Source organism: Neomonachus schauinslandi, chromosome 9, assembly GCF_002201575.2.
Source record: "Neomonachus schauinslandi chromosome 9, ASM220157v2, whole genome shotgun sequence".
Classification (NCBI taxonomy): Eukaryota; Metazoa; Chordata; class Mammalia; order Carnivora; family Phocidae; genus Neomonachus; species Neomonachus schauinslandi.
In genome coordinates, this window is record NC_058411.1 from 46,038,348 (window position 1) to 46,182,526 (window position 144,179).

General features: G+C 42.9%; 2 protein-coding genes across 2 annotated transcripts; one reads left to right on the forward strand and one right to left on the reverse strand.

Moving 5' to 3' along the window:
* The first annotated feature begins 43,539 nt into the window (after positions 1 to 43,539).
* On the forward strand, positions 43,540 to 101,336 carry NID2 (nidogen 2). Its single transcript, XM_021701317.1, has 21 exons — positions 43,540 to 43,840; positions 44,509 to 44,817; positions 52,597 to 52,829; positions 58,094 to 58,378; positions 58,454 to 58,812; positions 68,171 to 68,320; positions 68,762 to 69,007; positions 70,197 to 70,397; positions 71,680 to 71,910; positions 80,352 to 80,495; positions 81,209 to 81,337; positions 82,207 to 82,350; positions 89,214 to 89,333; positions 90,086 to 90,316; positions 93,755 to 93,976; positions 94,571 to 94,740; positions 97,004 to 97,133; positions 97,780 to 97,951; positions 98,610 to 98,767; positions 99,989 to 100,112; positions 101,216 to 101,336. The coding sequence occupies exons 1-21, from the start codon at positions 43,604 to 43,606 to the stop codon at positions 101,334 to 101,336; spliced, it is 4,116 nt and encodes a 1,371-aa protein (XP_021556992.1). The 5' UTR covers positions 43,540 to 43,603.
* Positions 101,337 to 102,551: 1,215 nt separating this feature from the next.
* On the reverse strand, positions 102,552 to 117,934 carry RTRAF (RNA transcription, translation and transport factor). The gene is made up of 8 exons (XM_021701318.2): positions 117,767 to 117,934; positions 116,147 to 116,271; positions 113,749 to 113,848; positions 108,581 to 108,667; positions 107,591 to 107,679; positions 105,297 to 105,365; positions 102,992 to 103,040; positions 102,552 to 102,876 (listed from the first exon to the last, which is right to left on the reverse strand). The coding sequence occupies exons 1-8, from the start codon at positions 117,825 to 117,827 to the stop codon at positions 102,722 to 102,724; spliced, it is 735 nt and encodes a 244-aa protein (XP_021556993.1). The 5' UTR covers positions 117,828 to 117,934; the 3' UTR covers positions 102,552 to 102,721.
* Between the last annotated feature and the right edge of the window lie 26,245 nt (positions 117,935 to 144,179).

Consider the following 144,179-nt stretch of genomic DNA (forward strand, 5'->3'; position numbering starts at 1 on the left):
CAAGCCATCAACTCTTCCTGCATTTCATAAGTTCTCATAAGCTTAGCTGTTGCCTCTCCTCCCCCCGCTCCTGGGCTCTGCTGTTGCAGGAAAGCAGGGTGGAGGGACGTGATTCCTTTGGATTCGGTTTCAGTGGGACAGGGGCAAGGGGGTGGGGAGAGAGAGACTAGGCAGTGACATCAAAATGGCATCCTGTTTTACTGTCCAATTGACATGGTTGTCATTTTTTATGCTGGTGTCTTTAAGTCTTTTATCTACGTGTGATCTGTGGTGCTATTTATAAAAATCCCTTTAAGAACAATTAAAAGCTTAATTTAATGGCTGTAATATGTAGAAAGGAATGAGAAAAGGAAGCTCAGATCCTGAGAAATCTTCAAAAAAGATAAGCTCTGTCTGTACTACAGTGAAAAATAATGCTTTGGAATTTCCATTATAAGAGCATCCGTGCATATTAAAGAAAATTTAGAATACATGAAAGCACAGAAAATAGTAGGAATCACCAAAGTCCCACCTTCCAGCCATGATGACTGCTTCCATTTTGGTTGGAGTCTCCCTAAGGTCTATTTCTCTGTGTGTGTGTGTGTGTGTGTGTATTTATCCAAATATAGAGCAGAAGATGCAAATGGGTAGCCTGTTGGCTAAAAAAAAAATCTGGTATGTTTTATTTGGCCCATGCAATATATTTATAATTTAAGTTAGATTTTAACCTGCAAAAATGAAGAGATTTTTACATTAAATCCAGATTTAGTATTTTTCTTGAAAAATTGAACCTGGGGGCACCTGGGTGGCTCAGTGGGGTTAAGTGTCCAACTCTTGATTTCAGCTCAGGTCCTGATCTCAGGGTTGTGGGATAGAGCCCCATGTTGGGCTCTGCACTCAGCGGAGAGTCTGCTCCTCTCCCTCTCTCTCTGCCCCTCCTCCCTACAAATAAATAAATAAATCTTAAAAAAAAAAAAAAAGAAAAGAAAAAAAGAAATATTGAACCTGTATTTTCAAATGGCAGGAGCTGAGGAGAGAGTCACCTTCAAAAGGAACGCATGCTTGCCAATGTGCCATTGTCCCAACGCAGTTTCTTTTTTTGTTTGTTTGTTTATGCTGCCTATTTGGTTCCTGTTGGTATTTCAGTTTGATGGCCTTAATGTTTTTTTAATCATTGCATTCATTTTGCATATGCAATTTTATGTTCAGCCCTTTTCTTTTCTTTTTAAGATTTTATTTATTTATTTGACAGAGACACAGCGAGAGAGGGAACACAAGGAGGGGGAGTGGGAGAGGGAGAAGCAGGCTTCCCGTGGAGCAGGGAGCCCGATGCGGGGCTCGATCCCAGGACCCTGGGATCATGACCTGAGCCGAAAGCAGACGCTTAACGACTGAGCCACCCAGGCGCCCCTCAGCCCTTTTCCCTAAGCATTGTATCACTAACCTTTCGCCCTGACTATTCCAGTACTGTACATGTTTTCTTCCCGATTATACTAGTGTGTATACAAGAGGAAATACCAAATACATGAAAGTATGAAGAGGAAATTAACTATTATTTGGAATTTTTTTTCTTTTTTTCCCTATGCAAATATCCTTTTAAGTAGTGGCAATCATACTGTACATACAATTTTGTATCCATCTTTTTCACCTTTTCTTGTATTATAAACACTAACATTCCTCATCAACTATATGCAGCTTAGTTAACAATAGTCTTCCCCCATGGTTGGACATTTAGGTTTTCCTTTTTCTGTCATCATTATGTTACAATTAATATCTTTCTGCTAAAAACTTTTTTCTATATTGAGGATTCTTCTGCTAGGATATATTCCTAGAAATGGGCTGTGCAATTAAAGGGTAGAAACAATTTTAAGGCTCTTGATGTATGTTGTCAAATTGTATCCCAACGGGGCTATCCAAGTGTTCTGATTTGAACATGTACCTACATTATGTGAGACTATGCTTCCTGACACCTTTAACAGCATCAAATATATATATTTGCATATATATTTAATATATAATGTATATATATGTTTATGTTTATATTATATATTCACTATTGATTTAATACAGAAACATGGTACCTTTTGTTTTTAATTTGCATTCTTCTTGTCCCCAAGAACCCAACTTTGCCCTTTGAAAAGGGCAGAACACCAAGGAAAGGGTCTCCCTAATTCAAAGGGAAAGCCATGGCACAGACACAACAATGGAGGTGGAAATGAGTGTTAGAGGCAGAGTCCCAGAAGTCCCCAGCCAAGGTAGAAGAAGCCAGGAGCAGAGGCACCTGAGAGCAGAATGAGGCAAAGGAGTGGAGACCACAGGAGTCGGCCTTGCGAAAACCAGGAAGGTTTAGACAGCAGTCTACGATGCAGACCTCATCCCTAAAGCCCAAAATAGCTAACTCCACAGGATATAAGTTTTTTGTCTTCTAGTGTGTGGTGTTTTTAGGTCCAAAGGCCAAATGAGGCCAGGAGTCTGGGAGGCCACTTTACAGTTTTACCACCGGTAATTTCTCCATTTCTTTATCTTTCTTCCCAGTTCATCCTGCCAGCTTGAAATTCCTCTTGAGAAAGGATTTCTCCGGAACTTACTGTCCCGAATCCAAATCATTTATTTAACTTACAGAAGCATGTAACTAAGCTAGAAATCAAGTACCTTGGACCTGGACTGGGGGGCCTGAATTAAAATCACTCAAGACGGGAAGGAGAAGTCAACATGGCCAATCAGACTTTGGAGCCAAGGGTAACATCAGGAGTAGCCAGCGTTCACTGCCTGGAGCTATTTATTATTAATGTGGAGTCAAAAATCTTTTCATATATTTTTTCCTGTGAACACTTCATAAAGCTGAAGTTTGAAGAGAAAAGGGAAATATGAAAATCTGAAACCTCGTAGGAATAAATGAATATTCTTAGCTACAGTAATATGGAATTAAACTTGAAGGGAGCAGTTGTTTCTAGATTTTAATTTCAAATTTATTTCATCAAAGGCATTTTGATTAGTTTTTATCTCTAGTCTTTAGGATTTGATTCTAGTGACTTTACTGCCTGGGAAACTGAGAGTAGGGAGCATGAAATTTATAGGTGTCCCTAGCTCACAAAATGTTAATATAAACATTGATCTCCACATCAGGGCCAACAAACCTTGCCAAACTCTCACCTGCTTTTGTACAATTTGTGAGCTAAGAATACTTTTTGTTTTTATTTTATTTATTTATTTATTTTAAGATTTTATTCATTTATTTATTTGAGAGAGAAAAGAGCAGAGGGAGAGAGACAAGCAGACTGCGCTGAGCCCAGAGCCTGACACGGGACTCGATCCCAGGACCCTAGGATCATGGCCTGAGCCAAAGGCAGACGCTTAACTGACTGAGCCACCCAGGTGCCCCTTATTTATTTTTAATTAACATATAATGTTATATTAGTTTCAGCTGTACAATATAATGACTCAACAATTCTCTGCATTTCTCAGTGCTCATCACAAAAAGAGGACTCTTAATCTGCTTTACCTGTTTCACCCATCCCCACCCACCTTTCCTCTGGCAACGTTTTGTTCTCTGTATTTATCAGTCTAGGTTCTTTCGTATCTTTTTTCTTTGTCTGCTCATTTGTTTCTTAAATTCCACATGTGAGTGAAATCATATGGTATTTTTCTTTGTCAGTCTGACTTATTCCACATACCATTATACCCTCTAGATCCATTCATGTTTCAAATGGCAAGATCTCATTCCTTTTTATGTCTGAGTAATATTTCATTATCTATATTTGTATCTAAATCTCTATATACACAGTACATCTTTATCCATTCATCTATGGATGCACACTTGGGTTGCTTTCATATCTTGACTATTGTAAATAATGCTGCCATAAACATAGGGGTGCATCTATCTTTTAAAAATACTATTTTCATTTTCTTTGGGTAAATATCCAGTGGGGGAATTACTGGGTCCTATGGTAATTCTATTTTTAATTTTTTGAGGAAACTCCATACGGCTTTCACGGTAGCTACACCAGTTTGCGTTCCCAACAGTGCATGAGGGTTCCTTTTACTTCACATCTTTGTCAACACTTGTTATTTCTTGTGCTTTTGACTTTAGCCATTCTGACAGGTGTGAGGTGATATCTCATTGCAGTTTCGATTTGCATTTCCCTGACAATTAGTGCTGTTGGCCATCTTTTCATGTTGGCCATTTGTATGTCTTCCTGAGAAAAATATCTCTTAGGGTCCTTTGCACTTTTTAAATTAATTTTTTTTCCTCTGCACATTTTTAAATCAGAATATTTGTTTTTGTTTTTGTTTTTTTTATGTTGACTTGTATAAGTTCTTTATATATTTTGGATACTAACCCTTTATCAGATATATTTGTCATTTGCAAATATCTTCTCCCATTCAGTAGGTTGCCTTGTTGTTTCATTGATTGTTTCCTTTGCTGTGCAAATGTTTGTTATTTTGGTGTAGTTCCAACAGTTTTATTTTGTTTTTGATTCCCCTGCCTGAGGAGACATATCTAGAAAAATGTTTCTATAGTTGATGTCAAAGAAATTACTGCCTATGTTTTTTTTTCTAGGAGTTTATGGTTTCAGGTCTCACATGTAGGTCTTTAATCCTTCTTGTGTTTATTTTTATGTATGGTGTAAGAAAATGGTTCAGTTTCATTCTTTTGCATGTAGCTATCCACTTTCCCCAAGACATTGTGTTGAAGAGACTGAAGAGATTGTGTTTTCGCCATTGTTTATTCTTGCCTCCTTTGTCATAGATTAATTGAATATATATGTTTAGTTTTATTTCTAGGCTCTCCTCTGTTCTATCGATCTATGAGTCTATTTTTGTGCCAGTACCCTGCTGATTTGATTACTACAGCTGTGTAGTATATTGTAAAATCTGGGATTGTGATACCTCCAGTTTTGTTCTTCTTTCTCAAGATTGCTTTGGCTATTCGGGGTCTTTTGTGGTTCCATACAAATTTTAGGATTGTTTTAGCTCTATGAAAAATTCTGTTGGTATTTTGATAGGGATTGCATTGAATCTGTAGATTACCTTGGGTAGTGTGGGCTTTTTAACAATATTAATTCTTCCAATCCATGAACATGGAATATCTTTCCATTTGTTTGTGTCATCTATAATTTCTTTCATCAGTGTTTTATAGTTTTCAGAGCACAGGTCTTTTATCTTGGTTAAGTTTATTCCTAGATATCTTATTATTTTTGGTGCAATTGTAAATGGGATCATTTTCTTAATTTCTCTTTCTGCTACTTCATTATTAAAGAAATGCAACAGATTTCTATATATTAATTTTGTTTCCTCCAACTTCACTGAATTTGTTTATCAGTTCTAGTAGTTTTTTTTGGTGGATTCTTTAGGATTTTTTTTTTTTGAAGATTTTATTTATTTATTTGAGACAGAGAGAATGAGAGACAGAGAGCATGAGAGGGAGGAGGGTCAGAGGGAGAAGCAGACTCCCCGCCGAGCAGGGAGCCTGATGCGGGACTCGATCCCAGGACTCCAGGATCATGACCTGAGCTGAAGGCAGTCGCTTAACCAACTGAGCCACCCAGGAGCCCCTAGGATTTTCTATATATAGTATCATGTCATCTTGAAAGAGTAAAGGTTTTACTCCTCCTTACCAAGTTGGATGCCTTTTATTTCTTTTGGTTATTTGATTGCTGTGGCTAGGACTTCCAGTACTATGTTGAATAAAAGTGGTGAGAGTGACCATCCTTGTCTTGTTCCTGATCTTAGAGGAAAAGCTCTGTTTTTTACCACTAAATATGATGTTAGCTGTGGGGTTTTTCACAAATGGCCTTTGTTATGTTGACATATGTTCCCTCTAAACCTACTTTGTTGAGGGTTTTTATCATGAATGGATGTTGTACTTTGTCAAATGCTTTTTCTGCATCTAATGAGATAATCATATGGTTTTTGTGCTTTCTCTTGTTAATGTGATATATCATATTGATTGATTTACAATATTGAACCACCCTGGCATTCCTGGAATAAATCCCACTAGATCATGGTGAATGATTTTTTAAATGTAGTGTTGAATTCAGTTTGCTGATACTTTGTTGAGGATTTTTACATTGATGTTCTTCAGAGATACTGGCAGTTTTCTTTTTTTGCAGTGTCTTTATCTGGTTTGGATATCAGGATAATGCTGGTCTCATAGAATGAATTTAGAAGCTTTCCCTCCTTTTCTATTTTTTGGAATTGTTTGAGAAAAATAGATATTAATTCTTCTATAAATGTTTGTTAGCATTCACCTGTGAAGCCGTCTGGTCCTGAACTTCTATTTGTGTTTTTTTAACGATTTTACTTATTTATTTGAGGGAGAAAGAGAGGAAGAAGCAGACTCCCCACTGAGCAGGGAGCCAGATGCAAGGCTCAATCCCAGGACCCCAAGATCATGACCTGAGCCAAAGTCAGACACTTAACTGACTGAGCCACCCAGGTGCTCCTTGTTAGAGTTTTTTTTATTACTGATTCAATTTCATTGCTAGTAGTCAGTCTGTTCAAATTTTCTATTCCTTCCTGATTCAGTTTTGGAAGATTATATGTTGCTCGGAAGTTATCCATTTTTTCTAGGTTGTCCACTTTGTTGGCATATAATTTTTCATGATATTCTGTTACAATTCTTTGTATTTCTGTGATGTCATTTCTGATTTTATTTGAGTCCTCTTTTTCTTTTTTCTTGATGAGTCTGGCTGAAGGTTTATCAATTTTGCCGATCTTTTCAAAGAACCAGTTCCTGGTTTCACTGATTTGTTCTATTGTTATTTTAGTCTCTATATCATTTATTTCTGCTCTAATCTTTATTATTTCCTTCCTTCCACTGGCTTTGGGCTTTGTTTGTTCTTTTTTTTTTTTTTTTAGCCCCTTTACGTGCAAGTTTAGGTTGTTTATTTGAGATTTTTCTTTTTTCTTGAGGTAGGCCTGTATTGCTATAAACTGCCCTCTTAGAACAGCTTTGTTGCCTCCCAAAGATTTTAGACTGTTGTGTTTTCATTTTAATTTGTCTCCATGTATTTTTTTAATTTCCCTTCTGATTCATTGGTTTGCCCACTCATTGTTTAGTAGCATATTCTTTAGTCTCCATGTATTTATATTTTTTTCCAGATTTTTCTTGTGATTGACTTCTAGTTTCATACTGTTGTGGTTAGAAAAGATGCATGATATGATTTCAGTATTTTCAAACTTATTGAGACTTGTTTTATGGCTTAACATGTGATTTATTCTGGAGAATATTCCATGTGCACTTGAAAAGAACGTGTATTCCATTCTTTGGATGAAATGTTCTGAATATATCTGTTAGGTCCATCTGATCTAATGTGTCATTCAAAGCCAGTATTTCCTTGTCGATTTTCTGTCTGGATAATGTATCCATTGATGTAAGTGGGGTGTTAGAGTCCCCTACTAGCGTTGTATTACTGTATGTTTCTTCCATATGTTTCTTAATAGTGGTTTTATATATTTTCCCTTCCTTTTATATACTTTTTCCTTCCTTTTTGCTCCCATGGTGGGTGCATAGATATTTACAATTGTTATATCCTTTTGTTGTATTGTTCCCTTTATCATTGTGTAGTGTCCTTCTTTGTCTCTTGTTAAAGTTTTTGTTTTAAAGTCTGTTTTGTCTGGCCAAAGTATTGCTACCTTGGTACCATGGCTTTCTTTTCACATTCATTTGCATGGTAAAGTTTTTCCATCCCTTCACTTTCAATCTGCATGTGTCTTTAGGTCTGAAGTGAGTCTCTTGTAGGCAGTGTATAGATGGGTCTTAGCTTTTTTATTCATTCCGTCACCCTATGTCTTTTGATTGGAGCATTTAGTCCATTTACATCAAAAGTTATTATTGATAGGTATGTACTTATTGTCATTTGTTAGTTGTGTTACAGTTGTTTTTGAGTTCTCTGTTCCTTTTTTCTCCTCCTGCTCTCTTCCCTTGCTTTTTGATGGCTTTCTTTACTGTTATGCTTGGATTCCTTTCTTTTTATTTTTTGTGTATCTATTATAGTTTTTTGATTTGTGGTTATCATTATGTTCATATATAACATGTTATGCCTATAGCAGTCTATATTAAGTTGATGGTCGCTTAAGTTCGAACCCATTCTAAAAAGCACTAAATTTGTATTCCATCCCCCATGTTTTATGTATACGATTCATACTTTACATCATTTTATTTTGTGAAAGCCTTAACTAAATTTTGTAGATATAATTGATTTACTGCTTTTGTGCTTTAACTCCCACACTGGTTTTACAAGTGATTAATCTACTACTTTTATTATATACTTGCTGTGAAATTTTATCCATTTCCTAATTTTCTTACTCCTGATTATGGCCTTTTCTTTCCATTCAAAGAATTCCCTTTAACATTTCTTGTAAGGTTGGTTTAGTGATCATCAAGTCCTTTAATTTTGTTTGTCCGGGAAACTGTTGATCTCTCCTTCTATCCTGAATGATAACCTTGCTGGATAGAGTATTTGTAGTTGCAGGTTTTTTTCCTTGAGCACTTTGAATATATCATGCCCCTCTCTTCTGGCCTGCAAAATTTCTGCTAAGAACTTAGCTGATAGGCTTATGGGGTTACTTTGTATGTAAATGTTTTCTTTTCTCTTGCTGCCTTTAAAATTCTCTCTTTTCACTACCATTTGCCATTTTAATTACTATGTGTCTTGGTGTGGACCTCATTGAGTTGATCTTATTGGGAGTTCTCTGTGCCTCCTGGATCTAGATGTCTGTTTTCCTTCCCCAGATTTGGAAAATTTTCAGCTATTATTTCTTCAAGTAAATTTTCTGCCCCCTTCTCTCTCTTTTCTCTTCCTGGGATCCCTATAAAGTGAATATCATTATGTTTGATGATGCTGTTGAGTTCCCTTAACCTAGTCTTATTTATTTATTTATTTATTTATTTATTTATTTATTTATTTATTTTGCTGTTTATCTGGACTTCCTTTCATTACCCTGTCTTCCAAGTCACTGATCCATTCTTTTGTCTCCTCTAATCTACTACTGATTCCTTCTCGTGTATTTTTTTTTTTAATTTATTTATTTATTTGAGAGAGAGAGAGAGTGAGAGACAGAGAGCATGAGAGGGGGGAGGGTCAGAGGGAGAAGCAGACTCCCCGCCGAGCAGGGAGCCCGATGTGGGACTCGATCCCGGGACTCCAGGATCATGACCTGAGCCAAAGGCAGTCGCTTAACCAACTGAGCCACCCAGGCGCCCCCCTTCTCGTGTATTTTTTATCTCAGTTATTGAGTTCTTCATCTCTTACTGGTTCTTTTTTATTTTTTCTATCTGTTTATTGAGGGTCTCACTGAGGTCCTCCACTTCTTTTTTCTCAAGTCCAGGGAATGTCTGTATGACCATTACTTAGAATTCTTTATCAGGCATATTGCCTATCTCCATTTCATTTAGCTCTTTTGCTGTGATTTTGTTCTGTTCTTTCAACTGGGACATATTCCTCTGTCTCCTCATTTTGTCTAAATCTATGTTTGTGTATTAGGAAAGTTAACTTTGTCTCCTGCTCCTGAAAGTCATGGCCTTATGAAGAAGAAGTCCCTGTAGCACAAGGCCCCCTGTTCACCAGGACCAGGCACTTCAGGGATGTTTCCTATGTAGGCTGCATATGCCTTACTGTTGTTTCTGAGTTGCATTTACCTTCAGTCCAGTCGGCTGCCGTGGTCCACTTTGCCTGCTGTGGGTACACCAGGAAGGGTTTGGTCCTTTGTTGTTAAGGGGCCAGTCTGGGGTACTCTGGGTTTGTAGTTGGGCGGTGTCAGTTGTCATACCAAAAGCCTGCCCTCAGCCCATTAGCTGAGGCTGCAGTTACACTAACCTGTAGGGCACTCTCCATGCGTTGTCCTCTAAGAAGCTTTCACTGGTGGGTGCACCAGCAGTCAGACCAAATGCTTGCCCCAGTTCAGGGCTGCAGCTGCACTGATCTGCAGGGTTCTCCATCTGTACTGCAGGTTGTTATAAGGTTCAGCTCTTGGGACTATGGGTGCACTGGTGTGTGTGGTTATCTTTCCCTCTCCTCAGTGCAGGAGTCACTATAGAGTGGCACTGGTCCCTGCTGGGGTTGCTTACAGGGTATGTTGGAGCAGGAGCGGATTTGGAGGGATGCCTACTAGTGGGGCAGGTTGGACGAGGTGGATCTGCAGGATAATGTGGGGGCGGGTTGCCTGGTGTTATAGAGATAGGTGGAGAGTGATCACACTGTTTCCCCTAAGTGTCCTGCTATCTAGTCTGGGGGGATGGTGGTTGGTGGGAATATGAAAAGAAATGACACCAGCCAGTACTTTTGTTCTTGGAAAAATCTCCTAAATATTCCTGCCCCTCCAGTGTGTGTTCTGAGATAGTAAATAAATCTCTTTCTCATAAACCCCAGGCACTTTTCAAACTGCTGCTTCTATGCTGTATCTGGAGGGGCTGTTTGTTATGCTAGCTCTTTAAGGGTTGGGACTCAGTTTTCTATCATTCTCTGGCTCTCCCTGAGCTAAGCCTGCTGATTATTTAAAGTACGCAGAGTTAAGCCCCACTGATTGTAAAAATTCACAAAATTAAGCCCCACTGGTCTTCAAAGGCAAAATGTGACAGGGACTTCCCAGTGCAGGTCTCCTGAGCCTGGTGTGCCTGATGTGGGGTATGTTCTTCTCCCTTCTTATGGTACCCCTCCTCTTTGTGATTAGACTTGCTAGGGGTTTGGTTCCCAACAGTGCCTCTGCCCCTCCTATCCTTTTTGATATATATATGTATTTTAATATATATTTATATACTTATTTTGGTTATATTTATTTTTAATATTTTAACACTTTCCACCAAAGTGTTAATTCCCTAAAAGGAGTGCATCTTCCTTTTTTATGTGTCCTTTATTTAAGTTCATAGTAATAGTTAACAAATGCTTCTTCAATAAATGATGACTATCTATATATGTATATTTATCAATGTATAAATAATATTGCTTAGAGTAACTGACTCAATTACTTTGGGCATCTAACATTTATAGAGTATTTTATTTATTTATATTTCAATGGCTTTTCATAAGAATATATCATCTAGAGTACATACCTGTATATAAAATTAATAGAATATTTAAAGAAGATAGTAGACTTATTTTTCTTTTTCCTTTTTCTGGTTTTATTGAAATGTAAATGACATGTAACATTGTATTAGTTTTAGGACTAGAGCATGATGATTTGATACGTGTATGTATTCTGAAATGATCACCACAATAAGTTTAGTTAATATCTATCACCTCACATAGTTATAATTTTTTTTCTTGTGATAAGAACTTTTAAGATCTACTCTATTAGCCACTTTCAAATATATGATACAGTTTATTAACTTTAGTCAGCATGCTGTCTGCACTTTACATCCCCAGAACTTACACATCTTATACCTGGAAGTTTGCCTCTTTTGACCACCTTCATCCACCCCACCCACCCCCACCTCTGACAGCCACCAGTCTGTTTTCTGTTTCTAGGAGTTTGGTTCTTTTAGATTTTAGATGTAAATGAGATCATATAGTATTCATCTTTGTCTGAGTTATTTCACTTAGCATAATGCCTTCAAGGTCTACCCATGTTGTAGCAAATGGCAGAACTTCCTTGTTTTCTTATGGCTCAATAATATTCCTCTGTGTGTGTGTGTGTGTGTGTGTACACCACATTTTCTTTATCTACTCATTTGTCAATGGCCACTTAGGTTGTTTCCATCTTGGCTAATAAAAGTAATGCTGCAAGGAACAGGGGGATGCAGATATCTCTTCAACATAGTGATTTCATTTCCTTTGGATAAATACCCAGAAGTGGAGTTGCTGGATTATGTGATAGTTCTATTTTCAGGTTTTTTTTGAGGATCCTTCATACCGTTTTCCATAGTGACAGCACCAATTTATATTCCCACCAAAAGTGTAAAAGGATCCCCTTTTCTCCACATCTTGGTAATACTTATTATCTCTTGCCTTTTTGTTGATGGCCATTCTGACGAGTGTGAGGTAATATCTCATTGTGGTTTTGATTTGTATTTCCCTGATGATTAGTGAAGTTGAGTACCTTTTCATGTATCTGTTGGCCATCTGTATGTCTTCTTCAGAAAAATATCTATTCAGGGGCACCAGGGTGGCTCAGTTGGTTAAGTGGCCGCCTCTTTGTTTTAGCTCAGGTCATGATCTTAGGGTCCTGGGATCGAGCCCTGCATCGGGCTCCATACTCAGCACAGAGTCTGTTAACATTTTTCTCTCCCTCTCTCTCTGCCTCTCCCCCTCCCCCTCACACACACACGTGCTCTCTCTCTAAAATAAATAAATAAATCTTTAAAAAAAAATTAAAATGTCTGTTCAGTTCCTCTGCCCATTTTTTAATTGGATAGTTTGGGGTTTTTTTGTTATTGAATTGTATGAGTTCTTTATGTATTTCAGATATTAACCCCCTGTAAGATATATAGCTAGCTCACAATATGTTAATATTTAAGTATTGATCTCCATATCAAGGCTACCAAACCTTGCCCAATCCTAGTCTGCTTTTGCACAGTCTATAAGCTAAGAATGGTTTTAAAGTTTAAATGGTCAGAAGAAAATTGAAAGGAAAATAATATTTTATGACATGTGAAAATTATATGAAATTCAAATTTTAGCGTCCATAAAACAAGCTGTCCTGGAACACAGTCATGCCCGGTTGCTTATATATTCTGCGGCTGCTTTGTGCTCTAATGGCAGAGTGGAGTCCTTGCAACAGAGACTGTATGGCCTGCAAAACCGAAAATACTCATTCTCAGGCCCTTTGCAGGGAAAGTTTGTAGACCCCTGCTCTAATGCATTTAGAGACATAGCCTTACACAATTGAATATCCTTACAGAGGGGTTCTGTCAACAGTAGAAGATATAAGAGAGATGTCCCACATGCCTTGAAATGAAGTATTGAACTTATGTTGGCTAAATTTGTAGTCCTCCTAAATCAGGCAGGAGGAGGAAAGAACTGTTAATCACATATCAGAAAAAGTATTAAAAATAAATATGATAAATGACTAAGTTGAAGTGGCCGTCTAGGATCTAAAATGAAATGCTACAGGTAACAAAATAAGGAAAACCTGAGGGTATGGCATTAACAATGTGATGAATGTTGTCAAATTATAGTGTTAAGTAGTAATGCCATATTCTCAAGAGAAGCAAACACAGGTAAGGTGCTTATAGGGGGTTAATATCTGAAATATATAAACAACTCATACAATTCAAAGCAAACAATGACATGCTTATCAATTTGAGATCAGTACTTGACTCAAGCCCTGGGGCTGCACTTTTTAGTGCTTTGGATCCCCTCACAACACACTCAGCCCATAAAGGCTATGGACACATGACTTGATCTATATCAGGGTATCAATGTTGGATCTCCAAGTGCTAGAAAGACATGGGACTGATGGTTCTACAAAGATGATTTTAAAGTGGGGAGAAACAGATGTACGAAAAATGCTCCAATAATCTGGCATGTTTAAATGGGAATAAAGAAGGAGCAGCTCTAATGCTGCAGAGCAAGGACACTCTGGAAGAAAAGGCTTGGTCTCTAATGCCCAGTCTTGCCACTTCTAGTCACGTACTTTAACCTAGCTAAACTTCTTTATCTAAGTAATAGAAATAACATCTCCTTAAATGACTCTTTAAGGAATTAAGGAAGATAATATTAAAAGGGCTTTGTAAATTCTAAAACACAGACAGATGTGGGACAATGTTATTGCTAGGAAGCCAGGCTGTGATAATGACTATCCTTGAGTACTGATGAATTATTCTATACAGTTGTAAGGTTTGCACACTGCACAAAGGGTTGCAGCCAAGGAAGCCAATGGGGGCTGGCCAATCTGCTCTGGCTCAGGCAGAATTCATCAGCAAGAGGAGCACCTTTTTCTCATACCAGGGCATCTTCGGCTCACCAGAATATATGCACCCATGCAGAGGATATATCTTTCCTCATTCATTCTCATGAAGGTGTAGTTTTTACATATTGATATATAGATATTCAGTAGCAGTGTATATTCTGACAGTAGTTAAGTGGATAATGCTAGATAGTTGTTTTTCATCTCCTTAAGAGGAGATGGAATATTTGTTCAACTTGCAGCAACAAAGAGCTCAGCCAGGCAGAGAAGCTGCCTGTTGATCTAAATTAAGAGCTCAAACATTAGACCATGCGAGATGAGAATAGACTATTCATCTTTGCAAAATCTTTTAAGACAAAATAGAAAACCTTCCAAATGTTTGCCTGACACTCCTGGTTCTCTGATTCTCACATTATCCTGAGATTAAAAGACATGGAGCCTGCCTTATGCATTCCCTGTGCTTCACTTGCCAGAAAATAAAACTGTGTCTTTTTTTCTTAATGAGATTTGCATTTATCAAACACCAGACTATACTGCATGATGATAATAAGAAAAACAGAAGGGCGCCTGGGTGGCTCAGTTGGTTAAGCGACTGCTTTCGGCTCAGGTCATGATCCTGGAGTCCCAGAATCGAGTCCCGCATCGGGCTCCCTGCTTGGCAGGGAGTCTGCTTCTCCCTCTGACCCTCCCCTGTCTCATGCTCTCTCTCTCTATCTCATTCTCTCTCTCAAATAAATAAATAAAATCTTTAAAAAAAAAAAAAAAAAAGAAAAACAGAAAATATTTGAAAGTTTTTGGAATCTTTATAAGTATCTTATGTCAGTGCATTTATCTTATTTACAAATTTTTTCTGACATTTATTGATTAATTCATTCAATGTTTAACCTATTCTGTAGAAATGTTTCCGGTATGATGGGCTTCTGCATTAGCAAGAAGCTGAGGGTAACAGTGAGCAATATCGTCTGTAGGCATCAGCAGCAATAATACTGTCTGCTCTGAGCCAGGAGTCAAAATAAAAGCAAACAGGTAAGCTGTTTGCCTGAGCCAGATGTAGCTTTCAGTGATCCCAGCATGCTTTATTTCTCTTCCACTTTTGGAAATCCTGAGGAAATCGTAGCTGAATCTTTCTGAATTGTTCTGCATCTTTATGCAGAGAACTCTTTGCTTTCAATATATTTTTGCAAAACAATGACCTTGTCATCCGTATAAATTTGTACCATAGAGGACCATCTGTTTTTTTCAGTGATAGCAAATGGCCCGCAGCATAATACTGCTTAAAATGCATTCCAGGACTGAAGGGATGCTAGAACACTTTTGATATAGAATCTTTTACATTCTAAATGCCTTTCTAAAATTATATAATCTTTTATAACAACTCTGTGTGACACAGAGAAATATGATCCTTGTTTAGTTTAGCAGAGGAGGAAACACATTTGGAAGGAAGTTAAATATTGGAATCAGGATCACACAAGAAGTCATCAGCTAAATCAAGTTTGACCCATTACTCTTTTTTTTTTTTTAAAGATTTTATTTTTTATTTGACAGAGATAGTGAGAGCAGGAACACAAGCAGGGAGAGTGGAAGAGGGAGAAGCAGGCTTCCCGCCGAGCAGGGAGCCCGATGCAGGGCTTGATCCCAGGACCCTGGGATCATGACCTGAGCCAAAGGCAGACGCCTAACGACTGAGCCACCCAGGCGCCCCTGACCCCATTACTCTTGTCAGGTTCTTTTTGGGCTACTGTCTTTGAATAACAAGCATGAAAAAAGAAGCTTATTTTTGACTATGCTGGAAGATAATAAACAGATACTACCACCAGATCACATTGGATGTTAAATTAGATTAATCTAGTCAACCTCCTCGCCACTGCCTTTTCCCATATCACATGGCTTAAAAATTATTTTCAGAGGCCTTATGAGTAGAGCATGGGATAAGAAAGGAAGATCTTGACCTGCTTTTAATTGTTCTTCATTTCTCTAGACTTAAACGTGTAGGGGTTATTTTCATTCCACCATCAATCAATAAAACTCCTCATTCATGTTAAATGCATGCCCTTGAGAAATTTACAATTGAGTCAAGGGGGCTGATTATACATATTCAAAATGGAAAATATAGGTGTAATCCTAGTGTCTAAAGCTGGTAAACACAACTGTGGTCCCATTGACATACATGTCCACATCTTGATGGCAGTCAATTACCAGAGGTTCAGTGTCTTATAGTGTCTTTCTCACCAAATAAATCTCGGGATTCCCAGAAATGCACACTTGTGTCCAAGCCCCAGCCTTGGTTACTGAAGCAACAGTGGGTGACAAAGCCAAGGTTCTGAGCTCCTAGTTCTGACAGCCCCCAGAGGGGTGTCTCTGCTGATAGGGGAATACTGCTCACTCTGCATGACCACTGACAGGCTCTACATGTGGTCCCTACCAAGATGTGGCTGGGCTGTTCTTCCAAGTGTTGAGAATACTTCTATATTGTCCCCATCAGTGCAGGAGAGAGACACCTATTTATTCAAGAAGTTCTTATTGACCATCTATTACGTGCCAGGCACTATTACATCTAGGCAGAGGGTACAGTGGTGAAGACGACAGAGTCCCTCTTCTCATGGAACTTATGTTTCCAATGGAAGAGAAAGACAATAAACAAACAAGGACACAATCTTGTCAAGGCAAACTCCTAAAGAATCAGTTTTCCCGAGGGCCTTAGTCTCTTTTTGGTGCAGTGTCATCAGTAAAGAGCAGAACAAGGCAAACATATTTGAGGATAATTACAAATATAAAAAAAATTGGAACCTGTTTTGCATTCGATTTTTAGTCAGTCTAGGCCTAATCAGGGGAGTTAAGTCTGAAAGGATTAGTTTGCTTGGTTTTAATTACCCAAGTGACTATTATCCCCTTCGTTGATTGTTTTGTCTTTTTTTTTTTTTAAAGATTTTATTTAGTTATTTGAGAGAGAGAGAATGAGAGACAGAGAGCATGAGAAGGAGGAGGGTCAGAGGGAGAAGCAGACTCCCCGCTGAGCAGGGAGCCCGATGCGGGACTCGATCCCGGGACTCTAGGATCATGACCTGAGCCGAAGGCAGTCGCTTAACCAACTGAGCCACCCAGGCGCCCTGATTGTTTTGTCTTTTTTTTTTTTTTTAAAGATTTTATTTATTTATTTGACAGAGAGAGACAGAGAGAGAGGGAACACAAGCAGGGGGAGTGGGAGAGGGAGAAGCAGGCTTCCTGCCAAGCAGGGAGCCCGATGTGGGACTCGATCCCAGGACCCTGGGATCATGACCTGAGCCGAAGGCAGACGCTTAACGACTGAGCCACCCAGGCGCCCCTGTTTTGTCTTTTTTTGATCTATTTACCCAGTTCCAGAAAAATGCATTAAATATTATCAGGCAGCATCTTGGCTGACCAGGAAATAGACCAGGGCAATTTTATTATTTAGGACTATTTTAGCCAATAAATTTATACTAGCCTCTTAAGCAACTCAAGATTGAGTTTTCTTATTTTATACTGGGGGCCATCATCAGACATAAATTATGAATCTTTGTTCAGGAATCTTTGTGTAAACCAACAAAATCTATATTGAACAAGTCTTGGTAAGTTATCATGTAAAGCTCTCAATAAAATGTGAGTAAATGAGGGGCACCTGGGTGGCTCAGTCGTTAAGGTCATGCCATCCCAGGGTCCTGGGAGCAAGCCCCACATCGGACTCTCTGCTAGGCGGGAAGCCTGCTTCTCTCTCTCCCATTCCCCCTGCTTGTGTTCCCTCTCTCGCTATCTGTCAAATAAATGAAATAAAAAGTCTTTTAGGGCACCTGGGTGGCTCAGTTGGTTGAGCGACTGCCTTCGGCTCAGGTCATGATCCTGGAGTCCCGGGATCGAGTCCCACGATCGAGTCCCACATCGGGCTCCCTGCTCAGCAGGGAGTCTGCTTCTCCCTCTGACCCTCCTCCTTCTCATGCTCTCTGTCTCTCATTCTCTCTCTCTCAAATAAATAAAATCTTAAAATATATATATATATTTAAAAGTCTTTTAAAAAAATGTGAGTAAATGATAGAATGGTTTTAAATGCTTGGAAAGACCAGATTATCATTTCCAAAAAACAGATGATATTTTAGTATGGTAAGGACAAGAGGGCTGTTTTGTTATTCAGGAAAAATAGACTTAAGAGTATTAGGTGCTTGTTTAATGAGAATATGTACTAATAACAAACTGATCTTAATTGGTCTAATTGTAGAGGACAAAATCCTAGGAAAGTCAGGGCGCCTGGGTGGCTCAGTCGTTAAGCGTCTGCCTTCGGCTCAGGTCATGTTCCCAGGGTCCTGGGATCGAGCCCCACATCAGGCTCCCTGCTTGGCAGGAAGCCTGCTTCTGCCTCTCCCATTCCCCCTGCTTGTGTTCCCTCTCCTGCTGTCTCTTTCTCTGTCAAATAAATAAATAAAATCTTTAAAAAAAAAAATCCTAGGAGAGTTAAGAGAAAATCATGCAGTGATTCCTGCACAGTTTTATGGAAAAATAATTTGGACCAGTTTGCATAATTAGTCACATGTCTCCTTATTTTCTAATATCCTTGCATCCCTTTGAAGCTCTGAAAAATATCAGTAACAACAGCCAATTGATGGGGATCTAGAATCCCACTGAAGTATAGAAATGTTTCAAAGTTAAAATATATGTATTTTAGTGAATTTTGATAGATTAAATTTAATATTTAGAAAGTTTGGTGGTCACTCAATTCTTTGAGAGAGGCAAATTTAGTTCAGAGAATTCTATAGGAGAGGAAGTAGTTGAAAAGAGAGCAAAAGAGATTAACACAAAAGGAAAGAAATAAAGAAGAGACCATAAATCTTAAGTTCAATAAGTCCTTTGACCAATCAGAGATGTTCATCCAAAGGTGTTGAAAAGAAACTGTCTATACTTAATGTCACCTTTTTCATCCATAGAGGGTTGGGAAGTAAGCTGATGACTTCCAGAAGTTGTCTTGCTCCTGAAGGACTTTTAAGTGAGCCTTGAGTCAGATATACAGTGGTCTAGACTTTAGGATACAAATGGAGGATCCTAAGTATGTTTACTGGCACACGTGTGTCTACAATATATGTCTTAGAACTTAAGAAAAGTCTTTGTGGTTAAGAGTACCTGAAATAGCCCTTTTCGGTGTAATTTTTTTTTAAGTAGGCTCTACATCCAACGTGGGCCTTGAACTCAGGACTCTGAGATCAAGAGTTGCATGCTCTACCAACAGAACCAGCCAGGCACCCCAAAATGCATTGCATTGCATTTTTTAAAGTAGACTCCATACCCAGCATGGAGCCCATTGTGGGGCTTGAACTCATGACCCTGAGATCAAGACCTGAGCTGAGATCAAGAGTTGGACACTTAACCGACTGTGCCATCCAGGTGCCCTGCATTTTTTTTTCTTAAGTAAGCTCTACACCCAACATGGGGCTTGAACTCAGTGTAGTTTAAGGCTGACTTTCATTGGGGTCTGTTTGAATATACTTGGTCTCCTAAATCTATATCATATAGTGATAAATTCAACTATGTACCTTTTGTAATGGCAGTTCACATCTGTTGGACCTATGACCACATATATACCTGATCATATCTGACAAGACCAAATAGAATCTGCCAAGGGAAGAGTCAAGCTGAGTCTCACAGGGCTTTATGCAAAAACTTTATTTACAATTTTTTTTACGGTGCATATTTATGGAGGTTTTGACAGATCCCATTAAAATGGAAAACTGGGACACTTTTTGTTGTCAAGTACCATTAGCGTATTTTATGTTCATAGAGTTTCAGGAAGGTTATGTCAATAACATATTTCTTTAAATGTTTCTTCAAAAATTTTAATTGAAAAGTAGATTTTTAAAAAATCATCCAGTTGTTCCTGGATTATGATAACTATATATGGCAAGACTTGATCATCTGTTGAGTCTGTCAGATAAATTTTTTCCCACTCAGTTTTGTAAAATCTGAACCAATTTGGCCCTGCCACTGTCACTTGTGTGTGTGTGTTTTTTAATGTGTAAGTATAAAAATTTAGAGATATGGTTTGGAAAGACATCAAGGGATGTGAGAAAATTTTGAAATAGTATCTTTTAAGTGGAGAAAATTGTTATTTTTTTCTTTTTTTTTATTGTGTTCAGTTAGCCAGCATATAGTACATCATTAGTTTTTGATGCAGTGTTCAACAGTTCATTAGTTGTGTGTAACACGCAGTGCTCTTTACAACACATGCCCTCCTTATTTGAAGAAGTCTATTTTATTCAGAAATCAGATTGAACCACTGTATTTTAATGGTAGTAACACCAGCAAGGGGTGTTTGTATAATTGCAGGCTGGTCTATTTTCTTTTAGAATGGGCACCAGTCTGAATTACTGAGACTTCCTTTAGATATTAGATTGTTCCAATAAGCAGACATTAATTTATTTTTTAAGTTTTTAATTGGAGTTCCCAAAGAAGTTAGAAAACCCCCTCTTCTAGAATAACATGTCAAAATCATGCAAAACATCAGCTTAGACCTGTCTTAATTGTGGCATACTCATGTCAGAGCTATCTGAAGAGAATAAGCTATTGATAACAGAGTATCTAGAATCTATTACTCATGCAGCACAAAATATACATTGATTATTTGTAAGATGGGAGTAATCACCAAATATATCATGGTCATGAGGGTTGAACATCAGTCAAATCAGAACAGAACATGCTTAGAGCAGCTCTTTGATGTCATGAGATTCTCTTATATTAGGAAGAGAATGGGGCATCTGGCTGACTCAGTTGGTAGAGCATGCAACTCTTGATCTCGGGATTGTGAGTTTGAGTGCCATGTTGGGTGTAGAGATTACTTAAAAAATTTTTAAAAAAATCTTTTAAAAAAAGGAAGGGAAGGTAGGGTTACTGGGTTTAGATCAAAGCAACATTTAACTAGTGTGTTGGAAAAAGACAACACAGGAATTTTTTTTTTTCAACACAAGAATTTAATAGGTGGTAGATAATCAACTGGCCTAAAGTGTTGGTTATTGTTGGGTTGCCTGCAGCAGATAAACAAGGTGTATAAGCCTTAGATGAGGGGTCAAGAGAAACATAAGCAATGGGTTTATGATAAGTTCCTGGTTTGGAATAAGTACCCTTAAAATATAATCTTGTCCTTTATGCACAAATTGTTAGAAGGGGTTAGTATAAGTCAAAATGTCCAAAGTAGGGAGTTAGTCTAGTTTTTGCTTAAGAAAGGAAAGGCTCATTTGGTATCTGGATCCAGAAAGCGAGCACTGACACAATTATTTCATTTCAGTCACTCGTATAGCTGATAGAGCTACTTAAAATATAAAGAGCATGAAACATCCCTTATTATTTTAGCATCACTCCTTTTATAAGGTGAGGGGATAAATCCTTTTAGTTACCTAGGGACCATATAGAAAATCTCAAAGATAGTTTAGGTATAAAAGAATCTTCACAGATTTTTTTTTATAAAATTTGAATTGGGGGTTTAAATTTAGGAAAGACAAAAGAGTCTCTATTATATCAAAAACTAATGATGTACTATATGTTGGCTAATTGAATTTAAATTTAAAAAAAAGAGTCTCTATGCATTTAGGAATAATGATGAAGCATCTGTAGGATGATTTGGAGTGGAGAAGGTCTGAAGCCAAGGAGATGAGTTAGGAAATATTGCAATAGTCTAGCTATGAGGTAATGAGGACCTGAACAAGAGTCTGTCCTTGAGAATGGAAAGGAAGAGAATGATGTGCAGCAGGGAATGAAGTGAGAACTGGTAGGTCTTAGTGACTGCCTGAGAGAGAAGGCACAGAAGAAGCTGAAGATGATGTCTAACTTTGATCCCAGGTCACTGGGAGAAAGAAGGGAACCCAGGACAGAAATGGGTTTAGAGTACAGTGAAATTTAAAAGGCAAGGGAAAAGGCATGTGTAACCGTGTAAAGGAGGAGATAGAAGGAAAGTTATGTGTGTTTTCAGTCATTCATTCATTCATTCAACATTTCATCTCATTCCACAATGGATCTGAAACCACTTATAAAATTACATAGAGTACAAATAGATGAGAGAATTAGTGGGCGAGAGAAATAAGCACAGGCAGTATCAGTCAGATGGGGTATCAGCACATAGGTTTGCATGCTAAAGCACTACACTGCATATTACTAGGGTTATAGCGTAAATGTGGCTGTAGACTTCTTAAGGACCTGTGCAGGGACAGAGGCCATACCAGTGGAGGATTTCTAGTATCCATGAAGACAAATCTACTGTTTGGTGGGAGCACAGCTTTTCCTGATACTGACATATGAATATTTCCCTGTGTTCACAGAAAGAAGCACAGTGCTGTAATAGATGATGTACGCTCACATTTAATCCCTACAGGGACTGATGATGGTGCAAATTTATTAATATATGAATGCTGCTGGCCTTCCCTTCTCCCTGCTCTTTAAAGAATATTTTGGTTTTGCTCACTAAGCTGCTTCTCCCCCTCCACCAGTTGAAGACAGTTCTGCCTTTGCAGACTTTTTCGCCCTGGATTTTGTTGATGACTAATTGGGAGGAAAGGGAGAAGGATGGGAGCCAAGATATGTGTAAACTAAGATTGGGAGAGAAACCCTCTAAGGAGTTTTGGAGGAGTTTTGGCTTGAAGAAGCCATGAGGCATGACAGAAACACAGGAGAACAAAATGCTTTTTTTTTTTTTTTTTAAGATTTACTTATCTCTTTTTAGAGACAGAGAGAGAGAGAAAGAGAGAACAGAGGGAGAGGCAGAAGGAGAGGGAGAGAGAGAATCTGAAGCATACTCCCCGCTGAGCGTGGAGCCTGATGAAGAGCTCAATTTCATAACCCTGAGATCATGACCTGAGCGGAAATCAAGAGTTGGATGCTCAACGGACTGAGCCACCCATGTGCCCCAAGAACAAAAACATTGCTGTTGATTATGCATCGCCCTCATAGCGTTTGAAAAATATTAGTCAGGGATTACTTCATTTAGAAATCTTAGTTGGTTGCTGCAGGTTTTTCTGTGGATGTTGGCACCACTCTGAGACTGATGGATGTGGGTCATGGTGTCATTATGTATCTACAAGGGGCTTCAGGTGGGATAGTGGACCCAGGTGCTGGACTGAAATCACCAATGCAGACAAGAGTCAAGAAACAGTTTCACTCTGATGGTTAGGCCAAGAGCATTGGAACAGAAGACAAACAAGACTTGATCCACATTGATTTGCAAACCAAGGGGTAATGCACTGGTGTGTGTTCACTTAACCAATGTTGTTTCATTAGAAATAAAATGAGGGGCGCCTGGGTGGCTCCGTCAGATAAGTGTCCAACTTGTGATTCTGGCTCAGGTCATGATCTCAGGGGTTGTGAGATGGAGTCCCCCGATTGGGCTCCCTGCTCAGCGGGGAGTCTGCTTGAGAGTCTCTCCCTCTGCCCCTCCCCCCCCCCGCATGCGCATACTCTCGCTCTCAAATAAATAAATCTTTTTTAAAAAAAAATAAAATGAAAACAAAACAGGAAGTCTCAAGAAATGACTAACTTGAAATTGTTTTCTATGTCAATATATATGAATGCCTCCTTTTTAAAAGAGCTCCAAGAAGAGGTATAGGCCAGATTCACGTTCTGCATGATTGTGATTGTTCCAGTAGCACATTTAATTATAGGACATTTCTTAGTGAGGGCTGCAAAAAATGAGGGTTCCTAGCCTCTCCTTCACACTTCTGTTGCTCCCCAAGAAAATTCTGGCTTTAGCTAGTGAGCTTTCTTCCTCCTGTCCTATTGTCTAAGCAGTGTCCTGCCTTTAGTAGACCAGTGCTTCTGAGGCTTCATGATGAAAAATCAATAGGACAGGGGGTAGGATGGTGAAGGACAGTGGGTAGGCAGGATAGGACAAATCCAGAATTTTCCTAGAGATTTAGGAGTAAGAGATGCAGTAGGAACTGTAGTAAGATGGTTGATGACAGGTGGCATTTTTTCCAGTAGCTTTATTAGTTTTTACAACTTCATTGAGGTATAATTGACCTCCAATAAACTGTACATATCTAAAGTGTACCATTTGATGAGTTTTGCTATGTGTAGATAGTCATGAAACTATCATTACAATCAAGATAATGAACTTGTGAAAATAAAGAAAACCATAATGATCAAAAATGGAGTCAGGAAGCCCTGAAGGGGGAGCTCTCACCAACTACCATTCATACTCCAGCAGGGGGAGGGGAAGAATTTCTCCTTGTCCAGCAATAGTCCAGCCAATGAGAAATTGCTACACTCAGCCAGTGAAGAGCCATTACTTGAACTCTTGGAAGCAGTCCCTCCTAACTTCCTCCTTTCTTCCGTAAAAGCAAGCCGGTCTCCCCTGTTTTCCAGTCTTGCCTGTGGTTTGCCATAGTTTGCTTGTCCCAAATTGCAATTCTCTGGTATTCCTAAATAAACTTATTTTGCAGCTAAAAGAGCTGGCTTTTTTTTTTTTTTTTTTTTTTTAGGTCAACCAACTTATCGATGACATTTTAGGAAATATTGCTACGACTGTGTATTAACTTTGCTGTGTTTAAGAAACACAAGTGAAGAGTCTCCATTATTTTTTTTTTAAAGATTTTATTTTATTTATTTGACAGAGAGAGAGAGAGACAGCAAGAGAGGGAACACAAGCAGGGGGAGTGGGAGAGGGAGAAGCAGGCTCCCGGCCGAGCAGAGAGCCCGATGCGGGGCTCGATTCCAGGACCCTGAGATCATGACCTGAGCCGAAGGCAGACGCTTAACGACTGAGCCACCCAGGTGCCCCAAGAGTCTCCATTATTTTTAAACTGCCTTTTGGTTGCTGGACTATGTTGCTTTGACTAGGACTCCACTCACATTCTGGGCCATTGCTTCAGTGGGGTTACATATAATACAGAATTTATATGGCTGTTTGAGATTCTTCAGTTGAAAATATCATTTAAAAATATAACTTTAAGGGAGGAGAGGAGGCCTAACAGTACAGCCATGTTTGCTGGACAGTCTGCTTGAGCTAAGGGCAAAATTTCTAATCTCCAGCAGAATGATGGATCATGTGCTTTTGTCAAGCTCCACTTTCTGGTTGAACTTTGGATCCATCTCGGACCACAGAGAATTGAAAGTTGTAATATTTAGCAAAACTTGGAGTGGGGATATTCTGGGTTGCTAATTAAAACCAGATCCAAATGCTTTGACAATCAGTGGAGTCAAAGGTAAGATTATGATCCTCTTATTGAAATTAAGGAGCCTGGCCAGGACAGTTGTTTGGACAGAACCATGGCAGAATGGAAATCATCCTCAGGAAACAATTTGGGTCCACTCTAACTTATAGATAAACAGTTAAGACTCCAAGACTCTGAAGTTCTGTGGCATGTAACAGATCATTTTTAAATTGGAAAATTTTTTAAAGAAGATACTGTTAATTCCCACCAAAGTCATAGAAAAATTTAAATTCCTGTAGAAATTCTGATTTTAAACAGTGTACCTTTCTGGTGTGCTCACCAGTATAAATTAATTGTAAGTTGCACAAAAGATACTTGAAAGTGAAAAAGATACCTGGTTAGAGAGCATCATGAAGGCAGGGAGTCAGGTAGAGGGTATTGCTCTACAATCTCCTGGCTGGCTCTGTGACCTTGAACAAATGACATTACGTCTTTGGATGTCTAGTACCTCGTCTCTAACATGGACATAATATTTTACCTACCTAAAGGCAAGGCATAGGCCACGTGCCTTGAAGCACCCATTAATTTCTGAGCATCAGTGATCTTGATTCCTTCTGTGTAAAATGAGAGCATTGAATGACATAATCTTTAATTTGTTCTTAATATGCTGTAATTCAGTTCTTGAGCTTTTAGAGAAGTAGGGGCAGGCGGGAGGACTGTGAAGAGGACTGGGCAGGGAGAAAAGCCTAGCTCTGTCTCAATGATGAATGCTGAAGTAAGCATAAGGAACGATGAACAAGAAGGTTCTTAGTAGCACTTAGGACCTAGCTAAGGTTGTGTGAACCCAGCCAGGCCCAGCAGCCTGAGATCATAGTGGGAAAAGCTGAGGACTGAAGAGACCCAGACGAGGCCAATTACACAGGGAAAGCTGTGAGCCAGACCCTGGGGTCCAGCCTCTGCATGCGGAGAAGTGAATCCAGAAGCAGGTTGGTGTTCAAAGCAAATGGACTGGAAGGGGTATTGCTCTGTGGAACTTTTGTTCAAGATTAACCTAAAGAAGCAGAATTCTGAAAGTCAATTCAGAGAAACAGACTTGAAGTTTAAGGTCTTGGTGGTGAAAAGCTGCTATCACTCTGTAGCCTGGGAAAATAGCACTTGGAGGAAAGTAAAAAAAGATCTGTGCTCTAGGCACACAATTAATAAGCTGTGAACCTCAGAAAAAGGATTTCACCCCTTGGAGTCCTATCAGTAGGACAAGGTGCAATTCTAAAGTCCTGTTTGTCTTTCTGGCTTCCATAGTAATGGGGCAAGGGTGGAACAGCTCATGGTTCAGAATAAAGAAGCGGCTGTCCGTAGAAAATCTTGATTTTACCCCACTATATATTACATGTTCCCAACGGTCCCTCCAGCAAAAGGAGGTGGATGGTGGGGATAAAGAGGAAGTGGTAGAACTTCCCCAGAACACTGGAGGACCTGCAAGGGACCATCCTTTCTACATCCTTCCTTCACCAGCTTCTAGGATGTAACTTCCAGAACTCCACCAGTGCTCTTAAGTCATGTCTGCTCTCTCCTTTTCCTGCCCCACCCTGGCATGCGCTGGCAACAGAGTGAAAAATGAATGGATGACCATTCACCCAACTGCCCAACTGGACCGCCTTGAGCTATTGTGCCTCCACCAAAGGACATCAACAGGAGTGTGACAAGCTACTCCTTTAATGATGTGGGGAACTAAGAGGAAGGCTTGGGTGTAGGCAGGAATCCAGCCCTGTGGTTGTCTGGATTATTCTACAGTATGGCGAGGGGAACCTCAGGTCCAGGCCCTTCATCTACATGCCTCTGAACCAAAGATTTTTATATACTGAATATTTATTTCTCTGGGCTCTGTGCATTTGGATATTTTGAAGCTTGTTACACCCAAATTTTTATCTACTTTTTTTTTTTTTTAAGAATAACAAAAAGGATGAAAGCTTTAAGATATTCTGAGAAGGAAGATTCTCTTGTTGGCATTATATCAAATTCTTTTCTCTGGGGGAGGCCTGGCGTTGGGGCAGGGTGGGGTGGGTTCAAAAGGGTTGTAACATATTCTGGCTTTGGGCCCAACATTGTTGAAAAATGCTCAGAGGAGACTCAGAGCACTTAGATGTTTGGCTTTAAAACTTTCTTTGTTTAGATGTTGAAATTTGTTTAAATATTTTCTGAAACAGAAACAATAAAAGAACTTGAATAGAAATTTTTTTTCCGTGAAGCAAATTCTTTCCTGACTTAAACTAACAAGTTCACTCTAAAATCACATTCATGTCTTTATTAAGTATCATGCAAAAGAAGTGAAATATATATAGGATTTGGTAAGTTTTAAACTCCTCCGGACTTTCCACAACAATAATAACCACTATCAATTACTATTTGATGTTATGTCCTAGGTCCTGTTCGAAGTGTTTCACATAACTTATCTCACTTAATCTTCTCAATAGTCTTTAAACTCAGTAGTACTATTAGCTTCACTTTAAGGGTCGGAAATCAGAGAATCGTGGCTCCAGGAACTTGCCTAGGGTACATTAGGAGCTACATAATTTAGGTTTGGGTGCCAACCTAGATTGATTTGACCTCCAAGCCTGCTCTCTGCCAGTAGTGTGCTGATGAATGTTCAACATCCAGCTGTCTAGTAAGGAGGGGAGGTCTGCCTTATAGTGCTTGCCAGTTTCCAGTAGTACAAATATTCAACTACCACATGTTCAACTACCAAACGTTCAAGCCACCAACGTGACCTCACTGAACACAGAGTGGGGAAGAAATACACCAAACCAACTCTCGCTGCTCTCAGCTCTATCAGCTGCCCCCAGCACACCACAGCTTACCTTGTAGATGATGTTGTTATCAAATACATTTTAGAGCCTGGAGCAAACCCGTGTCACTCACCACTGAGTGGCAAGGTCCCCAGTCTTCTTACTCCTCATATTCCCACACACTTACTCTTGTAGGGTGCTTTCTTGAGCACTGCCCCTGGGTTCTTCACCTGGCCAAGCACTGCCATAAAGCCTTCCCACGCAATTTTCTCATCTGATTTTCTCTGTAAGGGGAGATAGTTGTTGCTCTCCTTCTTTCACAGAATGGGGAAACAGAGGCGAGGGTTTAAGTACTTTGGTGAAACTCATGTGAAAAGAATGTGAAGGAATTAAAGGGTCTTGATTGAGTTCACTTTAGCCAGTGCATAGATCATGATCTCAGATGTGTCCCTTGATCCTTCCTAGCTTTGATGATCTCATCTCTAAAATGATTGAATAGGCATCAACTGAGGCAATTTAAGTGAATGGCGTTAATCATCCAAATGTTTATATAATATTAAGTTTTGGTGTTGAACAGACACTGCTGAACAAAACTTCCTTTTGTTCACAACTTTTGAGCTTTCAGGGAAAATGTTAAAATTGAGAATTAGAGGCACCTGGCTGGTTCAGTTGGTAGAGCATGCAACTCTTGATCTCAGGGTCATGAGTTCGAGCCCTACGTGGGGCGACGAGCTTAAAATAAAAACAAATTGAGAACTAGATCAATTATTGTGTAATTTGGGTTTTGATGATAGAAAAAATGATACATTATTTTTTAATCTTCAAGAGCTTTAAAGAATATGTCCAAAAAGAGTATTTTTAAATGGAACTAAAAAGTTGTGAATTTATGGATGAATATCTGGAATCAGTCTTCTCCAGGGGAACTTGATCCAATTGTTTTATTCTGTTTCTTAGACCTTTTTGTTCTTGCTGATTTTAAGGTTAGGATAGAAAACCACCTGAATCCAGATGGACTAAACTGTTGTACCAGGTCCCTTCTTAGAGCTGTCTCTAAATTCACTTTGCAGAGAAATGGTAGGTGAATCTAGACACAGGCTTATGAAAGTTTTCTCATACATTGATACATGCAAATCACAGGCAGTATCAAGACTTGATGCTTAAGGAATTAAATCCTCTACATTCTCTTTTGACCAGAACGAATGTTGAGAAAGAAAAGTATAGCTCTGTTCCCCCATAGATGTGATAAAGTCTGAGCCTTGCAAAAGAGCTTAAGTAGTACAACTTGTGTAAGAATTCTTTGGGTGCAGTTAGTATAAACAAAGGGTCCTTGGCACGAACAGAGAACTAAGCAGCTGCAAGAGATTTGTTTTAAAAACCAAAAGATTAAATACTCTTAGGAGAGAAAGGGAGAGAAGAAATACCCACTAAGGGCTCTGATATTTCCTTTTTCTTTCCTACTTCTGTATAGCCTTCTAGATTTAAATAATGCCTATCCGTGGTTAAAAAGACCAAAAGAATCTTCTACTTAAGAATGACCATATTATCAGCATTTTCCCTTTATCTCTCTCAGCGTAAGCAAGCATAGGAGTCTAAGGTTAAGTCACAAGAAATAAATTATTTACATTTACATTCCCTTGCCACCATATCTATTCTCTATCATCAATGAAAGGATGGTGATAGTAATTTGACCCCCATGAAAATATTACGAGTAAGTGGGAGTGATTGATGCGGAAAGTAATTGCCTTGAAATGAAATAATTAAAAGTACATGCCAGAACCAGTTTATTATGGAAAACCCTGGTGAGCAATAATACAGTGTAATAAATTTCTTTGTAGTCTTGCTATTCCTTATGATACAACAACTACTCATATGCCAAGTTTCTTAAGACATAAACATGAAATTGACTAGACTTCGTTTCTTATTTCCACACAATTCAACTGATCACATCTTTTTAAAATAGTCCTTAAGTTGCAACATAATTCTCAGTTCAAAGCTGGGAAATGTGCAGTGTATAATTTCATCAGAAAGTTTGTACAACTTTAAAGTTTACTCGAATATACTAGAAATATAATGGCTATTACACGGGAAGCATATGGAATTGTGAAAATGTGATTTTTTTTTTTACATAAGAAACCCCAGAAAATTTCTGTTTTTTTAGAAAATATAATACATTAGATGATTGAATAAAGCATGCAACTGAATACCATGATGTGGAAGGCTAGCCAAGATTATTGTTAAGTGATAAAAGCAAATTTTCAAACTGTATATTTAAATGCCACTGTTTTTGCGCTTGTATGAAACTTTACTATATACATAGTACAGCATATACATGGAAACTATATGGAGGAATATACAGCTAAGCTGTTAATTGTAGCTATAACTAGAAAGTAAAATTATTTATTTTATTTTATTTTATTATGTTATGTTAGTCACCATACAATACATCATTAGTTTTTGATGTAATGATCCACGCTTCATTGTTTGCGTATATCACCCAGTGCTCCAGGCAGTATGTGCCCTCCTTAATACCCATCACCAGGCTAACCCATCCCCTGCCCCCCTCCCCTCTAAAACCCTCAGGTTTGTTTCTCGGAGTCCATAGTCTCTCATAGTCATCTCCCCCTCCGATCCCCCCCCCTTCATTTTTCCCTTCCTTCTCCTAATTCCTCCATGATATTCCTTATGTTCCACAAATAAGTGAAACCATATGAAAATTGACTTTCTCTGCTTGACTTATTTCACTTAGCATAATCTCCTCCACTCTCATCCATGTTGATGCAAAAGTTGGGTAGTCATCCTTTCTGATGGCTGAGTAATATTCCATTATATATATGGACCACATCTTCTTTATCCATTCATCTGTTGAAGGGCATCTCGGCTCTAGAAAGTAAAATTATTAAAGGAAACTTTGGTATTCAATATAACATTTCTGGAACATTTTAATTTTTTAATAATAAGCATGTATATATATCATGTTTGAAATCAGATAAAGTGTTTTTTAAAATCTGTATATACAGCTGGCAAATAAGCATATGAAAAGCTGCTCAATATCATTCATAATTAAAGAAATACAAATTAAAACCACAACGAGCTACCATTACACATCCATCATAATGGCTAAAGTGAGAGATTGTGGCAAAATCAAATGCTGGAGAGCATGCAGCAAAAAACAGATCGTGGATACATTGCTAGTGGGAATGTAAAATGGTACAACCATTCTAGAAGACAGTTGGGCAATATCTTATAAAACTAAACATACACTTAGCATATGACTCAGTAGTTCCACTATTAGGATAAAGGAAAGAAAAACTTATTTTCACGCAAACACCTGTACATGAATGTTTGTAGCTGTCTTATTCATAATCATCATCATCTGAAACGGCTGAGTGTCTTTCAACTGGTGAATGGATAAACTGGTATGTCAATAAAATGAACTACTCTTCAGCAGTCAAAAGAAACAAGCTCTTAATATATGCAACAACGTAGATGAATCTCAAATGCATTACACCGAGTAGGAGTCCAACCCAAAGAGCTGTATGATTCCATTTATATGACCTGGAAAAGGCACCACTGGGAGTCGGTATCCAGGGATTAGGGGTGGGGTGAGGGACTTGGAAGCACTGGGCAGGGTGTTCGGGTGCTGCAACTGTTCGGTTTTTTGTTTGCAGTGGCAGTTATACAACTCAAAGCATTTTCAAAACTCCTAAACTATACACTCCAAAGGTGACTTTTATTATATGTAAATTTAAAAAAAATTTTAAATGCTATTTAAAAAAGATCTCATTAATGTTTTATTTTTGTAAGTCCGCAAGTCTTGATCCATCCTATAAATTTTCTGGGTAGAAACTGCTTTTAAATGGACTGAGGTGCTTGCCAATTGTAAATTAACTGTGATATTCTTGCTACTTGAGGAGAGATTGGGAGTTCAGGGCCATAGCTGGTAAACTCTCTGTATAAGTGCAAACTGTATGAAGTGTGGGTCAATACTCAGTTAGTCAGGAGTAGACTGTACAAACTGTGATGCTGTCCATTAAGGCTTTAACCCCCTTTGCACCGGAAGGTTGCCTTGGCCACCCATCAATTAGATGCAAAAAATTGTTGATCACATTTGTCTCAAATTCCTATGCTGCTTCTTCCTTTTATCCAAACCTCGAGTGAAGAAGGCCCTTGAGGGCCAGAACAAGCAAGGTTCTCTCCCCTCTAACGGTTTTGTGGATCCTACCTGCATATACTGCTTGGGCTCCAAAATCTATGTAATGCTTAGTGGGCAACATTAGAATAATCTTTAGCAGTTAGCATGGTATTTGGCAAAATAAAAGCACTGTTTCCAATTATATTTTCCCTTTAAGTTTGTGTGTCTTGTGGAGGGGCAACAAAAAATAAATAAATTTTTTAAAGGGGAAAAAAGAGAAAATAAAATAACAAAATCTGCCGGCCTAAGGCTAGAAGCCTGAGCTTTTCTCAGCCACATCCATTTTGCAGCTCAGCCTAGAAAGGAAGCCTCCCCTTTTCACATGGCTTATTAATGAGTCAGGCTTGACAAATTTGGGTTTGTTAATAGAAGAGCCTGAAACAGATTGTTCCATATAAATAAGTCTTTAAAGTGGCACCCTAAGTAATGGTTATGATGCACCAGATGTTTTTAATGAAGTGACCACTTCACATAACAGCCTGCCCAAGTGTCTACACTGAAGGAAGTGCCCTACCCCAAATGCCTGTCTATCGTTTTATTTCCCTTCTTCTAATAGAACATCTCCTCCTGCCCCCATCAGAAAATAACAGTGGGACACTAGCTTGCTGCCTATTTGATTCTCTCTGGTATTCTGTTTACTGTGGGTCCCAGTTGCTTCAAGTAGGTGCTAAAAGGAGGTCTTTTTAACCCAGAGCATCAAGTTAATGCTTCCATATCTCATTCAAGTGAACAGGCTCTTTGTCTTTGACAGGGTAACAGCCAGAAAGCTCAGGAAAGAGAGTCTCACTGCTGCCTGGAACTGATCTGAGAGAGGGTGCTTCTTCGGATCATCACTCTTTATCCCCAGCATGCTTGCGCTGGGGCCGCAAGGCCTAGAGCTCTGGCTCAGTGATTGCTAGCCTGGGAACTAGGCTTGATTTGTTCCTACTGGTGCTGTGACATGTGAACAAGTGACCGTAACTTTCTGAGTCAGAGTTCTGTCACACTAAAACAAGGAGATTAGATGACGGGGTGTCCTGGGCCCCTGCCAGTTCTAAAAGGCCATAAGTCTATGAAATAAGGGGAAAAAATGAGATCAAATCAGTGATGGAGCTCAAGGATACATGAGGCCTAGGATTCTTCCTGAATCATTAACTCCCCTGTGTAGGAGTATACTACTCATTCAATATGTCGAATACAAAGTCAAGCAGCGGCAGGTGGAGACAAGTGACACTACGAGAGAAAGACAATTTGGAAAGATCGGAGATGTTTCTAAAGTTCTAGAGCACACGGCATAGTGATGTTAGATACTCAGGTTTTCGAGTCAGCCTGCCCAGGTTCAAGTGTTGGTCTCAGTACTTGGTAGCTGTGTATCCTTAGCCACATTTCTTTCTTTGGGTCTCTGTTTCTCAGACGTAAAAAGTGATAACAATAGTATTCTCCTCAGAGAATTGCTCTGAGGATTAAATAAAATAATGCCTGCTGGCTTGGATCTTGACACATTTGAAGTCAGTTACCAACACCACTTCTGCTGCTGCAACTACATACAGTTTGTGGTGAATGACTCGCTCCAGAACTCCACGGAGCAGCGGGTGGGGTGGCGGAGGGATGACTGTGGTGGGGTGACTCAGGCACCAGACTTGGCCTCCAAAGTCGGGTTTTAGTTCAAGATAACACAGAGACCAAGAATGTGCCCGCAAACAAATTCCACAGTATAAATTACATTAGGCGTGTATTGCCACTTCCTAGCTGGATGACTTTGGCCATGTCACCCAACCTCTCCAAGCCTCGGTCTCCCCATGAGGGTGCTAATGCTTATCCCTCAAGGATGTTGGAAGGAGCTAGGTGAGGCAATGCATGGGAGATCACGCGCTGTCAACCACAAACTCCTCTGCAAATGCAAGGATTGTTGGGAGCTACTGAGATTATGAATGAAAACTCAGGACAGAAGTCTTTCTCAGACAGATTGAAATAATTTGCAATTTTTTTGGATGGCTCAGGGTTATCTTCCTGAACATCTATTACTGACACAACATACTTGCCTTTTGAGTTTTACCATTTTAACCTGCATTCACATACGCAACGTCCTTCTGTCCCCACTGAAAGGCACATAAGCTGTTTGTCCCCATCCTGACCCTGTGCTTCATTCTCATCGGCATCTTTCTTCACAGCTGCCATGGTCTGGCCCCTGCTCCCACTTCTTTTCTCTCATACCACATAGTTATTATTAGAAGCAAATGTAAGAATCATATCAGACAGTCATCTCGAATGCTAGGTCAAGGGGAGCCTTTGAGTAAGGAAGAGGCGTATTCAGGCGTTTTAGAAAGCTTACCTAACAACAGTTGATTTGACAGACTGGGAGATGGGGACTGAGGTCAGAACAGAGTCGTGTTATTTACTGACAAGGAAAGGTGGGAAGAGCCTGTACTTGAATGATGGCAGGCAGGAGCAGGAGGAGGGAAAGACTAAAGAGAGTAGGAGGCAAGCTGGCAAGGCTATAGAACATTATTCACTCAATAAATATTTATTGAACATTTACCTTGTGTCAGGGATTGCGCCAGGGAATACATCAGTAAGTAAAATAGGCAGAATCTTGATCTCTGTGAAATTATGGTCCATTCCATTTGTCAGGTAACTGGAAGTCAGCGAGAAGGGAAAGGGGGAAATCCAGCAGAGGGGACTGAGGTTTCCAGCTTGCGTATCTGGGGAAATGCTGGTGCAATTGACAGCAATGGAAGGCAGGAGGAAGACTGGGTCGGTGTGAAAGGTGACACATTCAGCGCTCAGCACAATGAACTTGAAGAATTGATATCTAATTAAAATGCTTTCAGGGGGCCTGGGTGGCTCAGTCGTAAGCATCTGCCTTCGGCTCAGGTCATGATCCCAGGGTCCTGGGATCAAGCCCCTCATCGGGCTCCCTGCTCAGCGGGAAGCCTGCTTCTCCCTCTCCCACTCCCCCTGCTTGTGTTCCCTCTCTCATGTTGTCTCTCTCTCTCTCTCTCTGTCAAATAAGTAAATAAAATCTTTTTAAAAAAATGCTTTCCTAAAATGAAATGAGCTCTGGCTTCAACTCTTGGGTTTTGTGACTTGCACCAGGTGATGATCTATGTGGAGTGGTGTAGTTTCTCAGTGTCTGGTCAAAGAGACATTCAGATTGGGACTCATTCCCGGTCCCAAATTTTAGGAAACTTTTTTTTTTTTGAAACCTAATATGAGAAAATTCATTAACATAGACAATATCTATAAGTATAGTTTTATAAAAAGATACTAAATGTCAAGTTGACTTTTCCCATAAAGACCTTCTATGAAAGTTGAAAGCATAAAAGTAAGTCTTAACTCAGTCAAAGTAGTTTTTGGAGGCAGCAAGACAAAATAATGCAAGTACATTTATTTCTAATGACATAAATTAATATAGGGATAGAATATAGAGAATATGTCCCGTAGGCTGTATTTCAAATATCAGATGTGTCTAGGAAACTGTTGCCAAGGGTGGATTTTGGTTAATTTCTGGCCACATTCTCTGCCTGCTCCCTAATACAGCAATATTCATTGCGGCTCATCAAAGAAAGCTCTGTAGGCCACAGATATATACCAACAGAGTTGACATGCTGCTGGGAAAATTTAGAAGCCTTACTTTTTTTATTCTTTCCCAGGCCAGAGATCATTCTACTTCCTCACAGAGGTGGGTCACAGAGGATGGTAAGATCATAGTTTTCTCCAAAAAAAAGGTATAGTGAATCTGCTCATACTTCTAAAGGATTTGTTTAAACCTTACTGCTTTGTACCACAGCTATAGAAGAGACCATTTTATCTTGAAAATAATACTAAGAGTAGGTTCAATCAGTGACTTATAAATAGGTTTTCCTTAGGTCAAAGCAGCCAGCATAAGCTATTTATAAGGTATCTGTAGAACAGTGGTTTTCAACCTTGGCTATATTTTGAATCACCTTGAGAACATTAAAACATACTGATTACCAAGTCTGACCCCCAGGAGCTCTGTTTTATTTTGTCTTTGAGAGAGAAAAAATTTCACAGGTAATTCTCATGTGCAGCTATTGTTGAGAATTATAGCTGTAGAACACTGGACTTGAGAGTAAGACCATATCTCAAAGGGCCTTGCCAACATAAGGTGGCTGAAAAATAAGGTCCAAAAAGAGATACTTATTTACTATGACTGTGTGCTAAAATAGTGCTTTTCACTTTGATGTACTTCACTTTGGCAGTATAAATGCACCCTGGCCAATTCATGGAGTATCTTTATCAGGTTACATGGCCACAGTAGAAACAAAACAACAAAAAAAGAGGGCAGCCATGGGCCATGGCCCACTGTACATCATTTAGAACTTGAGAGTTTGTTCTTACTCATGCTAACATTGGTAGTAGTATTACATTATAAAGAAACATGAGTAGTATCTGATGTGGGCGTGCTACTGCTTGGGGAATCTATCAATATATTAATGGAATCAAGCACTGAGAAGATTTTGTACGCTTCACATTTTTGTCTTTTCTTCATTTATTTGTTGTTTTTGTTATTTCTGATATTTATGCTTGGATGATTGCTGGCTCATTTTGGTGCTCACGGTCGTTCTGTATGACTTATGCACCAGGTTCCTGTCACCGGGTGCATGGAACAGAACCGTACTTACATTTGGTGTGACTGCCGGTGCCATCAGATCCTAGCTCAGCTCCTGCTAGTTGTTAGAGCCTGAGCAAGTCAGTTAAAGCCTCAGAATCTCATTTTCCTTATCTTGTAGGGTTGTTGTGAGGATTGCAAATAATATATTACAGTGTCTGTTGCATAATAAATGCTCCATCAATTATAGCTATTATTATCTCCAAATCTAGATTGCAAACTCATTAAGGGTATTGGGTCATATTTTCTCTATGAAGGTTAGGTATTTATAATTCCCTAAACATGCATCATATGGTTTTCGATAAAGATAACACAATTCCAACTTTATAAATGATAGGGAATATTAGAAGGAATTACCTTTATCAGGCTTACAGAATTAAAGATACTATCTATGAACATGTTATTGAGCAAAGTAACTGGTCTTCCAGGGACTCAGATCCACAGTCTTCCAAGGGTAAAAGCTTGGGTGCTGGAGTCAGACCAGCTGAGTTTGAATTCTGGTTTCAATTCTTGCTGGCTGAGTTTTTGATCAGGTTGCTTAATCCCTCTCCGCTCGTTTCTTCATCTGCAAACTGGATATGTTGAATGGATTAATGAAATAATGTATATACAGTCCTTAACTAGAACCTGGTACAATATAGAGGTTCAGTTAAGGCTTGCTATTATTATCTTTGGCTTTATTAACATTGTTCTGACTCATGCACTAACTTCTAGAGGAAGGGACAATGGCCAGCAGGTCACATGCAATAGAAACGAGGTGACTCAATTTGGTAAGAAGCACAGGATGTCTAGGAAAGAAGCACAGATGAAGCCAAGGACAACAGCCTTTGGAAACACAATCACAGCCACTACCCAACAGAGACAGCACACACTGAGGTCACTCTTGGGCAGTCACTCAACTCATTAGAAGTTGACCAGCCCTATTTATTCAACATTGTGTCAGAGAGTGGTGGGAGTATTTAAAGGAAGTGAAAAGTAGACCCTTTGAGGAACGTATAGTCTGGGTGGGGAGAGAAGTCTTTGTGAAAATGGATGCTGATGTTAAGTGCTAACTTGTGAGGTTCAGCCTGTGCCCGCCAGGGAGTTACAAGAAGAGAGAGAACAATTTTGGCCTTTCCATGCCATTCTTTCTAGAGGAAAATAATGCTGTTAACCATAATACCTTCAAATATAATTAGTAGTGAAGGTATCCTGGCTATCAACATAAAAGCCACACCTTTCAATTCCTTTTATTCCACAACAATCCAGAATATAACTAGTATGTGAAAAATCAGGGAGTAGGTTATTCAGGAAAAAGTGTGGGCATTATGGAAGATTTCTTTTTATTTATTTATTTTTGGGGAAGATTTCTTTACAGCACTTGTTCCCAATTCAAACCAACAACGGTTTACTAAATAGCCCAGAAGGTTGTACCAGGTACTCTCCTAGACCTGTGAGTATTTAGGATGAGGAAGATACGGTCCTGTCTTCAGGGTTGGTTTGCATTCTAGTGGCCTATCAAGGCCTGGCTCTTTCTCTGTGCTCAGGCTTGTGGTAAAAAGGATCTGATATAGATGTACGGAGTCCATAAGAGTGCCTAAGAAGAAAAGAAGACTAAAGTGTGCCATTATATGGAAACTACCCCCGAGGCCCTTTTAGCCAGTTGAAGGGACAGATATAAATAGACCACTTCGGTATTTTTGGTGAGGACATGAGACGGGAGTGTGCCCAGGTGTTACAACCCTCAGAGTCTGCCAGAACTCTGGGAGGCTGCCCGTGTGAAGTGATGTCTGAACTGAGTCCTGGAGGCAATGAGAGATCATCAGAAGATAAGAAGGGTGTTCCAGGCAAGGAACAGAATAAACAGGGCACACTGGAGTCAAGCTATCAGTGTGGATGGGGAACTACCAATAGTTCAGTTTTGCTAAAGGTCTAGCTAGGAAAGGGCAGGAGGTGACAGAGGCCAAGCCTCAGGGCCTTTCCAGCTCAAGGTTCAGCCTGCAGGTGAGGGAGGATCCACCCAAGGGTCCTAGACAGGAACATGTGGGGGTCAGATTTGTGTGTTAGACAGAGGTAGAGAAAGGAGTTAGCCAAGTATCAGGATTAGGTACTGCAGCACGTAACGTGGCTTACACCAATGTGGGTTTGTTTTCTCACCTCACACATAGTCTGGAGGGAGGCAGTTACTGACTAAGACACTCATCTCCTACCCATCTTTTTGCTTTGCCAGGCTTTTGTCCTCATAGTTGTCACTTTACGGTCAGAAGAGGGTTGTCCAAGCTCAAACCAACACATCCACATGTAAGGCATCAAGAATGGAGAAAGATGCAACAATCCCCAGAAATCACCAAGTTAAGAGCAAATCACCAGCCTTTCCGCACACTGCTAGCGGTTTGGCCAGGACTCCACTAGATGGTAACTCTAACCGCAAGAGAACCGGAGAGAGCACCCCTCATCTCCTTCCGTCTGTGGTGGATTCACACAAGGGAGGAGATTGGGAATATGGGTTGGGTAGCTAACCTATCGTTTCTGCCACAAAAGGCTAGCGGGTGAGAGCCTGATGAGGACCAGAAAACAGGGCAATGGTAATCAAGAAGGAGTGGCTATTGCTGTCACCAGCAAAAACGGACAACTCAGAAATTCTGAGTAGTGGATCTAATTCTAGAAGTAGGTTTCATATGTCATCCCACCTGGGGAGGGATATAAATGAAAAACTCAAGCGAAAGCCTGGGGCTTGGGATATATTTGGAGGTCGTTAGAATGTAAAGGGATCCCACCAAATCTATCCCAAGCACTACTCAGAACTTCTAAGCAGTGCGTGGTTTTTCTTAGGCCTAACGATTTCAATTAAGCCTAAGTCTGCGGAGATGTGCTAATTTGCACAGCCCTGTTTTTTTTCTACATGCTAATATACCCACCCTGGAATTTAAAGGATAGTAAAGTTATGCAAAGAATCACTATGCGCAACAAGAACCAGACATTTTCTGCCAAGCCCACCTCCAGTACAAACACACACACATACCAGTCAGGGCTATACATAGAACTTGCTGTTGAGTCCCCACATCTATTTGCCACACTGTGGAGCAAATGTGTTTTCATTCTCTTGATTAAAATAACAGGAAGTATCATCATTCTTGAAGTCTCGGTATTTCTAACAGACATATAACCACACACACAAAAGTATAACTGTGGAGACTCTTGACAAGGTCTATTGGCAAGGCGTCTGGTACCATTCCTGGCTTGGGATAAAAAGTTCTGCACCTGAATCATCTTACCTCTCAACTAATGCTCGGAGCTACCGTGCAGATGCAATCCAAGAGGACTAAGATGTCTTATAGAGGTCCTCTTAGAACTGCCAACCCCAGGGGCGCCCGGGTGGCTCAGTTGTTAAGCGTCTGCCTTCGGCTCAGGTCATGATCCCAGAGTCCTGGGATTGAGCCCCGCATCGGGCTCCCTGCTCCACGGGAAGCCTGCTTCTCCCTCTCCCTCTCCCCCCCCCCCCCCTCGCTGTGTCTCCCTCTGTCAAAAAAATAAAAAAAATCTTAAAAAAAAAAAAAAAAAAGAATTATAGAACTGCCAACCCCAAAGGGGCCTCTGTCTCTTCAGCCAGTCTGGCAAGTCACGGAAATTCTACTCTGGGACTGGATACAAGAGAAGTATTTCCTCAGTATTTACTTTGACCAGGGAAATGACTATGACAGATTTTTTCTTTTCCTGAAGACACAGAGTGACATTTTAAGGGAGAAACCACTGGGTGCCATGGTCTTTTAGAAATAATATTAGAATAAGAGCTCAAAGGAATGTCTGCTCAAGCACAACTGTCTATAGCCTCGTATTTCAAGAAGAATTCGGCCACTTTAAGCAGCTGGGGAGCCAGCACTGCTCATTTCAGCCCCTGCCCTATCGGATCTACTTCGTTGTGCTCCGCGTCCGATTCGGAACTGGTGACACCCTCTCAGGGCAACAGCTCTTTTTGTTTGTTGTGCTGCTAAATCTGTGCTACGTTGTGATATGGCTGCTTTGTCATATTCTTGCTTCGTTCCCCCCTCCCCCACCAGTTCAAGAGTTTCTTGAGGTCAGGGGTCACCCATTATACTCCATTATGTCTTGCCGAGTTGTGTTTGTCATGGTAAACTTGCAGGAAATAGTTGTTGGATGGATGAATGAAAGAATGACCCAAACTGGAAAACAGTGGAAGGTGAGCTGCTCTGTAGCCTGGTTAAAGAGGAGTCTGAAACTCAGGTCAGATTAGCAGGAAAGGTGGTGTCGGGGAAAGAATGTTTCTTTTGTGTCAGCAGACATGGATCTTAGCCCCAGGCTGGTTTGCTTGCTTTCACTCATTCAACAAACATTTCTCTAAGTTCCTCCGGAGGAGCCAGGCAAGCACTGCGGCAGGCCCCGAGTAAGACAAAGTCCCTGCCCTCAAGGTGTGGCGGTAGGGGTGAGGGAGACATGGGCGGTCAGGGATTAGGGGAGATACGGTGGGATTGGCAATATGATAATGGCACACACAGGACACATGGAGATTCTCAATCAGACTGTGGTTTCCAGGAAACTTCTGGAAAGAGAATGATTTTTTATTCAAGTGTTGAAGGATGAATGAGTGTTGGCTAGAGGCGACTGATTGGGACTAGCATGTGAAGGTGTTCCACGCCATAAAAGAGAAGGTTGCATTTGAGAACTAAAGTCTCAGCTGAAATGGTAGCTGTGGCCAGAGCTAAAGTTAGAGAGGTAGGCTAAACAGCCTTGCAAAGGACCTTGTGGCAATATGATTTAGTGCTTCAGAGCAGAGATTTAGAAATCAGACAGATTAGTTCAAATCTGAGTTCAAATCCCAGCTCTGGTATTTACAAGCCATGTAACTAACTGATTTCTTTTTTTTTTTAATTCCTCGAAGTCTTGGTTTCCTTAGCATAGTGTCTAGCTGTTATCACTTATCTATTGCTGCATAAGAAATTATCCCAAACCATAATAGCTTAAAACAACACACATTTATTAAGTTCTCACGGTTCCTGTGGGTCCAGAATCTGGTCTTCTGCTTCAGGGTCTCCCACAAGGCTGCAGTCGAAGTGTCAGCCAGAGATGAAGTATTACCTCAAGACATGACTGGAGAAGGATCCATTTCCAAGCTCACTTACATGGATGTTGGCAGAAGTCAGTGCCTGGAGGGCCGTTGGCCAGAGCCCGCCCTTAGTTCCTTGCCATGTGGACCTCCCCAGCATAACAGCTTGTGTCATCAGTCAGTGACAGAGGGTCTGCGACCAAGACAGATGTAGCCTAATCACTGAAGTGACTTCTTGTCACTATTGCCACATTCTATAGGTTAAAAGTCACTAGGCCAGCCCACACTCCAGGGAATGGGATTATTACAAGGGAATGAACACCATAAAATGGGGATCTTTGGGAGTCATTTTAAGCCACTAACCTATAGCTGGTAGCTTATATTAGTAGCTGATAGCTTATATTACCACCAAATAAATGTTAGCTTTTTTTTATTATGTTCAATTGAGAGACTGGGAAAACCTAGAGAAAGCTGGTGCAGGATTTTATATCAAAGAGTAACTTTAGGTGACCTTGGCTAGGTCAAATCACGTCATGTCTTTGAGCCTTCATTTCTTCCTCAGTACAGTGAAAATACCTATCTCCCATAGAAATGAGAACATATATGTGCAAACACAAATACACTTTTGTAACAAGCAAACAACTCTTCACAGTCAGAGGAAGCAAACTGCTTTGAGCCAGTTTTCCATTTTGTGCTGATACTGTGAGTCTCACAGTCTGGTATCTTCAGAGTTTTCAGGGCTTGGCCCTCTGGGCCCAGAAGGATTTGTGTAACTGGAATAAACACCCACAAAAAGAAATTTGTCTTTTAAACATCCCTTAAGGCATTTCCACAGGCTTACTTTTTTCCTTCTTTTTAAATACCTTTGCTTCCAAGGACCCCATGGGGGCTAGAGAGGGAAAACAGATGATCTGGGAAATTTCAAGTTCTTGATAATAAAAGTGGTAATAAAATCTCGTCTGGCTCCTGATGCTTCACAGAGGGGTTGTTTGTGGTGGATGGGGTTCCCCCATATCTAGCAGCTGGTTTCCTGTCCCAGGGAGGGGCTCGGGTTACCATCGCCTTGCCCACCGCAAAGGCAGCCCCGATGCCCGCAAGGCAGCGGGTGAGAGACCCAAGGTGCCCCCACCCTGGCGCCTCACCCATTTCCTCTTGGTGCCCAAATGGGATGCTTCATTCCATGCCCCACATGGAGCCGATCACACACAGTAGTGTTTCATGGTCCTTCCAGGTCCCGTTTTCCCTGGGAAAGGTACACAGCGCTCTCTTGACCCAGACCCAGACCTGTGGCGGGTAGCCCAGTCTTCCCAGGCGGTAGTCTTTGGATGGAGGTCGGAACTTAGGAATTGGACGCCCCCCCACGCCCCCCGCATCATTCCGGCTTCATACAAAAGCGCGCTTCTCGGCAGGGCGTCTCTGGGTGGAGCAAGGGAGCTGCGGCTGCGACAATGCCCCCAGAGCGAGGGGCGCCCGGGACCCCCCACCACACCCTCGCCCTGCCAGCCTGGCGGGGCGCCTCGCGCCAGCCAGCACACGCCGCTGCGGGGTTCCCCCTTGGCGCTGAGGTCCTCTCCTGCCGCGCCGCTGCCCTGGGACTTCGCGGGCCGTTTGGTCCCGGGGGAGGGGCTCGTCGGCCCCGCGGAGCAGTCCCGGCAGGAGGGCGGGAGCTAGCCCGGCCGCTCTGGGACTGCGGAGGCGGAGGCGGAGGCGGAGCAGCACTGCGGCCAGCCCTGGCCCGAGGCTTCTACCTCGCCTGCCCCGCCGCTCCCGCGACCGCTGCCTTAGAAAACTTTTAACAAGAACCAGATGTGGCCGCCGCTGTCGAACTTTCCCCGAGCGGGTGATTGGTCCCCGGCCGAGGGCCGCAGCCAGTTAGCGCGCTGGGAGGGCCCGGAGGCCCGGCCCGCCCGGGCGCCCGCGGGGATCCAGGTTGGAGGCTGGCGTGGCGCGGCTAGTGGGCTGGCGGGCCGGGCCGGGACGCGCTCTGCCGCCGGGCCGCCCAGGAGCCGAGCCAGCATGCGGGGGGACCGGGCAGCCCGGCGACTGGCGCTGCAATCGCTGCGGCCGCCGCCACTGCTGCTGCTGCTGCTGCTGCTGCTGTCCCGGGCCGGGGCGCTGCACCCAGACGAGCTCTTCCCCTACGGGCAGTCGCGGGAGGACCAGCTCCTGCAGGAGGGCGACGACGAAAGCTCAGCCCCGGTGAAGCTGGCGAGTCCCCTGCACTTCTACGAAGCCCAGTTCAGCTACCTCTACGTAAGTTCAGCCCCCGCTTGGTGTGGGAACCGGCAGAGTTCTCGCAGCTTCTTCCCACGGGCCGATGTAGTGTGGATCTCACCGAACCCCTGCCTTCCAAGGGGAGGAAATAGTCCGCACTCCCGGCTGTCCCCGAGCGCCCCTGGGTGGGACGTGGCTCTGAAGCGATGCTGCTGTCGGAGTTGCTTTTCTTTACCTCGAGAGGAAGACCGAGAATTCAGACCCACACATTCGCAGCTACATAAGCGTCCCCGGCAGAAAAGGAGGTGGGGATGCTGGGGCGGCCAGTGGGGTTTGCAGTAAGGACGGCGAGAAGGCTGTGCACGTCTGCAGAGCTAGTGCGTTCCCTCCTCGGACCCGGAGGTTTTCTCCAGCGTTGTGCGGGAAGTGAGAAGATACGTGAACCAGGAGTTTCAGGGCTCCTGGACCTATCGCCCCGCGCTGTGGGGTGGGGGTGGCGGGCGGCACGCGGGCTGAATTCGCGCTGGTCGCCCTGAATCAGGAGTCGGGTTCCCAGCGGGTAGGGAAGGGGCAGCTTCAAGCCCCGGGCGGTTCCCTTCCCTCCGTGCGTAGCCGGGTGGGCGCGCGCACATTTGGACTTGTGGTGGCCGCCCGAGGGCCTCCTGCCGCGTACGCGACCGTCACCTTTTGTCCCTCTCCTCCCACAGGTGGGCACCAACGGTATCATCTCCACTCAGGACTTCCCTAGGGAGACCCAGTACGTGGACGATGATTTCCCCACAGACTTTCCGGCCATTGCCCCCTTCCTGGCGGACATCGACACGAGCCGGGGCAGGGGCCAGGTCCTGTACCGTGAGGACACGTCCCTGGCTGTGCTGGGCCTGGCCGCCCGCTACGTGCGCGCAGGCTTCCCGCGCACCGCGGCGTACTTCACCCCCACTCACGCCTTCGTGGCCACCTGGGAGCAGGTGGGCGCCTACGAGGAGGCCAGCAGCCGGGTGCCGCCCTCAGGAGAGGTAACTGACCAGGGGTGCTTGGCCGCTGAGCCAATGGAGGGATGGTTTGAATTCTGGACTGGAGCCCAGGGACTGGCTTGGAGTTTCTTCTGAGTCGGCTCTTGTGCGAACCTGATGTATCCTTTGGTGGCACCAGGGCTGAAGTGGCTTAGAAGTGAAGAAGGCTGTTTTCTCCAGCCCGTCCTCTAAGGATCTGAGAGATGGCCACTTCTAGCAAGGATCGGGTATGAGGGCCCCAGTGCAGATGCGGAAGGCCCTCAGAACACAAGGCAGTTCACTGTTTGGTTGTTTATTTTTAGAATCACCTCTAAGTATATAAGAATTATTTCTAATTATATGTTCATTGAAGGGAAAACATCAGCAAATACAGGCAATTTAAAAAAGAACAACCACTCATTTTCCTACCACTCAAAGATAATCACTGTTAAACGTTTTCATTTATATCTTCCAAAAGTTTTTTTCCTATTAATATCTGTATTTATGTCACTGTCTATTAACACTAATGGGTTTGCACTGCACATACTGTTTTGTAAACTATTTTTTTCACTCAGTAGTATATTGTGAATATGTTTCATTGTCACTCAGTATGGTTCTACAACATCATTTATAATATCTGCATAATATTCCACCCAGTGAATTTACCACTGTGTCCAGTGGTCATTAAAGTTATTTCCAATTTTTCATCACTATAAATAATTTTGTGAAGCACTTTTTTTTTTTTTTTTTTTTAGCTAAATTTTTCCACATTTCCTTACTTGATATTCCAGGAAGTGGAACTGGTGGGCCAGAGAGGATCCACTTTATAAGGTTCTTGATAGCTTTTGCCAAATTGCCCTAGAAACATCAGCTTACATGATCCCTGGGTTATAGAGGACTGTCCTCCATTTGTTTTATAGTCTCTACTTGAGAAGGTAAAACAACCCGAGCTCCCGGCCCTGTAGGCTTGGCAGCAACATTTAAAGAACTCCAAACGGACATCAGGTGGGACCAGGGTGGCTTGGCAAATGGTAACCTGCTTCTTTCCTGGAATAGGTAAGGGCTTCCTCCTGTGAAATAAGACCTGAATTTAAATTTCATGCTCAGGGGCACCTGGGTGGCTCAGTTGGTTAAGCATCTTCCTTTCGGCTCAGGTCATGATCCCAGAGTCCTGGGACTGAGTCCCACATCAGGTTCCCTGCTCAGCAGGAAGGCTGCTTCTCCCTCTTCCTCTGTCTGCCACTCCCCCTGCTTATGCTCTCTCTCTCTCTCTGTCAAATAAACAAATAAAATCTTGAAAAAAATTTTTTTTAAATTTCACACTCAAAGGGCTGACACTCTTATGATTTATCTCTATTTAACTCATCATAGTGTTTCTTAGCTATAGAAAGATGGCACATATCCTCCCTGAAAGATTAAGCAGCTTACCCGCTCTCACTGAGTAGTTCAAGATGGTGGCCATTCTTGTTTTGTGTTCTGTAAGAGAAATAGTCCCAAAAGGCTATTCAAAGAAGATATAGAAATAAAAGATATTTGAATTTTTTTTTTTAAGATTTTATTTATTTTTTTGACCGAGAGAGACATAGCGAGAGCAGGAACACAAGCAGGGGGAGTGGGAGAGGGAGAAGCAGGCTTCCCGCAGAGCAGGGAGCCCGATGTGGGGCTCGATCCCAGGACCCTGGGATCATGACCTGAGCTGAAGGCAGATGCTTAACAACTGAGCCACCTGGGCACCCTGAATTTTTTTTGACATTCATTTTTTTGTCGGGCAGCATTTAGTTTTTTTCTTGAGTAATTTTTTTTGTACAGATGCGGGTTTGATATTTCAGTGATTCAGTTCAGCAGAATACATTCAAGTCAAACAAGTATATTGGGCCTTCCTTTGTGCAGGGCATTGGGCTAGGTGGAGGGTTGGAGGAAGATGAATTATGTTACATTCATTCACTCATTCACTCATTTTTATATAAGGTTAAAAAACTTATTTAAAATCAGGGGCACCTGTGTGGCTCAGTGGTTAAGCAACCGACTCTTGTTTTCCCCTCAGGTCATGATCTCACGGTCCTGAGATCAAGCCTGGTGTCAGGCTCCCTGCTCAGCAGGGAGTCTGCTTCCCCTCTCGCTCCCTCTGCCCCTCCCCACCCCCAGCTTGTGCACTCTGAAGAGAATTCAGCTGCATTTGTCTTACTGTTTCAACAGAATAAGGATGAAGTTGAGTTGAGTGAGATGAATCGGAGATGAGCAGTTACACAGACGTGCTGGGATGGTGAAATCACACTAGAGCTTTAAGATTCCATTTTTTCACAGCTTATTTGAAACCAAAAATTATAATACAGACACGGTGACTTTGTTAATTATTGTTTCAATTTCATCTGTAGCATGGGAATACCACTCTTTCACCCACCTTTCAGGGTGGTTGTGAAGCCCGTGACAATATAAAAACATTTTGAAAGAAGATGTGCATTATGAAAGGTTATCCAGTGACTTTGGAAGCAATGACTCAGCCTCATTCTTATTTCCTAACCTGTAAAATGGGGGAGCAATGCCTACCTTACAGGATTGTTGTCAGAATTAACTAAGGTGGCATTTTTAATTAGGGTGACATTTTTAAGTAGTCACTGTATTCTTTTAGACCTAGTGGGTGTGGATGCTCAGCCAATCTGTGCTCCTCCATGTTGGCTTGATAGGAATATTCTGGTTTTTAAATTTATCTTGTAAGGACACTGTGATGTAAGGCCTTTGCATAAGGACTCTTTAAATGCTAGGTTTTCTGAACTACAACTTCTGTCTGGTCTCTTTTGGGTGGGAAGTACAGGAGGATTTGTAGATTCCATCTCTCTTTTCTAGTTAAAATCATTCTTCAGACATTGCCATATGCTGAGTTGGCTTCAGAATTTGTTTCGTTTCGAAAGGAGATAAGGGTTCTGTTTGGAGAGAGGATGTTTTTTCAATTACCCACATTGAAGTTTCTTCTGAATACTTTAAAGAGCCCTGTGGTTTGAGTTCTTATTTTAATAATTCTTTAGAGATGGATTTTGGCAAACAGTAATCTGCCTTGTGTGAAGGGCTGTGTGAGTTCTACGTGGCTTAAACCTTCACACACTAATCCTATGTTGCAAACTTGAAGATATCAGAGGAATGGCATCTTTACCACTTAAAACTATTTCAGTTGTTGCCCTTCCTCTCCGTGGATATTCACGATGGGTATGACAGGATGCTGTATGTGATGTTGCAGGAATGGGAAAGTGTAACTACAACTAAAAAAAAGGTGAAGAAATATGGGGTGCCTCGGTGGCTCAGTTGGTTAAGTGTCGGACTCTTGATTTGGGCTCAGGTCCTGGTCTCAGGGTCGTGAGATCTGCTGTGTTGGGCGCCTTGGGCATGGAGCCTGCTTAAGATTCCCTCCCCCTGGCTTGCCGGGGTGGGGGGCGGGGTGGTGCACTCGCTCTCTAAAAAAAAAAAGAACAAATAGTGCTTATCAGTTCAGTTAATCTGAGACTCCTCAGCTGTCATAGGTACTTTATGGGGCAAAGAAGTCATGGTATTGACCTTCAAAGAACTTGTTGACGGAGACATAAAGAGGCCTAGTGTTTACTTCAGCTGTGGTTTTGGGGGGAGGGGGAGAATTGTTTTGTTGTTGTTTGACGGATGGGAGTTGTGGAGAACTGAGTCACACAAATCTGTGTGATATGGGAGATGTTTTTTTTGTTGACCTGGAATTTAAGTTGAGCCAAAAGGGCTGAAAGAATGGACCTTGAGAATGAGGCAGCAGGAGAAATTGTTCTGAGCAAGGCCTTGTCCTGGGAGCAGGCAGAGAGAGCTGAGGTAGGTAGGAGACATGGATGAGGGGAGTCGTGGAACCTCAATGTGGGGACTAAAGCGTGTTGACTTATTTCGAAGGATGACTGTTGTTGATGGAGGGGGGCGAATCCACAGAGAGGAGGAGAGGTAAAAGAAGGACTTTGTTGTAGCTTTTTGACTTCTGGAGCTCAAGTCCAGAAGAGGGGCGGTCTGGGATCTATCTGAAAACGTTTAACCTGAGGCTAAAATACACTATGAAGATGTACTGAATAGAGACATATATGGAAATTGGTTAGCGAAATGCTTAAGTGTTGCTAAAGACTAAGTGTCAGGAAGGATGTCACCTTAGAGACTAGAGCACAGATCTTTGAATTTGGGGCGGGATCTGTAGGATTTAGGGCATACCACTGAATGAGAGAAGATCAGGCCTGTGACAGTGACCTACAGGGGCTGGGAGATGGGGAAGTATATTAAGGAGTGGAGGTTAGTGCTCAACCCAAACCCTGGCGGCCAGAAGTCAGTGATACCACCACCGTGGAGAGTATGTGATCCCAAGGAAGGCAGGAAAGAGAACTTTGTGACCCCTGTAAGAGTCACCCTACTTCTTCATTTTCTCTGTGATTTTTGTAAGCCACCGTAGGCAAACCCGTTTGGGACAAGGCTGGCAGTCTTCTGTTTCTTCACTACATGGCTGAAATTCATTAAATGAATTGCAAATTTAGAAGCTTGTAGAGGGGCATGTTCTGTATCCATCAGCCTGGCTCTGCCGAGTGTCAAGTCAGCATTGCTTGATGTCCCATACCTGAAAGGGAGAGTCAGAGCCTGCCGGGTTTCTGCTGACAACTCTGGCTTTTCTCTCTTTCGGATAACAGGATGGCAGAAACCTTGAAGCCAGGCAGCCCCTGGCCCTGATCCTCTGTGCTGTTCATCCTCCAATGGAGGCCCCCCTCTCCTCCCTGGGATCCTGAGGAAGTTGGGAACCGGTGAACCTTTTGTGGAGTTTGGCAGCCCATCTGAGGGTTTATCTTCAGAGACAGAGCATGTGTGGTTCTTGCAAAGGCGCTCGTCTCCAGGAATGTGAAGACCTTTCCTTTCCGGTCTGGAAGCTAGTCGAGGAGTGCTTTGGGAGGAGGAGTCCTTCAGGACTTCGTGAAGTGTGCTCTTTAGCAGTTAGATGTAGAATTTTGTAGAGCCAAGAGAGAGAACTTTAAAAGTGATCATTTGGTGTGTGGGTGGTTTTTTTTTAAACAGCCAAACTCTATTGGCCTGTACTTTGGGATCAGAAATTCTATCTAAAATCCCCCTTTTTGCCTGTCAGTAGAGACAAGTAAATTAAATAAAGGCTTGCCACCTGTATATAAGTGCTTGGCTCAGGGATGGCATATAAAAGGCACTGAATAAATTTTCATCGAAATGAATTTATTGACTGACAGAATGAATAAAATAAAGTGCTAAATTCCCAGACTCCACAGTAAAAGCCAGACACTCCCCTTCACAGCTCTGTTTATTTTCTCCCTCCCTTCCTCCCCCATCCCCTTCAGTTCCCTCACGATCTGTGGGACCCCCCCCTCCTCCTTATCTTAACAGAATTTCTCTAAACTTAGAACCAGGATTCTTCCTATCTTACATTTGTTGTAAGTAATCAATGCCAGGAGGTTTGAAAGCTTAGCTTGTTACAACAGGTCCTTTCTCTTTCCTCAAGTACTTTCCTTTCCCTAGCTGAACTTTGTTGATTCTGACTAAAGGAGTACTCTGACGTTATGGAATCAACGTTAATCGATGATGTAGTATATATTATGTATAGACATGATGCAGAAGAGGCTTTGTTTACATTTGGCAGAAGTTATGGTTTCCTAGCTTTGAGAAATTCTAGAAAGCATCCTTTGCCTTTTGTTTCTGGAACAGGCAAGCTTTGCTGATGAAACAATGAACAACTGCAAAATAACAAATATACTGCCCGCACCGCCCCCCCCCCCACCATCTTGAAGTATGTGAGCTTAAAGAAAGAAAGCAGGGGTGCCTGGCTGGCTTAGTCAGTAGAGCATGCGATTCTTGATCTCGGGGCTGTAAGTTCAAGTCCCATGTTGGGTGCAGAGATTACTTAAAAATAATTCTTTAAAAAAGAAAGCGAAATAAGGTGTTTCTATGTTAGAGAACAAAAAGAAAGGTTGTGTGCTTTTTTTCTTGAAAAGCATTTAACACCTGAATTGATTTGTGTTATCAGCAAAGTGTCAAAACTATACTTTGCAATTAAGCACTGAAAGGAAGAATAAACATTGGAAGAGTCTGAGCACCATATGGGGAAGGGCCCAGGACAGAACAAAATGCAGGACATATTCCCGTTGTTTGCTATTTTATTTAGTAAGATGTGATGTTCTTCTCTGTGCCTACCTTTGTCTGTCTAGCAAAATGGAGAAATGATACCCTTTACCAGTAAGTAACATTTCTTAGAGTCACATTATTTAGGAAGTAGTGGTATTTATAAATAGCTCCCAGTTCCCTACCAAATTATAAAAAGGGGGGGACTTAGAGAAGAGTTCTCAGTGTCCTAAATATAATACCTTTTTAAGATAAGGAAGTACCACTAACAGATCATGTCGGGGTGTGGGTGGAGGTAGCATTACTTAGGTAAAGGCAAAAACTATCTGGCTGAAAATACAAGAATAAATTGAACTTTAAGGAGTGATTTTATGAGGGCCTGGGTGCTGAGTTTGCGGCTAATTCAGACTCCTGGTCTCTCACTCTGGTCTGCTTGGTTCCTCCTGTGTTTATGAACGTTCACAGGCCACCTCTGTGGGGACGCCTCCGCACCTAAGCCTGACGTCTCACACACCCTTCTCTGGCCTCCACTATCTTCTCCACCAACTCTCCTAAATGCCAGCCACGGCTGTTCCCTTCTAAGTGTGAGACTGTCCCGGGCAGAGTCTCCCTTCCTTCGGTGCCTTTTCCTTCAGCACCAAGCATAATGTCTAGCTTAGTAGGCACTTGGCTGAATTAAGGTGCAAGTGAATTATTAGTAAGTGGAGTTTACAAACACTTAAACAGCTAACCAGGCAAAATGAGGTGGATGGTAACCGGAATGGTAACCAGAAACACCCGGTGTTATGGATGGTCAGAGAACAGAAATAAATCTACAGGGGATCAGAGAATACCTCAGAAGGGCAGCAGTAGAGGGTGAGGCGGGTTTCCTGGCACAGGGAAAAATGAGCAAAAATACAGAAGCATTAAAGTACATGGCACGGGGGGGGGAATACGACATAGTCTGATGAAGATGCAGTGGATCTAAACCTGGGAAAAGAGTTTGGGGCAGTTATAAACCACCTTGAATGGGATGCTAAGGCGTAGTTGGGGTGGACGTGCAGTGCAGGGCATGGACTCTGGAGCGGGCTGGCCTGCCACCGTGTACCAGCTACCTGGCCTTAGGCAGATCTCTCCGCCCCCATGCCTTGTTTCCTGGTCTGTGAAAGGGGGGTTGGATAACTCAAGTGCTGTTGTGAGAAGGCAGATGAAGGAGAAAAGAGAGCAAGGCTGTGAGAACAGTAAGGAGGCCTTTTGATCAGCCAATGGCGAACACCGTGCCTGCCCATAATAGGCATTCAGTAAACAGGTGAATGGATGAATGAATGAGTGAATGATCCACATGAGTGCCCAGGGCAGTAAACTAGGGCAGCGGCTGTGGGAATATACAGGTTAATTTTGGACTTGCTCTTAGCTCTTAAAGAGGTTTGGATGAGAGAAGTTTGAAACCTTAAAAACATTATTTTTGTAACCTGTGGTTCTTACCTATGCATATTTCAAGTATTAAATGATAAAGGAGGATTATGATAATAATAGGCTTACACAATTACAACTTGAAGAGGAAATTAAAAAGAATAAAATGTATAAAAGCAATTTGGAGGAGTTCTGAGAAGGGGGAAGACCCTTGTACTTCATGATGCTTTGCTTGCATTCTGTTTTTTCTTGTTTGTTTTATTAAGATTATTTCCTATTTTTTGTTTTTCATAGTTGAACACTTTCCAGGCAGTTTTGGCATCTGATGAATCTGATACCTACGCCCTCTTTCTTTACCCTGCCAATGGCCTTCAGTTCTTTGGAACCCGCCCCAAGGAGTCTTACAACGTGCAGCTCGAGCTTCCCGCTCGGGTGGGCTTCTGCCGAGGGGAGATCGATGACCTGAAGAGAGAGGGACCCTATTTCAGCTTGACTAGCACTGAACAGTCTGTGAAAAATCTCTACCAGTAAGTAAGCCCTTCCCTGTCTGATGTAAGGACCCGTCGGAGCTACCCAAACTCGAGTAGCCATAAGACCATTAAATAATATCTTGGTGGCTTCTAAGGGAGGCGTCAGGTCAAAACCAGACACCAGATTAGACCCTGAGAGGAGCAAATTCACCAAAATATAAAAGACTCTTTATTCTTCCTGCCCTATTGGGTATAGATACCGGAAACAGAGCAGTGTGTGTGTGTTTGCACAACCACTGAGGCTTCTATGAAAAACATTGCTCTTGGAGCCACATAAAAATATCCAGTAATGTAACTGCCCAGAGTGAGATTTTTCCAGGTTAATCATTTCACAAGGAGGAGATGTTGTGATTTAGTCCTTTAGACAGATACATGTTAAAAGTTAAATCGAGAATAGTGTAATTTGGGGAAAAGGGAAAACCAGACACATGGGTAGCAGTTAGAGGTCTCAGGGTTTCTGTATGGCTTCATTAACTGAAACCATACTGGTTGGTTTTCCATGAGGTAGCCAGCACATTCCTGAGACCCAGCAGAGGCTTACCCTGCTAGCGTAATAATAAGCCCCTTTTGCTGTTTGTCAGTCCACATAGCACCGTATCTGGGTTAGCACCGGTTGAGATTTATTAATTTCAGGGCTTGTGAAAAAATATCTTTGCTTTTATTCCCTTCCCAAATCCTGGTCTAGAAGCCAGGCAGAACACATCGGTTACTTAGCCTTGCTTAACTGCTTCTCCCTTCCATTACATTATTCCTGGGCATTGGAAGCCCTTACACTTTTGCGTGCCATCTGCTTTGCTCAGCTGCCAGGGAGCAGGCCCTACCACCAAATATGGTTTCCTAGAGCTGACATTTATTGAGAGCTTATTATTTGCCAAACACTGTGTAAAACACTTCCCAGAAGTTATCTTACTTAAAACTCACAAGAATCCTAGGAGGTAAGTTCTATTGTTTTCTCAATTTGACAAATGAGTTTAGGGAAGTTAAGTTGCCTGTGACCTCGAAGTTACTCAGTGGCAAAAATTCAAGCACAAGCCTGGAGACCCAAACTACTTCTTTTGTGCCGAAGCCTGGTCTCCTTTCCCGGTCTTAGGACCCACCTTGGCCATCTTTAGGTCTCCTTCCAGGCTGCCTTTAAGTCCAGATGTGAGAAAACTGAGCTCCTTGCTTTCTCTCCTCTGGTTCCACTTTCCTCTTCCACTCTGGAGCCCCAAGGTCCTCTACTCCTCAGGTGTTATTGAGAGATCACAATGGGCCAAGCACTTGAAATACAAAGGTATCTGAGGCGCAGGCCCCGCCCATGAGCAGCCTGCACTCTGGTAGGGTGGACAGATGAACGGATCAACGGTCTGGAGCACTGGAACGAGTGCCAACTGTACTCAGCGTACCGGAGGCAGTGGGGGCCAAAAAGCCTGTAGGAAAAAGCAGTTGAGCTCCCCCACCACGGTGATAAAGACCCCACGGAACTCACACACAGAGGCGTGTACGTGCACCACACAGCACCCCCATGTACCGCCCTCCACGCCTGCCCTCATTTGTATCTTTGATGCTTCCCAGATACCGCTGAGTTGCTTGACGAGGACGGAAGACATGGGACTGACAGAGGGATTTTTCCTTAGTATAACCCATACTTATCGTAAAAAAGAAAGCAGAATAATGCGAAATAAAAGCACAAATTACCCACCATCAGCACTTCAAGTGCTAGCCAGTATTTGTAGTCCTTCTAGAATGCAAGAACTTTTTAAAACCAATATGGTTCTTTTGCTATACATGTGACATTTTCCCATTTATCACTGTCTTAGAGGTATCATTCAGGAAGATGTTTGTTTTACTATCTTAAGGCTACAAAATATCGTGTCATATTTATATACTATTAAGATAATAACTTATGGGCGCCTGGGTGGCTCAGTTGGTTAAGCGACTGCCTTCGGCTCAGGTCATGATCCTGGAGTCCCGGGATCGAGTCCCGCATCGGGCTCCCTGCTCGGCGGGGAGTCTGCTTCTCCCTCTGACCCTCCCCCCTCTCATGCTCTCTCTCTCTCTATCTCATTCTCTCTCTCAGATAAATAAATAAAATCTTTAAAAAAAAATTAAAAAAAGATAATAACTTATTGATGAACATTTAACTTGTTTTTTTATTTTCTTTTTATAAATATCATTGCAGTAAACAGCATAACACACATTGGTCGGATTCTCATTTCCGTGAAAGATAACTTCTTGAGAGTAGAATTGCCGAGAAAAGCTATACTTAGTCAAACATTTTGATGAACATGAACACACTGCCCTTCAGAAATGTCCAGTTTATGTCCTCACCAATAAGATAGAGCTGTGATCGGCAGCTTCTTTTCTTTTCAATATTTGTGAATCTGGTCGGTGTCAAATGTTCATACTCTCACTCTTACTTGATTACTAGTGAAACCAAACACCTTTTCGTATGTTTAATAACCATATATCTATCTTCGTGACTTCTCTGCCCCTGTCCTTTGCTATTTTCTGTCCAGGTGTGTCCAAAGAGCTCTTATAAATAAGAAAAAATATAGTGAGGAAATTAATCCTCTTATACGGTGTGAATATTTTTATCCAGTTGTTCATCTTTAAAGTTTCTTAGCATCTAGAAGCTGTAAGTTTAGGGTTGGCAAAGTTATTGCTCTTTTATGATTTTAGATCTTTGTTATTCTTGGGAAAGCCTTCTCTACCTCCAAATTGTAGAAATGTTCCCCGATTTAATCTTCTGTTTTACTTTTCACTATTTAAATTTTCAAAAATACACAGAAGAGTGGAGGGAATAGCTAAATGAATGCCCAAAAGCTCATCACTTAGATTTAGAAGTTGTTGACATTTTGCCAATATTCATCATTTTTTTTTGCTTAAGAATTTTAAAGTAAATTACCAACATCATGCTCATACTAAATACTGGATACTTCAGTGTGCATCTCTAAAGAATAAAGTTATTTTCCTAGTCAATAGAATCTTTGTCTTCCTCAAATTTGTCTCATAATTGTAAGCTTAAAGGTAATAAATTATGTAATTCATAGTGGATTTGGCATAACTCCTCTTCCGGCAATTTAAATGTGAATCCACCCATTTGTATTTTTTGAGATTATACTTTTCTATCTCCTCGAAGACAAATTGTAATTACTAAGTATTAATTATGTGCAGAGCCTCATGCTAGGCATTTTATGTGGTTTTCTTACTTACTCCTCCTAACGACCCAGGGAGGAAGGCGCTGTCATCCCATTTTGTAGCCTTGTTTTCCTTTCTAGAAAATAAATTCCATCACCAAGCTTTCCAAATGACCTCGGATTTTAGGATCAGCTCAAATTGGTTACTTTTCCATCACGCACAATGACAAAAGCCAAGGTAGTGATTTGTATTTCATTAGAAGGTTATATTACTTAGCTTCTTTCTGCCATAATTTGTATTTTCCTACTCTTTGAAGCTTTTATAGTTTTCTCTAACTTCAAGAAGAAATTTCACAGCTGCAACACCTCTGATGTGATAATAAATGCAGTATCCTCAGATCTTCAGGATTCTCCCTTATCTTTTTTTTTTTTTTAAGATTTTATTTATTTATTTGAGAGAGAGAGAAAGAGAGCACATGAGGGGGGGAGGGTCAGAGGGAGAAGCAGACTCCCTGCCGAGCAGGGAGCCCGATGCGGGACTCGATCCCGGGACTCCAGGATCATGACCTGAGCCGAAGGCAGTCGCTTAACCAAGTGAGCCACCCAGGCGCCCTCTCCCTTATCTTTTTACTAAAGTGTTCCTTATTTGCTTGCCAAAAAACACCAACATTAAATCTTAGAACATACCAAGTATACATAGTATGTTGCACAAAGGATCATGGTTTTGCTTTCTCTGCTCCTCTTTCCCTAAAGTAACTATAATAGCAGCAGAAATAACTACATGCGTGTGCATGCACACACACACACGAAAGAGAGAGGGAGAGGTGAAGAGGAATAAAGGAGGGAAAGAGACATTCTCAGAATTGTATTGAAAAATATTACTGCTATAGGAATCCATGTGAATGTGATCAGTACCTACCCAAATCAGCAAAAGTCTCTTGTTCTTAAAATGATTGGATAAATTTCTTATTATCTTATTAGTCTTTAACTCTTATACTTCACTGACTGACTTTTGAGGAAATCTCATAGCATGGGGGCTTTGAGCCTGGTATTTTGCACATTACCAGAGAAGTACAGAAACTGGTGCATTCAAGCTAGCCAGACCCTTGTTTGTTCAAAGTTTATTTTATTTTTTTAATTTTTAGAAATCTTATGTAGTTGTTCTCTTTAGAATGTATCATTGAGTAAAATAATGCATCACTGGAACATTTGGAAGACTGAATGGGGTCCATGTTCTTTTCTAGTAAAGAAAATGCATGAGCTCTCTGGTTCCAGATGTTTCTGAACACCTCTCACCTATAACCCATGGCATTTTGACTAAACTGCTTTCTTATATTCCCCTTAACTTTGTTCTGCACTTGCTCAACATTTTTTAGACGTGGGCATTTATTTTTCTTTGAGTTTTTTTTTTTACATCAACTCACCATTGTATGTCAATTAGTTAATTGATTAATCCATGTGCTTGAACAGGGAACCGTCTGTAACATTCTGTAGATCAATGATAATTCAGATGCTGATAGACTGTAGTATATTGGTTTTTTGACCTAATGTAGATGTTTGGAGCATGGGCTTTGGTGTCAGTGCTGAATTCAGGTCTAAGCTCTCCCAATTATTTGTTGTATGACCTTAAGAAGATTAGTTAGCCTCTCTAAACCTGTCTTCTCCTCCGTAAAATTGGGCACGATCACTGCCCCTACCTTGCAGATTGTATCGAAGAACATTAAGCATTTGGTACGTGACTAAGTCTCAAAAGTATGTTCTAGTCATTATTGTTTAAGTGTTTGGCAAAGGTTTTTAAGCATTTTCCTGAGTGTGTTAAAAGTAGAGAAAGTATAAAGTATTCCCACATTCCCTGTTTGTTTTCAAATAGCCAGATTTTAGACAAAATGTGAATTTTAGAGCAGATTTCTAATTTGATGGTCTAGCATTCTGAAACCTAAAGTTAAATAAGAGGTAGTTTATGTCAATATTCCAGTATACTCCTTTTAGTTAGCATGTAGGCCTGGTTTTTATTTGGTTTTATACTAGTGAAAACTCTGCATCTGATCTTAATAGCCTTTCAGTTTTATGATAAGTTGCTCACTGTTGTGGGATGGTGGGTAAATGGACGCTTGTGTCATGCACTGTTTCCTTTTAATTTAGACAGAGCAACCTGGGGGTTCCTGGAGTGTGGGCTTTTCATATCGGCAGCTCCTCCCCACTGGACAGTATCAGGCCAGCCACCGTTGGAGACCTTACCAAAGCCCACCCTTCATCTCCCCCGGAGCAGTCCTTCGGCCCTACGGCAGCCCCGGAAAGTGACTACACTGAGGACAATCTGGATTATTATGATGAGAATGAGGGAGAAGTGGAATACCCCCCAAGTGAGCCAGAGGACGCCTGGGATGACCACAGCAGGATTGACGTTTCCTTCCAGCCGAAAGCTGAGCCAAGACCTTTAGGAGGTGGGATATCTCCATCGGAATCTGACCCGGCCTCCCCTCTGCCACAGCTGACAGCTAGTGATCGGCCCCTCTACCCTGAAACCGAATTTGCCACCTTGGACCCTCAAGCCAAAGAGGGGAGAGCTCTGGGCGGGGTAGATGCCCCAGGTTTAAAAGGCCCAGTCGAGTCTTGGGAACAGCCAGGGACCAGAGGCCCAGCTGCATCAGACATAGAAGGAGATTCGCTGGGTCCTGCCCGGGGAGCCCCACCTCCCTACCCAGAAGGAGGGGCACCACCTTCGGAAGAGGATGTTCCTCCGGTCCATCCTGAGAGAAAGGCCGTTCTTCTAAATTACCCCGTGCCCGCTCACACTCCACCGCTGGGCCCTGGGAGGCAAGTGCTAGGCGTGGAGGACGTCATCGGTTCCAGCACTGAGGGTAAGTGCCTGACGAGACCGGGTGCTGGGGTTTCATTTTTAAAATGCTGGTTTGCACAGTTGCGATTTTTCTCTCAAGTGAGTTGGCGCAACGTTTAGCAAAACGAAGATTGGAACGGACTTTTTAAACCTATGTTTCAGGAGATGGAGTATGTTTCCTTTGCCAGATAAATCTTGGCAGGCAAATTCTCTTGGAATCTCTTGACCATTAATAATGTTTTTTTTTTACAAACGGGCCTCATGAAGCAAGTGGGGAAGAACTAGGCTGCTTGGGCCAGCTACGCTCTCAAGTGTAATGAAGTATTTCAGTTTGAAAGTTCAGCAAAGGTGAAACGTTCTGAGGTTTCATAGACATTACAGGGATGGAGGGGTTCGGGCTGTAGTTTTCAGTGGCTGGTTGTGCTGGCTCAGATGAACATTCCTGATTCGTTCTCTGTTGTGGGACAACGCTTGTGCGCCCCTTGCTTAGAGATGCATCGGTGGTGTGTGGGAGCAGAGACCCGTGGGGAAAGCAAGTCGCTAGCCACCTGTGTCTTGTCATTTCTGGTTCATGGCTGTGCAGCTGTGGTGTTCACCTCCCTGGAGTCCTGTCCTCATTTCATGACTCACTGACCAGAGTGAGGGGCCAGAAAAGAAATGCGGGGAGGAGGCAGTGGTTAATTAATACAGACATGGAGCCATTTCGCCTTCTTCTCCTAGGTGAGACTTGTCACTTCAGTTCTTTCTTCCCAGTCAGGGATGTAAACACGTGAGTGGGAAACTGAGCAGGGATTCATTCCATTTGTTCCAGGGACTGCTCATCTGACCTCTAATAGGAGGAAGGGGGCCAGAGGTGAAAGCACTCTTCAGGACCTCTTTACCCCTTCACCCCCCCCCCCCCCTACCTTTTCTGTTTCCCATTCTTTTGTAGTAAAGACATGTTGACCCAGCAAAGAGGGCCTTCTGGGTTCTTCTGCTGTGGTAGTGATCTGCAAGAATATGCTTGAAGAAGTGCTATTTTAGGAGGAAAGAAACTATTTTGTGATGAAAGTGGCATCGTGTCATGATTAGAGGGAGAGCACTGGTGTCAAAGTTAGGTTTGAATCCTAGCTGCCTTGCTTGCTTGCACGCTCACTTGCTGGGTGACCTGAGGCACCTAACTCATGGAACCCCCAAGCCTCTCGGATTTCTCCTAAATTTGCTGAGGGGACTAAATGAGATAACAAAGTTCTAAATGTCTGCACCAGTTGATCCTTTATAAATGGTGGCTGCTGTTACTAATTATAGATTTAAAGGGGTGGGAATAGGGTGGGGGGTGGCTAGAGACTAGCCAATAGGCTTGTTTAATCACCGAGCCTTAATTTGTGCCGACGGGCTACATTTCTGTCAAATCCAAGATGTGAATTTGATTGGAAGGCTTCAGAACCTTCACACCCTTCTGACAACCTCCTGACTTTTCAGTGAAAATTCCATATATCTAAAGAAAATGTAAAGCCAAGTATCAAAGATTTTTAGTAAAGGGATTTTGAAGTGAAGATGGAATCCTAAAATGGTCTTTTTGCTTTGTGATTTCTTCCCCTGGGAAGAGGTTGGAATATGAAGCAGATTTGTGGAGTGATTTATTAAAGAGTTCAGAAGAAAGGGCTGCACAGCCTGCTTTGAGCTATGAGAGGTTGAGCTCACTGGAGTGACAGGGAGGAGGCTTAAGGAACGTTGAGAACAGAGACGGCAGCCATCACACTTCTGGGGCATGAACTCTGATATTTAGCAGCTGCTGGAGGGCGTCCACTCCTGACGTCTTAGAAATGGCAGAATGCATATGAAAAAGCTGGTTAATACACTAAGACATTTAGAAAAAAATATCTAACTGGACATTTTTGAACCTTGAAGGACAAAAAAAAATCAGCAACCACATGTTAGAAAGCACAGAGGGAAGACTTTAAAACCTGAAAGCAGAGAGGGAAAATGGGTGAGCTTCTATTTTCACCTCAGGCTTTAGGAAGACTGCGTGGATTATGGAACCATGCAGTTGTTAGATACTTTTTTTTTTTTCCAGACAAAACATTGGCACCCCAGAGGTCCGTCAGGCAGAAGTGGACTTCCTCTGGGACAGCTGGTGAGGGGGGGGGTGGCAGAGACGCACACAGAACATTGCCTACAAGGGCCCCACCGTGAGCCATCCTGCCTGGCTGTTTCTACTGATGGCATGGAGAAGCATGGATTTTGGTATTAGGTGGACTTGAGCTTGATTCCCAGCTCTGCTGTGTGGTTTGGGGTAAGATGTATACTCTGTTTGACCCTCATTTTCCTCAGCTATAACATGGAGGAAGTGTAGACCTCGTGAAGTAGCTGTGAGAACCAAAATTGAATATGGGAAGCTCCAAGCCCCATATGTTTTAATTTCCCCTTTAAACTTAGAAGTCATCTTGCCAAACGAAGATCTTAAGATTTAGCTAAAGAAACCCCAAATATCTCTCCCTTTCTTTTCAAATGTTTTTTTGCCCTAGGGACTCTTTTTACAGACTTTTCTTGTTGTTGAGAAATGTAGATTCTTTTCAGAACATGTGTACACCACGCAAGAATGTCCCAACCACACTCCAGTTCTGGCCTCATGTGTGTCATTCTCTGTGGTCTGTTTTCATAGAGCACAGAACCAGCCATAAAATGGAAATGCAAGCATCCTCTGTCTGAGGTGTCTTGTTTCTCTAGGGAGCTCCAGGAGCTTGTCGACAGCCCAGAAAGTTACGTGCGCACCTGCCACGTGTCCTCCTCTGACCGAGGCACCAGTAGAAGTTGGGGCTGGCATTTCCTGCATCCCCACTGGGACACTCAGTGGGGACTTGCTTTAGTTTGTGCTGTCACGGTCGCTCTTCTGAACTGCCCTGTGAGGTAGATACTGTTAGTCTTCCCATGCTACAGAGGAAGAAACTGAAGCCTGGAAATACTGACTGACTTGTCTGAGTAAGAGGCAAGGAAGCCATGGAAGGACTGGCCCCAGCTGCGAGCTGACCCATGTGTTCCTATAGTCTGGGAAGTCTTCGCGGAGGAGGGCCTTGAGCCAGCCCATGGGGTCAGACTCTGAGTCCAGAGAGGGAAACTGGGGAAACAGTCCGCACAGAGGACTGACGAGTGTGAAAATGGAAAGAGGGAGAGAGTCGAGGGGGCAGGTGAGCGAGGTGAGGACGACAGCTGACCAGGACCACCTGTGTGGTGGGGAGCAGGGACGATACCTTACAGAGCTCTTAGATATCCTTACACCTACTGAGGTGGTCCTATGAGAAGCGGCACCCCGCCTCCATCTGCATGGTGAGTTAGAAAGGGGGAGGGACACCTGGCTTTCAAAACCTCTTCATACCCCATTGTTGGATCCTCGTGTTCCTCCTTAGATGGCAGTCGAGCCGGGAAAGCCCAGGGTGTCACAGGGATTTCCTGCGGCTTCTAGTCTCACCCTACTTTTGGCTTTGGGAAAGGCTGCAGGAATGTGTTACTCATGCGGCTTCCACCCCGAGATGGATTAGAGCAGGCTCTGCCTCCCCACCCCGCCTTCCAGACGAGAAAGCCTCTCTCCCGGGTACAGCTCCAGGTTGCTCGGCGTCTGTGAACACCAAGGCCTCCCATACCCGTGAAGACACCTGCATGGCAGAGCCTGCTGGGGTCATGGTCCTAATAATGATGCCCAGCTCTCATCACTGTACACTACACACAGACACACACACCAGGAATAAACATGAAAACGGGAGGAAAAAGCAAGCCACTGTTTTTCATTAGAAAGTTAGTTGTGGTTTTTCTTACTAATCCATCATTCTTCAAGGCAGGGAGACTTAGGAAGATCTTTCCTGCAGTGAAAATGTGGGTCCTTTTCTTGAGTAGTAAAAGCTGTTAAAAGTAAGAGTCACCCCAGCTGCCAGGGGCAGCCCCACGCTGGACACCGTCCATCCCCTCTGTGCTCCCACACTGTGCCTGGAACCTGCCCGCCTTCCCTCTTCCACGTGGCTGGGCCAGAGCCCTTAACAAGGGAGGGCAGGCCCAAGGCCGCAGACAGGTGCTTAAATGTTGCTGGCAAAATGAAGACTGAAGGACAGATCAAATCTGGTGCAGAGTTTTCCATTTTCATGAGTGACTCCCAATTAAGACAAATCTCAAGTGCTTCGGCCATGCTTTTGCTTCTTTTATGTACCCATTTTTCTTTCTATTAAGGATATGAGAAGAGAAAAAAAAAAGCATTAAATGGGAAAAAGAAAAGAGATTAAGAAGTCCTCATGTGAAGACTGCTTTACCTGCTAACCACAGTTCATAAAGCCTTTGTAAACTCAGTGCTTCAAACCTGGCCGGCCTCCGCCCTCCTGGTGTGCCCTGAAAAACCAGCAGATTTGTCTCTACTGTTTGAGTCTCTGTGACAGGTGCTCTTGGGCAGAGTGGGTCCCAGGAGGGTCTACGAAAGAGCCTGTGGGTAAATTCAGGAGAAAGGAGGCCATGGAAGAAAAAGGATTTCTCAGGGTGAGCTCTAGTTCGCGTGCATCTGATTCACCTGGGGCCCTTCTTTAAAATGCGGATTTCCACACCCCTCCTCCACCTTCTGAACCAGAATCTGCATTTTTAAACCAGGTCCCCTGGTGATTCCAAAGGCCACACCTGAGTACTGCCCCGTGTAATGGAAAAAGCATGGGATTTAGAGCCAGAAGACCATTATCATGTCCATGGACCTCCATTTTCTCATCCGTAAAATGGAGATAATATTTCTTTACCAGACTAGGAAGAAGTGTGTGAAAATACATCCAGAACTCTGATGTGAAGAGGCATATCACTGAAAAAGAAAATTGCCACTTTGTTTTGGGATGAGCTCATTGCACATCTCATCCAGCTGGGATTTTAGACACTGATTCTACACCTTCAAGTAGTGCAGCATCTTTGGATCTATCTGCATTTCCCATAGAAATTTGAGAAGGCCCATTGGCCAAAAGTCTGGCTTTTCTTGCCTGGGATTGATGGCTGCATGTGGGATCTGTTTCTAGGTGCAGTTCTGCCTCTTCTTCAGGGAAGGGTCTGGCTTCTGGGCTTCCTCCACTAAAGGATCTTCACGTTGCTTGCTTGTGGATCTGGGCCCAAGTGGGCAATAAGCACTGAGTCCTGTTGCTCAGCCGGCCAGGAATGAATGTGAGAGCATTCTCTGAAATCCCACCACCCTAGGAGCTGCTGTCAGATGAAATTCATTAACTATGTTAACGAGCATTCCCTAGCTCAGAAATGGAAAGTTTACAGACGTCCTGAACATCATCACCAGTGGGCATAAGAACCACCAGGGGAGTGGCTCAGGTGCAGATACCTGGGATCCACCCCTAGAATCTGGATTGGGAGCGCTAAGGTGTGCCCTGGGAATTAGAGTTTTTAACAGGCACCCCAGGTGATTCTGATGCAATGGTCCCCCCTCCCCAGCCCACAGAGAAATGCAGCTCTCCTTCTGCGTGGTTGAATGGGGCCCTGCTGAGGCTGTAGGTCCTGTCAGAGGGGGCAGAGCTTCCCTGATGCCTCCAAGCTGTTGCTGGAACCGATCGCTCACAAACCTCTGCCACAGCGTCCCTGTCTCCGGAGATGGCAGTTCACCAAGACGTGAATATCACGTGGACTTCTCTCTCTCTGCTGTCTTCTCTCTCTCCCTTGCTCTCGCCTTCTCCCCCTTTCTGTTCCCTTTCTCTGCTCCATCCAACCCATCAGCAAACCCTGTCTGCTCCATCTTCAAAATATTCCGTATCTGGGACCTTCTTCTCTCCAACAGCACTTCCAGCTGCCAGAGCACCTGCTTACTGGCTCATTCTCGAGGTATCGTAAGTCTGATGTCATCACTCTTCTGCTCCAGACGCCCCAGTGGCTCCCCTTCTTACTCAGACTGAAGCCCAGCTCCTTCCTGTGACCTACAGGACCCTCTGCCAACTGGCCAGTACCTCCCCAGCCTTCTCTCACCCTTGCCCCTCTCCCATGTCCCTTGTGTCCTGTTGTCCCTGCCTCTAGGCCTCTGCTCTGAGGTCACCTTCTCCCAAGGTCTTTCCTGATCCCGCTGTTTAAAAGAGCGAAGTCCCCTCCCCCGTCAGCCCTCTTGACTTTCCCTGATTTAAGATTCTGCATAGCTCTTAATGACAACCTCTGTACTAAATAACTTACCTGTTTGTTCACTGCTGTCTAGGAGAATGTAAGCTTCGGGACAGAATGTTTGTCTGCTCTATCCCTAATTCCTAGATCAGAGCCAGGCTCATAGTGAGTGCTCCCATTATTTGTTGAATTAATAAATGAAAGAAAAGTGCAACAGGCATTTCTCTTCCCCTAACAAGCTGATGTTGTAAGTTTTAAGTGTGTGCATCTGCGAGCACACCTGTGTGAAGGCAGGCACGGGAAAGGGATCCTAAGGGGAGCCTGTGATGCCCCTGTTAGAAGCGAACCCATCTTCTTTCCCTGTGTAGTTGTCATGGGGCTGGAAGGTTGAGCTTCTGTTTGTGACTCAGTAAGCTCCATCCAGAGAATGCAAGATTCAACAAAACTGCTTATGAATATCCCTGAGCAGCTTCCCAATAACCAATAACCTGTCATAATTATAGTTTCAGTTGCCTAATGGCCTTTCATGGGAGCCTAACCACTGTTTTTTGTTATGAGAAAAATGTAGTCCGTATGGCAATCAGCTCAAACTTCTGCACAGTTGCCTTTGTAAGTTGCTGGCTGCATCGCTGAGCTCCTCTCCTTTTGCCCATAGGAAAGCCATGCCTGCGCCTTTTAGTTAAATTAACCTAACTCTCCCTATCAGTGGTCTTCCTGCTTCCCGTCTCTCCCTGTTTGATGACCCACTCTTGCAATGGGGACTGAGTGCAAGGACAAGTCTTCACCAAATAACAAATACAGGGAGTATAACACAAACCCACCATTTAATTCCGGAGAATAGTGTTTAGAGTTTGGTTTTATTTTTACTCGACTTCACCGGAAAATGACTGTCCTTTAGGCCTGTATCACATTGCTTCTTTACCTTGGTACTCAGAAGCACGTTCAGGAAAAATGTGACTTCTGGCAATGGAGGTGTGAAGGGGTGTCACCCGATTCTAGGAGGGAACAGAGAGTGCATTTCTGCGGTTTGCACAGAGCCACCTGAGCCATGGACAAGGTTGAGTTCTAGAGGTTGGGGAGTACCCCGCTGTTCTTCCCCACACAGCCACGTCCCTTCCCCGCCTTGTTCTGGAGGTGAGTCCTGCCTGAGCGCTTGCCCCTGGGCGAGGTTCTCCAGGCGCTGTTGCTTTACACTTAGCGGTTACCTTAGGGGCTGGAGACACCTGAGACTGACAAGTTACATTGGTTTCTTTTTTTTTTTTTCACTGGTTTCTTTTTACTCAAACCGGATCCCCCAGGACTTCTTAAACCAATGGTAGACAGTGATGCATAGTTTTCTTCACAACAGTGTCTATAATATCCACTCTGGGTTTTTTGGGGTGAGGGGGATGTGAGTTCTGTATCACTTTCCTATTTTAAAAAACCATTCAGGTTATGCCTATGTATCTGTTTTTATCAAACAAATTTTTCAACTGTGTCATCAAGGTGCTATACTGACTTCATTCTCCCGCTGCTCCCAGATGTTCCACTTGAGACCGTATTACCTGTCCTGCCAACGCCTCAGCCTGCCGCTTTCTCAAGAACCCGTTAGCATCAGTCAAGGACGGTCCTACTGTCCAAAAGCTAATGCTCTTCCTGTGCTTTGCCCCCAGCATGCTGTAAGCCCCATCTGGCTCGTCTCTGCGCTCTCCTACCATTCATTAGGCTTGATTTATAAAGGATGCCTCAAATCTGACCGGCTGAAGTCTATGCTGATCAACCTCAAGCACCTGATCAGATCCTTAACCTAGCTCTCTCGGTCTAGGTACTTGGGTTCCACTGGAGTACAGCTGTTAGGAATCTGGAGCCAGACCTCCTGGGTGCAAATCCCAACTCTGCTACCTACTGCCTGGATGACTTCAGGAAAGTCCCTTTAATCTGTGCTTCGGCTTGTTTATCTGAAGAACCGGAATAAAAACGGCCCGTGCTTGCGCGCAAACTGAAAGCGTGAATAAACTTCATAGAGCAGTATCTGGCATAGAGGAAGCACTATTTAAATGTTAACTGTGGGCTGTTTTCACTGGCTGATAAGTCTCTGGCTCTGATGTTACTTAACGTGGTGCTACATCTTCCCTCCCTTGGTTTCTTTCTCTGTTCTTCCCTGGAATCCTGTGTCCCTACCCGTTAATCTTTCCATTTCTTCCTTGCCCTCCGGTTTCCTCCTCCTCAGACCTAGATCTGGAGCACGGCTGCCAGCTAGGTTCGCCCAGGAGTCAGGTATCTGTCTTCCTCGGGAGCTGACCCCTTGCAGCATCTGCAGGGTCCAGCACTAGGCTTCTGTGCTGTCCCTGCTTGCCTCTGTGCTCCCGGAGTCTCCCCCCAACTGCTGCTCCCAGGGAGGTGGAGGCCAGGTGTGCACAGCCACTTTGCCTCTCGGCGGCCACGCTCAGGATTAGCATCATCCCTGGTGTCCTGAGAAAGCCCCCTCTTCTCCATTAGCATCCCCCCAGCCACACCCCGCTCCCTTGGCCATTTCTTTTATGGACAATGGCATCTGCTCCAATTCCTCTGTTTCTTGGAAGTACAGATGGCCCTGTTTTTTTTTTTAATGGGCAGAATAAGTGGGAGACGGCAGGAACCACTACTGGTCCACACAGGTCTCCCAGAGGGGCTGTGATTGTGGCCCCCTCTCTTATACTGTGTGGCAGTCTGCTTGTGCCATACCCGCCACCAGAAACCCTGCACGGGCACGGGGCAAATAAGAGCTGGCTCCCCTCTTCCTTTCCCCCTCCTCTCTCCCTCTCCATAGACTTTCTTTAGGGGGCGTTGGTGTGTGCTCTTGCAGGCCCTTCTCACAAGAAAACCTACTTCCCGGGGCAGTGAGACAAGCTACAAGCTATTCTCTCTAGGTTCAGGGTCCCCCTAGAAGAGAAGAATGCTTGGACCCAAGACTGCATTCATTATTTCTCTCTTCAGTCTTCCTCTCGGGGTCGTTACTCTCGGGTTGAGCCACATAAACCTGCTATTTGACCGTTGTAGACCGACAGGACGGCAGTTTTGTGCAGTTCAGCCTAACATGTGCTTCCTGGCTGGCCTTTCTGTTCCTGCACTCACCCTGGAGTGGTGCAGCCTCCTCCGCCTTCCCCTGCTCTGCACTGAGACCAGATGGGAGCCGTCAGCAGTACTCCTTGCCAGAAGTACTCCTTGCCAGATTATCTAAGCCGATTTTATGGCGCAGATGTGGTGTCCATAATGAAGCTCGACAGCAACAGTGCTGGAATCTGTCCTTTTAACGCAAGTTGGTTTCTGCTTTCCAGTCTTCACGTATAATGCTGCCAGCAAGGAAACCTGTGAACACCACCACGGACAGTGCTCCCGGCACGCCTTCTGCACCGACTACGCCACCGGCTTCTGCTGCCACTGCCAGTCCAGGTTTTACGGAAATGGGAAGCACTGTCTCCCAGAAGGTAAGGCGTGCGCGCTTGACTGGGCTGGGGGCTGCGCTGTGTATGATTTTGCTGCTCGCTGGTTTGCGACTGGGGCTGTGAACTCTGCATTACGGACCGCGCATCTCCACTGCATGAATCCCAGCACTGGCCACTCGCAGGTGCTGGATAAATGTTTGAGAAATGAACACATTTGGGCTCCTTTCCCAATTTGAGGGTTAGCCAGAAGTCTTTCCTCCTTTTTGCCAGCTCATTAGAGTCAAAGTGGACGGGAGAGTGGGAGGATGGGAGAAAAGAAATCGAAGACAGGTCTGTTTTGTACCTAGACGGTTAATCGGTCGGTTACGGAATCATGAGGATGGCCAAAGACTGGGTTTTGGGAATTGTGAGTGGAATGGTTTTCCGCGTGCCCATCGCCAACCTGGACGATGGTCCTAGTCCACTGGGTTTGCTGTCTTTCAGGGGCACCTCATCGGGTCAACGGGAAAGTGAGTGGCCACCTCCGCGTGGGCCACACGCCCGTGCACTTCGAGGACGTGGACGTGCATGCTTACATTGTGGGCAATGACGGCAGAGCCTACACGGCCATCAGCCACGTCCCTCAGCCTGCAGCCCAAGCCCTTCTCCCGCTCACACCAATCGGAGGCCTTTTTGGCTGGCTCTTTGCTTTACAGAAACCAGGCTGGGAGAATGGCTTCAGCTTCACAGGTGAGTAGGAGGGGCCTTTGAAGGGGCCGCTGGTCACCGGCCATCATGCTTTGGTCTTGATATTCCGTGAGTGAGGATTGGCTTGTTCCGTGTTCCAGAGCCTCAGGGGGTCTTGTTTTCTGTGGGGAGGTAGTTGGGAATGGTTTGGTCTTACAGGACTGTTTTTGAAAGACTGATTCCATCCACATGTTCTCCACGTTGTCCTGAGGAATAGGATGATTCCCTTTGGAATACGTACGTCCTCTCACCCGAATGGGTTGAAGCTTATTTGTCAGGCTGTGTTTACTTGAGTTGTTAGGCACAGATCTGTCAAATAGGGATGCACAAATGGTGATCACAGGGTATCTGAAGAGGAGTTTACTTCGTGAGTAAACTTCCTTCCTCCTCTCACCCCAAAAACTCTGACCGATAATGGTACAGACCAGTGCTTCTCAGACTCTAACCTGCACACAGATCACCTGTAGCCCTTGTGAAAAGGCAGATGCTGGCTCTGTGGGCCCGGGGTGGGGTCTATGATTCTGTTTTCCTAGCAAGCTCCCCAGAGACACTATTGCTGTTCTAAGGACCACCCTTTGATAGCAAGCGTGTAGAGGATACTTTGGGGCACTTTCCTCCCTACCTGCAAAGGCTTGTTTCCTACTGGATTTATCTTTATCACAGAGAACGTACTGAGAGAAAAGTTCTTCCCCCCACCTCCAGCTATAGACTCAAGAGCTATTCGGAGGACCTTGTTTTTCAGCAAGTTTTGAATAAAACAATCATCATCTGCATAACTTAGTAAAAGTATGTGCCAAATATTGTATGAGATGTATTCTGCTAAAATATATTCATTATTTATCTGAAATTCAAATTTAACTGGGTGTCCTAAGTTTTTTTTTGCTTGTTCGTTTTGTAAGTCTGGCAACCTTACAAAGAGAAGGGTCAAGATGTCCCCAGTAGCTTCTCACAGAAAACAAGCTGTTAGAAAGAGAAGCAGTGTGAAATGAGGTGGGATGAAACCTCACTGTTTAATAGAAATTTGGGGAACCGGATGAAATCAGCAGCTAATAGTACTTAGTCTTGGATATCAGATGATCTTCTTAGGCACCATCTCCAGCAGCAGTAGAAATTAAGAAGTATGCGCTGGTAATTATTCCTGGAAGATGCTACCTCATCCTAGCTCTGTGCTGAAGTCTTTCTTCCTCTCCAGGCGCTACCTTTACCCATTATATGGAAGTTACTTTCTACCCAGGAGAAGAGACGGTTCGAATCACTCAAACTGCCGAGGGACTTGACCCAGAGAACTATCTGAGCATTAAGACCAATATTCAAGGCCAGGTGCCTTACATCCCAGCAAATTTCACAGTCCACATAGCTCCCTACAAGGAGATTTACCACTACTCGGACTTAGGTATGTATAACCAGTTTTGACATCTATAACATGGGGATAGTCCATATTTTACGAGATATTTGTGAGGATGATGAGTTATTACATGGAATGTCCTTAGAACAGCGTGTGGTACATAAAAGAAGCTCAATATCCTTTTTATTACTCGTATCAAATATATAGTATAAGTGAGAGAAGTGTTGGCTGCTACACAAATGAATATCAGTATCCCCATCCCAGTATTAATGTAAGGCCAGTGATAATGTAAGAAACTGCAACCTTGTCTCTGGGGGTGTGTAAGGGTTGTATAAGTACATACAGTTTTAAACCATCTGGACCACAGGAAAGTAGGGATTATTGGAATTTTTACTTGTCCTGTACCTTCGTTTCAGCCTGTTTTAAAATGAGATGCTGCAGTGTTGTAAAATGATTTGGAGTCAGAAGATAGGAATTCACATCACAGATTTGTAGTTGAAAATATATGGGGATAAGGTCACTTATCATCTGACAGCCTATTTTCTCTTCAGAATGAGCATAAGAACACCTTTTCTCCTTGCTTTCCGTGGTTGACATGTGTCAATCCTGATGAGTTCTGGAAAACCACCAGAATGCAAGGTGCTGGCTTAGTCACAGTTGCTGTCCTGCAGCAGAGTGGTTTCCTTGGAGCTGTGCCTTTCTTCCTTCTGTGGTGTGAGAGTTGGAAGCCGGGCAGGAGACGAAGGGAGGAGAACGGGTAGTGGAGACCCAGACAGTGAACAGAACACTGGTCCGGGCTTCCGACTCCACGCTCAGACTGAGAGAAACGGCCCCTTCCTTTGCCTGAGCCCTTTGGGCTTAAGTGCAGGGTGTTGGGAGCGGTCACGTCTGTGTCCTCTAGAGTGTGGACTGGTTGAAAACTTGGGGTGTAGAGTCAGGCTGACTCATGTTCCAGTTCCAGCTCTATCACACGCTGGCCTCATGTCTTAGGCTATTTCTTGACCTCTGTAAGGCTCCCTGCACATGATCTCGAGGCCCACCTCGCTGGTATGAGGCATGAAGAAGGCAGTGTTTATAGAGCGCCTGGCGTCGCTGGCACATGGTAGCAGAATTTATTCTTTGCTAATAATGACAGCAATGACAGCACTTTGGCTTTGCATCTACTCAGATTCCCGGAATTGCCTTGCGCTTTTCCATATAAACTCAGGAATTTCCCAAGGGAATATGCTCCAGGCATTAGGTGAAAAACCCTACAGAAAAAATCGACCCCACATGAAACTCTCTAAGATTTTAAACATTTACCAGTTGGGCTGAATAATGTCTTTTGCAGCTGTGACCTCCACAAGTTCCAGAGACTACTCACTCACCTTAGGTGCCATCAACCAAACACGGTCCTACCGCATCTACCAGAACATCACTTACGAGGCCTGCAGGCACGCCCCCAGACACCCGGCCGTCCCCACCACCCAGCAGCTGAATGTGGACCGGGTCTTTGCCTTGTACACGGATGAAGAAAGGGTGCTTAGATTTGCTGTGACCAGTCAGATTGGCCCAGTTGAAGGTACATTTCCTTCTGTTGTTTTGGGCAAAAATTGAATCTAACATTGCTTCCTTTTTGAGTCACCTCAGAATGATTCACAGAGGTTCCTAAGGGTTACTGAGGGCCAGGCTCTGTGTTAGGTGCTGGGGGTAAGGATGAATAAAGCAGAGTCTTGTCTTAGAGGTGGAGACAGAGGTAGAAATGGAACTTTTAGAACAGTGTCTCTACCAAGTGAAGGAATAGAGTACGATATGTGAAGTTGATCTGTAGCCAAACCCCGTATGTGTGCCAGTCTGTGTTGGGGAGACACCTGTGAACAAGGTGAGGCCAAGTCAGGAGGGAAAATGATGCTGACAAGTATTTGTTACAATTGTGATGAGAACAGGGTGCTATGAGCCTAGCCTGGAGGTTCAGGGAAGAGGTCCCTAGAAAGTGACATTTTTAGCTAGAACTTAAAGGAAGAGAACGATTTCACCAAGTGAAGGTAAGACAAAGAGCCAGTGCCTGGAAAAACAAAAAGAACCGCATGTAAGAAAAACCCAAGTTAACATCGTACTCAACAAGGAGAGACTGGATGCTTTCACTCTAAGATCAGGAATTAGACAAGGGTGTGTGTTCTTGCCACTTCTGTTTAGCTCTGGATTGGAAGTTTTAGCCCGGGCAATTAGGCAAGACAATAAAAAAAGGCATCCAGACTGGAGAGGAAGAAGTTCCCCTGTGATGTAATCTTATATGTAGAAAATCTAATTCATTAAACTATTAGAACTAGTAAGTTCAGCAAAGTTGCAGGATATAATTTTTGTATTTTGATCTTGTATTTCTATATAGTAACAATGAGCAAACTGAAAAGGAAATTTTAAATGATTCTGTTCCAAAAATGTTTAGGAATAAAAAAAAATTTTTAAGTATAATACTTTTACATTAAAACCTATAAAGCATTTTTGGGAAAAAAAAATTAAGACCTAAATAAAAAGAAAATTAGAAGACTGAATTCCATGTTTATGAATCAGAAGACTTAGTATTAAAATGGCAATGCTTCCTAAATTGATCTATAGATTCAACACAATCCTATTAGCTGGCTTTTTGGCAAAAACTGAGAAATTGATCCTAAAATTCAAGGAAATTTAAGGAACCCAGAATAGCCAAAACAATACTGAAAAAGAACAGAGTTGGAGGAATTCCACTTCCTGATTTCAAAACTTAGAGTAATGAAGACCATGTGGTCCTAGCATAAAAATGGATATACAGATCAATGCAATAGAAGTGAGAATCCAGAAATAAACACAAACACATTTACAGTTTGTTGGTTTTTGACAAGCTTGCCAAAACAATTCCGTGAGGAGAGAGAATAGGTTTTTTAAACAAATGGTTCTGGAACAGCTGGATATCCACATTCTAAAGAATGATGAGGGACCTCTTATCTCATACCATATGCAAAAATTAACCAGGGGCGCCTGGGTGGCTCAGTCGTTAAGCGTCTGCCTTCGGCTCAGGTCATGATCCCAACGTCCTGGGATCGAGCCCCGCATCGGGCTCTCTGCTCCACGGGAAGCCTGCTTCTCCCTCTCTCACTCCCCCTGCTTGTGTTCCTGCTCTCGCTATCTCTCTCTCTGTCCAATAAATAAAATCTTTAAAAAAAAAATTTAACCAAAAATGGGTCAAAGATGTTAATATAATTTAGTTAAAATTTTAGAAAAAATATAGGTGTGAATTTTTGTGACTCTGCATTTAGCAATGGCTTCTTTAGAGAGGATACTAAAAGCATAAGCAACAAAGGAAAAAATTGGGTGTCATCAAAATTAAAAACTTGTGCTTTGGAGCATATTATCAACAAAGTGAACATATAGCCCACAGAATGGGATAAAATATTTGAAAATCCTATACTTTTTAAAAGATTTGATTTATCTATTTGAGAGAGAGAGAACACAAGCAGGGGGAGCTGCAGAGGGAGAGGGAGAAGCAGATTCCCCACTGAGCAGGGAGCCTGATGCAGGGCTCCATCCCAGAACCCTGGGATCACCTGAGCCAAAAGCAGATGCTTAACCTACTGAGCCACCCAGGAGCCCCTGAAAATCCTTTATTTAATAAGAGACTTGTATCTAGAATATACGAAGAACTCTTACAACACAATAAAAAGAAATTTGGATAGAACATTTTGTCAGAAGATAAACACCCAAAGCACATGAGAAGATGCTCAATATCATTAGTCATCAGGGAAGTGCAAGCACAATCAAAACCATAATGATGCTACTTTACATGCATGTGGACAGCTACAATAAAAAACAGATAATAACAAGTATTGGTGAAGATGTGGAGAAACTGAAATCCTCATACATTGCTGGCAGGAGTATAAAATGGTATACCTACTATGGAAAACAGTCCAGTTTCTCGAAGTTAAACACAGAGTTACCACTTGAGCAATTCCACTCCTAGCTATATAACCAAGAGAAATGAAAGTTTATGTCCCCACAAAGACTTAGACACAAATATTCATGGCAGCATTATAGCCAAAAGGTAGGAACAACCCAAATGTCCATCAATTGATGAATGGATTTTTAAAATGTCCTGTATCCGTGTAGTGGAATATTATCAACACATAAAAAAGGAATGAAATACTGATGGGAATGAATTTTGAAAATATGCTGAGTGAAGGTAACTGTCACAAAGGACAACATTTTGATTCTATCTAATGAAATATCCAAAAGAGGCAAATCCACAAAAACAGTAGATTAGTGGTTGCGTCGGGCTGGGGCATAATAGGAGGGTAAGGAGTGGATAGCCAAAGGATGCAAGTTTCTTTTGTGGGGGGATTAAAATGTTTTAAAATTGATTGTGGTGATGGTTGCGTAACTGTAAACATACTAAAAAACATTGAATTGTGTACTTTAGATGCGGGAATTATATGGTTTGTGAGTTCTATCTTAACTGGAAAAAAAAAATAGCTGTAGGGGGAAAAAAACCCAAAGCAGTGTTTCTCAAGCTTCAGTTAGAATTAACCACAACTGTGAAGCTTGATAAACATGATGGTAAAAATGTTCTAGGCTTATGAAGCATTAAGGACGTGAGTAACCCGAAATACACATTGCTAAGCGAAAGACGCCAGTCTGAAGAAAGCTACCTTGGTGTGATTCCAACTACAGTTGACCCTTGAACAACATGGGTTTGATCTGCGCAGGTATACTCATATGTGGGGTTTTTTTCAATACAGTACTGAACATGTATTTTCTTACGATTTTCTTAACATTTTCTTTAGCTTACTTTATTATAAGAATACAGTATATAATATACAAAATATGTGTTATTGGTAAAGCTTTTGGTCAACAGTAGGCTATTAGTTTTGGGGGAGTCAAGAGTTATACAGATTTTCAACTATGTAGGGGGTCAGCACCCCTACCCCCCCACGTTGTTCAAGGGTCAACTGTATATAACATTCTAGGAAAAGTGAAACTACAGAGAATAAAAAGATCCGTGGTTAGCAGGAGTTCAGGGGGAGGGAGATGGGGTGAATGGGGAGAGCATGGGATTTTTAGGACAGTGAAGCTATTACCCAAACCTACAACTGCATGACACAAAGAGTGAGCCCTAATGTAAACTAGAGATTTTAGGTAGTACTATATCCATATTGGTTTATCAGTTATAAATGTACCACACTAATACAAGAAGCTAAAGAACTGCAAACTGGAGAAAGGGGAGGGTATGGAACCTTTACTTCTCAGTTTTTCTGTAAACCTAAAACTGTTCTTTAAAAATAAATCTTGATTAAAAAAATAAAAAATGTTTAGGCGAGCCAGAAGATGAGCTTGCCAAGTCTGGGAACCCTAGCAGGTAGGAAATTGTCAGATGGAAGGGACCTTTTATTTATTTTTTCTAAAGATTTTATTTATTTGAGAGAGAGCAAGAACAGAGGGAGAGGGAGAAGCAAACTCCCCGCTGAGCAGGGAGCCCGATGCGGGGCTCGATCCCAGGACCCTGAGATCATGACCTGAGCCGAAGGCAGACGCTTAACTGACTGAACCACCCAGGTGCCTGAAAGGGACAGTTTAATTCTGAAAGCCAGTAGCTAGTGCTTTCCCCTAGAATGCGAGGGGCACAGGAGGAGAACAGAGAGGGTCTCCCACATGGGGCTCCATATTGATACCGTCGAGGCCGGAATTGGTGTCTCTGAGAGATGATTCTAGGACTCAGCATTGGAGAGGAGGGCTCCGGAAGCCTCCTCACGCTCAAGGTGCAACGGTCACTTCAGCAATAGGATACCGAGATTAAGGCCAGAGGGCTGGACTCTTCAAGGATGCAGAGATGACTTGAAAGGAGAATCCGGAGTTTGCTGGTGTGGGTTGGGTGGGCAGTTTGGTTTTAGGAAACTTGCTTGGGGGTGCAGGCATTGGGAGCCCAAGGATTATAAGGTGTTGAATTAATAGCATGAAAATGTCAGTTGATTTTAGAGAAACGTGTATCGGAAGAAGGGAAAAGATTATTGCCTCTTTCTCAAAAGATTTGAACAAAAACAAAGGAAAACCTCCTTTTGCCCTTTGCTGGGTGTAAGGTGTCTGATGTGTAAAAACCAATGATTAGCGGAGGAGCCTCCCAGACCAAGGAATCCCACTCCGATTCTAGGTGTAGGGAAAAGATAAATCCCTGGGTGGATTTTTCCTGGAGACCGACCAGCTGGGAGTAACAGAAAGAATGCCAGCAAACTATCAGGTACCAGGCTGCTAATTTGTCTTTAGAACTTTATGTGATTTTCCCTTCCACGCAAGTCAAAGCCTAACAATAGCAAAGGATAGTTTACTTGGTGCCAAGCCCTGTTCTGAGTACTTAGTCCCACACAACCCCCTGCCCAGTAGGGGGATCATCAGCCCCCATTTTATAGAGACTTGCCCAGTCGCAGCTACAAGGCGGCCAGCTGGGACCCAATCCCGGGCACCAGCTCCAGAGCCCACCCCTGTCCCTCGCCTGGCCCCGCTTTCCCACATGGACTCCACTGGCCTCAGGATGCCTCAAAATTTGGGCCGAATTGCAAGAGGGAATGTGTGTTTTAACCCTGTGTGTCTGCACCTTATTGCATCCACCCCTATAGAACACTGCAATACGGGTTATGCTCTCTGAATAGGAGAAAAACGGGGGCAAAAGAAAACAAATGACAAAATCCTTCCCCCCGCCCCCCCTGCACCCCCTTTTCCCCTGCCCTCCATGCATAGCATTATCATCTTGAGTGTTTCCGTCTCTCCAGAGGGAATGACGGTCCGGCTGGAACGTCTGGGACACAGAGTGGCCGCCCCAGCCGACGTGGGCGCCCGTGGCTTCCCAGGGCCGGGGAGGCTGTGCTGTCGGGGCTGCGTCCGCCTGGTGAGCCATCAGAGCCTGGGGCCTGGCCCAGCCGCAGCCCCCACCCCTCGCCCAGTGTTTGCGCTTCAGGTGTGGGTCGGCCCTCCTGGGCTCCTAGAACCGGACCCCCTGACGCCCACTTCGGGGCTCTTTCTGGCAAGTTGAGGAGACTGGGCAGAGGGCCACGCAGGGAAGCGGGACGGACTGTTCCTTGAAGGAAAACCGCTCTTCTCTTGATTAAATGAGTAAATTAGTTCCAGCTCTCCTGTCAGAGAGTCAGGCTGTTGGAGAGGGTGAGGGCGAACTAGAACTCGTCGTGAGAAGGATCCGGTTGTTCGTGCTGCAATAGGGAGAACGCGAACGTGCCAGAGAGCATGCAGAGCCAGGTGGTCTTAGGAATGTATTTTTAAAACAAGGGTTTTGGAAACCGAATTCCGTGAACGGGGCCTGTGCTCAGGGGGCTGCACACTGGTTTAATGCTCTGCTGCTGTCCTCTTGAAACTCTTAATTTTTGAGCAAGGGGCTCCACATTTTCCTCTTGCACTGGGCTCTGTGAATTATGTGGCCTGCCGAGTCAGTGAAGCATATTTTAAATTAGTGTCCTGTAATTATGGACATTTTTTTTCCCCCTCAGTTTCAGGTAGGCCAGGGTATCCCATCCAAGTCTGAAAGTCAGCTTTTGGACTGCGTTTTTTGCATGCCTAGCTGGGTGGTAAGCTTTTGACATCTCTGCATACTTACTAATCTTTGCCAGAATGTGCCACAGTGCAAATTGGATGCTGGAAAGTACGGGGCAAGAAGGTTAAGCGTTAGTATTTACAAATTAAATCATTTCAAAGCTCACGCCCCCCTTTGGCTGGGTAGGCCAGGCATTTTATACAGAATCTTCTCCTAAAATGGAGAAATAAGAATTGTCTTGCATCAGGCCTTCAGGGAGGACATGACCCTATTGTTCTTAACTATAGCCATGCTGGGGACTGTCTCAGGAACTTGGTCTGTACAACCCCGTAACCCCAGCATTGTGTTTCCATCCTGTCCACCAAGAGGTGCAGAGGGAAGAACGAGGGATGTGCAAGGTGTCTGCTTGCTATCTGGAGCTAGGCTCACATTGACATCCTTAAGTTCATCAGGTTTAAAAAGTGCCGGAGCCATTTATTGGTCCTTTTCTCTTGGCAAAGATTCTGTAACCTAGTCCAGCCAGCATCATTGCAGCAATCCAAGGATAAACCCGTGGCCCTCCTTTTTTTTCTTTTTAGGCCATAATATGAGAATAAGAATATTCTCCTGCAAGAGCACATGGTGGGGGTGTCTTCTAAGGCGACGGGAGGAATTTACCAGAATGCAGGGAGGTCCCTTCAGAGACTCAGCCAAGGCACCCCAGTTCACAGCAGACTAACACAGAATAGCGGGAGGGTCCACGTGGGTAGTGGGGCAAGCTGTGGGGAGGTGGCTGGACATCCTGAAGGACAGGGTGACACAGGTGACAGGGTGTCCAGTCTGACACAGGTGACAGCAGCAAGCACTTGGGTCTAGACTGGGAGTTACATAGGCAAGGCCCACCTGCCTGAGGTAAGAGGGGTGAGGAGATGTGGGTGAGCTAGAGAGAAATGAGAGGTAATCCAGGAGGAAGTGGTACTAGGAAGTTAAGGTAGGTGGTACTGCCGCTGTGTCTACTGATGCCAAGATGCTGGTCCCTGGAGCCGTGAGAGCGAGGCAGGACTTGGGTTGTGCTGAGCTGGCCGTCAAGACAGGGACTCCAGCACTGGCCGAAATCCAAGGCAGAAGCTCAAGTTATGACTTAGACGAAGCCCCACTGGTAGCTGGGATGGCTTGACGTGAAGCCTGGGAGGTTTGAGTGAAGCTCCTGAAACCTTTGAGATCTAAGACCAGAATTAATTCTTGGGACTGAGACAAAGCTGAAACCAAGTGAGGACGAGCAGGGGTGCCACTGAGGAGGAAGAAGGAACGTCACCCCTAGGGACTGGGTAAGCCTGCCCACGGGGGGAATTGCCACTTGTATATATCATGTCAGGGTTTCTTTATTTTCTTCAGTTTTAGCAGATATAATCCTTATCTTTATTCCTGTTTTACACCTGAGGAATCAGAGGAGTGAATGCAACTGCCCAGAGTTAATGGACTCATTGTGTCTGGGGTTCTTTCCCACGTCATCTCTGCGCCCTCGGCTTAGCTAACTGTATGAAGTTCCTTCGGTGGTGGCCGTAGCAAAGTGGTGCAAAGCACAGCCAGCCTGGCTTTTTATCCCTGCTCCATCCACCTCTTCTGACTGTGTGACTTTTGCCAGGTTACTTGGCCTCTGTGTGCTATAGGAAAAATGAAGATAGTAATACCTTCCTCACAAGTGCAGTCGTGAGGATTTAAAGGGATGGTATATATAAAGGTTTTAGAACAGTGCCTGGCAAATAGGGTTGCAATAAGCATTACTACTGTGCTCTATCCAGAAACAAAACTCTTTAGGGAAGATTTCAGATGTTAAGTATTACCACGACCTAGTGGATGGATGGATCTGTGGCAAGGTTAATCCTAAAAAGTAAATACTGCAAAAATCATCCCTCTTTAGTCTTCCAAACCTTAAAAAAGGCAAGATTTTCCCAGTAATTAAATTTTGACCTAGGAAATAGTGAATTTTAGTGAGAGACTGCCCAGTTTAGAGGCAGAAATTTGGGGTGTGAGTTCTTGCTGTACCGTTTCCTGGCTTTGTGAGCTGGGGCAATTTTTCCAATGTCTCTCAATTATCTGTGAAAACTACCAATCATGGGGATAACAGCCCACCTCACAAAGTCATCCTGAGAATCACACGAGGTGGTCGAGTGAGAGCACTTTACGATAAAATTATGCCTTGTGATGTTTTTATTCCCTGGGCACAAGCCTACTGTAAGCAAGAAAATGTTCGTTGTCTCTAGGGTAGGCAAGAGGAGGCCATTCTGGAATTTAATACTGCAATTTAAATAATCTAGCCCAGCTTGGGGTATTAAAAATTTAGCAAGGTCGCCAGGCGCGCCCCCAAACAGATGAGTATGTGGGCCGTCCCGAGGAGTCCTCGATCTCCCATTGGTGCCGTTCTCCTTATAACAACCAGATTGTGCTTGTGTGATCTATTTCCTCTCTATTCATTGCAGGGGACTCAGACCCCATCCGTGTGAATCCTTGCTACGATGGGAGACACACATGTGACACGAGGGCTCGTTGCCACCCGGGGGCAGGGGTAGACTACACCTGCGAGTGTGTCTCTGGGTATCAGGGAGACGGACGCAGTTGTGTGGGTAAGTTGTATGCGCCCTGTTCGTTCACGGGGTCCTCCAGCTCTGTGTTAACAGAAGACCAGCGTGTCTGCTTAAGGATCTCTACTGATGCACGAGACACGTTTAGCAGCTGTTAACCTAAATGCTCTTATTTCAACACTAAAGCACATTCTGGTTAGAGTTGAGAGGAGAGTTTGGAGGTGGGTATTTGGGGCTGGGACTGGGAAAAGAAGACATGTATTTGCAATTCCTGCATATTTCCAGTTCTCAAGTTTGGTCATTTTAATCCTGTAGTAAGTATTTCTTGTATTTATGAAAACATATGTTTTCTGGTTATCTTTAGGTTTCAGACCTTGTGTTCCTTTCACCCATGACATCCCCACAAGCCACAGAAATTTCTTTACATTTCTAAAAGAAAAATTGTTAGTGTGTTTTTCTTTTAAATGTTGAGTGGGTTTTATTTTTTTACTGTTTAAAGAATTCTCAGAATATTCAGATATTTTCCCTGTGACTTATATACTTGAATGACTTGAGATAAAGATTATCTGAAGGTTATCCTGCAACATGCATTCACGTCTCATGCTTAGAAATACTACATTTTGACATATTTCCCCCCCACTAATTTATTTGTTCTGTTGGAGCATCATGGCAGTGAGAAAACATTGGGTTTTCAGACCTGCCACTTGGGGAACCCTTGATTTAAGCAGTGCCTTTCTGTCCTTATTTCTTCTTAGATGTAAATGAGTGTGCCACTGGCTTCCATCGCTGCGGCCCCAACTCTGTGTGCATCAACTTGTCGGGAAGCTACAGGTGTGAGTGCCAGAGTGGTTATGAGTTTGCAGATGACCGGCACACTTGCATCTGTGAGTGTTAAGGCACTTCTCTTTTTGGCCAAAATGGCATTGAATCTTGTTCTCTGATTCCTTAATGTTTCCACTGTGACCCACAGAAGTTCTGCCATGTGGTTTTAGAAAACAGTTAACGTTGAAATAACCCGAAGCTATGGATCAGTTCAGCCCTGTGTTGTTGTTTTCCTCTAAATAGATACTTTTGGTGTTGAGTTGTCGAAAGGTGTTCACCCAGTTGGGATTCCCATGTGTCTTGGTATTTGGCCGAATCATGTTGCAAGACTATGAACCTCTAATACCACCAGTTCTAGATAGAAGTAAAATATTTCTCAAATTTAAATGGAATGGATTATAATTCAAAGATGCTTGTTCCACGTGCCCAGGTATAGAACACCCTCTGTAATAGAGCTCTTTCTAGGGTAAAGAAAAAGAAAAAGACATCTTTGGACCTAAAAGTAGATCCAAAAGAACTAGGATTCCAGATTCATCCCATTGGTAGAGCCAGATGATAATAGAGAAAATACACTTTTTAACCCAGTGAGATGAAAAAGTAGCCATGATCATAGAAACTACGTGTGTGTGTGTGTGTGTGTGTGTAGTTCTGGTGAGTTATAAACTTTAATCAAGGACTGTTTTAACGACTGCTCTCCATATCTAGTGTTTTAACCACAAACCCAGAGCAGCGCGTCTCAAACTTTAATATGCATACAAGCCATCTAGGGATCTTGTTCGAAGTCAGATTCTGATTTGCTGGCTCTGGGATGGGGCCTTCGAAGCCCTCAGCTGTCCTGATGTTATTGGTGTGGGGATCACACTGTGAGGATCAAGTCTCACCCATTCGCAGGCCTGAACTCTTGGACATCCTTGCCTTCTTCTCTTTTCAGTGCTCACCCCCCCTCCCAACCCCTGTGAGGATGGCAGCCATTCCTGCGCTCCTGCTGCCCAGGCGCAGTGCATTTACCACGGAGGCAGCACATTCAGCTGCGCCTGCCTGCCTGGTTACACGGGCAATGGGCACCAGTGTAGTGGTGAGTACCTGTGGGTTGTCAGCCTCAGTGACTCTGGAAAGTCGCCTTGGATGCAACACCCCCACATAGCCAGAACCTTTCTCAGAAGGACCTCTCCCTTGCTGGACTCCCGCAGCCTTGGACTTGTCTAAAGAGCAAAAGAAAAGCAGAGCCAAGGGTGATTTCCCTTGGACTAGACTGCTGAGCATATATGGTTGTCCTTGCTGGAGACATCCCTGGAGCACTGGGAAGCCACTGCCAGCTTGTAACCTCCTGTTCCTGGGAGCTGGTGTAGGCTGGAGGAACTTTGGGAAAGCCCACTCACCTGTTGCGAGGTCTCTATCCTTCCGTCTCTTTGGTTAGTGGCTTAATCTGGCACTTCCAGTCATGCCTGACTTTTGGTTGCTATCCCGCTGGTCGAAGTGGCATTTTAAGCAATCTCTAAACATACATGCAATGCTTTCTCTCTCATTTTTTCCCCTCCCTCCTCTCCCCGGAGAGAGGGGGAGGGGGAAAGAGAGAAAGAACTCTACCGTTCTGAAAGAATAGTAACGCATATCTAAGCACTCACAACTTTTCTCCCGGAAATCTAAAGATGTTTAAGATGGTTAAGGCTTGATACAGTATTTAATAAAATCACTAAACTGGAATGCGGACTGTTAAAGTTTAACCTGGTTAAACAGTAATAATGATGCGAGACGTTGTTACAAAAGTGGGTATAATTCTCTGGGTATATATGTTCATGAAACCGGGATTAGTAGTACTTTAATACAGAGATTATTTAGCAAATCTGCATAATCCACTAAAGGTTTTCAAAATGTATCCAGTGACATGATGGAATTGAAACTCAATTTCATGCTGTCAGTAATACCCCCAAATTATGGGAAAATGAGACACTGGGAGAGAATGGTGGGGAGAGGATCTGTTTGGAGATTATGAACCCGAAACATAGGCTTTCCCCCCTTCTCTTCAAATTGCTGCTTGCATTGGCCAGGCCACCCTACACCTGGGCACCCTGAGTTGATTTGCTAGAACAGCTGTGTAACTCCTGGGAGTTTTACAGCAGCTTAAATAGCATGCCCCCCCCCCCACCGCCTTTTACCAAATGTTTGCTTCTCATCCTCCTCCCATTCCCCCTCCCTTTGGTTTCCTTGGAGAGGCCGCCTGAACCAGCAGACGGAAGCCATATGTTATGGACAGAACAAGTGTGTCCGGGCAGCCAGCCGTCCTCTCCTTCCCAGATGTGACGGGCCATTTGGTATAGTCTGAACTGGCTCTTCAATGTTTCCACGTCTGTTGTACAGAAGCTCTGCTGTAGGGTTTTCTTAAAAACACAGTTTATACTGAAATGACCCAAAGTGGTGACTCAGTTCAGCCCTGTTTTCTTTTTTTTTTTTTTCCCTCCTAAAAACACCCCCCTGCTTTAGAGCTCAAGTGTTTCTCCAGTTAGACTGAGGTAGATTTGGAATTCACAGATGCTCTCACTTGACCAGCCCAAGAGCTCCATCTGTCATAGGACTCTCCAGAGAGAGGGTAGCCTCCACAGGTGTGCGGGTCAAGGTGTGAGGTGCCCTAACTCCTCATTGTTCTGTTATTTCTTACAGTGGGAATAATATTTTTTCCACTCTCATGGAACTTTGTCATTCAGTTTCTTTTCTTTCTTTCTTTCTTTTTTTTTTTTTTTAAGATTTTGAGTTGAGAGAAAGAGTGTGTGCATGTGTGTGCATGGGTGGGGGGCAGAGGGAGAAGGAGAAGCAGGCTTCCCGCTGAGCAGGGAGCCCGATGCAGGGCTTGATCCCAGGACCCTGGGACCATGACCTGAGCCGAAGGCAGGTGCTTAACCAACTGAGCCACCCAGGCACCCGTCATTCAGTTTCATTTAACACACTACTGGCTCTAAGAAATGAGACTACATGGAGAATCAAAATCTTGTCAGAATTTCATATTTAAACATCTGGCTGCTTGGGACAGCAGAGATAGTGCTTTCAAGGTATTTAACTCCTCAGGTCTTTGGTTTAAAGCTAACAAGTTGAAATTAGTTGCAGTCTAGATGTGATGAGTGTTAATAATCAATGTTAATTGAGGGGCACCTGGGTGGCTCAGTCGTTAAGCGTCTGCCTTCGGCTCAGGTCATGATCCCAGGGTCCTGGGATCGAGCCCCGCATCAGGCTCCCTGCTCGGCGGGAAGCCTGCTTCTCCCTCTCCCACTCCCCCTGCTTGTGTTCCCTCTCTCGCTGTGTCTCTCTCTGTCAAATAAATAAATAAAATCTTTAAAAAAAAAAAAATCAATGTTAATTGAGTTAGATGTTTCTTGCCCTAATCCCTTCTGAATCATTCTCTTCTCCTTCTTTTAACTTCTACTTGTCCTGTAAGACTTTGATTACCTTTGGGGTCATATTAGGACCCTGAAATTGGCCATTTTTCCAAGTTGAGGACTTTGGAATAATGCCATTCATTGTTATTACTGCCTTCTTGCTGATTTCTGCCATTTTAAATTGTCCTTATTCAATCTCTGCTTCTCTACTTTTGGGATTTTCTCTGGAACCCACAAACTTGAAAACATGCCAAACCCATCAGTTGCCTCCCTAGTGTATTAGTTATCTATTGCTGCATAACAAATTACCCCCAAGTATGGCAGCTTAAAACAATACACATTTATTGTCTATAGGTCAAGGGCCTGGGAATGGCTTAGTTTGGTCCTCTGCTTTAAAGGATCCTACAAGGCTGCAACAAGGGGTGTGGTAGACTTGGGATCTCATCTAAAGGCCTAACTGGAGAAAGATCCTCACATGGTTACTGGCAGGATTCAGTTCCTTGAAGACAGAGAGCCTCGGGTCCTTGCTAGCTATTGCCAGGAGGTACCTTCAGCTTCTTGACACACAGACCTTGAACAAAGTAGCTTACTTCCTCAAAGCCAGTAGCAGAAAGTCTGCGAGCAAAGTGGAAGTTAGATGCAAGTTACTCAAGGGAAGGAGATTACACAAGGTTACAAATACTAGGAGGGAGGGATCTTTGGGGTTCCTTAGAGACTGCCTCCCAAAATCAGTTGCCATTTAAGCTTTTCAGACTGGAAGAATAGAAAATGAATAGTCCTTTTCCTAAAGATCTATGCCATGCCTACATGAAGGCAACTTGCAGGATAAGTAAGTGTGTGTGTGTGTGTGTGTGTGTGTACATATTTAAAGGCATGCCACAGTGTGCATGTGTCTCTGACTACAGAGAGAGAGAAAAAAGAGCAAAACGAGAAAAATAGAGATAAAGGCTCTATTTTGTGGAAAGTGTGCATTCTTGAAGCACACATATTTTTCTTTCCTCCATTAAAGTAGCAATAAAAGGGTGTGGGGGTTTGCTCTAGCCAGTTGGTCAAAAACTGAGTTCCCTGGAGAGACTGGACTTGGCTTTGGGCTCTCAGTCTAGTCTGAGTCACCGGCAGGAATCACTTTTACCCGAGTAGAGTTAAATCTTTTCCAGCTTCCCTCAATCAACCCCGATTTCAACGGTTTCAGGGTTGATTTCAACCTTGTATTGGAGTGAGCCAATGTTTCTCAGGCCTGTTGGTCTCCTAGATCTTGGTGACTTTGCTAGGTGCAAAAGCAGATTGTCTTGAGTTAGGCTCTTTCCAGGGAAGAGCAAGTGTGAGTTGAACAGGTGGGCGGTCGCTCAGAGCCCTGACTGCTCAGGAGGGACATGAGAAGAGGTATGTGGAGTAGTCTTTCTCAGGTCTCCTGTTCTAAGAATGGAGAGGTTAGGTAAGGTACGGTAAAGTCAATGCAGCCGCAGCAGAAGAGAGCAGGGCTTGAAAGGAAGGAGTTTCTTACACTCACGGGTCCCAGAGAAAGGGTCACCGCATACCACACCAGGGCACAACCAGCCGGGTGCTTGATTGAATAGGTGGGGAATGAGAACTTGTGGGCAGAAGCCTTTACTGGGGTCTGGAAATTTCACTGGATGGTTTGGAAGCAAAGGGGGTGGGGTGGGATGGGTTGGGGGGAGCTAGAATCTGGTAATCCAGTGACTGGGTTTGTTTCAAAGGGACTTCACCTGGTTTTGGGTGTGGGCAGAAGGAGGGCAGTGACAAGAGTGTTGAAACACCAAAGTGTGAATTCAAAGTGGAGGATTTTAACAAATTTTCCATACAGGTTTTTTTGTTTTGTTTTGTTCTTTTTACCAGTTTAATAGGTAATAGAATGGAGAATTATGCTGAGATGAAGCCATGTTTCATCATCTGAATAGCAAAGGAGCTCTACTATGCCTTGAGCTTTGTTGTCTTGACCTCAGTGTCCTGACAGCTCCTAAAGACCCCTGACATTGATAAGCATCAATGGCAGCCCCCTCCCCCAGTGGTACAAGGAGTTTCTCCCTTGCCAAGGGGCTGAAAATCTTTCCATGCTTTCTGTCCTGACATCCGACATCCTGTGACATAGGGAGGAGCTCCCCTTCTTTACTCAAAAGCTCCAGTTCCCTCCAAACCCCCCCGCAGTGATAGCACTCCTGAGGAGGAGTCATAGCCTGCTCTGAGCTCAGGCCCTGGAGTGGCTGACAGGATTATCTTCTGTCATGGTGGGAGGTCTGTCTTTCAAGGAGGCATCAAGGACTGTGCTTCGGGGAGACTTAACCTCCTCCAGCCTTTAGGGGACGGGGGCTCCCCACTTGTAATGCTTTCCATCTCCCAGTTGGTCATTTATACCCATTACTACCCACCCCCCACCCCCCGTAACTCTCGTATCTGTGGAGAGGATACCTGCTCTTTCACTCTGATCAGAACTCCTAGGCCATAGGCTTTCTGAACATGAGTTAACTTGGTAGCTCTGGGGCGTCCCCTCTCTCTGAGTTCAAAAATAATCTCAAGAAACTGATCCCTGGGTTCTAGAATTAGGCCCTGTGTCTCAGGAATTCCTGCTTCCTGTCATTGCCTGGGGTTCCTGTTAACATGAGAAGTACTTTTAGCATATGTATTATGAATAGCTTTAACTTCCTGCATTTACTTTCCTGCTGGATGTTCATTTTTACAGCTTTGGTTTCCCAGCATTTTGCAGGCCCAGGGAGCTGGATGGCCACCGGCTTCACCCAGCTAGGTACTGGGGTTGTCCTTCTGAAGAGACAAGAGCCAAATTCAGGGATAATTAAATATGACAGTAGAGAACCCTTATTGATTAGATCAGAGATAGGGTTTTTGTTGTGATTGGTTTGGTTTCTTTTGGGTAACTGAGGAGCTAACCAGAAAACCTTGTTTGTTTCTGACTTTGCAGATGAATGTGTAACTACTTTCCCACCTTTGTAGGTGGACAGGAAGGTAACCGGGGAGGCCAGCTGCTCATCTGGGCAGAGCCTCTCTGGGTGGCATTGAACTTGGTTGTGTCAAGCATTCAGGATTCTTTTGGACTTAAGGGAGCTCATTTATTTTGACCAAACTTCCCCAAGCCTGAGGACACACAGAATGTGAATTTGCTAATTACAGTGTAAGAGATTCCTCTCCTGTGAACAGACATCTGGGTTTCACATCCAGCATGTCCGCTCACCAGTACCTGGGAAAGGAGCTGAGCCATGGGAAGGGGGCTCGGTGAGAGCGTGGTCATAACAAGGCTGGTACCGACAGCCCTAGAGCAGATTTCATCAGGTGCCTGGGAGGCCGGGCGAGGAGCCACCTCTGTCCCCAGCCGATTCACATCACATTCAGGCTGTCACCCTCCGGCATCCTGGCGGGCTGTAGCGAATGGATGCAATTCACTTCTGGGACTTCTAGGTTTCACACTGATCATCCCAACCCACATTTTTTCCTATTCACACATTTTTAAATCATTTTGGGGGTATCTTTGTGGAAGCGACTGCTTTATTTTCAGTCGAGACTTGATCAGACCTACACCCTTTATCTTCCTTTTACTCTGGAAGACTTCCTGTCTTTGCAGATAGCTTAATCATGGGCCATTGCTTTTGTTTTATGTATTTTTTTAAGAATTCTTTTTTAAATTTTGAAGTAATCTCTACACCCAACGTGGGGCTCGAACTCACAGCTCCGAGATCAAGAGTTGTATGCTCCACCAGGCACCCCTGGCCATTGGTTTTAATAGTCTGACTCTCCGAGGTTTTTTGTGGGGAGAGGGAGGAGAGCCTTGCTACTGTCAGCCCATGCTGATTGCAGTAAATAAAAGGACTATAAGCTGGCGTTTGAAGTTCCAGGATGTTGCAGTTTTGAGAATTATGAAAATCTTCTGGTATCGTGTGGAGGGGGGGTGCTGAATTGTTGACACTGATAAGCCTAACAAATTTAGATTTTTTTATGTGTTGTTTCAAAACTTGTGATATTTTTCTTACACTTTTCTATTTCTTCTAAAGGTAGAAAGTAGAGAAAATTTCTGATTGATTGGGCATTGTAGATAGTAGGACTCTGATTGCATGAGACTGAACGTGCTTCTACCTTAGTTGAAAAAGCCCTGGGAGCCTCTTCTGGCTGCTTTGCATCTGCATCTCGATGCTAGAGAGACAGCGAGCCAGCAGTGCAAGAACAAAGCCATTGTTACATACATTCACTGCTGCAGGACGGACAGGAAGTGAATGATTTACAGTCTAAAGGCTAGTTCAAAGGTGATGACTTCCTGGAATTCACTGTGGATGAAAGATGCTCTAGAAATACACTGCAGGATAGTTTTTTTCTGGAAGTGACCACATTGCACATTAACTCCCGTGTCCCTCAACTTTGTACATTAAGCTTGCCTTTAGCTGTCATCATATTCCTGCTCATGCCCAGAGGTCTTCTGAGGTTGACCCCTTGCCGTTGACCCACGTGTACTGCCTTTCGTCCAGTAGTAGCCCCGATTGTGTGCAGTGAAGTCATGCTGTTCCTTCCTCCCGCCCCCACCCCCTCATCCCTGTTCCTGCCTCCGCAGATGTCGATGAATGCTCGGAAAACAGATGTCACCCCTTGGCTACCTGCTACAATACCCCAGGCTCCTTCTCCTGCCGATGCCACCCTGGCTACCATGGGGATGGACTTCAGTGCACACCAGGTAAGGTTTGGAGAGCCAGACAAGGCACAGAAAACCCTGACTCCTTCAGTGCGATTTTTCTACAGCCTTCAGTCCACTCCTATTGGAGACCAAGGCTTCTCCTGTTCCCTCTAGCTGCCTAGTTTACTGAGAGCTCACTGGTTATTAGCGTTCTGGGAGGCCAGGAGTATGACCCATCCGTTGTCCTACCTAGCGTCCCACCAGTTGTGGTCAGCTCCCTTCGTGATGGGCTTTGCCTCAGTAAGTGTGATTGAGATGAAGTACTGAGATCAAGCTTACTAAACGTATGCACTAGTGAGTTGGTAGTCAGCCCCCATGACTATTCTAGGGGGTCTTGGCCAGCACCGTGCAATCTAGTGATTGCCATTGACTCGGAGCTTCTCAGACTTAAATTCTGGACTTCAGGGGCTGAACAGAGTTTTACTTATTTTCTCCCAAGTCTCTTGGGATGTTTGGACAGAAGCCTTGGGTCTTTCTTCATTTTACCCAGACAGCAGTGGGGAGTCAGCTCAGGACAGGGTGAACTGTGAGAATCAGGGAGAAATTAGGGAGATAGTGACAGAACTGAAAGAATCCAAGGGTTCAAAATCTCAGTGCCTTGCTCTTTTTCCCATGCAATGCTATCGTCCAAGTATACAGAGGGAAAAGCAAAAAACCCCTCGGATAGGAGCTTTGAAGTTAGCTGGTAAAAGTGGATGGGTTGCAGTCTTTTATTCGTCCTTTGTACATCTCCTTTACCCCGGCCTCGGAAGACCCCTCCTCAGGGCTGAAGCCCTGCGAACAGCAGCAGCGCCATGCGCAGGCTCAGCACACCTCTACCGGCAGCCGGCTGCACATTCCCCAGTGCGATGAGCAGGGTCGCTTCCTGCCACTGCAGTGTCACGGCATGACCGGCTTCTGCTGGTGCGTGGACCCCGACGGCCGCGAAGTCCCCGGCACGCGGACTCCCCCCGGCTCCATGCCGCCGCGCTGCGGACCACCAGGTGAGCCAGTCAGGGAAGAGAACCGCTTCCAGCCTCGGCCTGGGGCTCCAGAAGCAGAACGGTGCTGACCGGGGGGGCAGATGATCACCCCTGCCCAGACCGTGCAGACCCTGGGCCGATCTCCGCCCTGTCATCGGCTCCTTCCTCCTAGGAACACTGGAATGGTCTGTGCACACCCGTGTGCATGTTGCTGTGACAGGGACGGACGGAGGTACATATGTGATCACTGCCGCATGCTGGACTGTGGCCTCACACTTGTCCAGGACAAGCCTGGAAGTGGAGATTGAGTGTGTCGGTCAGGCTGAGGCCACTGCCCTGCATCTGTTACGGCAGCTTTGGGAGATCTTAGAGCGAGAGGATCCTGCCAGACTGGCCTTTCATCCAAAAGGAAAACTGCCTGCCCATATTCCTATCCCTTCGCTCCGCCTTCCGAATTGCAGCAAACAGTATGAAGGCCATTTTAGTACTGATAGGAAGAATAGGTAGGACACCTGGGGGTGGGTCTAGCTGGTTTGCACTAAACTGATCACCCCAGCTCTCTCCAGCCAGGCCTGGCATGTGGATGGGGAACCCCTCGCCTGCCCCGGCCACCATCAGAAGAGGCGCAGGAACCTGTTGTGTTAGCCCGTGCAGTCGGAGATGCTGACAGTGAACTCGTCTGTTACCGTCTGAGCACGCCCTGTCTGGGTGGAGCCTGGCGGTCAAGTGCTCACGTTTCATGCCAGGGCAGCTTGTGTTCCTTGCTGAGTTGTTCAGAGTGGGCAGAACTTTATTATGAAGAACATAGGACTGATTTGATACCATTTTAGCCAAAGTAATTCCTAAAGCCGTGAACTTGCTATTCAGAGGTCCATTTTTACTACTGAGAAAGATAAGTACTAATTTTGGCTTTTCACGTATAAGAGTAAGAAGAGCTGGAGAATTACCACCAGTTTTGATCCCTTCAATAATATCGTTATGGCCAGCACATTAGTGCTTCTAAGGTGCATATAGGTAAAAATTGGTAATGCTTGATTCCGATGTATGTCCTTGTTTCCACAGTGACACTCCTAGTTCCTCTCTGTCCCTATTTTTAGTAAAAGATTTTGTAGGTCCAAAAAAAAACACACCCACCCAGAAAAATCCTGTTTCACTCATGTCTACTCTTTAAAAAGTCTCGGTTCTAACTCCATCTGGGATTTAAAAAAATCAGATGGTTGGGACACGCCTTAGGGAATGGTTCAGAGTTCTGTTACACTTACTAAGACAAGCCTGTGTTAAGGACAGTGATTCAGAAGGAAGCCAAGAGAATGAGAAGTTAACGACTAAAGGAGGGACATGTTCTCTTGTGCAGAATCTTTCTCCATGGCCCAGACTTCTCTCTTGGTGCTGGTTCGGCCTTGGCTGCCATTTCTGACTAGTCTCTGCATTAATGGGGTTGGCTTGAAGGGAGGGAAAACACTCTTGTGTCCAAGATTTCAAAATATTTAAAAGCCCTGCCAACCAAAAACAGAAAAGAGAGAAATCTGTGGTTGAATTAAGGAGGAGCTCCAAATAGTAAGGAACAAGAGGGAGGCACACATATCAGTGATGTGAGGTGCCCATTTCCCAGAAGCTGGGTGTGCTGTGTGTCTGCATTCCAGACAAAGAACTTTGCCTTATTGGGTGGTCCCCTGAACCAAGAACGTACCCTCTGAGTTTGCAATGTGGGCCTGGGGCAGTGTTGGGAGCTTCTGCAGGGAATCCCACCTTGAGATGGATGGCTAGTGGTTTGAGGAAGCGGCATTTCCCCGTCTGGGGTCTTTGAGACACATCTAGGGGAGGAAGAGTGAGACTCCTTCTCCATGAGGTCTTAAAAAGAACTTGGCTTCCCAAGGGTCATGAGCTATAGAGACGACCTGAAAAGCATCCACTTCCCCCAAACCCAGTGAGTCTTGTAGTTGAGCTAGTTGGGCTTGAGCTCTGAGGATTTTATTTACCACCCTCCCGCTTTCCTAGAGGTACCCTTTGGTACTAGAACCAAAGTGTAACGTTTCCAACTTTGTTCTTTGAAGCCATTGGAGGTTTTGACCAAAGGAGTGCTATGAAATGATTGTTTTAAAGGGACTCTTCCTGGCTGCTGGTAGTTTACACTGGGGGGCAGGAAAGGGAGGGGAAGCCACGGAACGAGTAAGAAAGCTTTGGTAATAATCCTAGCAGGAGACCATGGGGCTTGGACCAGGGTGATAGGGGTGGATGAGGTGAGAAGTGATTTTCTGAATGTATTTTGAAGGGACAGCTGACATTTTCTGACCTATCAGATGTGGAAAGCGAGAGAAAGCAATCAAGGATGACTGGGCCCGAACAATGGAAAACGGAGGTGCTGTTTACTGATAGGGGAAAGTCTAGGGCAGAGCAGCTTTGGTGGTGGAAAGGAGGGGCCCCATTTTTGTTCTGAGATGGATGTTAAACATCTAGGTGGTGGTATCGAGTAGGTACTTGGCTATATGATTCTACAGACCACACGCTTTCAGTTGCAGGAATTGAAAAAGCAGCACCTTCTATTTGAGTTCCTTTAGATAAGCCTGTGCTAGATGGGTGGACGAGTTATTTAAACATCCTGAAGCAGAGTTCCTGCAGACCAAGAACCGCTATGTTTACGACAGAGTGACAGCCCTTTGGAAGCAAGGCTGGGAGAAAACAGCCAGAGAAACCACTCTGCAAGAGCTGGCAGGAGGTTGAGCCTGGTGGGGAGCTGGGAGGGGGAGCAGAGAGGGGAGGATGCTGGAGAAGGGAGGGGGCAGAGCTCTAAGGCGGGAAGCTGGAGCCTGCCGAAATAAAGGTTCAGCTCTGAGCCAAAGGGCTTCCAGGAACTGGAGTGTCTGTCAGTCAGTATGGAGTTGGCCCCCACCTCTGCTGTGCTCACAGATGCTAATTACAGCAAGTCTTACTCCATATAGTTTCCCAGTGAGCAGACACTGAGGGCCACGTAAGTAGAGCACTCAGGGAGTTTCTAAGACACATGGCCAGTCTCAAGATTGCCCTCTGGGGTGTAGGTCCCGGAGCCTGAACCAAGTGGGAAAGAATAAATACTACCTTTAATTATCATGTAGGCCACTGAGTTCCCGATGAGGGTCCCCACCAAGTGCTCTGTTAGCAGAGCTCTGGGCCCAGGCAGAGTGGTCCCCGTGGGCCTCTCCCGGCCGGAGCATGCCTTGCACCCCTGATCTGACCTCCTCTTGCTACCGATGTGGCTGGGCCTTGATGACAAATCCTCTTGGCCCAGGAGACTTTGTTTCTCCGGATTCCTGTGGAGAGCTTCGTAGAGCACTTTACTGCTTTGGTCCAGTGTCCGGGGGCTTGGCCGAGGCCTTGCTGGCGGACACTAGGAAGAGGGAGGCCAGGTGTGGGGAACTTCAGCTACATGCTGTATTCTGTCCTGGGCTCAGCATCAAAGGCTTTTTGTCCCCATCTGCTCAGAGCCCACCCAGAGGCCCCGGACCGTCTGTGAGCGCTGGAGGGAAAACCTGCTGGAGCACTACGGTGGCACGCCCAGGGACGACCAGTATGTGCCCCAGTGTGATGACCTGGGCCACTTCATCCCCCTGCAGTGCCACGGGACGAGTGACTTCTGCTGGTGCGTGGACAAAGATGGCAGAGAAGTGCAGGGCACCCGCTCGCAGCCAGGCACCACCCCTGCCTGTAAGCACCCAGGGACCACCCCCATTCACCGCATCTGCTTGGAGGGTTTGCTGGAGGGCAACTGCCAGCTCTGGGTGAAGATGGGGAAATAGGGGGTTCCCAAGGCCGGTGAAAGAAGTCACTAATACGCCGTGTTGATTTATAATCTGGTCTACCCAAGATCCCAATTTGGATTTCATGTTTGGTTTTGTCATTAGCAGTTTCTGTAATTAGAACATCTGGAACTCAGCTCAACGTGCAGTTACTCCTCCTCCCCAGCGCAGGGTGAAAGGAGACACGTGTCACCCTGGGGGCCCAAAGAAAAGCGGACACAATACTGACTAGTTTCTTTCTTTTAAAAAGAAAAAACCTTTTGCTTTGTTCTGAGGGGAAATGTTTTGTTGTCTTCCTCCCTAGTAATTGGCAGTGTTTTACATAATCCTTGGGAAGAAAAAAACCCTAGAAATTAGAATTTAAGGAACATCTGGAACACATCTGTCTAGGGTAAAAACCTTTTGATGTTTTTGGAGGTTCTGTGTGGAAAGTAACTTCTTCCCCTCTCCCCACCTACCCTTGTTGCCTTTCCTCTCTGTTCTTCGTACTTTCCCACGGCAGGTATCCCCACGGTTGCTCCGCCCACAGTCCGGCCCGTGCCTCGGCCTGACGTGACCCCTCCGTCTGTGGGCACCTTCCTGCTCTACGCCCAGGGCCAGCAGATTGGTCACTTGCCCCTCAACGGAACCAGGCTTCAGAAGGACATGGCCAAGACCCTGCTGTCACTGCATGTAAAGTGGATTTCTGCCGTGGGGGCGGGGCTGCACAGGGCTTTCAGATCTGGGCAAGGGCCGCAGGTAGAGGGAGGTCCTGGAGAGTTTCTGGGCTGGACTCCGACTCTCTCAGTCTGACACTGCTCTCACAGGAAGTGGGGGCACTGCTGCCGGGAGTTCCATCTGACTGACCCAGGCTTTCTCCAGTGGTTCATGCGGTTTCGGATAAGTGGAAAGGGAGTTTCAGATCTGTCAGGATATTGAGGCAGTATGGTGATCCAAGGCAAAAGTGACAGAACCTTAACCCAAGTCCCCAGGGTCCTCTCCATGCCAGACCTCTCCAGAGGGTCCAGGAGGACCAGCAAAAGGGTGTGGTTTCTGTGGTCAGTTATGAATCCCAAGTGGGAAGAAATTAATGACTGCCTCATTGTTGCAGCCCCCTCCCCTCCCATTCTGGTTCTGTGGATCAGTCTCTTCTCTAACTCCTTCACAGAAGATCTGGGTGGAGGGGATGCTGGGAAAGGAGCCGACAAGCTTTCCCTAGATGCCTGTTGCTTCCTGCACCAGCAGCACCCCTACTGACAAGGCACTCCATTTTGGAGGAGGGATTTCTTCTCTAAAATGGAGAGAAGAGAAGGGAGTTCACCAGAAAGGCACTGCCACCTATAAAGGAAAGCCATCTGATTCCATTTCTAAACCTCATGCCGCAGGTACTTGCTATCTAGGATAAAGAACAGTACGATGTCCATGTTTGCCTTTACTTTTGTTAATGAACTAATGCCTTATCAGATTCCAAAAAAAGTGTAGAAGCAGCCAGTATTCAGAGGAAGATGTGTTTTTTTCTTAAGATTTAGGTTTTGTAGTCATGTTGGCAAACACTAGCAAGCTGTTGTGTAAGTTTCTGTAAAAGATGTAGAAACTAAGAAATTGTCAACACCTCAGTCTAACCATCCAGCCGAGTCTGACGGCTGTCCTGCATCTCTGAACTTGCCGCTCCTAGGGCAGGGTGGTGGTGCTGCTAGTGGAACTCTTTTGAAAGAGAATGGAACATGGGCTGTAAGCACATCTTGGGGAAATTTACTTAAAATGATTTATTCTTCCAAGAAACTTTGAAGTCAGTACATGGGTTAACAGATCCCATGATTCCCTAGGTCAATGGAAACGGACGTGGATGTGCATTCCTGCCTGAGACAGAGGACTTTTACTTTTCAAGTGACACTATACTTTGACCTTCAGATCCTTCCATATATACTGCCCACTTTTTCCCAGGAGCCAAATCCTGCTTTGTTCAGTGTTTTTTATATTGACTCTGCTCCCAGAGGCATGTCAAGCCAGCCCCAGGAGGCTCTGTTAGGCAAGCCAGGAACTGGTGTGATCTCAGGGACAGCCAGATGGCCCCTAGATGTTGGCTTTGCACATCTGTTCAGTTTCTCAGACCAGGAGTCTGAGTTGGAAATTGAATGAAGCAAGTACTGTGCAGAGTTTTGCAAAGACATATCACAGGCTCAGCATAAAAAAAAAACAACAAAAAACTGTTATTTATTTAGCAATGAGGAAGGGAAGACCTTCCTAGCCAGAGGTTTGGTGACCACCAGTCTCCAGTTCCTTAACCCATCCAACTGGAGACTTTTACTTAAGCATACAACCAAAAAGTTTGCTTTGTAGTAAGGAGAGAGATGGGGTGAGGGAGGACACCTCAGGGGAAAGATTATATTCACAGGGGGACGGGAATAGATTTTGTCATTGTATATTGGTGAGTTTTAGAAAGGCTGTTTCAAAAGTGCAGATACCATTTGGAAGGAATAACGGATATTTTTTTGCCCAGTAAAATATTAAGAACTTACTTTGCTAAGACTAACGTTTGTCCTTTAATCATTGAAGGGGCTGATTGTTTTTCATGAAATCATCTTACTAGTGCTGGCAGTAATAGCGCTTATTAAGCACTTGCTGCAGACTAATGACTGATTAGGACACTGTAGAAGAATTTATGGTGTTAATTTTTAGAGCAGCACTATAAAGGAGGTACTGTTATCTTCATTTTGCGAATGAACAAACCCAGGCCTAGAGAGGTTAAGTCGCACGGCTAGTCGGTGGCTGGCTAAGCCTGGCCGGGCCCCCAGAAGTCCGCCTCCAGGCCCACTCGTGTAACCACGCTGCTTAGCTGCCCCTGAGACTACGTTACGGGTTGTTCACTACGGCCATGCGAGGGGCAGCTGAGCGCGAGCTCCAGGGAAACGCAAGGAGTCCTAATTCTTCCAATTTCGTGTCTTGGTCCACAAAGGGCTCCATAGTTGTGGGAATTGACTATGACTGCCGCGAGAGGATGGTGTACTGGACAGATGTTGCTGGACGGACAATCAGCCGTGCCAGTCTGGAACCAGGAGCAGAGCCTGAGACGATCATCAACTCAGGTCAGGTCTTCCTCCAGAAGACCCCTTTGTATTTCATCTGACTCTACTAAGTGCAAAAGGGGAGGTCAGGGGGCGCCTGGGTGGCTCAGTCGTTAAGCGTCTGCCTTCGGCTCAGGTCATGATCCCAGGGTCCTGGGATCGAGCCCCGCATCAGGCTCCCTGCTCGGTGGGAAGCCTGCTTCTCCCTCTCCCACTCCCCCTGCTTGTGTTCCTGCTCTTGCTATCTCTCTGTCAAATAAATAAATAAAATCTTAAAAAAAAAAAAAGGGGAGGTCAAGTGCCATACAAGTCACTTCACTGAGTGGTAACGGTACATACCAGCCCCTCTGTAAACACACATTCATATGTAAGAAACGAGGAGGTGATTCTTCCTGAGAAACAAGGCTCCCGAGAGAACTCAGGGCGGCCACAGCTGACGCTGCCTGGCCCCACACTGTGAATATGCCTGGTGCCATCAGGCTGGACGGTGTGTTAGTCTAGAGGAGAACGAGAGGTGGCAGAACAAGTTCTCTGTGAACCTGCTCCTTGCAACTGAGAGCCTCTCAGGACTTTATTTTTTAAACTTTTCAAACCTAGAATATGTCTCCACTTCAGGTTCCCTTTTCATACTGCAAATGCTCCAGTCCTGCCATTGTTCTATTTCCAGGTCTGATAAGCCCTGAAGGACTTGCCATCGACCACTTCCGTAGAACAATGTACTGGACGGACAGTGGCCTGGACAAGATAGAGAGGGCCAGGCTGGACGGCTCTGAGCGCCAAGCCCTCTTCCACACGGACCTGGTGAATCCTCGGGCCATTGCTGTGGATCCAATCCAAGGGTCAGCTGGGCTTCCCGATTCCCCTGCCTCCTGTAGATCCTAATTTGAAGCCCTTGGATTTTAAATGCTATGTGGGGAGGGTCAGAACAAGAACGTAAAAGCTCCAATGTGTGAATTTAACAGTATATAGGATCTACTGGGTGTAGACACTCTTCTAGGTAAAGACAAGGTCCATTCTTTCATGAATGCTTGCCTTTCCCCACACAAGCACTTGGTATACTTTTTAAAGTAAAAGAATTTTACCTACTGTTGAAACTGACAAACTTAGTGAACAAAAGGTTTTCTTTTTTCTGCTAGTATTAGGACATTTTTAAATATCTGCTGCTTTACCAGTCAGTAGGCTAGTATGCTGAGAACATTCTAGGAGGAAGTAAGGTAGTAAACTAATGAATAAACTAGAAAATTATTAAGACTGTGGTACAGTACATAGAGAATTCAGAGACTGTCAGAAGGACTGGGGCTGATGCGGATCAGATGATCAGGCCAGGCTGCCTAACACTTAACCTGGAATGAGGCGGGTCTCCTTCAGCAATGCATTAGGAAATCCTAGTGTTGAAATCCTAGGTTTATCTTCATTAAATGGTGAAAGCAACCAAAACTCTGAAACTGACACTTATTTCTTGGACTGCATTTTCACTATATTTAATTTATCCCACAGCAACTTGTACTGGACGGACTGGAATCGAGAAGCTCCCAAAATTGAAACATCTTCTTTAAAAGGAGAAAACAGAAGAATTCTGGTGAATAAAGACATTGGACTACCTAATGGTTTAACCTTTGACCCCTTCTCCAAACTGCTCTGTTGGGCAGACGCAGGTATTACTGATGGTAGCGAACACACACAGCACTTCATTACCCTGGGGGCCACTCTCTACCTCAGAGTTTACAACAAAACCAGATGCCATCATGTAGAGCTTTTGGCTTAAATTTTTAACAGTACAGCACAGAACTTACTCCTTTTAGTAGGTGTATAAACTGTTAAAGAACACTTTGTATTGATACTTATAATCCTGTGAATTAGGTGGTAATTTGAGGGCTAGTACTATGTCCAACTCATTTTTGTAATGCTTGCCCTTCCCCCACACAAGCACTTGGTATACTTTTTAAAAAGAAATTTTACTTTTGAAACTGACAAACTTAGTAAGTGAACAAAAGGTTTTCTTTTTTTGCCAGTATTAGGACATTTTTAAATATCTGTTGCTTTACCAGTCAGGAGGCTAGTATGCTGAGAACATTCTTTGGAAAGTGATGTGGCAGGATGGCCATCAGTAGTAAGTTCGGGTTGCCAATACCCAAGTTCCCTCTTTCTGTAGTATGATTTCCTTATTAGAACAATTTGAAAAGATGCTATATATGTCTACTTACATACTAAAAATACAAAAAGGTCCATTCTTAAAGAATTTATAATGTAATAAAAAGGACTAGAACGCAGATAAGTCAATATTATAATCCAGTTGGTCCAAAACAACAGTTAGTTTTTAAAAATGTAACTTTAAAAAAAAAGTATTTGAAATTTAAAGCCAGGTTTCATAAGAAACTTGTTAGGTATTACAAAATTTTGAAGACTGCTGCTTTTACAATGAAAAACATGAGCCATGTTACCATTTTAGCTACTTTTAATTCCTACCTAGGAAGTAACAGGTCTTTAAAAAATATTTAAGGATTTTAGTTAAAAGGCATTATACACTGCTTATGGAGGGCAAGTATTTATCTAGATGTTATGTTTACAATTTACGAGGTGACACTTTAATTAGAACAAAGTTTATCTCTAATGTCCTATTTTGGGAGAAAAAAATGCAATCCTCTCTTCCAAGAAAGGATCAAGAGTCTAAATTCTAAAAACTACAATGCTATTAAACAAACTGAAGAATGGTAATAGGATAGGAAGATTTTAGTTTCTAATTTGTATCACTATATAATTAAAAGGTCTTATTTCCTATTCTACCTCAGAAGGCTTCTACCTGCCACAATTTTTGGCCAAGTTTTCTTTTCTCATGGTATGAATGATCTCATTTTCCCTCTCTGGTGTTTTAAAAGGAACCAAAAAACTAGAGTGTACACTACCTGATGGGACTGGACGTCGCGTCATTCAGAACAACCTCAACTACCCCTTCAGTATTGTCAGCTATGCAGATCACTTCTACCACACAGACTGGAGGAGGTGAGCCTGACACACCCTGGCCAAGCCTGAAAAGGCAGACTAGTCTGTTTATGACCTTTTACCTAATGTCACTAATGACTTTAGTAATAAAGCTTTTCACTGAGGTTTTCATTATCTCTTAATTAGTAGATAACATTGTTCAAGTGTTATTGCTTTTAAAATCATACTTAACGGTATTGCTCACATGCTGCTCAAAAGTGGCAGAACTGATACTAAACTATCCAAAAAAGGAAGTGCATTGGGGCGCCTGGGTGGCTCAGTCATTAAGCTTCTGCCTTCGGCTCAGGTCATGATCCCAGGGTCCTGGGATCGAGCCCCTCATCGGGCTCTCTGCTCAGCAGGAAGCCTGCTTCTCCCTTTCCCACTCCCCCTGCTTGTGTTCCCTCTCTCGCTGTCTCTCTCTGTCAAATAAATAAATTAAAAAAAAAAAGTCATCAAAAAAGGAAGTGCATTAATCTAAGTCTGATCTTCAGAGAATAAAAGACTACACTTAAGTGGTACCCTGAGCTCTATTAGCTGTGTGATTTAAATTGATTTTTTTAAAAATGACATTATGGACATACTAGTTGTCCACCTGGGAGAAGGAAAAGTACTGTAATTTAGACTAGTTCTCCAAGGAGGAACATTAAAAACATATCTAGATGTCTAAGCCCTTCTACCCCATCCCTTGCAGTCTTGATTTAATTGGTCTGGCAGGAGGCCCAGGCATCAGGATCTTACTAGATCCTCAAGTAATTTGTTCAGCAAGGGTTGAGAAGCACTGATTTGCACCAGTGGTTCTCAAAATTTTACGGTGGCATCAGAATTATTCCAAGGGATTGTTAAAATATATTGCCAGGTCCCATCCCATAATTCCGGATTCAGTAGGTCTGAGCTAAGGCCCAAGAATTTGCATTTCTAGCAAGTTCCCAGATGATGCTGGTCTGGGGACCACTTTGAGAACCAGTGATAGAGAAAACCTTTGAATCTAAATGAGTTAGATTAGGTTAAATTTAAAAAATACATTCTAGAAGGCTAGCGAACAGAGATTCTCTATTGAAAGTGACTTTTTTTTTCTTCCCCACCTTAAATCCTAAGAATTTACGCTTCCTTTCTGTTACCAGGGATGGTGTTATATCAGTAAATAGAGACAGCGGCCAGTTTGCTGATGAGTATCTCCCAGAGCAGCGATCTCACCTCTACGGGATAACTGCAGTCTATCCCTACTGCCCAACAGGTAAATAAAATGCTCAGGCTGCTCCTTTGGACCAGCAGGGTAGAGAAGGATGTATCTGGTAACCAATTACCAGATACATCTAATTTTTTAAATCTAATTTTCTGGCCAAGAAATTAAAGCAAGCTTATCCATATAAAGATACAATCCTAAAGATCATAAGCCTTGACCTGGAGAAGGCTATGCAGAACTGGTGGGGGCAAAAACAACTTATTTATAGTTTTCCAGCGATAGTGGCCCAAATACGGCTGCCACCGCCAGTGAGAGCCATTTTGAATGGAAAAGTTAATGGCCAACACATAGGGTACTAACGATTGTTCACCCCTAAGTCTACCTAGCTTAACTAGACACATAAAAGGTCAGCCTATTAGGATAGTTCCCCTTAACAATACTTGCTGTTGCAACTGGTTATAAGATATTCACCCACTGTTCCTTCCACCTCTCCTCACAGGAAGAAAGTAAATATGGCATCGCAAAGGACTTGGAGTTTACAATCAGAATCTGGACCCTAAAGAACATTTACTGCAAAGGTGAAGAAAGTGAAAAAGGAATTGGACTTACAAGATGAACACTTGCAGGACAAAGACTATATAACTTGTGAAAAGTTTATACCTCAATCTTTACTACTGTATTTTGAAAAACAAAAGTTACCACAAGTTTTAAAAAGTAACAATTTTAATTGCTGCTTATTAAAGCAATTTTTTAATAAACATTTCTATCATATTTAAAAGGTCAAGTTCATTCAACTAAGAACCAATCAGAATATGTGACAACCCTAAATCTAATTTTTTAAATCTAATTTTCTGGCCAAGAAATTAAAGCAAGGTATCCATATAAAGATACAATCCTAAAGATCATAAGCCTTGACCTGGAGAAGGCTATGCAGAACTGGTGGGGGCAAAAACAACTTATTTATAGTTTTCCAGCGAAAGTTCTAAGTTTTGTTTTTTGTTTTTTTTACCTCTGCATCACTGCATTTCTATTTATATTAAAAGGTGCTAGAATGTTTCAATTTGTATCTTCTGATTCTGTAAGTCCCTCTATAGTTACCCACAGAAGTTACTACATTTATAAATACCAAAGATGTAACAATTCTCAAATTTTCTAGATTACTCCAATAAAATATTTTAAGTTTTCCTATGATTTGACCATCTGTATTGTCTCTGTAACAAAGCTCGGGGTCGGCATTATAGATACATAAACATAACAGTCAAAAAAAAAAATCCACTTTCCTGAACTTTATTAAAGAAAAAGCAATGATGGTAAATCTCGAGAACAGAGTCAATTTTCTAGGATTCTTCCCTTGAAAATGTGACATTTGATTTCCAAACACATGCCAGAGCGTACATGGTTCCCAATGGTACTAAGGAGGTGAGAAGCTGAAATCCTAAAATGTTCATCTTCCAACTTTCCCCAGTCTGTGGTCTGTCTTTGGATCAGCAATAATTGCCTGAACAGCTACTATGGCTTCATTAATTTTTGTCTGTAGCTCTCTGAGCTCTTCTATATGCAGCAATCGCAGAATTTGAGCAGCTTCATTAAGAACTGCATCTATTTTATAAGAAAACTGCATTAATCAGTATTCAAGACCATTTACTTGCCCATTTCTCCCCCAAATATTCACCTAGTCTCTAAAAATAGTTTGAATTCAAACAAAATCACTCACCTCCTGTGTCAAAACCAAGAATATGTTTGTCTAAAGCAACAGGCAAGCCCTTAAAAAAAAAAAGACAAAATAAAACTTTATAATTAAGATTCATGTTCTGTTCTCATCTATAACTGAACTAAGCTAGCTCTTGTTAGGCCTTTGAGCTGCAGTGGCAAGGGGGTGGAGAATTTTCTCTCTAAATGTGCCTTCTGATGAGTGCAAGAATGGCCCCTGCATGTAGTGGGAAGCTAGTTCCATCGCCCAGTCCCTCCTTTAAGACTAGGCATATAAAACAGTAGCTCCTTTGACGGCTATGCTCTGTTGCTGCTGCTACAGAAGGACGACGGAGCAGGGTTGCTCTATCCTCTTTCAGCTACAGCAAGCAGCAGAGTACAGGGCAATGGAATAGGATTATATTAAATTGTCTTTATACAAAATCTAAAATATCCATTACCTTTTTTTCAGCGCATGATTACCAGATTACCTATATATAATTTAACTTTCACTAAGAGTTCATTTGGAATTTACTTTAAAATCTAGGAAACTGAACAGATTCTAAAGCATTTAGTTAACCCGTCAGCAGCTCTCCAGAGGTACGCCAAAGATGGTGACCATGATGCCGAACTCTGTGGAGTTCACAACAAGAACAGGCAGTCTAAATACTCTGCTGATCGTATACTGTATAAAATCTACACTTTCAATGTTACAAAATGCTAAGCTGTCACTACTTGTTTCTTGCCTAATCTATTAACGCAAATCTACCTAGGCTCCAACTGCTTTCAAATAATACTACATTATGTAATGAAGAAATAAACGGGTATGTAAATTCAGCAAGCAAAACTAACATGTAGAATTGCACTGAGTGGCTTTCTATGTCAGTCTTGTTTTCATTTTATTTGCCAACAGACCACCAAGGAACAGCTACCCCTAAAGATCGTGACCAAATGCTAATTATGGTTATAAACAAGAACACTAACTGTAAGAACTTCTCCTCTGTATTACTATATAGCATGGTACCTTGAGATGAGCTAAACTTAAGACTTAGAGCACTGAAAATAAAATTTTACTTTGCAAACAAGAGCAAAAAGATCTGGCTATGCCCTTATTTACACTGCCTTCAAACCTAAGGCATAGTTTTGCTGAATGAATGAATGAATGATTTTATTATTTAGCCAGAACAATTTACTGACTGTTCTACAGTGTGGGTGAAAGAAGCTGATCTTTAATCCAATTTCCAGTGGCCCGATTCATACATAATTAATAAGCAATAAGAGCCTTTAAAACAAACAGTGTCTTTCAGGGGGGACTACACTGCCCTGGCATTAATAACCTTTTCACACTGCTGGGCCCTGCTAAAGATGAGATCAGAGGACAAAAGACACTGGGGAATTAGGGGAGACAAAAAAGGACCAGAATCAAGAATGTCCCTTGTGCCCAAGGCATTCACTGCAGTATCTATGCACAGCAAGAAGCGTTATCAGACACCTGCAGCTGCTGCTGCTAACCCCTGAGGACATTCTGAGAACTGTCCATACAGTCAGTGAGACTTTACGGAGTATTTGGATATCTAATGCACTTCATCTAAAATATCTCAGAATTAAGGGAAAAATAGTTACAGTGTATGGTGTTTCCTTAGCCTACAAAGTAGGCCTGAAAGAGGACAGGTACAGTCACCTGTACCCAGAAACTTACAGTCTAATATAGCTTCTACACCCCTACCCCTTCATGTGGGGTGGTCAACTAGCTCATGTAGGCCTTCACACAAAGACCTTTGTCCCCAACTACCGTAAGAGCACTTGGCTCTTCAATCAGACTGCCTGAGCTCAACCACTTACCAACTAGATGGCCTGAGGTAAGTTACTTTCTCATAAGTGATACTAGGAAATGTGAATAAAATGAGAACAGATTTCTCTGAAGAAACAAAAGAGAAAGGACAGGATTTAAGTCAAAAGAGGGAAATTAGTAAGAAAGACAATGTGTGTTCCGTTTTCCAGCAATGAGTCAAAATAACCCAGTAAATTTTACAAGGTAAATTCTCTTAAATAAACCACTGGGCACGTGCAGTGGTTTGTGCTGGTAGACTGTGGATGTGCTATTGACAGCTGCTTGAAGGTATGAAGTGAGAAGTTTTTCACTCAAAAATGGCTGTAATTTGCTTAAGGACCAAATTCAATCCCACTGAAATAAGCTACCCTTTCTCCGGACAGTTCTAACAAAGAATGGTTATCCTAAGCAGATACATACAAAATTTAAACTCATGACAATACCAGAAGAAACTTTCATTAATAATTAATTTAAAATTTATTTAAAAAATAACGCATACCTCTTTCGTTTGATTTGCTTTAGCAACTGCATCCTGGGTCAGGCGCTCCTGGACCAAAATGCGAATTGCCTAAGAAACGCAAAAATAGTTTTTTGACTTTTTACTGGCTGTTCATCTTTTCTGCTCTGAGTCTAGAGAATAAGGATACCCAGTTTGATGAAGTCAGAATTACCTAGTTCATTAACAAAATTCACCAATAAATTAAAAACAAAACTGCTAATAGAATGAAAGTTTTCATTTTAATACTTTATAATGTGGAAAGATGCTCACAACAATTTAAAACATTTTTTGGAATAGGTAATTTATATGCATGAAAAAAATTTTTTAAACAAAGGATACGTGGTTTAAAAAAAAAAAAAGTGTCTCCTTCCTACCCAAGCCTCAACCATCCCTCCAGACAATCACTGGAACCAGATTACTATGTATCCTTACAAGGATTCTATTATATTACAAACATGCTCAAGTATAGATATGCACACAGGCGCAAACTCTTGACACAAAGGGTAGCATAACATATACACTACCCTTAATTTTTTTTCACTTAATTATAGTAAAATGTTTTCAGATCTCTCATATGACGCATTGTTTTTCTTCATCACCAAGGCATTTTATTATAGCAGATACAAGTGCATTCATGCACCTACACACACTCAAAAAATAAGATTTTTTAAATGGAATTTTAATTAGTGGATAACAATTGTAACTCAAGTGCAAAAACTTGAAAAATTATTACTAGAACAAGCCAAATGCTACATTTAAAAAAAACCACTAAACCAGTCTTTAATAGGAGTCACAAATTTATTAATCAGTTCAGTTGCCCAATAGTCAATATATATTGATTCTCACACGTAGTAAATCTATCAAGATGTTTTCCATGCTCTCATGGATTGTTTGAATGCTTCTTCAAATAACTCCAAACATGCAGCTTACAATTTTATAAAGCTTTTGATTACTGCTGATTTATACTTTTTCCCTTTGGGGTTTTAAAGTCTAACAAAAGTACCCCAAATATGCTAGTCTATTTGTCTTCTCACTCAGTTTATGATTAAAGGTGACATGACCACTGCCCAACTGTTCCAAAGCAATCTACATAACTGCCTGAGTAAGGAACAAGCCTTTGAAAGAGCTAAATTTCAATAAAAACAACTTTTTGTTTCTTTTTAAGAAGTTTTTATTTATTCATTTAAGTAATCTCTACACCCAACGTTGAGGCTCAAACTCATGACCCTGAGATCAAGAGTCACATGCTCTACCAACTCTCAACTTTTTGTCTCTTGGCATCCAGTCTGAGTTGAGAAAATTTGAGTTAACATGCAGATTCAGTATAGAGAATTATAATAATCTAGAAAGTTTTTCTCATGTTACAACTATCATTTAGAAAATACAATTCTAAAAAGAGTAGAATAAGTTATGGCTAATCTCTGGTGGGTAGAATGGAATTTAACTCTTAAATTTACTGCAAAGTAGATTAAAATAATTTACATGTATAAGGTATAGCCAAATGCTCTTCAATTTCTCATAAAATCAATAATAATTTCTAAGTCTGGAATCTTAATTATCTTAAATACTACTCCCTTCCCCCCATCCTGGCCCACTGTACTATCACAATTACGTGACATAATCTTCTGAAGTAGAAGTATACTTTTCCTCTTAGAAATAAGAGATCTCGTTCAGATCATTGGGTTACCTGAAGTATAGGTATGAACTGAGTGGCCTATGTAGGATGGAGCACTAGGAAAACAAAAACATTCAGTCCTCAAAGAGATTTTGGGGCATATATTTTTTGCCAAATCCACCATGACTCATATGGCATTTTCTATTATCTTAGTGAATACAGATCACAAATCTTTAAAAGGATTGATTAAATATAAATAGGAAGATACAGGAAAAAGAATGGACCACATGGTCAGAGTGCCCAGATTAAAATCTGGCTCTCTCATTTTCTGTGTCATCTGGGACATTACCTATTCTCTTTAGGTCTCAATTTCTTCATGTTAAAATGAAAGGATATCAGCATCTACCTTCACTACCTCCAGGATTGCCGGGAGGACTGAATGAAATCATCTTTGCCAAGAACTGAGCACAGTAGCAGGCACAAAGTAAACATGCTTTCATATTGGTTACTAGATAATCTAAAACAGATGAAATCATGAAATCTGCTTTAAGTCCCACACTCCTCCACATTTCAGTCATTTAGCCATATATCTACATATCAAACATAGGTAATTTTTAGAAAATGAGGTTTTTCTTCTACATACAGAGTTACTGTCAAGAATCAAGAATACGAAACTAACCTTAAGCATTACCAGGTAATCATCATGACGCTGAATCTGAAGAAGGTTAGCCAAAGCCATTACACCAGCCTTAAAATCAGGATTATTTACTATAAAAGATTGAAAATGGATACTTATAGCTCTGCAAGCATGTAATTACAGACATATATGTAAGCATATAAACTTACAAAAAAACATTTTTAATTTTCCTAACAAAAAAAATCTCTTTGTTTTTAAAACTGCTGCTGCTAAGAGCAGTGTAGGGACACTGACAACTAGGTAAGCTGATCAGATCAATGGGTTCCCTATTGATAAGCCACACTGAACAAACCAACAAATGACTAAGTTAACTCACGGTAGGATTGTGCTGTAACTTTTCCTGCAAGGCACATTTATGTAGCACTTTTAAGTAATATTTCTTCCCAACGCTATTAATTTTAAACTAGACCCCTTCAATGGACAATTTTCCCAAAACCTTTTCTCTAAGCAGCAGCAGTCTGTCCAAGCAGCATATTAATTCATAAGGGTAAGGAGCTTATTAATTCATAAAAGTAACTTGTAAATTATAGGTCACAATGAATCTGTCACGAAACAGTAACTTAAATTATTATAATAGAATTAGAAACTTTATACTTTTAAAAAGAGAATACTTAAAGGCATCTGGAAGCAAAAATAATGAAAAATTTTACCACTTGTGTCATGTCATTAGGTTAAAAAAAATATTTTATGCATTCAGGAAGGCAAACAATCACCACCATGATTAAATACAAATCAAAACCCCCAAATCAGTTATGAAGAGATCAAAGAACAGCATTCTAACAGATATTCAGCTATAAGAGGAGGGAGAAAACATCTTGTAAATGATAATAAAAAACAACAGAGATTAAAACATCAACATAAAGCACTCTTAATTTACTAAAACCAAAGAAACCCAGGCTTCCTCATTTTAGGAAATAAAGAACATTTAAGGGACCAAAAAAGTTGATTATTTTTATGCACTTACATACTTACCATCCAAGTTGATCAATGGCTCTGCATTTTTAGCTGCATTGTCAGCATTTTTTGTATTATCAGGTACCAAGTCCTTGTATTTTTCAGCTGTAAACAGAGGCAAAAATACAATCTGTACAACTGTACCTTAAGGTAAAATAAACATTGCTTATTTACTGAATTTACTTGAGCCAAACTGGTAAGACTAAGATAACTCATCCAAAGTTATTTTATGTTATTAAAAAATCCATCAGAAGACAATGTGACTGTAGCTTTCTGATTTAGCTAAAATGATTACTGAAATATCTATACAAATATCTCTTCATTATCATTTGTAAAAGTAAGACATGTCAACACCATCTAAGTTTGAGGAGAGAGGGTGTGCATTTACAGCTTGCTTAGAAACTTAGCAGGGGTAGAAGAGTGGGAGGAAGGTAGGTATAGGTTACATGAGATTCAATACAAATTCACTAAAAAGTTTCTTTCCAAATCTCTTGAATGCCATATATGGAATCCAAAAACCTTGCCTTCTAAAAAATCAGCACTTCAAATACACCATCATACATAAACCTAAAATAATTCTATGGAGACCTGAAACTCAGAAGGCAGGTTTTATTACTTTTACTCGAGAAATACTTAACAATACTTAAAAAGACTTTACAAACGTTAAGTATTTAATAATAATTTATTAAAAGTAATGCCCAAAATGCCATCTTCGGTTACAGTGTTTCTGTGATTTGTAATGAAACAGGAGGGAAAATAAAAGCATTAAACTTTAAGTCAGACATGGGTTAGCTTAAAGGAGTTCCCACTGGCCAAATCAGAACAGTGTAAACATCAAAATATACAACAACAAAAAAACCCATTATGCCCACTGAGTAAAATAAGAATACACATACCTACACTAATTTAAACAAACAAACATAAATTGGAGAGAAGGAAAAGTTCCTCTTCACATTAAAAAGCCAACAAATAAATGTAGAACGAATGATGAAATTAGAAAAATACGTCTAGCAACCATCAACATAATAATTGACTCAGGCAAGAATAATCAAATGGAAGCTAAAGGTAGAGGTAAACTTTGAGGAGCAAAAGCATACTGACATCATCTCAAAGTATCTCCCCACAAGATACATATTTATTACAGAGGGGAAAATATTAACTTTACAGTGGAGAAAACTTATCGAAGGGATCAGAACAACATGACCAGTAACAGGGCATATCACTAACTTAAAAGAACACATTACTTCTGTGTTATTCTTAACAAAAGTACAAACCTTGAATCTACTTATGAAGAAACATCAAACAAACCCAAACTGAGAGACATTCGACAAAATAAATGTCAACATGAAGAAGCACAAATAATGACTGAGTAAATGACTGGAGTAAATGTTCCAGACGACAGGAGGCTAAAGAGATATAATAGAGAGATATAATAACTGAATGAAACACATGGTCCAGGATTGCTTTTGTTTTTTGCTTTTATAAAGAACATTATTGAGACAACTGGTGAAATGTGAATAACAGCTATATAGAACAGTTCTGAGTCAGTACTTTATTATAATTTTGTGAGGCAGTGTCTTTTTTTTTTTTTTTTTTGGAAATGTGCATTAAAGTATGTAAGGGGAAAAGAATCATTCACAACTTATCATGTTGTTGAGAAAAAAATTACATATATGTGTATGTGTACATAGACAATAAGGCAAATGAAGTAAAATGTTAACATTTGCAAAATATGGAAATGTAAAAATTCTTTGTATTATTTTGCAACTTCTGTAAATCTGAAATTATGTCAAAGAAGTTAAAAGAAAACATTTAAGTCAGATTTTAATCACCTTAATTGACAAGCTAATGAAAGGATTAAAAAATGTTAAGGCACAGATAATAAAAATCCACAATGATTTCATCAAATAATACAAAATTTAAATACCTTAAAAGTCAAGAAGAATGCAACATATTAATATAAAAGAAAAGAACAACAGCACCTCCTATTGATAAGGGACAGTATTACTACTTTAAACCTTTTTCCAAAAAATTAAACAAAAACTTGTTTTCTAGTTTAAATTTTTAATACGCTTTTGATACTACTTACTTTTAAACTGTAATTCACCTAAAGTTTCAAATAAAAATCAATTACAATTTTTCAATATAAAAAAATTTACCATATTTCAGATACAAATTCAGTTTTTGTTTTTTTTCCCACTAAAAAAGATCATGCTATCACTGATAGATAAATGTACTTAAGAGCTACAGTCAACTGTAGGGACACACATTATATGGCATCTACTGTTCTCAGTACCTAGGTAACCTAAACTGCAGTATTATAAAAACGGGACAAGTGAAATAAAAGAAGGGTAAAACAGAAATAAACTGAGATGTGACAACAATTTTATTTGGGAATAGCTGAAAAACACTTTGGAAAAGCTGGAGAAAATTCTGTTGCAAAGTAACAGAGTTTCTGCCAACTCAGACCACAACAGATAAAGATTTTGCTAAAGACCCTAAAAATCAACTAATGCTACCAAGGCTTATGATTACATTTATTTATTAAAGGAAGAGAATCACGGTATTTTCTTTCTAAACTAAAATTGAAAGTAAAGAAAGACTTAGAGCTTTCCTTAAGATTTCTGCCATGAGGCTTCTGAAATTTAAGTCTGAGGAACCAGGAAAACACACTGGTTGATGCTCCATATCAGTATACGTAAACATGCATACACTATATTCACCAAATATTTATTAAAGATGATAAGCACATCTACTGTGTCAGATACTGCGGCAGTAAAATCATGACTGGTCCCCTGCCTCCCCAACTCCCCCAGCCCCAAGATATCCATTATCCCAATTCCTGGAACCTACAATTATGTTACATTACATGGCAAAAGGAACTCCGCATATGTGATTAAATTAAGGACCCTGAAATGGGGGGGGCTTATATCCAGGTGGGCTCAATATAATCACAGCATCCTTACAAGAGGCATGAAGATCAGAGTCAGAGAAGATGTGACAATGGAAGCAGAGTCCCGAGAGAGATTTGAAGATGCTATGCTATAAATCTGAAGATAAACGAGCCAGAGATAAGGAATGCAGGCAGCCTCTAGAAGGCAAAAAAGACCGAAGAAATGGATCTTCCCATAAGGCCTCCAAAAGGAACCAGCCCTGTGGGCAAACTGACTTTAGTCCAGTAGATGTTGGACCTCTGACCTCCAAAACTGTAAGATAATAAATTGTGTCTTAAGTCATCAATTTGTGGTAATTTGTTACAGCATCAATAAGAGAGAGAGGTACTACACAGGAAACAATGAGGCAAGTAAGACAGATAAGCAAAACGGAAAGTGACAAATGACATAAAGAGTATACAAGGCACAGAGTTAAAACCTATGAAAGTTGAAAAAAATATTATTGTTGCTAGGTGGCATTTAAGCTGGATCTTACAAGGATGGATAGAATTTAGATGTGTAGAGATAGACTGACATGGCATAATGGCCAAGGAAAAGTGTAAGCAAAGAAATCTAGGGGGAGAAAAAAAGATGTGAACAGGAAACAGCACTCTTATAGTCTGGCTGGGATGTCAAGTATGTGAATCCTGGTTAGACACCAGTATTCAAAGGCCTTGAATACCAGGCCAAAGGACCTGGAGCTCCTTTTGTAGAAAAAGGGAAAGCAATGGTGTTTCTGAATATATAATAAGAGCTGTTCTTTGAAAGCAAAGCATAACATTTTAAAACATTTATGTTTCAAAAACTAAACCTGGTGGGCCATGAGGATGAAAATAGAGGATGACGCTAAGGGGAGATAAGTTTGAAAGATACTACAATAAACTCAGCAGAAAATGACAAGAGCCTGAACCAGGGTGACAGTAGTGGGAATAAAGAAGAAAAGGTACAATGGACATCGGAAAAGATGGATGGTGACAGAATGGGAGGAAAAAGGAGAAGGCAAAAAGGCTTCAAAAGAGGCGCTTGGATGGTTAAGCATCTGACTCTTGGGCTTTCTTTTTCTTTTTTTTAAAGATTTTACTTATTTATTTGACAGAGAGAGACACAGCGAGAGAGGGAACACAAGCAGGGGGAGTGGGAGAGGGAGAAGCAGGCTTCCTGCCAAGCAGGAGCCCGATGTAGGGCTCCATCCCAGGACCCTGGGATCATGACCTGAGCCGAAGGCAGACACTTAACGACTGAGCCACTCTTGGGTTTCAGCTCAGGTCATGATCTCATGGGTCCTGACACTAAGCTGCCTCGGGCTCCACACTCAGCAGGGAGTCTGCTTGAGGTTCCTTCCCTCTGTCCCTCCCCCAACCCCCGACTTTGTGTGCACACATGCATGCCCTCTCTAAAATAAATAAACCTTAAAAAAAAAAAAAAGGCCTCAAAAGCAGAAGACGAAAAGGACTGGAAGTGACAGCCCCATAGAAGAGAACATAAAACTCAGAGGATATAGGTAAAATAATTGGATTTGCATTTAGACATTGGCAGGCTTTCAAAATCAAATGGTCTAATGAGAGGAAACACAAATTTACTGGATTTTTTTTTTTTTTACTACAGGTACTAATTTTTTTTTTTTACTACTGGTACTAATATTTAAAAGTTTCCAATAATATAAGTATCTACAATAAAACAACACAAAACATAAATAAGAAACATATTTTGGCCTATAGTACCTATTGGCATTAGATGTATGTTTCAGTCTCTGGTGAAATTACCTGCTGCAACCAACACTCTGAAATCCTATCAATTCTGGGGCTCTAACAATTTAACCCAGAAGGCTAAGGTACAGACTGTGAAAGATACCAAATTTACCAACGTAATGTTACTTTGTGAGAAGACAATTAACCAGGAGACACCATTCTCAAATTATAAAAGAAAAATCTAAATACCAATGAAAAACAGTTGCTTTTCATGTTTTATGATAAAAGACTATAATTTTTGAAAAGAAAACTCTTTCCTAGACAATTTGGGAGTTACGGGGGGGGGGGGTGAGAGCTGGACAAAAAAGGAGGGTTAAAAAAGAAAATTTTCAAATAGATGCTAAAAAGGGAAATGAGGCTATAAAAAACTTATTTACAACGAACCCAAGGTAAAACAATGTAAGACAAAGAAACTCAAACTGGTAAATTCCCTACATTTTAACACTCCTTTTGCCCCGCCTTTCCTCTCCCTCTCTTTAAAACACACATTCCCCACAAAACATACCATTATCTCCATATTCAAGTCTAACAGCTAAACCAAGAAGCCAGTCAATTGCTTCTTGTCGATCTTGAATCTTGAAAGGACAGTTTACATCTTTGAGATACTGTGAAGAAAAAAAATATCTAGTTTCACTATTACTATAACATCAGAGAATGAAAAAAATCGTAGAGCTGAAAGAGATCTTAGTTTGGAGCTCTAAGAATATAAACAACATTTACATTACTAAACTGTTGACACAATTATATAATCCAAAGGAAGGAAACATTTAAATGTACCACTTAAAGAAAAAATGTATTTCCATCATGCTTTTGGAAATTTTTACTTTTGCAGATTCCAGGTAGGGTGCCACTGTTCTAAAACAACTTCCTTATTTTACAGATGAGGAAAAAAGGCCTAGACAGTATAACACTTGCCAACATTTACACAACTTAGATCTGGGACTTGAACCTAAAACTTTCTGATTTCAGGTCTGAAAACACATGGAACAATTAAAAAAAAAAAAAAAACCTTTAAAAAGAAGAATATACAAATAAACCAATTATTATCTAAACCTTAGCTTTCATATTACGGAAATGCCACTGAATAGAGTAAACCATGTGACATACATGTAGAATGTAACCAAGCATTTTAGATGATTGCCAGAAGTTGTATATCCAAGTGACCACTGTCCTTCAAATGGGTCTCTTAGGAGCTTAAAATCTCATTCCAGGAACAATGCTATTAGTCAAAACTTCTGCAACTCCCCTTCGGAAATCCTTTTGGGCCTAATTAATAAACCAGTACTTTTAGCTGTAACTCATTTTCTAACCAAAAATTTTATACCCATGCTTTAAAGAAAACACCTCATTCACAAGATTTGGTCATGATGCAAAAAACAAATCTACCTTCAAAGTATAAAAAATTACCAATATTAAAGATATTCAAAATATGTCTCATGATCTAAAAGTAATTCCAAAAGTTATGAATAGGCTTTAAACAATGACATCATCATTCCAAAGAGACCAACTTGAAAGATAATGTCTGTCTGGATTGTTTAAGTTATACTACTCTACTGTCATCACTTCTAGGTGTTTTTCATTAGAAAATTTTTTATATTCTTCAAATACCCTTCTGTGAAACTATGTGTTGTCTTGTTACATGAATGGGTCATGAGATGTGATATAAACAAATATAAAATCCTAACAACATATTTCCAAGTCTTAAACATATCAAAAATTTCAAAACAAACAAACAAGAAAAACTTTTTAAGAGCAAAAGAAAATAACCCAGTAGTAGCAATAATGGTAGTACAGGCAGGGGAAATAATAAAGCACATAGCACTTGCTATGGGCCAAGCATAGCTATGTATCACTCATTAACAATACATGCCACTGCTCTGACATAGGAACCACTGTTATCCCATTTATTGATGACAACACTGAGACACAGAAAGCTTAATAAAACTTGCCTGTGGTCATAGAGCTAGTATGTAACTTACACAATTCCCTAATTTATGAACTCTCTGATTCTAAAGAGAAAGTACCTGATCACTTTACAGCAAATAAAAAATTTAGTCACTTTTCATATTTTTAAAGGAAAATATCTTACTCTTCAAAGTAATATAGCTGATTAAAATGTTTAATGTAAATAATGATGCTGGAAAATGTGATCTTTATTCTACTTTGAAAACAATTCCCTTTTCTGCAAAAATGTTACCACAATTACACTAAGTCAACAGGAAAATTAGCCCAGCCACAAAAATAAGATATATACACAGACCTTTTCAGGATTACTTATATTGTGCACAACAATGGACATCTGTGTACGTTAAACAGAACCACAAACAAGAAATAATCTTAGTGTTCAAGCATGTCAGTGTCTTCCTTTAACAAAGTAAGTGTGTTATAGCTACCTTTTGGTCTAAAGAAAAAGTCTGATTTTGGCCACCTTTACCATTTATAGAATACATGTCACCGTTTATTTAAGAAATCTCAGTGTTTTCAGACAAAACTTTCTAACACTGAAACCTTGTAAAAGGTAACATGATTTGCTTTAAAAACAAAAAAAATAAATCCCTGAAATCTAGCTTTTCTAACACCGATCATTATTATTTTTACTTATTTTAAAAGAATTTTAATTAATTAATTAATTATTTAACAGCGAGAGAGGAAACACAAGCGGGGGGGGGGGGGGGAAGGGCGGGGGGGAGCGGGAGAGGGAGAAGCAGGCTTCCTGAGGAGCAGGGAGCCCGATGCGGAGCTCGATCCCAGGACCCTGGGATCATGACCCCGGCTGAAGGCAGACGCTTAATGACTGAGCCACCCAGGCGCCCCAGAACAAAGTAATTTTAAGCTTAACTGTTATCACATAATTTTTAGAAAAGCTCTCTGTACTACTTTTATTTAACTTTCTAATTCATTACCTTTTCAAAGAACTTGGGCCAGTCACTGCTGTGGATGTTTCTTAAATTACCTCTGTCTTCAATCTTGTAGTGTCTGATTTTCTGGTCTTCAAGCCAAACAATAAAGTTTCTAAATTCTGTTTCATCTGCAACAAAAATATCTCATAAGTCACTAGAAGCACTCGATAAAAACTTTCTTCTTACAAATAAAAGGTCTCATGGATTTTTTTAAAAACTCAAATAGTAAATTAACTGAGCTGCTTGAAGTAGGAGTTGAAAGTGCAGGTTTTGGATGAACAGATTAACAAGTTCTGTTCAAATTCTGGCCTGCATTCATATTCTAGCTACAGACACTCAGTGGTTGTGTGGATTTGGGCTTATCACCTTAAATTTTTGTGCCTCAGTTTGAGTTACAAAATGAGCGTAATAATAGGACTTACCTCTTGGGGTTGTTATGAAAATAAAGATAAAAACAGTGTCTGGCACATAGTTTTGCTATTTAAGTGTTGGTTATTATTCCAGTTATTTTGAGGGGGGAGAAGGAGGGAGGACTGGGCAAAGTAAAATTTATAGCAAAGTAATAGTAAAGTACAAGAAACTAAATGACAACACAGAAGAACAGAAGATACCATTGTCATTTACTGTCCTACGTGCATACATTAGAAAAGTTCATTCATTTCATTTAATCCTCCCACAGCTTTCTGAGGAAGGTAATATCCCCAATTTACACATGAGAAAACTGAAGTCCAAAGATTCAAATCTAGATCGAAGCTCTGTTACCACTGACCCTTTTTTTTCCTTCTATAGGAGATCAACAAAACACCCTTATACTGCTCAGAAATCATTTTCAATTTCAAATTCAGGCTTCCATGATGAAGTCTTGAGAATTATACAATGGTCTTAGTACCCTGAGTTGTATGGGATCACTTTCAAACTTACTAGTCTACCACAGGCCAAACACTCTGGAAGAAATGAGTAGTGGTGGGTAGTAACTGAATAACATGGGTAGCAATGTTAATGCATTTTAAAATTTTAATGCTGGGAAATCCCAAATACCTTTCCATTTACAATTCAACCGCCCTGATCACCTATTAACTTTTTCGCACGACCCCACAAGCCTGTTACTGTGCGTGCTTACCCCAAAACTGTCGGTCCTGGACTTAACTGTGCACTCTCTTGATTTCAAACTGCTGGGTGGGCTCCGACTGCACCCACACCCCCAGTCACCCCTTAGTTCCTGGCGGGCAGTGAACTAGTCTTCAAGTTACTCAGCACATTCCTCAGATTTCAGCAATGTGCTTAAAATATCGCCCAATTACCCGGGGAACGATGGAGTGAAGAGCTAAGTGAGAAAGCGAATACCCTCTCGTGTGCTGAAGGTGTGGGTGGGGGGTAGAGGCTGGAGTTTAGCAAGTGCACAAAGTGGCAATGCCCAGGCAGGAGTGGGTGAGGGGGCTCCGAAGCCAAGCACGGGCGGCGGAAAACAGGTGCTTGGCGGCCGAGAAGAGAGGGGCCAGGGGACCCCCAGGGGGCGGAAACAAGGCCGCGGAGGGTCCCGGTGGGAAGCCCAGGTGGGGGCGTTGAGGGAGCGGCCGCCGGCGGGGTCACAGCTGCGCGGCCGGCCTGGGGCCGCCGCCTCACCTTTGCAGTTGAAGCCAGCCGGGTTGTGGTAGTCGAGGGCCGTCAGCTTGCGTCGGAACATGGTCCCCGCGTCTCGCTCCGGTCCCCCGGGCTTCGGCCGGGAGAGGACAGGCGAGGAGGAGCGGGCGGCACAGGCACCGGCGACGCGGCGAAAGGGCGGGCAGGCGCCGGGACGCTCCGAAATGACGGCGGCCCTCGCCAATCGGGGCTTAGGAACGGCGGAGCCGGCGAATGCCCACCAATCGCGGCTCCGGCTGGGGAGGCGGGGCCACGTCGGGGCACGTCGACGCTCAAATAAACTTTATTGTCAGCTTCCTGGTTGTACAATAGGCAGAAAGCGGCTGGGAAGCCAGTTATCTCGTTTTCCGAGCCAAGTTTCCTCTTGTTTTGCTTGCCTTCTTGATAGAGCAGGCAGAGAATAGTAAATGTAGAATTTCTATTAGCCATTCTTCTCATTGGGCCATAGAAGTACTGTTTAGTATTTTTAATGTGTTCGTTCATTCATTCATTTATTATATGCCTCCCACATAATAGGTGCTCTTTTTTTAAAAAAAGATTATTTATTTGAGAGAGCGCGCGTGCAAGAAAGCATGAGCGAGCATGAGCAGGGGAGAGGGGAAAGCAGACTCCCCACTGAGCAGGGAATCCCACTCTTGACTGGATCCCAGGACCCTGGGATCATGACCTGAGGTGAAGGCAGCTGTTTAACCAACTGAGCCACCCAGGTGCCCAATAGATGCTCTTGTTACACTGCTAATTCAAAGACTTTTAGCAAGGTCCCTTTCAGACTAGTTGGGAGACACCCACAAGTAAACATACAACTGTAACACTGTGTGATCACTCCAGACATCACCACCAGCTGCAGAATCTCTGACGCCAGAAACTGGGAGCCATCCTTTACTACCTCTCACCCCCTGTCTTAGCATCCCATAGATCATCCATTCCTGCTGTTCTCTCATGTCTCATATCCCTCACCTCCTCCCAGCCCACTGATGCTACCTCAAATCAGGCCTTCATCATTTTTGCTTACTCCAATGATCAGATTTCTTAGGGTCAGTCTTGCCTTCTCCAATCTGTTCCCTCCCACTCTCTACAGCAACCATAGTGCCTTTCTAAAACAAAGATCTCTTTATAATTTTTTAATGGTTAGTATCTTTGGGTGATTCCCTGTTGCCTTTTGGAAATAGTCAAAACTCACTGTATTTAAGACTGATCGAGTCCCTGTTTTCAGACATGGGTGAGACAGCAGTGAGCAAGACAGACCAGGCCCCCACTTTCATAACATTTAAAAGGCCACCGAGGGAGGACAAACAAAAAAGAGATAAATAAGTGTGAACTATGGCTTGAAGATGGCCAGGAATTCACCAGGCAGTCAAAGGGTAATGTGTTTTGAGGGAGGCAAATGTACAAAGGCAAGGAGTGAGCAGCAGCATGGTCCAGAGGGGCTAGAGCTTATGGGATCTGGAAGGTAGGAGAGAATGACAGCTGATATGACAGTGGGCAGAGACGGGGGCCTGATCAAGAAAAGCCTTTCATGCCATGAAAAGAGGAGCTACTGAAGTTCTTGGCGGTAAGCCAATTCTATATGTTCCATTTCATTCAACAGATTATTATTAAATACTGTATTAGCACTTGTGGGGCATAAAATATTTTCAGGAAGTTTAATAGCAAAGATAGATACATAAAAAAATACTTATAATCTAGAGTTAGAAAGTAATAATTTATAGGAAATGCAAAGTGTGCTGTTAGATCAAAATACAGGTATCCCCCGCTATCCCAAAGTAGAGCGTTCCTATGAAAACTTTCATAAGCTATAAATGGTGTAAGCTAAGAAGCAATTACCATTAATTTATCTGGAAAAAAAATTGTAAGTGTTCCCAGACCTCAAAAATGACCTCTCTTAGGCTTTTCTGATACCTTAAAACACATCTCACTAATGAATGCACAAAATAAATCAAAATAAAGCACAGATGCTCACAGATAGACTTCAAAGCCCTGAGGCTTGATGCAGAGATGCTAAGTGTAGTTCTTGGGGAAGGGGGCTTGGCTGTGCCCCTGTTGCTGCTTCGGGTGCTGCTGTCTCTAGGATGGCTCACTGCAAAACAAAAGTTGCAAACTATTTTTGCTTCTCGCCTTTTATTGTGAAAGCAAAAAGCCCCTTCAGATTTCTCACAGTTAGCAAAAAGAGGGGCTGATAGCGGTCTTTCGTAAAAGTGAAGTAGCATAATGCAAACTTTTGAAAAGCAGGGGATAACTGTACAGCTTTAAGGAGGCACTGTGAGACAATCTGTAGTTTCCAACTAAGCTGCTCAAAGAGTGAATCAAGAAAACCAGTTTCAAGAGTGTCTTGCCTCAACTGAAATTTGATCAAAGCTGCAGCTTTAGGCATATACTGTGGTGCATGCTAGTTGTATAATCAATGAAATACTAGTGAAAAAAAGAAGAAAAAATGAACCAGACAAGGAAGGGAAAACAATAAAGGAATGTTTACATGCAGTTGCAGATAATGCATTTCTTTAACAAGCCGAAAAAAGCATCTGTTAAGATTTGTTTTCCGCAATTGACCCTTTAATGCAAAACAACAGCAACAACAACAACAATAACCTAAGTTTTTTGCACCTAACTGTCTATTTCAGGGCCCTAAGGTTCCAGTCATTTGGAACTGTCTCTGGTCATCAGCTCTAGCCACCCCCAGGTGTGGGGCAGTTGAAAGAGGATTCAGACAGGAGGATTCAGACAGAATGCTGAAGGGACCCACCAGACTTGAGTAGAGGATAAAGCTAATTCTGGAAAAGAAGTATAATAGGTTATAAGCATTCAATCTCTTTTTTACAAGAAAATCTTTTGTCTTTTTTTCCTGCATCGGAAGGAGTTCCTTTGGCCTATCTTGAATGAAGTGTCCAACGGGAAGTGAATCATAGACAATTTCATCTCTGAAGACTAAGCCCTCTATGCTTCAAGGAGGAGAAACCAACTTTTACCATCAAATAACCTGAACTCCAACCTAGTGGTTGATCTAGGGTTTGATGGGTCATGAATCCATCTGTTTAATTATCGAGCAAAGCTGTTAAGTGTCATCTGTGTGCCAGGAAGTCTTCCAGGCACTTTGGATGCACCTGTGAACCTTTACACGGAAACCTGTGCCCCCAGACAGCCTGCCATCTGGCAAGGGAAGACAGTATTATTATTATTTTTTTAAAGATTTTATTTATTTATTTGAGAGAGAGAGAGAATGAGAGACAGACAGCACGAGCGGGAAGAGGGTCAGAGGGAGAAGCAGACCCCCCGCTGAGCAGGGAGCCCAATGTGGGACTCCATCCCGGGACTCCAGGATCATGACCCGAGCCGAAGGCAGTCGCTTAACCAACTGAGCCACCCAGGCGCCCGGGAAGACAGTATTATTATAAATAAGTACATTATTTAGTATTTTAGAATGTGTAAGTCTTATGGGAAAATCATAATGAAATAAGAGGAGCGTAGGGTAGAGGTGGGGACCATGCGGGGCAGGCAGTGGGAAATGATGCAGGTTGCAGTTTTAAACAGGATGGTCAGGTTAGGCCTCCTTGAGAAACGGAAATGCAGAGACTTGAAGGAGATAAAGGAGTTAGCTACGTGAGTGAATGGAGGAAGACAGTTCAAGATCAAGCACTTGGTACAAATGAGCCGTAAGAAGGGCTTATAGATTTTTAAATAGTTGAAAAATGAAAAGAAAAATAGGAGTTCATGACACAGGGAAGTTGTATGAAATTCACACTTCAGTGTCCTTAAATAAAGTGCTAACGGACCACAGCCACACCCATTTGCTTATTGGCTGCTTTGGCGCTCCAAGGACTAAGTGGAATAGTTTTAACAGAAACTAGGGCACGAACACTAAAATATTTGTAAGAGTTTATATGGTTTCATAAATGCAGGGGTGGCAATTTCACCACTATTACCAGGCCAACACATTATCAAGTAAGATAACAAATCACAGATACAGGCTGTTCTTTGAAGGTTATTTTCGCAACATTTCTTAAAGCCTTAGCTGTTTTACTAGACCCCTTTGTTCGAATTATTCTTCCAAGACAGTGAACAGAACAAGTTGGTAACACTTAGGAATATCCACAGAAGTCTCTATATTGCACAGAAAAACAAGTTTGATGTTCTAATGAATGTTATCAGTTTAACAGCCCATTAAATCAGATGTTTTTTAACAAGTTGTAAATGTGAAGAGGTCTTTCTTCCTCGGAGGCTACTGAAGAGCAAACATCTCCTTCATCTCTTTCTGAGACTCTTTTTGTTAATTATGAAGACTTGCTTTTTCTTTTTCTTTTTAATTTAAGTCAGGCACTGGAATTTCATGATTTAGCATGAAAAGCGAAAAGCTAAAAGCAAGCCAGTAGAGCTCAATTTGAAACGTAGAAACAGAATAGGAATAAATAGGAATTTCCTCAGTCATACAAGGATCATGAATCATTCACCTTCCATATTTGATACAGCATAGGAAAAGCTCGCCCGATAATGAAAACAACAAAGAGAAAACAGACCCAAGAGGTGGAGAAAGGCAATTTCTGAAAATGTCTTATGAGGGCCTAGACCCAGCCTTTCAAATATGTGAGCCAATAAAGTCCTTTTGGTACTTGAGCCGGTGTGGGTTGGGTTTTGTCACTTACAACTGAAATAGTCCTTGGGCACGTGACTGGCTCAGTCGGTAGAGCATGTGACTCTTGATCTCAGGGTTGTGAGTTCGAGCCCCACATTGGGTATAGAGATTACTTAATAATGAAATCTTAAAACAAAACAAAACTGAAGCAGTCCAAACATGAGGACAGATTCCAGGAAGAGTTAGAAGAGATGATCCACAGAGTTGGTGGGACTCAATGAGGGATGAGAAGGAAATAGATGGCTTAAAGGTGACCTTGGAAGTGTCGCACATCAGAGGTTTGAAGAACAGTGGGTACAGGCATAGAAACAGGAACACTGGTAGAAGTGAACCAGCTGGGCAGGCTCAGGAGTCAAGTTCAAGTTGAATTTGAGGTGATGGTAGGTGTAGCCTATGTAGGAAACCTCTAAATATGCTGTTATAACATAAAAATTATTTTGAGCTGAAAGCAATTAGAAGCAGCTAAACCTATCAAAATCTCCCCCTTTTATACCCAAAGACAGGGCATAAATTCTCCTTTTACTAGAGACAGACTCTTACCGGCCCAGAGACGCAACAGAGGAATCTGCAAACAAACTTAACTCCATTTGTTTCCGCTCATATATTTACCTTCCCACGGTTTGCTGCCCTTGGAGACTAAAACTGCTTTGTCCTGTCATTTCTTTACAAATGAATTGTTGAAGATGCTACATGAGCTGGAATTCGAAGCCTTCATTTCGAGTTACTTTTGGTTTAGGTTTCTGCTGCGTGATGTGCGCTGCATGTATTAATATAGGCGTACCTCGAAGATATTGCAGGTTTGATTCCAGACTACTGCAATAAAGCAAATATCACAATAAAGTGAGGCAAATGAATTTTTTTATTTCCCAGTGCATGCAAAAGTTATGTTTATGCTGTAGTCTATTGAGTATGCTATATAGCATTATGTCTAAAAAATGTATAATCTTTTTTTTAAGATTTTATTTATTTGAGAAAGAGAGCGCGTGCATGAGCAGGGGGGAGGGGAAGAGGGAGAAGCAGACTCCCTGCTGAGCAGGGAGCCCAATGCGGGGCTCTATCCTAGGACCCCGGGATCATGACCTGAGCTGAAGGCAGACGCTTAACTGGCTGAGCCACCCAGGCATCCCTAAAAATGTATGGTCTTAATTAAAAAATACTTTATTGCTAAAAAAATGCTAACCACCAACTGAATGTGACCATCAAGTCACTTTTTTTTGCTGCTGGAAGGTCTTGCCTCGGCACTGATGGTTGCTGACTGATCAGGCGGTGGTTGCTGAAGGTTGGGGTGGCTGTGGCAACTTCTTAAAATAAGACAGTGATGAAGTTTGCCACATTGACTCCTCTTTCACGAATGATTTCTCTGTAGCATGCTTGCTGTTTGGTAGCATTTTATCCACATTAGAACTTCCTTCAAAACTGGAGTCACTCCTCTCAATCCCTGCTGCTGCTTTTTCAACTAAGTCTGTGTCATATTCTAAATCCTGTGCTATCATTTCAACTTCTTCACAACTTCTCCACCAGGAGTAGATTACAACCACCCTCTGCTAGCTTCAAACATTTCTTCTGCAGCTTCCTCACCACTCTCAGCCTCCCCAGAATTGAAGAGAGTGAGAGCCTGGCTCTGGATTAGGCTTTGGCTTAGGGAAATGTTGTGGCTGGTTTGATCTTCTATCCAGACCACTGAAAGTGTCTCCTTATCAGCAACAAAGCTGTTTTGCAGTCTTACCATTCATGTGTTCACTGGAGAAGCACTTTTAATTTCCTTCAAGAACTATTCCTTTGCATTTGCAACCTGGCTAACTGGTGCAGGAGGCCTAACTTTCAGCCCATCTCTGCTTTCAACATGTCTTCTTTGTGAAGCTTAACCATTTCTAGCTTTTGATTTAAAGAGTGAGACGTGCAACTCTTCTTTTCACTTGAACACTTAGAGGCCATCATGGGGTGATTATTGGCCTCATTTCAATATTATTGTTTCTCAGGGAATAGGGAGGCCTGAGGAGGGGGGAGAGAGACAGGAACACAGCAGGTCGGTGGGGTAGTCAGAACATAAGCAACATTGTCAATTAAGTTTGCTGTCTTCTGTGGGCACGACTTGTGGTGCCCCGAAACAATTAGCAACATCAAGGATCACTGACCACAGATCACCATAATGAATATAATTTAAAAAGTTTCAAGTATTGTGAGAATTACCAAACTGTGACACAGAGATGTGAAGTGAACAAATGCAGTTGGAAAAATGGTGCTGATAGACCTGCTTGATGTTGGGTTGCCACAAACCTTCAATTTGTAAAAAACAAAAGAACAACAAAACCACAGTATCTGTGATGCACAATAAAGTGAAGCACAATAAAACAAGGTATTCCTGTGAACTATTTTCTCCTGTTAATCTTTTTGTTACTGGGGTCTCAGCCAAGAACTCAGAGGGTAAAGGGAAAATTATGTCTTCTCTAGTACACCCATACACACTCCTGAGACTCAGGACTGAGCTAGAGTGAGTCATCCAGACTAGAAATGTCAGCGGGGGAACCATCCATGTCAAGTTGTAGTTGAAACCACTAAGATGAGCTCCCTGAGAAGCCGTGGAAAGAAAAGAGGGGTGATAACTGCATCTCAGGAAAACCCAGTATTCCCATTCGAGTGGGTAGGAGAGAGTCATGGAAAAGTTTTCATGAGAAAGTGGTTGGAAGGATAAATGGTACAAGGAATACATCGTGTCCCAAAAGGCAGAGAGGAGAGGGTTTGGAGAGGCAGGGCAGGACAATGGAGATCAACATTTGGGGGACAGAATTCTGTGGAGTCTTCTCCTGAAAGTTATTAAAAAGCCACCTTAGAGGGCTTGAAAGCAGGTAATAAGGGAGAGATTACGATCTCATATAGTAACTAACATACAGTCCAACTTAGATACTCTGCTTTATAGACTCCCATTGATACTCCTCATCCCTCTCCTCATCACCCCAGTGAGCGCTCAGGCAGATTGGCTCACTCTGAGGCAGCCACAAAGTCTTGGCCATTTCCCTTTTTTTTTTTCAAATTTCTGAGAACTGGTCTTTCTCCAGGATGCTGGGAGTTGGCCCCAGGCTACTACTGCAGGGATCCTGGTCGTGCTGGAAAGTCAGGTTTCTCAAAGGACCATGATCATCTTGTAAAAGGCATTGTCCTGTAGGGTAGGCTCCAAATTCAGGCTTCACTTTGGGACCAGACTTCCCAGGCACCTCCCTGCAAACCACAGCCCTGGAGCTCAGCCTGCAAGCTGCAAAGAAGGCAGGGGATGGTGAACTCCTCCAGATCGGCCCAGATCTCACACTGGCTCTCACATAGGAGGACATTTTAGGGAAAATTCTATTCCGATGCAGGAACACAAGATTCTCTCCCTTTTGCTTCAAAGCGTCACAGAATTATTCTGTGCTCAAATGACATTCAGGTGCGTAAGCCAATAAGTTCCTTTTGGTGCCTGAGCCAGGTTGGGTTGGATTTTGTCAAATTAGGGCAGTTTAGGGGGAAGTCAGACCTGGGCGAGGGTCGAGGACATTCATTCACTCTTTCAGCAGATATTTATTGAGCACCGATTATGTACCATGCAAGACCCTTGAGATTATAATGATGAAGACAGACTTGATGCTCACTTCCACGGTGTTTACAGCCCAAGGAGACTGGAAACAACAGCAACAGGCAGAGGAGATAGAGATGAACATGATGGGACTACCATAGATAAGGGTGGTCGGAGGGGGCCTGTTGGAGGAGATGTCATTTAGGCTAAGTCATAAGACATGAGCTGTTATTAGATGTAAAAATGAGGGGGAAAAACACAATCCAGTGTGAGCACAAAGGCCATTTGGTAGGAAGGGTGTGACACTGTGGAAGTGAAGGTACACCAAGTGGTACGAAGGGGGAGGGGGTGTTCAGGGTTCAGGGAGGAGGGAGCGAGGACAGGGGAAGGGCAAGTGAAAAAGACCCTCGGGTCCTCTGAGCCCTCTGCTCTTGACTAGCCCTCAACCTTGGTGTATACAGACCAGCTTCTAACAGCTCACAGCCACATCCCTAAGATGACTCCAGCCCCCCGCCCCCCACCTTAAAGTACCTACCTGAGAAAACTCAAGGCTGTCAAAAACCTTTACTGTTTGTTCCTGAGCCATCACCTGAGGACAGGGCCCCTGGCCCTCAGTTCCATGGGAGGATATAGTCCAAATGTGGGTAGTTGCCAGCTAGCAGACGTAGCTGGCCTAACCACATTTATACCATCTCTTTGTAATCTGTAATTTGTCACTTCCCCGACTGTACTAAGGCCCCACTTGCCTCCTCTCCCTACTCCCTCGTTGGCCCATTCAGCTCTACAAATCCAGGTTGAGTTCAGTTCAGGATGGACTCCTTTTTCCTATTGCAATAGTTATTACTGATTAAAATCTGTCCTTGCCACTCTAATTAGTGTCCAGCTTTGTTTATCTTTGACTCAGGCCAGCAGGACCTTCAAGGCACGGCCAGAAGTCTGAGTTTTATTCTAAGTGTAACAGAAAGTCCGTGAAGGGTTTAAACAGGGTTAACAAGCTACGACTTAGGTTTTAAGATCCCTCTGGCTACTGCGTGCAGAACAGAATGTAGCTGGGAAAGAATGAGAGTCAGAGGCCAGTTAGGCCGCTGCAGTGGGTGGGTGAACATCCAAGCTATGCACAGTATCTATCTAGTACATCATAAACTATCAAGACGTAGCTGTCACAAATTACCCTTTACTCTCTTTCGGCCATCACTGTGGGTGAGTGAGAGTCATTCCCATGAACTGTTTGCTTCCCTGCTTCTCCCATTTATTACTCAGCATTGCTGGGAGAGCTGGATCACCATTTGGGTAATTTTTCAAATGTAGAAAAATAAATTCTAGTGCCGAGAGAAAGAGAACATTAGAAAGAAAGGGAGAAATACAGCTGTGATCAGTCAGGACACACATTTCCCAGCTCTCCCACTGTGCCTCTTAATTCAAAGAGATTTTCCTATTTTCCAGTGAGATGCTGGTCCCCATTCCTCCCCTCAGCTCAGGAAAAGCACGGTAATTTCCCTATAAGCTTTTTCTTTAACAAAGCTCCTGGAAAATATTGCCAAGGCACTACGACATTGGATACTAAGAGCAAATTTTTTCCTCTAACACTTGAATACAGTCTCTGTTTTTCATGTTTGCTGGATCATTCCTGCTTTTAGTTTTGGCAAATGAGAACAGCAAGCAGCCTCCTGGGAAGTCAGCGTTCGGTACCTAATATTCCATGGTGGGCACAGGTGTCAGCAAGGGCAGGGGACAGGCTGTCTCTCCCATCCTTTCCTCTCCAGCTGAAATCAGGCAGTCTCCCAGACGGCACTGCTGGAACCTGAGACCGCACTTCATCGGTCCCGCTAAGGACTGCATAGGAATAAATAATTGAGATTGTTAATGAGGGCTTGAGTTATTTTCCCATTGAGCCCAGCTTTCTGGCAGCTGCTGTCATTTTCACACCCTTGCCTCAGAATCAGCAAATATTTGGAATTTTTTTTATGTGGGTGTCTTTGATAGCGCCCCTGGGAAATAAAGTAGGTCCCAGCCTGTCCACTCCAAGCATCGCTGGAGAAAGGGAAATAAAAGCAGTCCACAAATGTGAACATGTTTTCTGCTTTGAACCTCCTTTCCACACAAGGTAGAAGCCAAGTCACACGTAGGGTCTCTTTCTCTAGGGGTTGCACTTAAATTTGGGGGCAACTTCTCTAAAGCCAAGGAGTGGGTGTCAAGTGGCAGATCGGTTCAGTGTCCTCCTTGACCTCCACTGGGATGTTCTCATTTGTGGCCAGACTGCTGTGCCTGCCTCTTGCCCACCACCGGGTCTCCGGCTTCTCTGTGTCGTGCTGCCCTCCGTTGTTCAGAAACACCTCAGGGCTCCTGCCCCATCAAAGTGACAGGAACTCCATTTCCATGGCCACTGGGACCCCTGGCACCGCAGCATTGATCCCCTGCCACAGCCTGTGAAACAGAGTAACTCAGCCCTACCTGCTCACATTGAAGATTGCACCTGGTGGCCCACATGCAGCCCTCAGGTGTGTCTTGTTTGATATGTACTGACTGATGAAAAAATTAAAAATTAGAGCCATCCCATAAATCAGAAGATTTCACATATTTCAGATTCTCCTCCCATCCTTTTCTGTCTCTTGGTGTTCTCGGAGCCCACAAATAGGCTTATATCACCTTAAAAAAAAATCATTGCCCACAACATGCCTCAATCAACCACTTCAAGCTTTCTTTTCCAGGTCTGCTTCACAGGTAACACTGTATGGCCCTAAAGACTCAACATTCCCTAAACCCCATGTTTCTCCAACTCTTTGTGGTGGAGGACCAATTTTTAAGTTTCCAATCTATCACAAATCAATCGTTTTCTAAAAAAAAATAATAATAATAAAATGTAATACCAGAAAAATGAAGTTAAAAAGCTAAACACAAATACAAGCTCAATTTATTATTATTCTTAGTGTGAACAGAAACAAAATTACTCTACAAAATTGCTATATAAGCTTTTTAAACGCTTACTCTGAGTTTCTGTACTTCCCTCACTGTGGATCAATAACAATTGTAAGCATGGCCCTAAACAATTCCCAGACTTCTCTGCCTTCGTGGCTTTGCTTATGCTCTTCCCTCTACCAGGATGCCGTGCTTGCTGTCCACCTTCCCTTCCTTCCCTCCCCCACATCGGGTTCAACTTCCGAAGACCTTCTGATCCTTCAAGGCCCTTTCAAATGTAGCCTCTGGTAGGAGGCATCTTACCTGCTCTGGGAACCCCCTTTGGGCACAGACTGACTCTCATCCCCTTGGCATCGTATAATGATAATTGTGCACTCTGTCATCATACCCCTACCTGATGTTAAACCTCCTCAGCTCAAGCACTTTCCCACAGTACTAACCCAGAGCCTTGTACATGGTAAGCTTTCAACACACCATTGCTGGGTTGAAGTACTTCAATGAAAAAAAAAAAAAAAGCGAGGAAGCCATTGGATTGGTCACAGAGTGTTACTGGCAAAGTGGGAACAAAACTCAGTGCTTTGGGCTCTTAGTTTAATTACCACGAATTCTCACAAATTTAGCCCTAAAAGTGAGGTAAGTCAGACAGAGAAAAACAAATACTATGTGACATCACTTACATGTGAAACCTAAAAATTAAGCCAAACTCATATATATGGAAATTAGAATGGTGGTTACTAGGATTACTACACTGGGGAGATGTTGTTAAGAGTACAGCTAGCAGATAAATTAGTTCTGGAGATCTAATGTGCAGAATAGTGAATACAGTCAATAATACTGTATCATAAACTTCAAAGTTGCTAAGAGACTAGATCTTGTCCTCACCACAAAAAAGAAATGATAATTATGTGATGTGATAGAGGTGTTAGCTAATCCTATTGCATTATATAAATGCACCAACCCAACATGTCCTATACCTGAAGCCAGCGTCCATTAACACTAGATGTCCTATCACCCCTAGGCTCAGCCCAACTAACCAAGGAACCTGTAGAAATTGCAACCCCCTAGCTTACGAGTAGTTAACCAGCACGACCTTAGAGATATAATCACCAAGTGTACCTAATGAATTCTCTAATATAAAGAATAAAGCAATCTTTTCAGATTCCAAGTCTCTCGAAAGGGAAAAGACCTTGAGGGACCTGACAAAGCAGTACCAGAGAACCTGCTAGCATGATATCATGGGCATCCAACCAACAGCATCCACTTTCTCAAAAGACCCCTACCCAAATTTTGCCCTTAAAACTCCTCCATTTGCAAGCCATCAGGGAGTTCAGGACTTCTGAGCATTAGCTCCCTGTTTCCCTGGGTGATGCCACACCAATAGACAAGCTCTCTTTCTTCTCCGAAAAAGCTCCGTGTCCATTTTTATTGGCTTGCTGCACTTTGGGGAGACAAACTCTCATTTGGTTCAGTTACACACCTTAAACTTACACGATATTTTATGGCATATCTGAATTTTAGAAGCAAAAGTAAAAACAAAAAACCTTGAGCTATTGTAGAGTATCACAGAAAAATCTGATGAACAAAAAAACCCACAGCTCTATTTATTGTTGCCGAGTGAAATTTGGCAGTCTGAGTATCTTACCTGAATTATAATGAATGTTCAGACATCTTGAAGAAGTACATGTAAAAGCCTCAGAATTAGAATTCACATGTTCTTTGACCTTGGTACATGTTCACCCAAGAATGGGAATTCCTAATTCTTTTTCTGGCTTAAAAAAGGGGATGGGGAGAGGAACTCAAGAGAATCAAGAGATCCAAAAGGGTGTTACTCAGGTGGGTGCTAGAGGGAGATCATCCAGCTTCAAAGAGATTGTTCTTGGAGAAGAACACCTCTCAGGGCTGCAACAGGGAAGGAACCAGCCAGCTTGGGAGGGATATTGAGGACACATGTAAAATCCTGACTTCCCATTCAGGGCCTCCCTGAAGTTGAAGGAGGCTAGACCATTTCCAGTTTTTGAGGTTTTAGGTTGATTTTGAAAACTAAGGAACTCAAAACCTTGTAAAAATTGTGGTATATACTAAATGTTTAATATATACCAAATTACTACTTCTCTCTCTCTCTCTCTCACATACACACACACACAGCATTTGTAGCTTGACGTGGAAGTTAAAAGTCTGTATGTGAGACTGTTTGGAATTCAGCCAAGACATGGGGGTTCAGGTTATTTGTGGCTGATGTTCCCTTCTTTCTGCCCCCCAAATTTTGAATATTTGCCTCTTAGTCTGTCTTGGGAACCATTTGCAGCCATTTCCCCCTGTATAGTCAAACATCCCCCAACATTCTTATTCATTTCCATGGTTTTAATTGCCATATGTTTGCTTATTCTCAAACATATACCCTCAGGTCTGGGGAAATTATTAAGCTTTCTATGCCTCAGTTTCTGGATCTGTTAAATGGGAATATTAATGGCACTTGCCTCATAGGCTTGTGAAGTTTAAAATTTAATATATGCACCAATATATTGTACATATATTACACATGCATACATGTACATATATGTATATACACAGTACACACAAATTTGTATGCAGTGACATACATATCATGCATGTTTTATATATATACATGTGTATAGGTTTGTGTTGTTAATTCATATGTACATATGTGTATACATGAATATACAAGGAATGTTTATGTGTATATAAACTGCTTGCAACATAGTACACATTGTATTATTTTCTTCTCATGCTCAGTGCTTGAACCACACTGAATCAACAGTGGTTTCCTCTCTTCTCTGCTCCTTTGCACTTGTTCCTCTCTCAGCCTAGAATAGCCTCCATTTGGCTGTCTTTCTAACTCAGATCAGGTCACCACCTTTAGGTGGCCTTAGATCACCTTCTCTCCAGTTAGGTGTCCTTTCCACATGGCAAATCCCTTCAGCATATCGCCACTCCATGTAATTATTTCTTATCTGTCCCCATCACTAGACTGTGAACTCCTTGGTAGCATTTGTGTCTTACTACTTTGGTACGCTCATCATCTAGCACAGTGTCCAGGCACAGAGCAGGGCTCACAAAATATTTGTTGAACAAGTGCAATCTAAAAAAATCTATAGGCAGGGCTCATATATACATATGTAAGTGTGGACAATGACCACTGTGGAGAGCCTGGGCCATCTACAGGAGAGGGAGGAGGGCATAGGGTAGTACAATGGGAGAAGACCCTCTATTTCCCGGGTGGTGGAGGAAGGGGGCAGGGTTAGCAGGAATATGGCCAGCTTTGCAGGTGAGTGCCCTGGGTACATTTTGCTGCTCTTATCTCTGCAGTGCTGTAGGTTCCAGCCATAGCTTTGCCCCTAATTTGACTGTGATCTTAGAAAACAACTTCGCTTAACTTCAACTTCCTCATCCCCAATTAACTACTCTACCTGTGATGGCGTTTAGCTGGATTGACCTCTGCGGCAGAGTGGACTACTTTGGGCTGTGTCCCTCCTGACTGGGCAGTGTCCATGCCTTTCTGGTTGTTAGCTTCAAACAGCCACCCTAGCCCCTAGCTACATGTTAGGTATAAATGTCAAGTTGCTTTCCTTTTCGTCTCATATTTCATAAATATTAGTCATTTGCATACCACTTTCTGATTTTTCCTATATTCACATTTTACCTACACTCATTTTTGGCTTAACATTTTTATTTAAATTCATCACTTTTTATTTATGCCGACTTTAGCCTTGTTCTAAGCAAAAATATTCTTAAATTCATGAATTTGATATGCAAGGGGCACTTCTGAATACACGTAAAAAAAATATAACTGTTACAATGTGTAATAGTCATCTGCGTGGTTTCTACAATGATCTTGGGTGATGGCATGCTCATTACCCTTTGGGGAATCTCAGACACGGGTGGTTCTCAAAGGGGGACTCCCTGGATCAAGGGCATTAGCATCACCTGGGAACCTGTTAAGAATGCCATTCTCCAGCCCCACCCCAGAGTTATTGACTCTCAGACTGAGGGTGGGGCCAGCACTCTGTGTTTAAACAGGCCCCCCCCAGGTGATGTGCTCAAGATTGAGAATGGCTGTCAGAGAAGTTGGTGCACTCCCATGAGCTGACTTCCTCTACCCAGGAGTCTCTAATTCAGACCCTTCCCCCAGCTTTGGCTCAGCCCTGCCTCCCTTCAGGGCCATTCATCATTCTGGTTCAGCCACTGAGACATGAGCAACAGCACAGACACACCTGCTTTTCGGGCAGCTAGCACAGCCTTCTTTGGAACAATTTCCTTCCCACCTTATTGTTTCCCAATCTTTCGGGCATTGAGTTGATTAAATTCAGAGGAAGAAATAGGTCAAATCCTCTGTTCCATAAAAACCAGTTACCTTCTCTGTCCTCCTCATTCTGTCCTGTGAGGTGGGGTAATCTTTTTCCTTCCTTTTTCTCAGCATGGTCTTCTACGTTGTCAAGGCCCTCCCCACGGGGCAGGGGGGCATGAGGATCTCAGATGTTGCGTAGGTGCTCTAAGAGGCGTCTCTGGTCCTCTGAGCAGAACCACTATCCCTGAAGGGAGAATCATAGGAGCTTGTAAGCCATCTTGCTTTGCTCAGCCATTGACACTGCAGTGTATATATTGATGCCGGCAGGACAAGTCCAAGGACCCAGACTGGGGTCCCACAGAACCAGTCAAGAGGGTCCTTGGCTTCGAGCAGGATGGACATCAAATGTGAGCCGGCAGTAGGTAAAAGCAGAGTTTACTGAAGATATATACAGAGAGAGATACAGACAGAGCATCTGGGACACTAGGAAACGAAAAGAGGGAGTCTCATCTTTGCTTGGGCTCTGGGGTTTTTACTGATGATTGTCTGGTGCACTTGTCCTCTCAGACATCCAGAAACTTGTCAGAATGAGGACAAGATCCAAGTGGACATCATAAGTCACTTATTCCCTGAAGTCAGGGGTCTTGACGTTGAGATGTCTAGCACCAGGGGTCTGGAATATGCAGGATAACTTCCTTCCTCTGGTCCTTCTCAGCTGGTCCTTCCTTCCTTAGATGTTATCTATTCTAGAGAAATCATTAACTCCTTGTCCCTTACAAGGAGGACATATACTATTTGCATTACAAGGCGTGTGTAGAGTGAGGTGGGGGTGCAGGTCCTGGCAAGAATAGAAGCCAGAAAAAAAGCAAAGGGAAAAAACCAGCTTTTTCCCTCCTGGGGTCCCTTTAGTTTCTCTGTCTCAATATCACTGTTTCCTGCAGGCAGCTTCTTCATCTCTTCTCCCCCTATGCTCTCAACTATGCTGATTTCAGCTATTTCATGCTTCAGCTTCCTACCTGCCAGGGAAGCCTAACCATCTTCTCTGTTCCACCCCCACCTCTCAGAGAAGCTCTACTGTTGCATTCCCTGGGTTATCCCCATCCTCTGAAACTCCCAGCCAACAGGTCCAAAGCTAGAACATATCATCTTTGAGGGGAGGGGGAAAAAATTTCCCTCTACCTTTCTAAATTCTTGGCTGGGGCCCCTACTACAAAAGACAGATTAACAAAAGAAAAACAAACAAGTTTATTAGCTTGTATATCTCATGTATACATGGGACACACCCAGGGGAAAAATGAGAAACTCTCCAAGAGGTGGTTTAGAATTTAGGCTGAAGTACCATCTTTAGCTAGAAACAAAAAAGGGTATGGAGAAGGCCAGTGTATGGGGATAACCAGGGAAAGTTTGGTCCATCAGAGTTTTATTATGCAGATTTAAGTTGGTGGCTTCCCCACTGATAAGACTTTTTTAGGATTCACTCACCCCTCTCTTCCAGGTATAGAAGGGAAAAGCCCTCACAAATGCAGATTTCTTTTATAAATGTAACTTTCCCTTACAAAAGGGTAACTTCTACTCTGTTTTCAGAGCTTCTCCTCTGTCTGCTGTTTCTTAAAATAATCAGCTCAAAACAATCTTTATGCCAACAGGGCCTATTTGGGGATGACAAATTCTCACCCTTCACCTTCCACAATAACCCACTTATTTTTTTGCCTTTCCCATCTCAGTTAATTGAGCCAAAGTCTGCTGCATCATCCAAGCCAGAAAACCTTGCCTCTTCCTCATACACATTGGGTGGGTTAGCAAGGTGTGGGGATTCTGCCCCTTCATCCTGAATCTTTCCTCCTTGTACCCTGAAAGCCACGTTCTTAGTGAAGATCCAGTCTATTGAGAAAACAGCTTCCAAGCTGGGCAGTCCTTTCTGCACCTGCCCCCTACTCAGCAGCTGAAGCAGATTTTAAATAACAAATCAGATCATTTGGCACTTCCCTCTGAAAACTTTTTCCACTACCACCTGCTGAATAAAGTTCAACACTCTCGCAAACCAGGCCCTTGAGCACCTGATCCCAAACTTCTTTCCTGTGTTGTTCCCAAAGCATGCTGGAGTCCAACCACACAGAACCATTTGCCATTCCCAGAACACAGGAGCCTTCCTGCCTCTGGGCCTGGGATGCCTACTGGTGGGCCCTCCTTTCCCAGTTTGGCGATTTCCCACCAGCCCATGTATCCCAGCTCTAGCGTCAACTCTGGAGATTTCCCTGACTTCTCCTCACATCCAGCCAAGCCTGGTCCCTATCCCCTGTGCACCTGCAGTGGCTTTTAAATGAGAGCCCCTGCATATCCCCTACTAGGAGGGGATATGGTGGTCTTTCATTTGCCTTGGCCCCCCTGGGGCCTAATGCAGACACTAACAAGTACTGCAGCAGCCTACAGGGATCAACCCCTTTCCAGGTGTTGGGGAGGACATTTTCCTCTACCCTATTAGGTTCCCTGAGTCTGAAAATTAAGCTGATGAGGACAGATGAACAAGAGAAAAGCATACACATTTTTAAAATGTTTACGTGTACTGAGAGTCTTTGTAAGAGAGAAAGGTGACCAGAGCAGGAAGCTTTTATACCATTTAGACAAAGAAACAGTGAATTTGTGAAGAATTGATAAGACAAAGGGATTTGGGCCAGGGGTAATCCAACTAGGGCTATGTAGTCGTCCGAAGATAAGGGTTAGTTTAACAAGATTTGTTTGCAGATTGCTCTGATCCCATCTCTGGGTTGATTGGAGTCTGACCCCAGTAAAAGAAGAATTTATTTCCTGCTGATAGAAAAGGGGGAGTTTTCCCCTCAAGGTTTGTTGCTCCCTAACTGCCTTCAGCTCAATTTTTTTAAGGTTTATTGATTTATTTGTATTTATTTATTCTTAAGATTTTATTTATTTGAGAGAGAGAGGGAGAGAGAGGGAGAGCGCACACACACAGGAGCAGGGGGAGGGGGAGGGGAGGGGGAGAGGGAGAAGCAGGCTTCCCGCGGAGCAGGGAGCCGGATGCGGGCTCGATCCCAGGACCCTGGGATCATGACCTGAGCTGAAGGCAGACACTTAACGGACTGAGCCACCCAGGCGCCCAAGGTTTATTGATTTATTTTAGAAAGAGAGAGAGACCATGTGCATGTGGTGAGGGGGCAGAGGGAGAGAGAGAATCTCAAGCAGACTCCTGGTGAGTGAAGAGCCAACACAGACCCCAATCTCTCAACCCTGAGCCAAAATCAAGAGTTGGATGGTTAACTGACTGAGTCACCCAGGAACCCTCAAAATAACTTCCATGTCAAAGAGGTATAATTTGGGGTGACATATTCTGGTTTCCTTCATGGGCTACCTCATAGCCACAGAGTCCCACATCTAAGCATGAAGAGTTGTAAACACGTTCCAACTCCTAACAAATCTGGAAACCCAGAGCAGGTCCCACATTTTGCCTCAAGTCACCAGGGCCCTGGCTGTGCTGCCATCCCATCCACACTAGGCTCCTTAGACAACATTCACCCTCTTAAGAAGCTGAGAACCTAAACCCTCTATCCCCAAACCCTGCAGCTTACTGTCTTTAGGAATTCATTCATTATTCTGTCACCTCCATTAGCATAACTTTACTAGTCTAGAGACTCTTACCTTGGAAAAGCAAAGTTGCAAAACTTTGTTTCATTATAGAAATTCTGGGAAGTCTTGCCAAGTCATCAGCAGATAGTTTACATCCTAGATTTGCCTTACCTTGTTGTTTCCCGCAGTCGTAGACGGTTATAATCCTTACCCAATCCTTACGCAAATCCTAACCGAATCCTTACCCAGTCCTTCCTTACCCAATCCTTACCGAATCCTAAACAAACCTCCTTCTCCCCACATCAAAAGATCTACCTTAGGGGTGTGCGGCTGGCTCAGTCAGTAGAGAATGCGTCTCTTGATCTTGGAGGTTGAAAGTTCAAGCCCCACGTTGGGTGTAGAGATTACTTAAACATAAAAAAAAAAAACTTAAAAAAACAAAACAAAACAAAACCCAAAACCTACCTTAAACCAGACCTCAAAGTCTTAATCAGACCTTCCCCTTTCCCTATCAAGACACGATCAGACTTCCGTATGGTGGTTAGCAATAAACTCAGCTTTGCCTCATTAACAGGTTGTTTGGGAAGCCAGCAGTCAAAAGGGCTTTGTCTTCTCCAGGCTTCTCCTACCTAACGAGGAGATTGTTAGTTTGCATTCAAAGGGAGTTTGGTTCTCTCACCAAGTTCGACAATGAAATTCTCTATCTTTAGATGTAATGCCCGTGTGCTGTGAAAAACCTGACCACAGCACTGAGGTGATGCTTCATGTCTCTAGCTCAAAATCTTCCTTCAGCTTCTTCCTGGCCCCAAAACCCACCTGCAGATGGAAACACGATGACGTGGTGCCTTCTGAGAACTTACCAGCAGAGGGTGCTCTTTAAAAAAGAATTATTTGGAAGCCGCTTTGCCGGGACCGGAAAATTCCCACACAGGAGGCACCATTTAATTTTAATCATTGTAATTAATGGTAAATGCAAGTGGAGCTTCCACAGGACATACACCAGAACAGGCACAGAGTGATAGAAGTGCCAAGGGCGGGAAACCCAGCAGAGAACCTTCCCAAAGTGGCGCTCAGATGAGGATTTAAAGCCTCTAGTGGGGTTTGCCTCCTTACCAAGACTCCTGCAGTAAGAGAAATTTCCCCCAAGTAATTCTGAAATCTGCCACATTTAGCTCATGCTGCGTTAAAGTCAGAACTACTTACTTTGGCGTTCCTGAGAAATTATTCTCAACGTTCATGCAGAAAGCCCCCCTAAGCCAGGAGTTGGCAAACTTCTTCTGGTAATAATAGGTATTTTCACTTTTGCTTGCAGGCTCTGCAGTTTCTGTCATAACTTCCCAAGTCTGCTGTTGTGGCACAAAAATTACACAACGTATGGGTGTGGAGGTTTTCTAACAAAACTTAATTTATGGACCCTGAAATTTTAAATTTTGTCTAATTTTCACAGGTCACAAATGTCATTCTTCTTTTGATTTTTTCCAACCATTTAAAAATGTAAAAACCGGGGCGCCTGGGTGGCTCAGTCGTTAAGCGCCTGCCTTTGGCTCAGGTCATGATCCCGGGGTCCTGGGATCAAGCCCCGCATCCGGCTCCCTGCTCAGCAGGAAGCCTGCTTCTCCGTCTCCCTCTCCCACTCCCCCTGCTTGTGTTCCCTCTCTCGCTGTGTCTCTCTCTGTCAAATAAATAAAATCTTTAAAAAATAAAAAAAAATAAAAATGTAAAAACCGTTTTTCATTTGTAGGCCATTACAAAGACCAGATTTGGCCCATAGCCCGTGGTTTGCCAAACTCCTGCTCTAAGCCATCTGTCAGCCCCCTTTTAACTCCATCTGTAATTGCAACACCTCCCTGAGAGAATATCTTTGTAAATTTTTCTCCCTGAGACCATCTAGCAATATCCTCCAAAAACGATAAAGGAAACAAAACAGCTCTTTGAGGTCCTACTATTACTGAGCAAGAGTTGTTGAAAATTCTGCACTGGGTTCAGGGGTTCATAAAAACACATGATTTTCAAGGGTCAACACAACTAACTACTTTTTCTGGTGTGACTATTTACTGTAAAATGCATGTTTTGCCCGGGAGGCTCTGCTGGGTCAGCACTGAACTAGCAGGGAGAGTGTAAGCGAAGCCAGATACACCAGGGTCTTGGACATGTGTGTGACTGAACTTCTTCAGCTGCTCCTTCTTTCTCTGTAAAATGACGGGATGATATTCTCTAACCAAAGGGCCTTTAAGGAGGATGCCAAGAACCTGAAATGCAGTAGGCACTAAACGGACAGTAGCTTTTATTACCCAGAAGATAGAAATGAGCCCTCAGAAATATTTCATCAGTGTATGAGAACCAGCATATGCTCCAACGTTAGTAATGGGTTATATAGTGTCTTAGTCCATCTGGGCTGCTATTGTCACAGAATATAGTAGTCCATGTGGGCTGGATACCATAGACAGGGTAGATCATAAACAACAGAAATGTATTACTCACAGTTTTGCAGGCTGGGAAGTCCAAGATCAAGGTGTCTGGTAAGGACCTGCTTCCTGGTTCACAGACAGCTGTCTTTTCTGTGTCCTCACACAGAGGAAGGAATGAGGGATTGTTCTGGAGTCTCTTTTCTAAGGGCACTAATCCCATTCATGAGCAGTCACCCTCATGACCTAATCACCACTTTTAAAGGGCCCACCTCCAAATACCATCACATTGGGGGCTAAGATTTCAACAGATGAATCTGGGGGGACACAAACATTCCGTGTATAGAATATGGTAATACGACTGGATGGTAAGATCCTTGAGAGCAGGGCACACACAGAGTTCCTCTTTTTCTGACTCACTTAGTCAGTGCCTGGCACCTAAAGAGGGCCTCAGTTGTTGCGGAACACCTGTGCCCTGATGGAAAGCCATGCGTTGCTCCGAGCACACGCTTCTTGGTTATCTGGTTCCCAGGGGGGCTCTGCACCTTTTCTTGCCTTTGAGCTATTTTACAACTCTGTGAGTTACGGAAAACTGATAGCCATGTGAAATGCTTCTTACTTTAGATATGCAACTAAATTCTGTCTTGGGGAGGTTCAATAGACTTCTCTCTCCCTTTGTGGAAGAAGATAGTTTTGTACCATTAGCAAATTCATTTCAGTATTCCTGATCGGCAAATGTCTCGGCTTTTTGACTTCTGCTTTGTAACCAGTTGTAACATTTACCTGATTTCCTTATCAATAATGAGTTAAATAAAATCTTCGACATGTGTTTTTTACACCTGTGTGAGAGGCATGATTTTTAACTATTTTGTGGAAAATTATCTCCTAACACACCGTTTAATTGTGAAACTGAATTCAGGAATGTCTTTTTAGAAAACATTTGAACAGCATCCCAGGGGACAACCTAACATATTTCTGTCTTGCCCTTTTGAATCATCTTCTCTTAGGTTCTACTCAGGACTCTGACACTAAATAGCTATAAGACTTAGAATGACACATTTCCTCATCTGCAAAATAAGGGGTTGGAGGAGGAAACTGTTCATAAAGTGGCAGTTTTCAAACTTTATGGTCGAAGGACTCCTTTCTACTTTTAAAATTATTGAGAACACCCTCAAATTATTAAGGCTTTGGTTTATGTGGGTTATATCTATTGCCATTTATCACATTAGAAAGTAAAACAGAATTTTCTTTAAAGATACGCACTTACTAATTCATTGAAGTAACAATAACAAACCCATTACATGTTAATATAAATAACGTTTTTATGAAATATAAATATGTTCTAAAACAAAAAATACAGTGAGACGAATGGCATTGTTTTACATTTTGGCAAATCCTTTTATTGCTTGGCTTAATACGAGTGCTGGATTCTCATATGTGCATTTGCATTCAATCTGCGGTGACGTCAATATTATGTAGGCTCTAGAAGCTCCATTGTACACTCATGAGAGAATGATAATAGAGAAGGCAAATAATATCATATCATTGTAATTTTGAGCTATCAGACCCCCAGAAAGGATCTCAGGACCCTCAGGAGTTCTGGAATATTATTTGAGACCAGCTGTTGTAAAGTAAACCAAGATGTCCTACAGGTGGAAGCAGTGATTTTTTGATGATGGGATGTACCAGGGCATCATGCCGACCGACCCCTTTCTTAAAGCGATAGTTTGCTTTGGCAAACAGTCTGGAAGAGTAAGCTTTTTCTCATGTGTGTACTTATGCAAATGCAGGAGCATCTGTTGCTCTGTGCTGGGATCCTGTGTGACAAGCTCTGGTGGGATATTGCATATTCCTGGAGTCAGGATAGGAAATGGGGTGGGGATGGGGAGGGGAAATGGGAATGAGCACCATTCTTATCTCTTTCCAAGAAGCTCTGGGTGAATTCTTGAAACTGCATTTGCAAGGGCCTCTGTCCTGAGATTCTTCCTGATCCCTTCTTAAATCAGGGCTTTTGGAATGAAGCCCCTGGAAGCCTCCACTGCCACCCAGACCCTGCTTCTGACCCTTGGAGGGTCACTGGGCTCTGAGATTACAGGGGAGCAGTTGTTAGAACAGCAACTGGAAAGGGAAGGGATTTTCCCCTCCTGAAAGTCCGGAAAAAAAAAAAAATAAACACTTCAGACCTTCCCTGTCAGACTCCTCCTTCATGGTTTTTTTTCCCTGCACGGGCTCAGTGATACCAGGAAATATTTCTTGTGCAAGTGACCACTTTCTGGGTACCAAATGACCACAGTGAAGAAGAGGCAAGGATCGACAAGAAAGAGTTCCCTGATTTCTTCCTTCCAGAAAAGCGATCCAGGGGTTTGAAGTTTACAAACAATCTACTTATTCTACAAATGAGAACAGATTCAGAACTTTCTAATAGCCTACTTCTCAAGTACTTGTGTTCCAATTTCCATGATAAGATAGTAATTAAGGGTTAAATTTTTGGAATCAAGACAGATGTAGGTTCTTATCTTTGATCTCCACTTCATAGCAATGGGAACTTGGGGGAAATGTCAACCTTTCCAGATCTCAAATTCCTTAGCTGTAAAATGGAGGGGAATTAGTTCAAGTGTCCCCCGAAGCAGAGCCTGGACCTAGACCTTGGGTGAACATAGTTTAATGGTGGTGAGAGTGATCTTAGAAAGCAGAAAAGTAGGAAGAAAAAAAAAAAAATGAGACAGATCAGAGGGAAAAAATCAATAGGGTGTGTTCCTGGGCTGGTTACTATTCTGGACAATTGAGGCTCAATCCTGTCGGAGACCCTCTGAGAAACCATATGAAATGTACCCCAGAATTATCCTCTGAAGGGTGGGTGCCTGAGACATTATTCCCCTCCCTCGTGGGGGGGGGGGTGGGGGGGGGGGGGGGGGGGGGGGGGGGAATGAATTTCCCCAGGGAAGAATGAATCTCCACCGCAACTGTGGCTGAAATCAAAGTGGGTCACTGGATGTGACACGAGGCACACAAGATATCTGCTACAGGAGATAGATGACATCCGTGTCATAGAGTCACTGTGAGCATGAAACGCAACGGTATCTTAAAATCGTTGAGCATTGTGTCAGGCACATGGTTAAGTGCCTGATAAGTGTTTGCTTGGTTGTTTCCGCTATTAGGGCAGTCATCATCGTGATTGTGATCACTGCACGTTCTTCAGTGAGAGACACAGGGGTAACTTGATGGCTTAGGGGACTCCAGGGATGGTACCTAATCCACAGCCCATCTCTTCCGTACCGCAGCCTGTATGATTTACCATGACTTAGGGCCAGTTGTTGTGATTATCATAGTACTCTTATTTTCTCCTTTTGTGTGCGTGTGTGTGTGTTTTGCCAAAATTCGGGCACGAAGATAAGGCACATTCTGTCAGTTGTATGGGTGGAAAAAAGGCTGCTAACCGTTGCTTTGGAGCAGCTCTGTCTAATAGGACTTCCTACAATGATGGAAATGTTCTAGATCTCTGCTATCCCATACGGTAGCCACTAGCTGCATGTGGCTCTTGGACACTTGAGATATGGCTAGTGTGGCTGAGGGACTGAATTTTTACTTTTATTCCATTCTAGTTAATTTCTGTCTCAGTTTAAATAGCCACATGTAGACACAGTAGAGGGCACTTAAGGATAGTGTTCCCAGTGCATCGTGGAAAAGACCCTGCCCCTGGGGCTAAAATGAAGGTGATGTGGCCGGTGGTGTAATTCATCTGGCCCCTGGGCCCGCAGGTGCCCGCTAGATCTCACTTCTGGTTTGGAGGGTGGTGGTATCACTGGAGTCAGGGAGCTGCTGACTGAAGAGAATGAAGTCCCAGCAACACTAGCTGGAACCAGTTTGGGGGAAGAGAGGCCACAAGCTCAGTGCAGTTTGGATCATTGTTCTGTGCACAGAGCCAATTGCTGACCATCGTGCGGCAGGGAGCCACCTTCTTAGTTGCCTTTGGAAGGCTCGCAAGACCAGCGTTTACTAGTTGTACCTCTGCCTTGTCCCATTTCTCTCTTCAGGCATGTGTGCCGTGCTGAACCCACAGCACTTGGCCATGATCGCTAACGTTCTCAAGTGCGGCGCGAGGCACCGAGGGCTGTTCAACTGGTGTTTTCTACTCCCAAGGAAATTAGGGTTTAACCAGAAAGACAAGATTTTCATATAATAAGCCACGGATTCTAGCATCCCCTCCTCTGCCCTCCTCCCCTCAGCTACCTGTGTTCTACAACTGTTCATTCCGATTGGTAATTGACTATTTCCTGGTCTCCTTCCTCCACTAAACTGCAAAGTGCATGAAGGCAGGGGTGCAGTGTCTACCCCAGCACATGCCTCATACACAGTCAAATACTAAATTATTTGAGGCTGATGACAAGGGCAATAGGAGTCGAGAGGAAAGAGAGAAGTATTTCCTGCAGTCATTCACCGACAGTATAGAGTTCAGACAAGGTTTGAAAAATGAGCAAGATTTATTTACTTGAGTTGAGTAATGGCATTCCAGGGGCCATAAACAAAGACATGGAGGTAGGATTGAAAATATTATATTTATGGGAGACAAGATGAAGCCACAAGAAAGTTTAGAAAACAAGGTAGAATTAGTAGGGTGGGGCTTGCCTCCCCAGGGCCCGAGTGTGGATCTGCTGGGTTGGTAAGAGCACCACGAGGCAGTGCTCCCAGGGTGTCTGAGTGTGCTGGAACTGGAGGGTGCTTCCAGGAGTCTGGAAAGATGGGGTTGACATCACTTGTTTCTGCCTTTAACCTTCCATCTCTCTTCCTCTAGAGGTAGCGCTTCAATCTCCTTAGACCCGCTGTTCTGCCCCTATGGTACAGTGACCCCACCTCCATGCCCGGGTTCAGGGATGGGTGGGATCGCAAACCAGATCCAGCCAGTAAGAGTCTTAGGAAGTGTTGCAGGGATATAAGCAGGGACTTGTGCTGGAGCTGTTATTTTCTTTCTTCTGTGATTGCTCAACTGGTGAGAGCAAGCAGGGAATTGCTGATACTAT

Coding starts and splice junctions, on each gene's coding strand:
- NID2 (XM_021701317.1), top strand. CDS start 43,604: ATGCGGGGGGACCGGGCAGCCCGGCGACTGGCGCTGCAATCGCTGCGG. Junction 52,830..58,093: donor TCTGTGAAAAATCTCTACCA/GTAAGTAAGCCC, acceptor CTTTTAATTTAG/ACAGAGCAACCTGGGGGTTC. Junction 97,134..97,779: donor TGAGACGATCATCAACTCAG/GTCAGGTCTTCC, acceptor TTCTATTTCCAG/GTCTGATAAGCCCTGAAGGA.
- RTRAF (XM_021701318.2), bottom strand. CDS start 117,827: ATGTTCCGACGCAAGCTGACGGCCCTCGACTACCACAACCCGGCTGGC. Junction 113,849..116,146: donor GGCCCAAGTTCTTTGAAAAG/GTAATGAATTAG, acceptor TTTTCTTCACAG/TATCTCAAAGATGTAAACTG. Junction 103,041..105,296: donor AAGCAAATCAAACGAAAGAG/GTATGCGTTATT, acceptor TTTTTTTTTAAG/GGCTTGCCTGTTGCTTTAGA.